General features: G+C 41.2%; 4 protein-coding genes across 6 annotated transcripts; 2 read left to right on the forward strand and 2 right to left on the reverse strand.

Annotated features, from left to right (window-relative positions):
* Positions 1-19515: 19515 nt before the first annotated feature.
* Positions 19516-37254, reverse strand: LOC137278285 (uncharacterized). 3 transcript variants are annotated; one of them, XM_067810528.1, is made up of 10 exons: positions 37193-37230; positions 36433-36590; positions 31738-31810; positions 30048-30716; positions 29263-29332; positions 28552-28659; positions 27309-27356; positions 26918-27052; positions 25765-25837; positions 19516-21393 (listed from the first exon to the last, which is right to left on the reverse strand). In XM_067810528.1, the coding sequence occupies exons 3-10, from the start codon at positions 31783-31785 to the stop codon at positions 21246-21248; spliced, it is 1299 nt and encodes a 432-aa protein (XP_067666629.1). In that variant the 5' UTR covers positions 31786-31810; positions 36433-36590; positions 37193-37230; the 3' UTR covers positions 19516-21245. The 3 variants fall into 3 exon arrangements, with proteins under 3 accessions (XP_067666629.1, XP_067666628.1, XP_067666630.1); XM_067810527.1 differs by lacking the exon at positions 36433-36590 and having other exon boundaries at positions 37193-37254; XM_067810529.1 differs by lacking the exon at positions 37193-37230 and having other exon boundaries at positions 36433-36689.
* An 8761-nt stretch (positions 37255-46015) lies between these two features.
* On the reverse strand, positions 46016-76540 carry LOC137278286 (cartilage oligomeric matrix protein-like). Its single transcript, XM_067810531.1, has 24 exons — positions 76198-76540; positions 74465-74632; positions 70415-70629; positions 66120-66447; positions 64821-64900; positions 64253-64319; positions 62584-62760; positions 61396-61619; positions 59626-59766; positions 58654-58728; positions 57191-57346; positions 56343-56447; positions 55761-55868; positions 55081-55246; positions 54848-54966; positions 54405-54457; positions 53716-53801; positions 53206-53301; positions 52222-52400; positions 50748-50796; positions 48953-49224; positions 48017-48114; positions 47036-47175; positions 46016-46450 (listed from the first exon to the last, which is right to left on the reverse strand). The coding sequence occupies exons 1-24, from the start codon at positions 76277-76279 to the stop codon at positions 46392-46394; spliced, it is 3243 nt and encodes a 1080-aa protein (XP_067666632.1). The 5' UTR covers positions 76280-76540; the 3' UTR covers positions 46016-46391.
* A 4416-nt stretch (positions 76541-80956) lies between these two features.
* Positions 80957-99923, forward strand: LOC137276969 (cyclin-O-like). Its single transcript, XM_067808622.1, has 5 exons — positions 80957-81180; positions 87504-87806; positions 89197-89382; positions 90511-90716; positions 96628-99923. Exons 1-5 carry the CDS (start codon positions 81073-81075, stop codon positions 96908-96910), a joined length of 1086 nt encoding a protein of 361 aa, XP_067664723.1. The 5' UTR covers positions 80957-81072; the 3' UTR covers positions 96911-99923.
* Positions 99924-111742: 11819 nt separating this feature from the next.
* On the forward strand, positions 111743-131393 carry LOC137278289 (retinal homeobox protein Rx1-like). Its single transcript, XM_067810536.1, has 3 exons — positions 111743-112312; positions 125550-125788; positions 129875-131393. Exons 1-3 carry the CDS (start codon positions 112153-112155, stop codon positions 130328-130330), a joined length of 855 nt encoding a protein of 284 aa, XP_067666637.1. The 5' UTR covers positions 111743-112152; the 3' UTR covers positions 130331-131393.
* Positions 131394-144179: the final 12786 nt, after the last annotated feature.

Raw genomic sequence — 144179 nt, forward strand, 5'->3', positions numbered from 1 at the left:
CTTTTGTTTGTAGATGTCGCCATTCGCCGACAAATCTGAATTGTTCTTGTGTCACCATACGCCGGTAACACTTGACTCTTCTTGTGTTACCATACGTCGACAGCATGGGTCGGGGTATTTGTGACCAACATTTTTGATAACGGTTACGTGCCCATGGTCATCAAAAGTTGACCTTTACAAGTACAGCCAGTGTTTTGACCAAAGCGCAGTTCAGCATGACAAACATGGTCACTGTGCCACAGTATTAAGTGAGATACTATTCAGTGAGATGCTGAAGCAAAGGAGAAGGCTGGAGAGGGTTTAGTGTCTGCTCGTCACTCTGAGGACCAGTGTTCAAACCCGTATATATGTAGTGTATGATACCAATTCATAGTACCCATCTCCATGTAAGTTTGACACTGATTTAAGAACACATAATGCTATATCCTCCCCAAGCCGCCGTGCTGTACCACAGATTTACGATCACCCCAACGCTAAGATAGTTTAGGGGGGCGGGGTTCAGATCACCATACATGCATTCACAAAGTAGAATCGAAAGAGAACCTCTTAACACAATCGAAATAACGCCATGCACGCGTAAAACATGCCCCAAGGTGAAGGTCACGCGATAATGCAGCGTCCAAGTGCCCTCTAGGGGAAGTACCAGATATAATAGGCGAGCAACGCCCGATCAAAAGACCAGGACAAGTTACTACAGGACAAAAGGTACAATGTATGGCTGGGGGCTGAAGGCTATAAGCCGATGGCACCTTTAAGTGGGAGTTTTCACACTCGACTTGATCGTAATGCAAGAGGCCGGCTTATCAAGCAAGACGATGACTATCATTCGGACTCCATCAATTAGCCAGGACCAGGTTCGGGCAGAATGTGGGTACGGACCCATGATTGAGATGTCACGTTATGATAAATGTGTCGGCGCCTTGTGAGAGATACAGTAGGCTTTTAGTTGTAGCATAAAGGCCTATGAGAGACGCTTCTTCTTGAGCTAATATTTCACCTTTCATATTTCAAAACCCGGGTAATGAATTTGGTCAATATGATGTATGTATTTTGTCCGATGGCTTGAATTCAGATCTGAATAATTATCAAATAAGTTTGCAATGTGGATGCGCTTCGGTAAACCAAAGAAACATTCCGCCGTATATCTGAACGGTAGATGTGAATAGCTAATGTAGATCTACTTTCAGGTTGGTGGAAAGCCACAGTCTCTGCTGTTCTGAAGGGTTACACACACTGATAACCCGTATCCCGAGAACATTCCAGGTTAGGATTGGCCTGCAACAGTCTAGGCGTGTCTCAGACCTGGGTTCGATACCCCACATGGGTGCAATGTGTGAAGTCTAATTCTTGTGTCACAACCATGATGTTGTGGACTTATAGCTAAAAGCGGCGTAAAACACAACTCACTCATTCATTCTTCCTGACTCGGTTGATGTAATTTATCGTGTTCCATTTACCAAGATCGACGCTGTTAATATCTATCTGAATCGATGGATTGTCCGGTCTTGAAGATTATTTCACAGATCGCCGTCGTATAGATGGAATGTTGAATACGGGATTAAACAACAAACAGAGCAACAAAAATTACGCCGTATATTACTGTTTATGGACACAACAACAAAATACATAAACAAAATAAACACATTCCTCACAAATAAATTATTTCTTACAATAAACGTGATTATCATACATCTGTTATAAGTCAAACAGATTTAATGTTTGATTACGCTCTATACTGAATAAATAAAAGCATGATAGTTTAGATACAAGGCTGCACGTGGGACATGAGAGCCCAAGAGGTCAGGGGAGCAGGTGTCCGGATCCGCTAAACATGGTTCGAATGCATGACGTTTGGGGTCTCATCCTTCTAATGCTGACCACCTGATATACAAAACTGACGGACGAAACAAACTATACCCTTGAAAAACCGGATCTGACCGAGAATCGCAAACGTTATGAAAACGTTACTACGCTGGTAAGAGTCGTCGGCACATAGTCAGCTCTCGATCCCGAACACAACTATGACACGATTCACCACCGAACAGCTGTTTCTTGTTTCTTTCTCTCTCAGTCACACGATTAAGTGAGTGAGTGAGTTTAGATTTACGCCACGCTCCGCAATATTCCAGCTACACGGCGGCGGTCTGTAAATAATCGAGTCAGGACCAGACAAACACGTGATCAACAGCATGAACATAGATCTGCGCAACTAGGAACCAGTTCAATTCAATTCAATTTATTACTCAAACACCACCAACGTCGGTACATGAGAATACAAATAGATATAAATATATAATTATACATGTCAATATGGCAGATGAAAGCGAAAAGGAACCAAAAGATAAAGTATCCTTTTAAACTGAAATAGTATATTAATGTACATAACAAGATTTTTAAGATTGCTCTTTTGTTTAAAGGAGAACAGTTTGCCGACTCTCCACAAGAATATTGATTCAGGTAAGAAGGCAAACAGGACCTTCACGGGTGTTATTACAGGGGATGAGTTGTATAGACAACAGACGAGGCTGATGTACAAGGCTTGTACATGTATGAGAGATTTATTTAGGTAACGTTTAAAGATTGAATTAGATATACCCAAATGATTGGAGCCACACATTTGTATATCAAATTTGCACGAAAGATTATAGCCAATATACCTGAAAATGGGGTTTACCATAATTAGACAGATTTCATTGGCGCTATTTAAATCTAAATGTTACATTTTGTTACGATATAATGTTTGTGCATAACGATATATTCCGCCTGTTTACGTCATAATGATAGTTAACAGTCAAAGTGTCACGATCATCGAAGTGCTTTGATGTGGAAATTCACGGAGCATAGCTTCGTTTGTACTAGGAGTGACAACACGTACATGTAATATTTGCGAGTTATATTGGTCACTGGGGACAGTGTTATTTCACGACCAGAGTGTCAGACAGTGCAGACCACGAGATCAAGTATAAGTGTTTAAATATTGATAAACAAATCAGTCACGACAGAAATCATAGAACTTTGATAGCGATTGTCATCACAATCACATATTACGAGTTCAGGTGCTGGATTAAGTGATATCGTGAATAATTGATAAAAATAATTGGCAAGTGTGGAAAACCGATCTGCGAGCAGCGATTACATCAGTGGTAGGAACATTAATGTGTCAACTACATCCGGGTAAGTCCTCGGAGACAGTTACGCCATCCATTCATCTCGCAGAATCTCGTCTAACACGCAATCTCGCGTGACTTGAACTAATATCCGAATCATTCTGGTTCCCGTGACATTTTTAACACAGATTTGTCACGTGTCGATATGCTCCGAGTACAACGGATGTTTCCAAGACGTACATCACCGCTAGTTGGCGTGTCGACAGGTCACGTGATTTCAACTGTCACAGCACGTGCACTCAGTAGAGGATCAGTTTCTCCTAAATGAAAATGACAGTCTTAGGGCTGTCACATCCGGTAATTTTATAAGTTGTAGTTGCAACTATGTAGCAACAGTGAGCCAGTATCTATAAATGGGACGGATATGAATAATTCATAAAGTGATATGTAGATAAGCGATAGCGCCAACAGCAAGCATTAGCTTATGACAGGTCTATCTGAGTTGTTAAAGCACTTGTTGTCCGTTCATTATTAGACGTAGCGAACCGTGGTTAATGAGACTTAGAACAGGCTTTGACGAGTGCCGCCGACGATTAAAAGCTGATTTGGGTGTGATGGCTGCACGGCTACTTAAATATTTTTGAAAAAAGATTCCAAACAATTTTAAAACACACCGTAATGTGATACGGTAATATATTTTATGAGAGCTGTGATTAAAACCACGATATGTACACGTTTTCAGTTTTTAGAAAATATCCACATATTATACGATATATCATGATATGCGTTGTTTGTTCGTAGAGTGATTTTTTTTATTTGCACGAGTTTCACTCATTATAATATTTTAAACTGTCCAAATTATTGTTTTGCTTCATAACTCAAAGCTGTCTCGGCGTTAGATAAACGTTCGGGTCTACGTTGCTAGTGACCTTTATCCACACCTACATAGTACTTAAGTAACGCGTGTGAGAAATGGTCTTCACCAAACTATGCTTGCAAGAAGCGAAAACTCGTGTTGTCAAGCTCGCAAACTTGGTTGATGCATGCCATTGTATCCCAATCGCCTACCTCCATGTTCATGATGTCAATCACAGATTTGTCTGGTCCTGTCTCGATTATTTACAGACTTCCGTCATGTAGCTAGGTTATTTTGGAATCTCCGTAATATGAAGACTGTACAGGTAAAAACAAACGTCGACGATGACGTCAACAGATGCGTATTTGACGAAACGTGAGGGGGGTTCCTAGGGCATATTCTGGTCCGAGTCACTATTTGATGCAGGAGTGGGCACCTACAATCTTGTCCTGAAATCTAAATGACCATTGAAACTCGTGTCGAATTGAAGTTCTTTCACTTCTTTGACACATTCACGGGCGTTCTTTCACTTCTTTGAGGTTTTCATTTCCTTTGAGATTTCCCCCTCTTTTGAGGAGTTAATATGCAGAGATTCAAGATAGCATGTAACCAAAGCCTGTCCACAGATCAGCTTGGCATATACTACCCATTAAAGGCTGCCCATCCGCTGTCAGCCAGAGAATGGCCTGTCCTGACATGAAGTACCATCCGGTTGCAGGAGGAAGAGAACTGTTATAGCTCGCTGGACTGCATTTCCTTTATTCTGGAACTCCTGCTGCCGGTGGCTTGGGGATGGCCGTCTTGGGACACCACCAGCGATACGTTTATAGGCGGGATGTTTAGTCGACAAATGGAACAGGCATGAAAAAGATGTAACAAATTTAATTGAATATGGGACAGAATGAAACATTCTGCTCCAACAATTGTGATTAATGACTTGAGGTCATCAGAGCATGGCGCTATCTCTACCACCAGGGGGTCCCATCTAACGAACTATTTCCTTTCTCTGGCAGATCCGCATCCATTTCCGAGTTACAAATTTCGAGAAACCCTTGCTCAATTACATCAAGTCGGCAGTGACGGCGTTTGGATTAGCAACATCGAGACATGGGCCGTATCATGGCTGGCTTCTGAAGTCGCCTGGAAAATCGTGTCAAACGACACATTAACCCATGTCAGCTGAAGTTATTCAATCTCGCTGCTACCAAAACAAAATACTACCCTCCCCATAAGATGCAAGTTTATAAGGCATTTATTACCCCGTCGTACATCGAGGCCTCAGACGAAGCATGAGGTTGATCGCGCCACACGCGCCTCGCGAGCGCTCCAAGACTAACAGAGCGATATGAAAGGTACCCTTCGCTCAGATGAGCCTCCAGTGATTAAACCCGCCCAGCCGTGAAAACTTCACATGCTGAATTTATTACTGGTGTAATGGGTCAAATGTACTTGATGTTTTATGCGAGGGTCCTCGATTACACCCGTCCTCTCTTCATCAACTTCTCCATTAGCTGTGATCCACATCGCTCCACCGCCAGCACGCGCACAGGCAGGGAATTGGCGCGAATACGCAGACGACATGTTTACATGGAGCACGTGCTGCGTACATACACGCTCCTAGTGTTAGCGGAACGACAAACAAAAGTTACAGCATTTGTTTTTCAGATGAAATGCATGGTCATCTGAATTGCGAGTTTTGATCAGTCATGGAGACCTTTTTCCAAAGGTCGGTCCCACACAACCGCAATTTAGCGAATCAAGTCTTTCGTGCCACGCGTTGATCTCACTTGTGTCAACAGTCGGCGAGTGTGCCTCTCTTCCCCGGCTTTTGGGAAAATTACAAAGATTCATTAAATCGATAATTCTGTTACTGTTTCACAAATTTGTCTCTGTGGTCCTTTATTTATTCTTTAGCAAACAAAACATCCTATCCATTGCAATTTCTTAATTCTCCATCGCCCACTCAGAGGTCGTGCATCTGCATACTGCAGCTTCGGTCGCCGTCCCTAGTGCCGACCCCGCGTTCATTGCAGTCGTCAAATGACATAATAAGCCCAGTTCAGACACAGGGACTTGATACCAAATGACCGAACATGGAAACCCTTTTATCTCGAAGCCTCAAAGAAGCGGCAAGCATTAGACACGTGCGGCGCGCTCGGACACTCTGCATTGCCTGCAAACTTTACGAGCTTGAACATGACGCTTACTCGGATCCAATATCATTTGAAAAAGAGAAAAATAAAACTTAATTTGCATTCAAGCATACGTCATGCATACGAAATAAAGCTGTTTCGAAACGTTACGCTAATTAAGTTCTGCCTATCTGAGGACCAGCGATTGCCGGATTTCATCACAAGCAAACAAAAGCTTTACATAAACATCACAGTTAAATTCGATCCTGCGAAATAATGTATTAAAGTTAAGTGATCCAATGCCGCGGTGGGTACATTTCGTTAGTGGAATAATCGTTCTGATGCGTCTGCCGGAAGCAAACAAACATACTATTTGGAAATTACACGCATTAGAGACGCGCACGTCGTGATATACATGGCTCGAAATGACGAAATTTCAGGAAAAAAGGATGACCATTTCTGTATTAATTCTAAAGCATGTACAAAACCTTCTCTGTCTCAAAGGGCGAAGCAGCAATTTGATTTTGCTTGGCGAGTGAAACTTCAGTTTAATTCAGATCAAAGGGGACTAGAAGAAAAGTGTAAGGGCTCTCGCTACTTTAGCACAATTACATTAGAAACATAGTTTTTGACCCATTGAGCTGGTATCGCATGCACTATTGCATGTCTGAGGTTGTCGGGGGTTTGTCTTATCATTGCCTTAAGGGATTAGTCAAAAATGAGTGAGTGAGGTGCGTGTATCTAGTAGTAGTAGTGGTGGTAGTGTTTGAACGGTATTTCAACTACATCACTTCGTTTTAGCTTGATTAGTATTGCTGAATAGGCCAAAGGGAGACTTGTCCAAGGCGTATATCCCTTTGGCGGAACTCTTGAGCACTGGAATACTGCACCGTCAAACCTTAGTGCGGACCCAGAATGATAATGCTGGTACGTCTAGCTGACACATCTCTTCGCCTCGAACTGTGATTATGATGACTATAGGTCATCCAGAAAAGGTTTATGTTTATTGTAATTTTGTCTTCATGTCAGTATGGTCGTTCGTTTCGTTCTGGGTCATAGTAACGTTGGAATAAATAACAGGATCTCAAAATCGTCCAAATTAACGGCTTTTGTTCTAATTAGGTCAGAATGTCGATTCCTGAAAGGACTGACAATGCATTTAGCGTTCGTGGCAGTTTCCTTGTTACCTTGATGAATATTTTTACAAGAGCAAGTAAGTCCCAACACGTAGTTCCATTGGCCAGGCAGGTCCAGTACAATACTGACGGCATAATTCCACTGAAAAAAGGCTGTAGCCCCACCCTTACCTTAGTTCACAAGTTATTCAACGTTGTACCCAATGCTCAAAATGTTCCACTGAATCAACTAGTATGACTAAACCTTTGAAATCAGTTATACGGAAATGACAAATCATCGTCAATTTTTACAGACTAATAATTAAAGAGAAGTAATTGTTAGGGCTAACTGGATGACATCAACTTCTCAATCGTCACCAGCGTAATAAATACTGAAATTAATGTCATGGAAAATTTAAAGCGATGTTTTAGTAGCTATTTCCAGTGAATAGTTGCTGGGAGTTAATATTTTCCGAAACCTATGCCCTAGGTGGTCAGTAAGGCAGAACGATGGCGCGTGTTCAAGACTCCGTAACTACGCGTTACCAGCATATAACGGTCGTGGCCGTCGTCCCTGATCGTTGACTGAAGTCGTACCGAGTTTAATGAGTATACCTCAGCTTTGTCCGTTGTACGCATCGTTGCAAGAACGCATCCCATGGGAGCTGTCGAGTCCTTGGGTGCTCACTATGACGATAATAGGTTAGAAAACACAGGTGAAATGAGACTCCAATATGGGTTGTTTTCATTACTGTTTATAGTTGAGCGAATAGGTATCTCATAGAAGGTTATGGAGAGCTTCAGCAAGACAGTCACAACGTCCTTTTCACTAATAACCGACCCAAATTCTTGGTTTGTATATATGCGAGGAACATACATTTGGTTTGAATTTTGTGAAAGTGTTGACATTTTCAGGGATATATTGCTTTGTTTGAACAAACAGGATTCGAATGTGAAGGTAATCGAAGGAGACAGCTTAAGGGTTACACGCTTGTAAGTCCATCCATCCATGATAGCAATGGCTTACTGAGATGTGGGTCTTGTCAGTACGTTAATGGTAGAGCTATGCTTTGGTGGCATTTGCCTGAGAAGACAATATCAAATAGGAGTCGTTATCTGTTTGTAGTGGGTCAGGTTTGACCATTGAAAAGGACAAGCGGTAAAAGCGGGATGATTTATAGTCGAAAGTCAATAGTAACTCATTATGTATTTTTGCTGTTAACAGAACCGTTTGTGTTGTGGGCGTTTCAACTTTGATGCTTGTGGTCGGCGCTCATGAAAAACTTTGCAGACACGACAATAATATGTTTGTAACTTAGTTTCATGACAATTAACTTCAGTGTGATGAAACAAAATGAGTATTGTTGGTTTCTGAAGCAAGACCGGCGGTATATCACCTGTAACGAAGAAATGGACTTCCCTGACTCGCTACTGGTACCTTGACATAGTCACAGACAATGAGCATGACGAGGACGCCAGAGGTTTCAGTTTAAACAATGGCAACAAATATCAACAAAGATTGCTTACATAAAAAACATCAATGTGAGCGATAATGTCTTTATACTGTTTTGTTGAAGGTGTATTAACCTTTTCAAGCCAATAGGGTCGTAGTAGTATAAACGAAGCATATATATTTGTATAAACCAACATGTTTAAATGGCGAACATTATTTAAGGGGCTTCCGCTTGATCAGGGTCCATCCACCATTAATGACACAAATGTTCGTCTCGTGTAAAGTTTTTCTGACCTCATCGATATTTTGAATTCTGTGAATTTCTTACACCACATTGAAAACAAACCTGCATACCCACAAACATGAGGCTTTTAATGTTTTGTAGATAGTTTTAAATTAACCTCTAATTTGTTATGGTATAGTTAATTTTATCTCTTTCTCTTTCTCTTTCTCTCTCTTTCTCTTTCTTTCTCTCTCTCTCTCTCTCTCTCTCTCTCCTTTCTCTTTCTCTCTGCCTGTGTGCGTGTGTGTTTGTGTCAGTCTGTTGACGACTGACATCACGTTTTCAATTGGGATACGTTGACATGTGTCAAGCCAGTATGAAGTAAGTGAGCGAGCCTGACCACCAGATCGAATTGGTCGCTTCTTAAGCAAGGCAGCAGGCAAAGGTTTCCTGCGATCAATTCCAAACCAGACGCTCCACTGGTTTCGTAATTATGTCAACAAAGAAGTAATGGTCAAGACAGATCAAAGTAGCATTTGCCGTTCTAATACAAGTTGTGTATTAGAACAATCACATTGTCTACCTCTTTTAAAACTGCTATTCATCTCCAGGGGTGAGTGAGCAATGCCATTTGAACATCACTTGTGTATGAGACCTGCACAAATTCACACTGGCAGAGTCTGAATTTGAAATAATCGTTTATATAACCCAAATCGGAGGATCGATATAAACAAGTTCAATTCATTTGGGTCTGAGCGTGTACTTCGTAGAGGCAATCCTTCCTCAATTTGATATAAAATATGTTGCAGATACACAATTGGATTTACACACAAACGTTCCTGAGAGTGATCCGTATGCATTTCGACCAAATCATCTCCCATGCAACTGATCATGCGTCACGCAGCTGCAAGTCGGAGGTGTGCCATGTTGAGATCATGTAATATCTATGTCAGGTCTATGTTAGCTTGTTGGTGTTGGGCTGTCCGCGTTAGACTGACATCGAACGATGGGGATCAGGTAGGCTCAAACCATAATTTGGTTTATCTGCTCGAGATGACTCCCTCCACTGAGAACCAGCCATACTTGTGAATAGAACTCAGAATACCAGCTACAGCTTCAAGTTTAGGATTTTGGATCGGGGATTTTAGATGGCAAGGGTATCTAACATTCAAGCGCATACTGTCTGGTTAGGGGGTACAGGTCTGTATTCAAGAATAGAAGTGCGCTTATTTGTGATGGAGATTACCTGTGAAGATCCTGGTTAGAACTGGCCTTCAGTGAGCTTGTCGTAAGAGGCGACTGACGGGATCGGGTGGTCAGGCTTGCTGACCTGGTTGACGGATGTCATCGTATCCCAGTTGCGTAGATCGTTGTCATTGATTGTCTGGTCCAAACTCAATCAAAGAATGCTGGAATATTGTTGACAGCGGCGTTATACAACTATCAGGGAATTCTACTGAAGAACACAGCCTCATTTCCCTGAATAGTACAATTGCTGGAAACAGGATTGCTGGATTCTATAAGTCGCTTTTAATATGGATAAAATATATGAAAAGGTTTGGAATATCCTTATCCATACGCAGAACGGTCACGTGCATATGCCTGTCTTCGGAGAATCTCATGAGTGAGACATGAGGGTAACATGGCATTCAAAATGGACATTTACAATGCTCACTCAGCGAAAATATATCAATAATTTATAATATTTAAATGACGGTATTTTCATTTCTCTTCCGATTTCATGTCAGAGAAACATGTCACGTCTAAAATACATTAATACTGCAGAAAGCAAACACCAAATAACGTCCGTATTTTGTTTTGACATCGATATGTCTTTTTATTGCAGTTTCTATGCAGGTAGCATTTCATACTGTTGATGCTGTCACAGTCTGTCTTCAATGTATTTCTTTACAACTATTCATACTTTGATCCGTTGTCATACGCACTCTGCAGCCCGCACGGAGCTCACAAACCTAGAGGGCCGACACTGGATATGTGACAATCACCATTAAATGACAAAAGTCCCCAGTTACCCCTTCGATCAGAGCAGGTTGTGCGGAATCTTCTGCCGGGCTCCAGAATGAGTCTACAGGCGCCTATAAAATGACTGCAATCTGGTTGCGGTGTTGTAGCTTCGTTTTAGGATAGGGGTTCCCAGATTGATGCGATAGATTTATGGGACTCTCAATGGCCAACCCTGCTCTTGTGGAAACCTACCAGATTCCCTATTGTCATATAGGCTGTGAGAAACAATGCCAATAGGGGCTGACATATGTTGTGCCTGAAACGCTCAACAAACGACTGTTACTTGCTAATCGTACATTACGCGCGTTAGAAGATACGGACGTTCAAGCTGATTGCGATTTGGATTTTGATACCACCTAAGCCGTTTTAATTGCCATTTTATCCCACACTGACTAATGCCTGTAACGTTTATTCAAAGTAAATGTGTCGTGACCAGAAAAGAGTGTTTTCTGTCATTAAATATCTCGTGCATTCTCATGCCATTGGAACGAATATGTGGCTGCTTTTGTTTCGTAATAAATATGGAATTTGGATGTAAGTGGTGCATGATGTTATCTTGTAGGTGTTAATACACCAGTTCTTTAGGATTGTTAATCACTGTGTGACACATTAATGATACCATGTTGTCATGTGTGGTTCCTGTACGATGGTTCCGATGCCATATCAGTGCTATTCAAATAAAATCCTTATCTCGTGCCTTATCTTATGTGAAATCGGATGTACTTTCCCATTTCCCTCACTTTGTTGATGAATCCGTTTTTAATTAAATTATTTTTATATAAGCTAACAATGCCTGTACGGTGACTACATATTTTGTGACGGTACAGTATTTGCAGAAATCATTGAAAACAAATATACTCTTACAATACATAGAATATTCATTGCCCTAAAATGTCCTGTCAGTCAAACCAAATATATTGTAAATATTGTGTAAGGAATAACTCGCCCGCACATTATCAGCCCATCTAGAAATAACAGATGGAGTGAGTGAGTTAGGGTTTACCAATTTTCAGCAAAATCAGGGTGTGGGACTCTAGAAATGGACTCCACACACTGTACCCATATGGGAATCGAACTCTGGTCTTCGGCGTGAAGAGCGAACGCTTTATCCACCAGGCTACTACACTCAGGACGAAAGTCCATGCAACGGAATCAGAGGCAACAAAGGTGATACATTTCCCAAAAATATAAACTACAAGAAAATTAGGGTAAACTTTCACAACACTGAGAAGACCACTACATGTACTTCCACCATGACCAATATTACAACTGGAACTAAGGAACTGTCTCCAGGAGCACCGGTGCCACTCTACTGTATCCCTGACGTGGTATTGCTACGAATTATGAATTCACTACAATACCATGTTATAAACCCTGGCGTCGACACTTTTATTGCCTCCACTAAGACAACACCTACTCCATCAATTTTGCCAAAACATTGGAACTGTCTCCAACAGAACTGTTCCTACTACTCTGTATATATGTCTATAGAACTCGTGGAGCTTGTTTTGAAGAAGGAGGTGACAACGAATTGTTTTTCTCCTGACATGGCATGTTACATTAGTTGTATAAATTCGGTTCAGATGTACCAGTGTGACCTTCTAGATCTATAACATACCCTTTTCGAGATACAGACAGACAGATGTTATGAATCATATGCTTGGTTCTGATCATGAAAGAGTCAAAAACAATACCTAATAAAAGATTTCGTGAAAACGGCAATACCCATGACTTAATAATGTAAAATGTAGATGTTTACAAAAGGTTCGAGTTCTGCCGAACATTTGAAAAAGTAGATCTGGCTGCCGTGTAATACAGAAATGGAAATTCCTTAAATTACAAGTGGTGCAAAGAACACGGGAACATTTCAAGCAGGACTACTGTTCTTTTCACTATACGTGTATCCGGAAGATAATACAAGCAGCATCAGCTACATCAGGAGCATCTACCACTGGAACCCACGCGTACTCTCCTCCTGAAGGACCAGAATACACCCACTAGCATCACAGGAACTTTGGACGTGCTCCAACTATGACCACTTCTACTTTACTACATTGTATATTTTCACTACTGCATCTGGAACACTGTATCCTCTTCCTATAGGACTTGTATAAACCCACTAATATGACCACAATGACCAACTTACCCAATTGTATCCTCACTAAATACCACAACTAGGACACTCCTCCTTTACGACCAGTATAAACTTGCTATCATCCCGTGAACATTTTCCTAACAAATCCAGTGACTCATTTTATATGTAGCGTCCCAGGAACATGGGACATGCAGCATTTGAACTGTGTCTAGAAGGAAGACTTCAACCCAACTATCTGACCACTGTCAATAAGTGTAACTTGTGAACTGTGTCAAGTGGGAAGACTTCAGTCCAACTATTTGGAAATTATCTATCCGTGTAACTTGTGAATTGTGTCAAGTGGGGAGACTTCTACCCAACTGTTTGACCACTATCACTCCATGTAACTCGTGAACTGTGTCCAGTAGGGAGACTTCTACCCAACTATTTGACCACTATCACTCCATGTAACTCGTGAACTGTGTCCAGTAGAGAGACGTCTACCCAACTGTTTGACAACATGCTGTATTACTACCTGCTACCAACATACGGCCTGTCTTCCGATGGCCTGCTATCTTCCCACTGTTACCCCAGGAACACACGAACTGTCTCAAGCAGAATCACGTCAAACTCACAATTACCACCGTCACCATAATTACTGTGACAGTTACCAACAACAATTGGTATTCGGTATTCTTTTCATGTTGTAGTTCATCAGATTAGTGTCGTTTTTTATTTACACATGTACTGTATAGTCAGAAATCCTGAAAAAAGCGTATAGTATATTTTACCATGAAGAGTGAGTGAATGAGTTTGATTTTTGCTTTTAGCAAGATTCTAGCACTTTCACGGGGGACACCAGATATGACCTTCACACATTGTACCCATGAGAGGACTCGAACACGGGTCTTCACCGTGACAAGCGAACACTTTAACCAACAGATTAACCCACCGCCCGTTTTCTCATGAAGAAATACTGCCAACGGTTCATCTTGGGATAGGTGTGGTAACATTCAGGATTAGAAAATTCCCTTTTTGTTGTATTTCATCAGTACATCACTTGTCAACTTTTCAGATATGACCTGCGATTGAATAGATCAGGCGTTGAGTCAGTGGTTGGTTTGTTGTTTAACACCGCACTCAGTACTATTCCAGCAGTGGCGGCAGTCTGTAAGTAATCGGGTCTGCACCACACAATCCAGTGATCACAAACATCAGCATCGTTCTACTCAATTGGGATACGATGACAACCAAGTCAGCAAGTCTGATCATGCAATCCCGTTAGTCGCCTCTTCCGAATCTCTTACAAGAAAGTTGCAGAAGATCAATTCTAACCCAGATCTAAACTGGTGACTTGGTTGATGGTGTGTCTCGTTCCCGGAAGGCGTAGAATGTTGTACATGATCAAAATGTGGTTGATCAAATGCAGTTATTTACAAGTTGGTGTCATATATTTGTTAGAATGTTGTTTGTTGTTAAACGCCACACTCGGCCATATTCGAGCTATATGAAGGTAAATGAAAGCACTTCATGCGTCCGTCGACTGACAAGCATGGGTTGCCTAAAACCAGTGTTAACATAGATCTTCATGACCATGAAGTTTGCCCACAGGCATTTGCATCTTAATACATCATACTAAAAATATTAACGCAAATGTGCAATGAGTGAGTAAGTTTACTAGCGTCAGTTAACCAAGAGACAAGAGCCTCCATACTCTTAAAACTTATGAAATGTAACAATGGCATTAAGGACTTCGCGTCGTCGCCATTCACTGGTCAAGGGGAGGTAACTCTAATTGTTACGACGCTTCTCCATTTCTCTATCTGTGTTGTGAGCACATTGCTGGTTCGTACCTTCAGTTGAACAGTCATTTTTTCACGATAACTGTATCACAATTTCCTTTTGCCGATCACCTTCATCACCAACATCTACACACTGTTTCACAAGAAAATTACGGTATCGAATTTCTAAACCAACCCTGTATAACACGCTGGGTGGGTAGGTATGTAGGTAGGTAGGTCGACCCATATTACCGTACCTCAAATCAAAGTGGATTAATTAGTTGATAAACATAGACAGTGTTCTGGGATGCGACTTAACGGGTCTGTTGTTAGAATATTGGTTAACGCCGTCGTTTTGTCGTACCCCGTCGCAGTTTTTGCATGGGTGCTTATTTTCGACTCTACAGACCTTCATAGTTTCTGCTGACCAATTTCTCCCTGGCTTCCCTTATGCCGGGGCGGTGGGGTAGCCTAGTGGCTAAAGCGTTCGCTCGTCACGCGGAAGACACGAGACCGATATCCCACATTTAAACATGTGTGAAGCCCATTTGTGGTGTCACTCACTCACTCCTTGGTGGACCAGTCTCTAAACTTTTTGTTTGTCTCGCCCAGACTCCGTCATGCACAGGAGGGTGTCACATATATCTAGAATATTGCAGACTGATATGCAGTAAATATAACGTAAAGGTATTAAAGCAAGACTGACTTGTTTAGCACGCCATTCCACGAGTTGTGAAAGCCCAAGACGTATACTATATTTTAGGACGCTTCAATCGTGTTCTCAATCCTGACAGATTTGTCTCCCTTAGATCAGGTTTCCAAGCACGGTCAAATGTTCGTGGTTACGGCTCTTTAATCAGAACTACAGAAAATGTAGAATGTCTTTGGTTTGAACAGTTTGGATTATACTGACAGGGACATTCTGGAAAATGTCTTCTGTCCATGGAACATCTCCAAACCACAATTTCTGCTGAAATTCCACCTCTATGACATCACCTGCATACCCTCTGCTCCATTACCTGGATACCCCTTCATCTATCACCTGAATACCCTCTGCTCAATCACTTGGATATCCCTTGAACCATCACCTGAATACCCTCTGCTCCATTACCTGGACTGGATACCCCTTGAACCATCCCCTGAATACCCTCTGCTCCATTAACTGGACTTGATACCACATGACCCATCACATGAATACCCTCTGCATCACCTGAAACCCCCACCTCCATCACCTGGATACAAGCAAATCAATCACCTGTATACCCCCACCCCTATCACCTGGATAACCCATCTCCTTCACCTGAATAACCCCACCTCTATCACCTGGATACCACCAACTTAGCATATGTTGCAAGGCAACTTCTTTATTTCTATGATGCGACGTTTTGGTATAGCTTCTTATACCGTTCTCAAGCAAGAGTACAAGTACTCCATAAAGTATTATACTGTTCTATTATCCATCAACTTCTAAAATGCCAATCAAACAGATCCACCGCTATCAACTAGATACCTCCATCACCTAGATAATCACCACTACCTTCATCATCTGGATACCCCAACCTCTATCACCTGGATAACGCTAACTTCATCACCTGGATATCGCTAACTTCATCACCTGGATAACGCTAACTTCATCACCTGGATACCCCTAATTTCAACCTGAATCAATTGGAAACCACCACCTCATCACCCGGACAACCCCACCTCCATCCTCATCACCTAGATACCCAAACCTCCATCCTCATCACCTGGATGTCCCCAACTGCATCATCTGGATAAACCCACCTCCATCCTCATCACCTGGATACCCAAACCTCCATCCTCATCACCTGGATGTCCCCAACTGCATCATCTGGATAAACCCACCTCCATCACCTGGATACCCCCACCTCCATCTTCATCACCTGGATACCCCCACCTCCATCCTCCTCACCTGGATACCCCCACTTCCATTAGCTTAATGTCTTTTTAAACAATATACATAAAACTTGAGAAATTGTTCACAGCTGGAGAGAGTGAGTGAATAAGTTTTACGCCCCTCTTAGCACTATTCCAGAAATATCACTACGGGGCACACCAGAAATAGACTTCACACATTGTACCCATGTGGGGAAGCAAACGTGAGTCTTCAGTGTGACGAAAAATGCTTTAACCACTAGGATACTCAACTGTCCCCTGTCCACAGTTTGAAGTTGGTTGGTCGTTTGTTCAACGCCACACTTGGCAATAATCCAGCTACATATATGATGCTGGTCTTGAGCTGAGTCTCGACAAGACAATAAAGTGACCAACACCATGAGCATCATTCTATGCAGCTGGGATATGGGGACGTGTTTCAACCAAGACACAGAGCCTGAACACCTGATCTTGTTAGTCAGCCCGCAGTTGGAAGTATTTCCAAATGATAATGTGTTAGATCAACTCAAGGCACCACTGTGTTCTACGCTTTCAGTGCCACATTTCAAGTTAAGCTCACATCACCCATACAAACAACACAACAATTTTTACATATTTTAATCATTGTTATATAATTATCAACACAGGACTGGAACTCCCGAAGACAATATAATTGAATACTGCACTGCAAAATGTAAAATGTAAAACTATCTAGATACACATAAAATGAAACACTAAAACTTTAGAAACAAAAAATGGCTAAAAAGGGCTCTGAACCCTGACAAGGGTAAAACAGCTCACATAAACTATTAATTTAAACAAGTACAAGAGAATCAATGATTAGTATCTATCACAACAATATTATTATTATGGGTAATAAGTGTATTATACAGATTTTTCACAACTTATGGCTTAGGGAGGGAGTGGGGGTGGGGTGTGTTTGGGTTGGGTTGACAATGATGACACTTACCCTGAACATAAATTTTAGGGGGTCAGTCATATTGCACATGCTTCTCCATGACGTTCATCATCACACCCCAGCCATAAATTATGAAGAGTCCCTAATGAATTTACCTATCTATCTATATCTATGTCTCCATAAATATTTAATGTTTATGTAATCTGTACATGCTGAACTTCATCATATATAGAAATATTTTGACATATTTCAATAAATCTACAAATTGATGACACAAGATGAGCTTCCCTCCAGTGCACTTTGACTTATCTTCAGGGTGAGTTACTGTTAAAGACAGTATGCTGGCTTTATAAGATGTGTCATTATTTTGTGAGTTTCTGTACATAATTACACCCACACCACTTTCCCACAAACCATTCACCTATCATTTCACAAACAAATCAAAACATCCATTCTATTACAGAGACTAACTACCCTTGACTAGGCCATCCTTGATATCTCCAGGGTATCTCCGATATATCTCCACTACACCCCGGACGCATCTACAGCATGACCCGATATTAGTTATTATCTCCATTTGCTGGCATCACATTCTCACATTAGCCAATCAGCTGACCTGCTGTTAAAACCAAGCTTGCCAGTGTCAACAACGATAGTGGTTGCAGCTAGCGGTTACAGTTGTGAAGGTTTGTTCGCAGTGGGACTCAGATTTGGGCGAAATCATACAGACAAATTCACTGGTCCAAAACCTTAATAATATATATTCAAGAACTCTTTCTACCCCTTTCAGAGTACCTCTGCATGGTTTGTGTTGCCAGGTGTAATTAGTTACATAATTTAACCAATGAAAGTGAGTTGTGAGTGAAGACACAAGATTGCATAAAAAGTTAAATGAAGTAAAAAATTTACCAGACTGAGCAGTAGATGCATCGAGGGTAAAGTGAAGATTTACTGGAACATATACCCTGGTGATATCGAGGTTGGGGCAGAGCAAAATGTTTAAAATGATGTTAATGTTTTCATCTTGTATCACTAATGACGCTCTGAACTACTCTAACGTTCAAACTGAATTGACTAAGTACTCTGCAGCAAGATCCCAGATCAGATTAACGTCTTATAATCAATGTCTTTGCAAGTATCTTTACAATGGGCTCCTGTTATTAATATTTTTAACATTTATAATTAGTTAGTGTCCGGGAAATGTCCACAAAACATATAAGTCAACTGAACTGTATGTATTGCCGAACTCATTTTGTATGGTTCAGATAGTTCCCTTCTCTCAGATTTCAAGTGAGGATTGCTTATATCAGACAATAAAAAGTGATTCCAAAACAAAGCCACACTAGTGATTGTGTTATGGGCAAGTAACAGCATAAGCATAAGGACTCAAAATGAAAGTGAATGAATTTGGTGCTTATTGCATTTTGCGCTGTGCATTTATCAACAGAAGTGAATTACTAAACTATTGATAGTTACACATACTAAACATCAACAGTTTTTTGTTTCTACCATTGATTAATTACAATCAAAGACTCAACAACAGCAGTCCATCCAAAGTTTGATGTATTGTTTCAGTGCTATGAAAAGGTCTACCAGATACTGCCTTTCAAGAAAGTAAGAATGTCACAGTCTATGGATGAAGATGCCAACACTTATACCCAATATGAAGTAAAGCTTATGGTGTTTGTTGACTGACAACTGATGTATAACAGGTATAAAACATACACAATACAGACGGTCTTCAGACAAAACGACATGTTCATAATCTGTTAGGTTTCAAGTAGAATTTCAAATGTTGATGTTCACTGAAGGCTTATGTAATAAAACATATCTGTGAAAAATAGACAACAAAGGCACATTCTACAAGGCTGATGTAAAACCCTCTTACAATGAATATTTGTTTGTGAATGACACCCCTGCAATGGCTGTTCTCATTTGTTACTGAATAACACCGCTGCAATGGCTGTTCTCATTTGCTACTGTACGTCCATCCCACAATGGCTGTTCTCATTTGTTACTGTATGTCCATCCCACAATGGCTGTTCTCATATATTACTGTATGTCCATCCTACAATGGCTGTTCTCCTTTGTTACTGAATAACACCGCTGCAATTGATGCTCTCATTTGTTACTGTATGTCTACCCCACAATGGCTGTTCTCATTTGTTAGTGTATGTCCATCCTACAATGGCTGTTCTCATTTGTTACTGTATGTCCATCCCACAATGGCTGTTCTCATATATTACTGTATGTCCATCCTACAATGGCTGTTCTCATTTGTTACTGAATAACACCGCTGCAATTGATGCTCTCATTTGTTACTGTATGTCTACCCCACAATGGCTGTTCTCATTTGTTAGTGTATGTCCATCCTACAATGGCTGTTCTCATTTGTTACTGTATGTCCATCCCACAATGGCTGTTCTCATATATTACTGTATGTCCATCCTACAATGGCTGTTCTCATTTGTTACTGAATAACACCGCTGCAATTGATGCTCTCATTTGTTACTGTATGTTTACCCCACAATGGCTGTTCTCATTTGTTAGTGTATGTCCATCCTACAATGGCTGTTTTCATTTGTTACTGTATGTCTACCCCACAATGGCTGTTCTCATTTGTTAGTGTATGTCCATCCTACAATGGCTGTTCTCATTTGTTAGTGTATGTCCATCCCACAACGGCTGTTCTCATTTGTTAGTGTATGTCCATCCTACAATGGCTGTTCTCATTTGTTAGTGTATGTCCATCCCACAACGGCTGTTCTCATTTGTTAGTGTATGTCCATCCCAAAATGGCTGTTCTCATTTGTTAGTGTATGTCCATCCCACAACGGCTGTTCTCATTTGTTAGTGTATGTCCATCCCACAATGGCTGTTCTCATTTGTTAGTGTATGTCCATCCCACAACGACTGTTCTCATTTGTTAGTGTATGTCCATCCTACAATGGCTGTTCTCATTTGTTAGTGTATGTCCATCCCACAACGGCTGTTCTCATTTGTTAGTGTATGTCCATCCTACAATGGCTGTTCTCATTTGTTAGTGTATGTCCATCCCACAACGGCTGTTCTCATTTGTTAGTGTATGTCCATCCTACAATGGCTGTTCTCATTTGTTACTGTACGTCCATCCCACAACGGCTGTTCTCATTTGTTAGTGTATGTCCATCCTACAATGGCTGTTCTCATTTGTTACTGAATAACACCGCTGCAATTGATGCTGTCATTTGTTACTGTATGTCCACCCCACAATGGCGGTTCTCATTTGATACTGTTTGTCCATCCCACAATGGCTGTTCTCATATATTACTGTATGTCCATCCCCCAATGGCCGTTCTCATTTGTTAGTGTATGTCCATCCCACAACGGCTGTTCTCATTTCTTACTGTATGTCCATCCTACAGTGGCTGTTCTCATTTCTTACTGTATGTCCATCCCACAATGGCTGTTCTCATATATTACTGTATGTCCATCCCACAATGGCTGTTCTCATTTGTTAGTGTATGTCCATCCCACAACGGCTGTTCTCATTTCTTACTGTATGTCCATCCTACAATGGCTGTTCTCATTTCTTACTGTATGTCCATCCCACAATGGCTGTTCTCATTTGTTACTGTAAGACCATCCTACAATATCTGTTGTCATTTGTTACTACAAGACCATCCTACATTGGCTGTTCATACAGGTTCTTGAACACAAGTTTCTTCAACAGTGTGTAGTCATCATCTGCCAAGATGGGGGCCATTTCAGGATATGTACACTCACTGAAGATTTCCCGGAGGTTCTTCAGGGATGAAAATGCATCTGCGCACCTGGAAAGTCAGCTGTATAGTTAAAACACAGATCAACACAGACTAAAAAAAAAATCAATGTTCACTTGATTCTTTCATATGGCCAAGTGCTTTTGATGCTCTTTTGCAGGGATATAATTACTCTTCCTTCATGTTGGATGACACTCATTTTGATGATCCCCCCAGAAGAGACGTTTCATCCCCCAGACAGACTCTACCCCTGGCCTTCCTTTCCCAAGACAGACTCTGGCCTTCCATCCGCCAGGCAGACTCTACCCCTGGCCTTCCATCCCCCAGGCAGACTCTACCCCTGGCATTCCATGCCCCCGGCAGACTCTACCCCTGGCCTTCCATCCCCCAGGCAGACTCTACCCCTGGCCTTCCATCTGCCAGGCAGACTCTACCCCTGACCTTCCATCCCCCAGGCAGACTCTACCCCTGGCCTTCCATCCCCTAGGCAGACTCTACCCCTGGCCTTCCATGCCCCAGGCAGACTCTACCCCTGGCCTTCCATCCCCTAGGCAGACTCTACCCCTGGCCTTCCATGCCCACGGCAGACTCTACCCCTGGCCTTCCATCCCCCAGGCAGACTCTACCCCTGGCCTTCCATCCCCCAGGCAGACTCTACCCCTGGCCTTCCATCCCCCAGGCAGACTCTACCCCTGGCCTTCCATCCCCTAGGCAGACTCTACCCCTGGCCTTCCATGCCCCCGGCAGACTCTACCCCTGGCCTTCCATCCCTCAGGCAGACTCTACCCCTGGCCTTCCATCCCCCAGCCAGACTCTACCCCTGGCCTTCCATCCCCCAGGCAGACTCTACCCCTGGCATTCCATCCCCCAGGCAGACTCTACCCCTGGCATTCCATGCCCCCGGCAGACTCTACCCCTGACCTTCCATCCCCCAGGCAGACTCTACCCCTGGCCTTCCATCTGCCAGGCAGACTCTACCCCTGGCCTTCCATCCCCCAGGCAGACTCTACCCCTGGCCTTCCATCCCCCAGGCAGACTCTACCATGGCCTTCCATCCCCCAGGCAGACTCTACCCCTGGCCTTCCATCCCCTAGGCAGACTCTACCCCTGGCATTCCATCCCTCAGGCAGACTCTACCCCTGTCCTTCCATCCCCCAGGCAGACTCTACCCCTGGCCTTCCATCCCTCAGGCAGACTCTACCCCTGGCCTTCCATCCCCCAGGCAGACTCTACCCCTGGCCTTCCATCCCCCAGGCAGACTCTACCCCTGGCATTCCATCCCCCAGGCAGACTCTACCCCTGGCATTCCATGCCCCCGGCAGACTCTACCCCTGACCTTCCATCCCCCAGGCAGACTCTACCCCTGGCCTTCCATCTACCAGGCAGACTCTACCCCTGGCCTTCCATCCCCCAGGCGGACTCTACCCCTGGCATTCCATGCCCCCGGCAGACTCTACCCCTGGCCTTCCATCCCTCAGGCAGACTCTACCCCTGGCCTTCCATCCCCCAGGCAGACTCTACCCCTGGCATTCCATCCCCCAGGCAGACTCTACCCCTGTCCTTCCATCCCCCAGGCAGACTCTACCCCTGTCCTTCAATGCCCCCGGCAGACTCTACCCCTGGCCTTCCATCCCCCAGGCAGACTCTACCCCTGGCATTCCATGGCCCCGGCAGACTCTACCCCTGGCCTTCCATCCGCCAGGCAGACTCTACCCCTGGCATTCCATGCCCCCGGCAGACTCTACCCCTGGCCTTCCATCCCCCAGGCAGACTCTACCCCTGGCCTTCCATCTGCCAGGCAGACTCTACCCCTGACCTTCCATCCCCCAGGCAGACTCTACCCCTGGCCTTCCATCCCCCAGGCAGACTCTACCCCTGGCCTTCCATCCCCCAGGCAGACTCTACCCCTGGCCTTCCATCCCCCAGGCAGACTCTACCCCTGGCCTTCCATCCCCTAGGCAGACTCTACCCCTGGCATTCCATGCCCCCGGCAGACTCTACCCCTGGCCTTCCATCCCTCAGGCAGACTCTACCCCTGGCCTTCCATCCCCCAGGCAGACTCTACCCCTGGCCTTCCATCTGCCAGGCAGACTCTACCCCTGACCTTCCATCCCCCAGGCAGACTCTACCCCTGGCCTTCCATCCCCCAGGCAGACTCTACCCCTGGCCTTCCATCCCCCAGGCAGACTCTACCCCTGGCCTTCCATCCCCCAGGCAGACTCTACCCCTGACCTTCCATCCCCCAGGCAGACTCTACCCCTGACCTTCCATCCCCCAGGCAGACTCTACCCCTGGCCTTCCATCCCCCAGGCAGACTCTACCCCTGGCCTTCCATCCCCTAGGCAGACTCTACCCCTGACCTTCCATCCCCCAGGCAGACTCTACCCCTGACCTTCCATCCCCCAGGCAGACTCTACCCCTGGCATTCCATCCCCCAGGCAGACTCTACCCCTGGCCTTCCATCCCCTAGGCAGACTCTACCCCTGGCATTCCATGCCCCCGGCAGACTCTACCCCTGGCCTTCCATCCCCCAGGCAGACTCTACCCCTGGCCTTCCATCCCCCAGGCAGACTCTACCCCTGGCCTTCCATCCCCCAGGCAGACTCTACCCCTGGCATTCCATCCCCTAGGCAGACTCTACCCCTGGCATTCCATCCCCTAGGCAGACTCTACCCTGGCATTCCATCCCCTAGGCAGACTCTACGCCTGGCATTGCATCCCCTAGGCAGACTCTACCCTGGCATTCCATCCCCTAGGCAGACTCTACCCCTGGCCTTCCATCCCCTAGGCAGACTCTACCCTGGCATTCCATCCCCCAGGCAGACTCTACCCCTGGCATTCCATCCCCCAGGCAGACTCTACCCCTGGCCTTCCATCCCCCAGGCAGACTCTACCCCTGGCCTTCCATCCCCCAGGCAGACTCTACCCCTGACCTTCCATCCCCCAGGCAGACTCTACCCCTGACCTTCCATCCCCCAGGCAGACTCTACCCCTGGCATTCCATCCCCTAGGCAGACTCTACCCTGGCATTCCATCCCCCAGGCAGACTCTACCCCTGGCCTTCCATCCCCTAGGCAGACTCTACCCCTGACCTTCCACCCCCCAGGCAGACTCTACCCTGGCATTCCATCCCCTAGGCAGACTCTACCCCTGGCCTTCCATCCCCTAGGCAGACTCTACCCCTGGCCTTCCATCCCCCAGGCAGACTCTACCCCTGACCTTCCACCCCCCAGGCAGACTCTACCCTGGCATTCCATCCCCTAGGCAGACTCTACCCCTGGCCTTCCATCCCCCAGACAGACTCTACCCCTGGCCTTCCATCCCCTAGGCAGACTCTACCCCTGGCCTTCCATCCCCCAGGCAGACTCTACCCCTGGCCTTCCACCCCTCAGGCAGACTCTACTCCTGGCCTTCCATCCCATAGGCAGACTCTACCCCTGGCCTTCCACCCCCCAGACAGACTCTACCCCTGGCATTCCATCCCCCAGGCAGACTCCACCCTTGGCCTTCCATCCCCCAGGCAGACTCTACCCCTGGCCTTCCACCCCCCAGACAGACTCTACTCCTGGCATTCCATCCCCCAGGCAGACTCCACCCTTGGCCTTCCATCCCCTAGGCAGACTCTACCCTGGCCTTCCACCCCCCAGACAGACTCTACCCCTGGCATTCCATCCCCTAGGCAGACTCCACCCTTGGCCTTCCATCCCCTAGGCAGACTCTACCCTGGCCTTCCATCCCCTAGGCAGACTCTACCCCTGGCATTCCATGCCCCAGACAGACTCTACCCCTGGCATTCCATGCCCCAGACAGACTCTACCCCTGGCCTTCCATCCCCCAGGCAGACTCTACCCTGGCATTCCACCCCCTAGGCAGACTCTACCCCTGGCCTTCCATCCCCTAGGCAGACTCTACCCCTGGCCTTCCATCCCCCAGACAGACTCTACCCCTGGCATTCCATCCCCTAGGCAGACTCCACCCTTGGCCTTCCATCCCCTAGGCAGACTCTACCCTGGCATTCCATCCCCTAGGCAGACTCTACCCCTGGCATTCCATCCCCTAGGCAGACTCCACCCTTGGCCTTCCATCCCCTAGGCAGACTCTACCCCTGGCCTTCCACCCCCCAGACAGACTCTACCCCTGGCCTTCCATCCCCTAGGCAGACTCTACCCTGGCCTTCCATCCCCTAGGCAGACTCTACCCTGGCATTCCATCCCCTAGGCAGACTCTACCCTGGCATTCCATCCCCTAGGCAGACTCCACCCTTGGCCTTCCATCCCCTAGGCAGACTCTACCCCTGGCCTTCCACCCCCCAGGCAGACTCTACCCTGGCCTTCCATCCCCCAGGAAGATACAAGACTAGAGTAGTGATGCCTCAACATGTCATATGTTCATTTCCTATGACTCTGGTGAAAATGTACTTACTCCTGACAAAACACTTTGTCCACAATGTCTTCTGTACATGCAGTGAAATGGTCAATTGAGTCTGGATCCAAGCCTGAAACACAGAACAGTGTGTGAGGTATTACAATTATATTACAGCAAGCATCAGTTGAGTGTATGATGACAAAAGAAGTGGGAGATCTTTTATGACACTGTGAATCCAGAAGGCAGCCATGGTGCTTACTCAACCAAATCTAACATCCCAAACTACCTTCGGCATCAGAAAAGGGGAGATTTTCAAAGGGAGGGTTTCAAAGGGGGTTCAAAAATGTTGTTCCAATTAATGTGAAGATACTGAATCACGTCAGTAAGCCCATCACAAATCGAACACTGATTTTAAGTTTTGGAGATACTTTTGGTGTTGGGAGGTATCTACCAGACAGATATACAAAATGACTTATTATCCTTTACATTTCACAATGAAGATAGTGATTGCCTTCATCAACACTTTGAGCAGTACTTCCGTTACATCATAGAATGTTTGTTTTGTATGTAAGGCCAGGTTCAGCACTTTCATCATATATATTCAAATGTGGACCACACAATCCAGTGACTGACACCACAAGCATCGATCAGCTGAGTAACAATATGACCTCATTCAGTAATTATGTCAGCATCGGTTGCTGAGGAAAGTCTGAAACCAGATCTTCACAGGGCAAAGCCACAACAGTTGGCTGCGGGTTTGATGCATATGCCAGTTGGATGCAGGACCCAAGTCTGTTCATCATGTCACTGACAGCACTGATGGAGATGACAACCTGTCACTCACAATCTATTCAAACAAGGATCAGAACCAATTTTGGATTCAAACACCTGAGCAGCACGTGAAAGGCATGTTACAACATTAAATTGAGACTCCTCTACCAAATGAACTTTATTTCAAGCACTCCCCATAGAGTTATGCCCCTTGGAGTGGTCTCAATAAATATCCTATAACGCAATTTGTGGTTGAGGCCAGTTCGGCAAACACTGACAACACCACATGCAACAGTTTTTGATGCTTGAAGCAACTGTTTGGAAGCTGTCAAACCTCAAAGTTTCAATTATTGATTTCAGGCAAGTCATAAGGGATAAGTCATTTATTGTATCAATTGAAAGCTTAAGTGAGTGCATGTCTCAGAAAGCTATTGCTCACCTCCACTACGTGCATCTTTCTCTGGGAAGAGTTCGGGATTCTCGAGTAGCTGTCTGATAGTCAGTTCGTTTGGTTCCCAGATCGCATGCCACTCCCTGTTTGCTTCGCCTATCTGGTAGGCATTCTCCAGTTTGTCTGTCGTCAAGGTAACAACATTTTGTTGAATGAACATACTAAATATGAAATAATGATACAACCAAAATGCAAGTCTGTTTTATATAGAGAGGTATATACATATTTAAAGGGATATATAATTCTTCTTAATACATTAATAGAACACTTTTACATATAATGAACTAAAAACATGAGGGGCATTTGGGGATTAGTTGGGTTAAATATACCAAGTAATTAACCTTAAAGTTATTGTTGAAGTGTTCCGAAGCACACATACCTTTGAAGTTTCGGAGGAAGAGTCTCCTTGACTCGCTTAATGCTGCTTCTGAAACCAAGCATCCATCATGACACATTAAGCTGAAGTGCATGGAGTTTTGTGAGAGGTTTATCTGGAACCAAATGAACTGCTCTTGCTTGAAAATACGGACACAAATAGTAACAATGTTGACACTGTATCTTATTTTTATCTCTATCGCCATAAGTTCTGTGGATGTGGGAATTCTCATTTTTTCAGTTTTGGAATCTTTAACGTCATGTCCTACAGACTTACTGCTATCAAACTTCGAGTAGGTCAAGATAAATCCACTGTTAGTATTAGGTGTGACTGTTGAGGGGGAAACAACTATAGGCAATAGTCTACTGCAACATACTATAGAATTGTCTCATTTGAAGTCATTTCCCCAATGAATGTATAGTTTGTATGAAACAAAATAGAGCTGAAGTAGTTTTAGTCTCTTTCACTAACTGATAAGAAACTAAAAGCCAGATAAAAATTGTTTAAAATGTAACAAGGGTGGATAACTCTAAATCAAAGCAAACGACTCTGGTACTCCTGTATTTGCACTGTACATTTATCAGCAGAAGTCATTTACTGAAACTATCAATAGTCACACATGTTATTGTTGCATCGATAGTTTTTTGTTTCTACCACACATTAATTGCTATCGAAGACTTGCCAATTGCAATCCATTGATAGTTTGATGCATTGTTTACATCCCCAGTTACTGACATGATTCAACATCTTCACATTAATTGAACCCCTCTTTGAAAATCTCCCCTTTTTTGATGTCGAAGGTAGTTTGGGATGTTAGATTTGGTTGAGCAAGCACAATGGCTGCCTGCTGGATTCACAGTGTCCTAAAAGATCTCTCAATTCTTTTCTGCTAATGAATACACAATGCCATTAGAAAAAAGTAACATGTCACCTGAAACCACATAATAGATTATTAAATGGTCTCTCATGTTATATTTGAGTTTACACTTTTTCAGTACTTATTTTGGACCACATAGAGGCCGTGGTGGCTGTGTGGTTTAGGCAGCTCACTTAGTATGCTGGCAGTTAGGTGTCTGAATAAGACCTGACTCAAATGCACTAGAATCTGTACTTTAATGAGGAAGTGTAATTGTTATACTTGAGCTAATATTGACATTTCTGCTGTTGGGAATGTTTCCTCCACTGTCATTCAATAAAGTCAGTATAACAAAGTCTCATTTTGTTTGTAATATTATCACTGACTGACCTGTGTCTCTTGTGTACATAGTGTGTTCAATATTTTGAGCATTGAAATCTGCCCCCTGCTCCTGTTGAGTCTTCAGACGACGTTGTCTCTTTACCATGGCTACTGGATCTAGAAAGTTTCAAAAATGTTACAGATTATAATATTCTATAAACAGCTCGTCAAATGTGATATTTTTTTTCACAATAATTTAGTCAGTATCAGGACTGTTGGCTCAGAGTAAGGAAAGGCTGAGGTGGTACCTTGTATAGAAGTCTGCCATGAGATCAAAAATGATGGGTGAAAATGTGAAAACGAAGTATGTACTCGCATGTGTACGTGTCCGCATGCACGCGTGCACGCACGCACGCACCATCTCATAACAGCTACCTCAGTCCCTGATGACTGCAACATGTACAGCCAGATATGGTGATGTGCCAGTGATTTGTGATGATGTGCAAATGATGTCATGATCATGATGTGACTACATGGTGATGTGACAATGACACAATCATGACATGATGACGATGTGGTGATGATGACTTGACAATGTTGTGACAATGTGACATTAATGTCACCATGGCTTGATGCAACAATGCTGCAACAATGGGACAATAATGTGACCATGACATGATGTGACAATGATGTGACTATGAAGTCACCATGATGTGATCATGATGTACATTCAAATCCTTCCCAGTGATTTTGAAAACCTACCTCACTTGTAATACCTACCAAAAAACTGGTACCTTGGGCTGGGCTTTGTCCTGGTGATGCTGCTCACCAGTCGGTCCACCGTATCACTCTACAAGTAAGAAGCCACTGCATATTGTAGTCAGTCACCAGTCTCATTTAAAGTGAGTGAGTGAGTTTAGTTTTACGCAATATTCCAACTATATGGCGGTGGTCTGTAAATAATCCAGTCTGGACCAGACAATCCAGTTACCAACAACAAGAGCATCAATCTGCTCTTTTGGGAACCGATGACATGTGTCAACCAAGTCAGCGAGCCTGACCACCCGATCCCGTTAGTCGTCTGTTATAGCAAGCATGGGTTGCTGAAGGCCTATTCTACCCCGAACCTTCAAGGGTCCAGTCTCATTTAAAAATCACATCAGTAACTTCAATAAATGCATAAAGATCTGACAAACCCTCCACCATATCTTGAAACAGAGCAAACAGGTTGGAATCGTGTGAGTGTTTATGTTGTTTTTAGCAAATATTCAAGTCAAGATAAGAGGACACAACAGAAGTAGACTCAACATGCTGTTACCATGTGGTGAGTTGAGCTTTGCGCTGCATAGAACAATATTCCAATAACATCATGGCAAGGGGACACCAGAAATGGGCGCCACACATTGTGCCCATGTTGGGAATTGAACCCCTGCCTTCTGAATGATTAGCAAATGCTTTAACCACAATGAGTAGGGTCTAGCATCAATACATGGATCTTAATTAGCTAAGACCAACACATCAACTAAAAATATTGACAAGAGATACCTATTCTATGAATAACGCACCTTTTGCAAGCGGTAAACATAGGATGCCGTTACGATCTCGAATTGCTGTGTGGCATGGATGACGGCACACTTCTCCACAACATTCTCCCCTTCTTCCTTCCAAAAGTTAACCTGATAGTCTGGCACGGTACTGTACGAGTGTGAGAACAGACACATACACTCCTGGTCCTGAGTACAGATAAAGTCCTTGTCTTCAACCTGCTTGTTTTCCTTCACATCCGTTACCACGACTTTGATATGATCAACAAACATTGGAATGAAAGCCTCGAACACTGTACTGGCAATGGAGGTATCCTCTACCACTTCCAATGGTACAAACTGAAGATGGCGAAATCGGTTCATAATTCTCCCCACCTCTTCAGCATTTGTGACTTTCATATAAACATATCTTGTTTTCTTGTTGACGTCATCAAGACTTGCTGTGCGGTAGGAAAATGTTATTATGTTTATATCAGAATTCGTCATTAGGCTGGGTTTTGTTGTGATGTATCTTATTTGTGAGAATAGAATGGATTCTTCTCCAGTCCTTATGGAACCCTGCACATTATCAATGCTGACGGGTACATTTTTCTGTTCAATTTCACCATTGTCTTTGCGGAAAAGGATACTGGCTGTAAACTGACTGTCTATCATCTGGTATGCTCCGACTCCACTCATGAAGTTAGTCAACTGTTATCACAAAACGAACGAAACTATTATTAACAAAACTCCATGATAGCTTATATCACATGTACAACAAATATGAAAACAGTTTTTCCCCAAGTTAAATGAATAAGTATCGTTTTGTGCCACTTTCAGCAATATTCCTTCAAATGTCATGGCTGGGATCACCAGAAATGGGCATCACACTTTGTACCCATAATCAAACCCAAGTCTTCTGTGTGGAGAGCTAACTCTGTATAGACCATTTGGATTCAAATGAGGACAGTGAATGATAAAATGCCTTGAAATAGGAATAAGTGAACAAAATAAGACAGAGGGACCTGAGCCCTTATTCTCGAAACATTCGTAGCCCTAAGACTGATTAACTTTGGTCGTAGCCAATGTGTTAAGAATGGGCTTAAGAACTTCGTATGCCTATGAACGTTTTGAGAATAGCTAGCCTGAGACCTTGGGACCCAACAAGATCTGAAATCTGATACTTTATGATCAATTGCAGAAAACGTTGGTAAGAAAGTATGATGCAACATTCTTCTGTTTTCACTCTTCATACCAAGGGGTGACAAACGGCTGGTGGAACAGCGTCAGCACATACTTCAGCATCCATGACCAAATGAGACAAACTCAATAGTGACTTGTGCCCCTATGCATGATCAAGAGCATGAGCACTGATCCATGCAACTGGGATACAATGCCATGTGTCAAGCAACTGTGTAAGTCTTGCCACCCATCAGCCGCCTCTTACAACAAGCATGGATTACTGATCAATTCTAACCTCGATCTTCACTCGTATTTCCTACCACAGTGCTACCTACGACATAAATACTTAAGTACATAAGCTCATATCAGGGTCGGTTATGTACAGGGTAATGTCCGAATAACTCCATTTCTTACAAATAATGGATCTGAACATTCATAATACCGGGAATATTGTCTTTAATTACAAACTGGTACACATTCCTACAAAGTAATGGAGTGAGCAGACAATGGAATGGTGTCACTAATGTAATCTACTCAAAGTTAAGCTCACCTCCATGGAGTCCCAGGCCTGAGGTTTGTATGTCCAAGGGTATGCCATAGTTGTCAATTTCTGGCACTCTCAGCTGAAATGAATGATATAGTGCAATTAAAATGAAAAAGTATTGGTGTCATGGAAATCAGTATCTTTAATTCTTCCATGCATGTAAACAAGTGGCCAGGTGATCTTATGATCCTGTAGCTGTCAATTCTAAATACGAACACGAATTACTGAAGACTATCAAGAAATCAAGTTCCTTAGCTTACCAGCTGTGTTCCAAATCACACAAACACATGTCTTGCTAGTGGTAAAGAAAGCTTTAGGTGATGCAGGTCTCAGATACTAAACAGTGGCGAGAAAATATTTTCTGCATGGGAATACTACGTGTGAACACCTAGTTGCAGGTACTGCAATGTGCAGCAAACGTAGACAAAGTGCTGTCACAATCTGTCCCATTCAAGCCAGCTGTGAATGGGTACCTCGATAGGATGACACACCTACAAAAACACTTGGTGCGCCTAGAGGCATTAAGAGTTGTATACTCCCCAGGGAGCTGTGACTGATAATATGATGGACCATTAATATTGACATCCAATGGACAAGGGAAATATGTGTCAGCGCCTTGAGCAAGCACTAGTTGCCCCAATATGTGCACTATATAAATATCCTATAAAAATAATTACAATGCTGAAAAGCCTAGAAACCAGATAAGTATGGAAGGGTGGTGGACCCCACAATCACTAGTTTATGGGTAGCTCATGGGACATAACTCTGATGACATGGATAATCCTGATCTCTTCTGAATCTTGATCTCAGACACGGCATTACCAGCTCCACCTATCCTATCATTAACCTGAATTCCTCTTGCTTACTGGCTTGAAATCAAGTACCAATGAAAATTATCTATAACAAATATGAGTGTCACTAGATTCAGGATTACAATGCCCTTCAGGACAGGCCCCATATGTTGCACCAGATCTGTTAATCAAAGATTAACCTTTGCCTGAAAAATATTGTTTCGTTCATATCATGAAAGATACGGAAGCCATGATGTTCTGTTTGTATCCATGGTGACAAGTGTAAAGTGAGATAAGTAACTGTAACTAATGCAACTAGACATGGTGGTGGTCTCAAACAGAATGATTTTAAATTCAAATACTCACAGATTTCAAAATTAGAATGCAGAATAGTTACATTCTAATACTGGAGCTTGATCAAAGGACACCCCAACCTGGTCACTGTTCACTAGTCGATGAATCTGCATCTTGGGCTACACATTCAACAGTTCTTTGACCAATCACTAGCGACCAGGCTGTGGTGTATTTCAACAAAGTTTGAGTATTAGAATGAAGCAAGTATTACATTTATGCTCACCTCGATCAAGAATAATTTGAAAAGGTTAACCAGGTGATATTAGTGCTGTGACATGTGAGTTTGCCTTATGGTAGCTATGGTTGTAAATGTGTACAGGGTCATAATCACTATAGAATACTTCCTTACATACTGAATAATCGATGATGTTTTGGAGGCAACACAGTCCTCACTGTCTGTCCATATTTTGAAAGAGGATCTCACAAATAGTTGTTTCTTGTTTGCTATCTAATGCCACACTCAGAAATATTCCACATATGCGATGTCTGTAATTATTCGAGTCTGGACCAGACAATCCAGTGATCAACAGCAGGAGTATTGATTCCCGTAATTGAGATATGACAGGAGTGGATACATCCTCGATATCTCCATGGTGTACATTCTGAAAAGTCTCCACTACACCCTTGATGCATCTACGGCATGGCCCAAAAAATTTATTACCTCCCTTTACTGGCTCTGCATTCTCACAGTAGCCAATCAGCTAAGATGCCGTTACGACTGAAATTGCCAGTGTCAACAAAGATAGAGGTTGCAACCGCAAAAGCTTGTTCGTAGTGTGACTTGGGGAAATCATACAGACACATTGACAGGTCTGAAACTTTAACAAATTATATGCAAGAACTCCTTCTGCCTCTTTCTGAGAACCTGTGCATGGTTCACGTTGCCAAGTTTGAATCGGTAAGACAACTTAAAAAGCAAAAGTGAGTTGTAATTGGTTCAAACAATTTCCCTGTGTATACACCTGATTGGAGAAAAAGTCAGCCAAGGAAGGTAATAAATTTATCAGGAGTGGATACAGCTTTTTGAAAGAAGTGTGTGTGTGATTGTGTGTGTGTGTGAGTGTGTGTGTGATTGTGTGTGTGTGAGTGTGTGTGTGTGTGTGTGTGTGTGTGTGTGTGAGAGAGAGAGAGAGAGAGAGAGAGAGATAATGTTACAAATGTAGTTTTATGGTGGATACAACACAAACATAGTTTAATTGGGGCAAATTTTAGTTTCTGTTAAACATCACAACCTTCACCTGCCATGAAATTTATGTACTTATTCATCAGTGATCACACTGTAGGGATGTCACAAAACATTAATTTCATGAATCCTTAGTTATCACAATACCAATGTCATGATTCGATACATGTCACAGTACTTATCTTCACGGCAATACTGTGTAAAATAGGTTACATTAATATTTCATATTTTATACCGTCCATGAAAAAATCAACACTGAATTAATTTCCAATTTTTGTGCATGATACATAATCAATAATACCTCTCAGGACATCAGAAAAATATGCTACAGTTGCAAAATGTAAATGATACATAAAGATATTCAAACTGATACTTTCAAAGCGAAATATCAATAGTTTTGAATGCAGAAGTATTAGTGTCTGTAGTGGCATCCCTACAGCACTGACAATAATGGTTGAAGATTAACTAAAATAATCGAAGGTTGGTCACACTGACCAAACAACCAAGCAATTGATCACATTTTCTCATAACTGAACACAAACAATTTTGGAGCTTATGATTTAGTCTTTGAAAAACACTTGATGACAGAACATATCTTCGATGTTGTCAGGGTCTGAAAATGTGTCTATTTCTTAGAAAACTCACTCCAAAAAATGAAAAGTCATGGCTGAATATTTCTTAAGGACTCCATGAATTTTGTGTTCATGATATATTAGTCATCACAATAAAGTAACAAGCTGCATCATGTTAAACGTATCTGCAATAACAATCTGAATAAGAATATCTGAAAAATGATGCAAGCCAATTTTGGCTGATGACTGCTTGTTGGTGATGTAATTGCTTGCTGGTGCTGAAATTGCTTGTTGGTGATGAAGCAATCATCAATTGTGAGATTTCAACCAACAATAACTGACACCTAAATTATACAAAGGCTGTTGGAAAAAGAATGGAAAGAATTTAACCACACCCTCAGTCACATGTTATCTCCTAACCAATAAAAATGTGCATGTGGTTGTGCCTACTGTAATGAAACAAATTACAAGTTACAATGCAATGAACTTTCATAGATTAATATACACACAAACTGAGTGCGTAAGAGCATCAAAACGGACACCAGACAGTCTGTACCTATACAGTCTTGTAACTAAATTTCTTTGTTTTTGTATTTGTTTTTGTGCATACATTCCTTTTATCCTTGACCTGTCCACCAGGTTCTGATGACCTGTAACCATTCACTTCATGGAGAGAAATGGATTGCATCGTCACATATGGACAAAAGATGTTTCTATTAATTAATTCAACAATACCCATTTTGCCAGTGTTAAAATATATATAAACTGTTTAGATTATGTATCTACAGTTATTTACTAAACTATGTGTGTAAGTATTACTGTATCAGTTTTGCAATTATCACTTGAGTTCCAAAAAGTACTGATGGAAATCAACTGATAATACATTGATTGATACCGTTATTCTGCACAGTGGATTTATCAGATGTTAATGCTTATGTATGCATGTTTACACTCAGATCCTGACAGATAGTGCCTGCTTGTTTAATGGGCATTCTAGAAGTTGGTGAGTCAAAAATAACACATAAAGCTTTATGGATTACAACTTCTTGTTTATTATGTTGAGCGACGTTTTGATGTAGATTCTTACATCATTTTGGCTTAAAACTTTGTCCCAGTTTACTGCACACTGCTGTACCGACAACTAGGTGTTGGCGCCTATTCATGTGGCCGCAATCTGGTCATATACCAACGGATTTGTGGGTTCGTTTAAGTACAAAGAGTTGTGTACTGAACACTATATTATTGCCTTTCTCGACTAAATGGACATGCTTTTGGTTTCAGAGGCTTTTTTTGGTAATTACATATAAAAACAATTATAGACTGACACTAACTTGTTTTCTTTCAATATTGACATTTTAAGTGTGGACACTGGGATATAAACTGAACTTCCAAATGTTTTATCCCGATAAAATGGTTTGATATATTTGGTAGATAACTGGTAAACAATATTGATATCAATATTCTACAAAGATGACTAGATATCACATTTATTACAAAGAAGAAACTGTATTTCGTCTTTGTCAATCAATGCAGCTATGGCTATACTTTTTCACGTAGCGCAGTAGAGTTAGCGAACCAGTCGAGAATTGTGGGATACTATCCGGATACTCACCAGATAACAATCAATATAACTAGCGCAATCAGTCCCGGGAACTATTGCTCAAGATCAGTGGCTTTGTAAAACCACTCCAACGAGGTTCATATACAGCATATAGTGAAGTGTCAAATGCAGTTCATATTTTACATCTTAGCACATTCACAACATAACTGCGCGTGGCAGCTGTTTCGTCGACGAGCTTACCAATCTGCGGTTCCGAATCTGTCGTGTGTTGGCAGCGATGCTTTGTTTCGGTCCAATATAGTCTTCATCAACACGGCTCATTTATTTTACGGATATCAAATCGGCTCTCAGACATATTGCTCATAAGATCAGATTCCAATCAGTATCAAAACGAATATCTGAAACGTGAACAAAGATCGGAATTGGTACCGAACCCTATATATCGGTGGGTCCCCAACCCTAACCCCGCGGATCGCACAGGGTTGTTCGTAGAAGTGCGCTGACGTTTATTTGCACTAAACTGAGGCGAGTGGCGATATAGCGAGACTGCGGGCGCTTAACTACTGTGATACGTTCCACGACGGGCAGTCATCAGTGACTGGTGCGGCACCTTGAAAACTGCATTCTAAACACAGCTTAAACACAGCTTTCTGAATCCATTGTCACTGCCTATTTCAAATAGTATTTGAAATGTCGTTCGGAACGCTGGCACCATTTATTCAGTAATAACTCCAAGCACACACACCTCGCCAACAACCAAATGTATATACTGACAGTTCTTGTACTCAAAATAGGTCAAGATATGTGTCTCAAGTAATATTGAAACACACTCCTGTTTTGAGAAATTTTACACTCACTGGCCGTGACTGGGTGCATATGAAGCGTCATATACATGTAGGTGTTAAGTTTCAGAGAAAGTAAGTAATAAATTAGTTCATTGTTGACATACTTCAACAAAAAATATTAGAAGTGTTAATTTACTAGTAATAAGAGACAATACCTTGTTGTACTTCCACTTCTGATGACGACCACTTGATTATTCTAAAACGAAACAAAAAGTAAAACTCCCATTCCGCGTGATAACCGTCCTCGTTATAACGCAATGTTCGTATTGTTTCGCGTCCGGACTAAAAACGGATTGACTGTAATCTTACACAGGTAGGCATGCACTATAATTAAGGACCTTAATCATCATTAAAATTATATTTTCAGTGTATAATCCTTCAGAGAAAGGTGGAGTCGCAGCGCGTTATGGTGATCTGCTTGCAAAAGTACTGAATAAACATTAAGCTGGGCCCCGTCCCGCATATCGCAACGTGATGCGAGCAAAGGGAGTCGGTAAGCTGGTTCCGTGCTCCCTTTGCGTGTGCCACTTTGCGGCATATTGAGATATGCGAGACGGGGCCGGGTTTTGTGTCCTGAGAGCACGGGAAAATAACACTTGATATATCGCGATCCGTTTGCGCATTTGCCACAAAGACCCAGTCAACTCAAATTGTGAAAATCCATACCCTTTCCCAGGGGCGTTGATAAGATAAGAATTCGGAAATAAGATTTTCGCGAATCGGCGCTACATCACTTGCATATCATAATCATAGCACCACGTAGGGATTACACTTCTATCTTCCGACCATGCCATGGGTTTCCCTAGTGGAAACAAAATACACAATACTTTTGAAATAATGTAAATAACACAAAACAATACTTGGCACCTAACAAACTTCCAACATATGATAATCTATGAAAATCTCGCCAATAAAGTTAATGTGACAGACTTTATTAGGGTAAAGATAAGGGGCTAGATGGACACACCAAATGTGTTCGTCTGAACACATTCGATTCAATATTAAAAGAGATTTGGCACAAGTTATCAGGGAAAGACACATTCATGAAAGAGTAAAATGATGAGGCCCAGTCTGCAATGGACATATCTGAGTGAGTGCATGAAAGTGGCTCTCCCGGTAAAGCGCCATTAGCTAATTCACATTACCATAAATAATGGATATATAAAATATTGAAATATTCATTATGCAAAATCTAGAAATCCAGTTGAATTGTTCGTACAAAATGTTCCAGATGACACAAACTGGCTGTCTCGCGTTCGTATTCAAACAATCATTTACGAATTATTTTTGATCATGCAATTTTAACTATATTTAATTTAAGGGAAGGTCAGAGGAATTACCTGTTTATCCTTTCATGTTTGGCTTACATTCATGCTAAAAAATCATAAGTGCATCGAAGCAGTTTTGAAGAACGACCAGTTTTGTTACACAAATATACTTGTAAGCCTAACAACTCTATACATTCCACAGCTGTTATAGGCAAAGATGGCTCTGTGACTAAAATTAATAAAATTTCCCAAATTAGTATTTTTGTCGTAATGACATTTTGATTCAAAGTTGCAACGTCACAATACATTTTCTGGAATTATTTGGTCCAAAACCACCTTGCTGATCCTCTATACCAGACATACAAACCAAAACAGTTGACATGAAGACAAAGAAGAAATACAAATGAGATTTTCTTAAGAGCAATAGATGAAATTGCTCTTTTCCATAGAATGACCCATTGCCATGTATTATTTTATCTGGGAACAGAGTCTGTACATAATAATCAAGAAAATACAATCGACAATAAAAGTTCAGAATGCAAGAAAACTTCAACAAGAATAAAGTAGCCGCCCGTCATGTGTTAAAGCCTTTATGCAAAGCAAAACACAGCTTTGCAGATTCTCATACCTTTCGGGATCGACTTAAGTAACAATCATCAAAAATGCAAATTCAACTTAGAAAAATGAAAAATATCGCAAACGAAAAAAACCCCCAAACCCTGCGAAATAGAAACGATTCACTGATTTCACCCTAGCTGGGTTGCAAAGTGGTTTCAACATTTATAGTGCGCTGCGCATATAGTGCATGCGCAATGATCAGCTTCGCGCGACATGAACCGGGATGGCTCTCTGGTTTATTCACAAGGAGGCGACTCGTATAAACACAGCAGGTGATGCGTGCAAGCATTATCGCTTTGGTCGAAGTTCGTGAACAAGAGATGTTTCTTGTCGTTACAATCATCTTGGGTCTGCAGTAAAAAAATACACTCCATATATTTTCTTATTTTTCTTTGCAGCTTGCATTTTGGGGGTGGCAGATTTGCAAACCAAGCTTTCAAGAAAGTGTGGCATTGGAAATACCAATGCCATTGTTGAAAATGCTCGGCTTGAAAACTGAAATGTTTTAATTCGTGTCTGTGCAAACAGAAGAGTCAAGATGTTGATGGTGATAAGCAGTCCCTCTCACAGATAAAACTTAGTGTCTGTTGTATTGACACTTATGTGTCTGCCTGCCTGTTGCTAATGGCAATATGCAATACAGAACTTTAATCATTGACCAAATGCGATTTAAACTGTCATATTATGTTATTACACAGACAGGCAGGTGTGAGACTTGTACACATGGCATGTTATTATGTCTACGGTTTGCAAACAAACTGCATCCATTTTCCCCAGATGACTGGATCGGACGGAAACCGGTGCAAACTCAGATTGTCAATTTCAAGTTCTGCTTTGTAGTTGGACGAACGGCAGTTTCCAGCCACGCAGTAGTTCACCGTTTCAGAATTTGAAGATTGGATCCAACGCAAATGCAGGGAGCATAAGTATTTACAAAACCCAACATCTCTATAAGCATTTTTTATGGATAACAATGTCCTCTATTGTATATGATCCGACGTTTCGATGTGCATTCTTATACCGTTATCATTCTTGCTTGACATCAGTATATGAATCCATATCGAAACGTCACATCACATGCAGTAAAAGAAGTTGTTGTGCCTTAAAAATTCTTACTTTCTAATTACTAACCATACTTCTAAAGTGCCAGTCAAACAGATCAACTCTCTATACACACTATAAGCTCACTGATATCGGAATATGAACCAGCCAATTGAAAGACATCGTTACACTTGTGTATGTACTTGGTATAAATGTAAATGAAACATAGTGGAAGAAAGTAGGCGACGTAGAATTAAGAACTTAGTGCATGCGTAGACTAGACAGATTATATTACTGTACAATGTACGTACCTATAAGGGAGGCTGAGCTGCGCTGAGCTCTCCGGACCCCCGGGATGACCGGCTGATGACCCGTGAGGGTAAGCGGCGAGGGATATCCCGGGAGGTCCGAACGAAGTTGGGCAGTTGGGCTCTGGCCATGGAATAAACACGAAGCTACATCCCCTGTGTTATCCTCTATATAGAACAATATGATATTTGTTATTTCAAAATCAGTAATGTACATTATATGTCATAAATAAGTGATGGGTGCGTTTAAATTGTTTGTTTGATTGGTTGCATGTGACGTTTAAGTCTGAGTGCTATCAGTAACTGTCACTTAACACCTCCCCACGTCGCGAATCTTACGTATGCTTATGTACATGTGCATGTGCATAGGTCGTTGACGTAACACAACGTTAACGCGGCGTAATGTCTGTGAGTAAGAAACCTGACTGACATGATCAACCGAGATGAGAAGACGAGACGAGTCAGGTTACGTCCCATAGTGCATACAGTCCCAATCTGCCTACATCCCAATCTGCCAACAAAAATATTGTAGGCACTTTGGGAAATATTTTCTTTTGCCCTGTGAAGTAATGGAACAACCAAATCATCAATGGATGACGGGTGTGTTGATTGTACTGTAATAATATTGTAAGTAAGATGCTTGTATTGTAATATTCAAAACAAGATTAGATTAATCCTAATCGTTGAGTAGGCATCTATTAAGTTTGTTGTTACAAGGCACCTTTTACATCATTGTGTTAAAGGTGAGATTATGTCTAAAAATATAGTAGGGAAAACATTGTTGAGAACATCCCATCTTCTGAATTTATTTACCTCTTCATAAATAAGGATGTTACCCAACTGCATCCATCACACAATGGCAGATGTTCACCGTGTTGAATTTGTAACTTTACAAGCAGGAGGACAGCAGGTTTTGTTTGCTGGGTACCGCTATCGCCTCAACGTCAGACAACAGCCCAAAACACATTGGGAGAGTGTGCATTCCGCATGCAAGGGCCGCTGTTCTACAACTGGGAACTTTATCAAAACATCAACGCCACACAACCATCCCCTTGTGGAATCTTAGGACGAGGCTGGACTCCCTAACAGACTACGTCAGTGCGCACAGGAGGACGTCACGTCCATCAGCAGCTGTATGAGGAGGGACTGGCCGAGGTTGCTGACCCAGGATCTGTCCGGTCGTACTCGAGTGTCAAGTCGTCTCTCTACCGACACAGAAGCAAAGTCCTGCGAAATCTACCCATGTCATTGGCTGAAGTTCCACTTGAAGGACCATGGACACACACTAAAGATGGAGAGGAATTCCTGTGCATATATGGTGGTGATGACGACAAGATACTGGCTGAAGTTCCACTTGAAGGACCATGGACACACACTAACGATGGAGAGGAATTCCTGTGCATATATGGTGGTGATGACGACAAGATACTGGCTGAAGTTTCACTTGAAGGACCATGGACACACACTAAAGATGGAGAGGAATTCCTGTGCATATATGGTGGTGATGACGACAAAATACTGGCTGAAGTTCCACTTGAAGGACCATGGACACACACTGAAGATGGAGAGGAATTCCTGTGCATATATGGTGGTGATGACGACAAGATACTGGCCTTTGCTTCAGGGGAAATGCTAGGCATGCTTCACAACGCTGACACGTGGTATGTGGATGGAACCTTCTATGTTGCACCGGCCTTATGGGACCAGTTGTATATTATTCACTGTATGCTTATTGGAGATATGTATCCATGTGTATATACACTACTGCCTAATCGTACTAGGGATACTTATGACAGGCTTTTCACATTGTTGAATACTGTAGCTATGGACAGAGTAGGAGAACGTGCTCCAAGTGAAATCCAGACAGACTTTGAGGCATCAGCCATTAGGGCCGTAGAAGAAGTGTATAGGGGTCGTGCAGTACATGGATGCTTCTTTCATTATAAGCAGGAGAAAAGTAGCTGAGAAGGGACTGGCGAAAGACTACAAGGACAACCCACACGTTCAAACTCATGTCAGGAGAGCAGCCGCCCTTCCATTACTTTCTCCAGACATGGTGCAGGACACTTGGATCGCTGCCTTGGAAGAAGACCCAGAGTCAGACAAGGTCAGAAACTTCAATGACCATGTCACGAGTACATGGGTTGACTACGAAGCGCGCTTTCCCGTACGGATCTGGACGCAGTATGTTAACATAGGACCGAGGATAAACAACCACTTGGAAGGATGGCACCTGAAACTGAAGAACCTCTTCACCAAAGCCTTAAACGCATTCAAAAAGGGTGGTCAAAGGCGAATAATTATGAAAATGAAATAGCTGGAACTAAAAACAAAATTCACCAAGATGGGTGCTCCTTCCAGTAACGCCATGTTTAGATGTGTGAGTTTCAGGACTCGACCGACAAATCACGGAACGGAGCCGAGAAATCTCCGAAGATGGCCGAGCGTGTTTCAAGTATTACCGACATTGCTTCCGACAGGGGCGTTGTGTTTGTTATTACCACTAAATTGCCGATATGGCTGCAATTGTTTCCCGAGTGTGCTGTGCTTGTTTACATTTGAGATGCAATTCCTTCAAATTTGCTGTAATTCCTTCAATTACAAAGGGGGGCCTGAACCAGCACCATTTAAAGGAGGCTCAGGTCCGTTGGACTCCGTCCACGTCGTCCAATCAGACGTCCCTTACTCACTGATAGACACAAGGCTCAACGATTGGCGTGGTGCAATCAACGGCAAAACCACAGTCTGAGGATATGGCGCAGGTCCGATGATAGCCGTTTTCTTTTTCGTCTTACTGATGGCCGTTGGCGAGTTTGGAGAAGGAGTAATGAGGCTTATCAACAGCGGATGATCCATGCAGCTGAATCCTTTGGCGGTGATGGTGTGGGGATGTATCTCCAGTGAGTGTAAACTGAACCTTATCGCCATTCAAAGGACATTCAATGGTCAGAGATACCAACAGGAAGTACTGGAAGCTGTTGTTGTCCCGCATTTTGATAACCACCCCCTGGCCAGTCGGCCATTATTTATGGACGATAACGCTAGGCCCCATCGTTCCAGAGCTGTTATCGCATACTTGCAGAACAGCGCAGTTGACAGATTACCTTGGCCTGCGAGAAGCCCTGATCTCAACCCATTTGAGCATTTATGGGACCATCTGGGGCGTCAAGTTCAAGTAAGGGATCCACCTGTTCAAAATCTACAGGAATTAGCCCAGGCTCTTCATAAGGAATGGCAGGGTATTTCAAGGATGTGCATTCCGCGTTTGATTTCCAGCATGAGGAGAAGGGTTGCAGTAGTTATCCGTTTGGGGAATTCCAGCATGAGGAGAAGGGTTGCAGCAGTTATCCGTTTGGGGAATTCCAGCATGAGGAGAAGGGTTGCAGCAGTTATCCGTTTGGGGAATTCCAGCATGAGGAGAAGGGTTGCAGCAGTTATCCGTTTGGGGAATTCCAGCATGAGGAGAAGGGTTGCAGCAGTTATCCGTACTAGGGGAGGATACCCCAAATACTGATGTCACCATTAGTGTTGGCTTAGGATTGAACAGTGACCGTTTTATTGTCTATGTGACCATAGTTTTGGACATGATTATTGATAACGTTTTTAGTTCCCCCCACATGACCGTCAGTAAACTACAGCCGAAAATACCAGCAGTGTTGGTAGGTGATGGATTGACACTTTAGATGGTTCAGTTAACGAAATTATAACCATGTGTTTGGTTTCCATATCATGAATGACCAGTGTATTATGTTAAACACTATCTTGTAGCATGAAAATGGGTGGCGCTTAATTAATGCTGATGTGTATACATTTACCACATCAGACCTTGATTTATAATGTCGAGTATTTATTTACTCCAGACAGAACTAATGCCAAATGGGAACCTTTGTCGTGTAATCTGAGTGATGTTACCACCAATTATACCTGTTAAAAATCATTACTTGACCATAAGGTGAATGATGACAAATGACATGTGTAAGTTTATACCACCAAACACTATACTGTCTGCATTAAAACACTTATGGGCCTACACTGTTTTGAGGATATCACTTCATTCTTAATTACATAAGAAATACATATAGGCATTTGCTGTGTACTTAGGTACATTTGTAAATAGGGAAAATCAGTTTTTAACCTCAGAACAGTTTCATATTTTTCTAGCAATGGCAAAGTGCCTGTTCTTAGATTATGGATTCAAATAATCAAATGGTATATCACCTATGTGTTTTTATTATCATAGGTGATAAACCAGGGGTGTAGGAACCATTATGAAACAAGCCCTGGATTACACATAATTTTTGCTATGAAAGCTGGGCCAACCCTCAATACTTTCTAAATATGAAGCTTTGCAATCTATCGGACATCCGAGACAAATAGCTTACTACGTGCTTGTACACATCCTATTTTTACGTGACATGATAAACAAATCGAGGTAAAAACTCCGAATTAGGATCCTACTGTATCAGTCACAATACCACCCAGGCATTAGAAAAAGCCTTATCTGCTGGGACACTTATTAGAATCAGACAAGCAATACCAGGGATATTTCAAATAATGCCATATGTGATGGGCATCCATCCTTCCTAATGTCCCACTGTCGAAGGCTGAAGAAATTCTGCAAAGGTGGACAGTAGCCCAGTCACCGTATCCATCTCGGTCAAGGGAACGGGTGCTGATCAGCTTGCATCTTGGTTCCGTAATTAGGACGTTGGCTAGAAACATTAATCGCTCCGCATTGTTTCCATTTCAAACTATTAGTTTTCCGTTACAGAGGGATTGTTTCGGTTTTAGAAGATGTCGTTGCAGTTTTTGGCGATTTTTGTTCTGTTTTGTTGTATTATGAGTTCAGGTTTGATGATTTGTTCACTGTTTGTATGGTAGGCCTGCACCCCACAGCCCAACTGCAACCATCGTCTGCTTCACCCGTCCTGGTTTTGTTTTCGAGACGACCCCCTTATACCTGTTTCTTTTTATAGTGACAGTGAGACTCCAGGGTCGTTACATCCTTCATAATTTCAGCATGAAAGTTATTATTTTTTACTTCAGCTATCGTTTATAGTGAAGCTAAGTCTAATTTCAAAAAGGACACTTACAAATGCCCTCTGTAACACAATATCATCGCCCACTAATTTGCATTAAGCCATAGTCTGTTCCAAATAAGTCACTTTGAACTTCGAAATTGCTTTTTTCTGCACTAATCTCTCGCCAACAAAGTCCCTTTTCACGTTTCATATCTCCCCACCACTGGAACTGTAGTTAGGCCGAACTACGTTAAACAGGTATTTCACACTTTCACATACCAACTACATGTACATAAACTGTTGAGATGAACGTGAAACATCAGTTGTTTCCTATGTCCGAGAGAACTTAAGTCACATGATCATAATGGTTCCGGGTACTAAGACCGATACCCGGCCTCAACTCATTACCCACATGTCACGGGTATCCGGGTTACCTGTCCCAGCCCTGATATGCATAACACTTTCAGTAATTTACAAGGCGGAGATAAGGTATAACATATTTCTTTCGTATTTTCAACAAATGAATCAGTACATCAATCATTCCACTCAAATGCCATTAATGTAATTAAACGGTTCATCCTCAGTTCATCCTCAGAAATGATTACCATATTAATGTCACGTGTTACAATTTTTTTGTATGTGCATGCGTCCCGAAAAAGATGGCCACCAAAGTTGGGGTTCGGGACAAACTGAGGTCGACTTTAAAGAAAGACTAAAACAGATTTGAGATCGATCTCTTTACTGTACCTATGTTTTATGTACAAAAACAAAAAAATAAAAATTTACACGGATATGAATCATAAAAATATAACCTGTTGTGAATGTTGATAAAAAAATCACAATAACTGCTTCTTCCTTATGAAATTACATTGCAGTATATAAGGAAAATGTATGTACATTTATCTTCTCCATCTCTCAAAATGGTCGACTGCAGTTTCATCATTTTCGAGTTAGCATTGGAAGGGACATTATTTCAATAGATAGGAACATTTGGGAAAGCAAACATTTCTCCTTTGTGGTTGAGTATTTGTAAACCTTTGAAGTGACAGTTTGTCTACAGTTAATATATATATATTCACACGTGACAAGATCACGTGACTATTGGTAGTATTCATACTCTTCATCCTCGTCCTCCAGAAGCCCAGGAGGGATAAATTCTGAAGAAAAATGCAAAAACATGAAATCTAAATGGTCATGATGTGGAAACAATTACTAACATGGAACAAACAGAAAAAATCACTCACAGTGATAAATATTTGTATCTGTTAGAGCTTTTTTGGGGAAATGAATTTATTCATTTTAATAATGGCGTAAGACAATAGAACATGTGTTCAAGCTGTAATATGAAAGTCTTCGATGAATATTTGGTATTCCTGATACAGGACTCCAACTCTAAGAAAACATTAATAGGGAAATAGAAATATCTTACTAGAACTTAAGATCGCCTTTTGAAACTTTGTGATAAATGAATGTAAAACACGTCCACAAACACCTTCGTTATGGTTGCAGTTAAATTTGGCAATTGCAATGGCAACGAGGAAACACACTTTTAATGTATGCTCGTAATTTATCTTTCAGGGTCACGATCAACAAAACGTTCGTAACGCTACGACCTGTCGTAAGTCTATACTTTATCACAGGCTTACGCATGACGTAGTGGTAACGAACGCTTCGTGGATAGGGTCCCTGGAGTAATTTATTAATTGTTTGTGTGTGACAAAGTGAACAGGTGAACCCCCCACCGTTACATCTGTAGACGAGGTCAGACCAGATGACCATTTCCTGTGAGAAGCAGAATACACCGAGACGTCCACCCTTCAACGTTGTGTCGTACACGTTGCCGGAGTCGGCCACCAGCTCTGTCTCCTTGAACAGCAGCACCCTGCAACACCACATAGGAGATAGTTTATGCTCATGTTTATAGTTTTATGTTATGATGATGCTAACCGTATTCAACCAAGGATCAGCTCAATAAACTATCAGGAACAGTTTAATACACTACCTTATCTGACCTGTGGAACAGGTCAGTGAACTACCTAATCGGATTTGTGAATCAGCTCAATACACGACCTGATCAGACATGTGGATCAGTTCAAAACACTACCTAATCAGACTTGTGGATCAGTTGAATACCCTACCTGATGAGGCCTATGTGAGATATATGGATCAGCTTAATACACTACCTGAAGAGGCCTATGTGAGGTCTGTGGATCAGCTTAATACACTACCTGATGAGGCCTATGTGAGGTCTGTGGATCAGTTTAATACACTACCTGATGAGGCCTATGTGAGGTCTGTGGATCAGCTTAATACACTACCTGATGAGGCCTATGTGAGGTCTGTGGATCAGTTTAATACACTACCTGATGAGGCCTATGTGAGGTCTGTGGATCAGCTTAATACACTACCTGATGAGGCCTATGTGAGGTCTGTGGATCAGTTTAATACACTACCTGATGAGGCCTATGTGAGGTCTGTGGATCAGCTTAATACACTACCTGATGAGGCCTATGTGAGGCCTGTGGATCAGCTTAATACACTACCTGATGAGGCCTATGTGAGGTCTGTGGATCAGTTTAATACACTACCTGATGAGGCCTATGTGAGGTTTGTGGATCAGTTTAATACACTACCTGATGAGGCCTATGTGAGGTTTGTGGATCAGTTTAATACACTACCTGATGAGGCCTATGTGAGATCTGTGGATCAGCTTAATACACTACCTGATGAGGCCTATGTGAGGCCTGTGGATCAGTTCCCATCGGTAGGCTGTCTTGTCCTTCCAGCCGACGTTCCTCTCATCCTTCCATAACAACTTCACCTGGGGTACAATGTTTGTATGTTCAAGGTTCACATGATGCACATAGAAATAATACCCCCTGCATTTTAGAATATTTGATAAATACTCAGGTCAAATGTGGAACAAAAGGAATATTGAATGTGGTCTTTGGAATTGTGTCAGACAGAGAAAACAACCAACGACCTCGGGACCAATCGTGTTTGTTCAAAAGTTTCTTCAAATGTTCTGCATCATTTTCGCAGGGAAATAGTAAGGTGACGAAACAGTATGGTGACGAAATGGCCGTGAAAACATTCATTTGTCAAAGAAAGATGTTTATGATTCTTCTTAGAGGCAATGTCATCCACAACTTGTGTTTACGGCATTTCAATTGATAACATGTTTGATCCATTTTCTGACTGACTTGGAATTACTTGATCGAGAAACCGACTGAATGTTACTTCACGCCATAACCAGTATCATCTCAGCCATCCCATAGTCCCTCTACATACTAGATTCTAGACAAGGCTCCTACTGGATCGCTACATACGGAGCTATCACAATGTTTTGATCCGACATTGTGCCTATCCGGTTTGTTGGCAATACAGATTAACGGGGATGAATTCTGGATTTGGAGGATTCACGCTGAGGGACTTAGTGGAACTGTTAGTTTAGTTTCACGCCGCTATTCCAGCAATATTCCAGCAATGTCATAGCAGGGAACACCAGAAATGGGCTTCACTCATTTTTACCCAAGTGGGAAATCGAACTCGGGTCTTCAGCGTGACGAGTGAACGCCTTAACTACTATGCTATTCCACCGCCATGAACAGTTCGGATTAGTAAGGTTATACTGACTGAAATTTGTTTATCCTTCTAACCTGGCCTTTAGTATCGCCTGTGTGCCACAGTGAGTTCCTCAAAAACTCTCCTGGGCCGGACAAGGACTTAACCAGCTTGAGCTGGATGCCGGGCTCTGCCTTGGCCCTGAAGGGGGTTGGGTGCCAGTACGTCTGGGTGTTCTTCTTCCACATGACCACATAGAAGCTGGAACTGTCCTGGTAGCTGAAGATGAAGCCGGCGTAGTCGTCGTCCACCTCGGTATTCACGAAGAAAGTGCCGCTGAAGTCCACGCCGCTGAAGGCGTTGAAACCTGTTTGAAACACGTTTTGTTTGCATACAAGTATAGTGATGGTTGTGGCTCAGTTGTTGGAATTGTTTAGATGGGATTTAGTTAAAAACATTATCCGTTTTTGTCTTTACTTATATATTGATCTGGAAATATTTACACTCTAATTTTTACATCTTGAACACGAAAATAGCAAAATCACATTCATTTGTTATGATGATGAACATCTTATAACACAACATGAATTACTTGGTTAGCATTTATGACATCCCGGGAATACTACCATTACATCTAGGTTTTTTGTGGAGACATCTTCTGTAAAATTTGTAAACACGAAAAAACCTACTCAACTTCGCTAAAACGAGATTAAGCTATAAAATTAATCTTTACTGTGAAAAGACTAGTATGAAACACAAACGGATATAAGCTTCACCAACAAACAACAATTGTCTATGACTTCATTTTCAAATTGTATATATATATGTAATGCCAATTATGCAGTAACAAATAGTATGTGTTTATGATTTAGGTGTCGCCTAGACAACATTCATTGCAGTTTTCTATATACATCAACCCAATGGCGACCGGCGTCTTTGACAGAAGAAAATGTTGATATATTCAAAGTATGTAATAAGAGGAATTATGACTTAAACCGTAGCACATAGTATAAGTTCAGTACAAGTGATATATAATTTGGTATACGCATGCTATAATGACAATATTGACAGTTTGGGGTGTACAGTAGTAAATATTTTATGGAATCCACATTATGACACAACGCGAATTCCCAACCAACGCGATTCAACTTTATCATCAGGCACTTTATCTTCTTCATCAATCTGTAGAGAAAGTTCAAACGCTAGGAAGTAAGTTTGCGCTGTGTCCATACTTTGTAGACTTCCTAATATAAACACGCAAGTTGACTCAAGCATACTGAAACAGGTTATCTCAAATTCAAGAGACTATTACTATGTTATTTGCATCTTGTTACCAGCATGACGCTATACATCCTCGATATCTCCAGGATATACGTTCCGAAAAGTCTCCACTATACCCTAGATGCATCTACGGCTCAGCCCGATAAATTTGTTACCTCCCTTGGCTGGCTTTTTATCCAATCGGGTGTCTACCTTGGGAAGCTGAGCGAACCAATCACATTTCACTTTCGCTTATTAAATTATCTAACCGATTAAACTTGGCAAACAAACCATGCAGAGTTTCTCTGAAAGAGGTAGATGGATTTCTTGCATATGATTTTAAAAAGGTTTGGGACCTATAAATTTGTCTGTATGATTTCCCCAAATTGTGAGTCACACGGCGAGCAAACCTTCGCAGTTGCAACTGCTACATTTCTTGACACTGGCAAGTTCGGTTATAACGGCGGCCTTGCTGATTGGCTCCTGTGAGAAAGCGGAACCAGCAAAGGGAGGTAATAAAATTATCGGGCCGACCCGTAGATGCATCCACGGTATAGTGGAGACTTATCGGAACGCATACCCTGGATATATCGAGGATGGACGATATATGAGAGAATGGTGTGCACTCACTGACGGCCACGCCTGGATCACTGTTCATCGTCTGAACAATTTCAGCCCCCTGAAAAGAGAACCATCCTTAGTAAGGTATGACTGGTGATCAATGTTAATATGTATCATCTTATAATATAAACCTAACGTGTGCTTCTCACTATGTATTGGGACATCTCTTGTTTTCCCAGAATAACCGCATTTGAGGTTTTTGTTTTGGAGGGACAGGTTTTACTTTTCGCTAGAAAGACCTCTTCCCAGGTATTACTTTTCGTTACTAAGACCGCTTCCCAGAGATTTTACTTTTCCTAACGTTATATGAACATCAACATTCAAACGATAGATGATTGTTGGAAATCAGTTGAAAAATATCGTTCAAGATTAAACTCACTATGCTAATGTTTTCCCACGGGGAACTGGAACCGCAAATGTCTGATCTATCGGCAGACACTCTACCGCACGGCCACCGGACCGACGAAGGTTGTGGTGTTAAATTATCGACTTCCAGTTACTGTCATTAAATTGATTTTAAGCGCGCTTCAGTTATTGTTCTGTAGCTTCATTAAATGATCATCTGCATTGTAATTGCCCATCACTGACGGTATATACGTTGGAGAAAACACTTCTCCTCGGTTTTGGTAGACAATGTAAAACCATCGGGGTCGGGAAATCCTCCCCACCCACCCCTTCGGTTTTACATTCTGTACCAAAACCTCGGAGGCGTGTTTTCTTCTATACTAACAGCCCGGACTGCATGAGTTGAATATTCCCCAAGGAGTTGAGTTGGTTGAAAGAATGCTAGAATAAAGAAATATGTTGATCAAGTGAACACCCAAGCGCCTAAATCATCATCCTTGATACCATCCCTGGAGTTAGATTCCAGTATCGTGTGTAAGTGAGGTATATCCCCCTTCAAAGAGGCAAACAATATTCGTAAACTAGAGGAACGTGTTTTTCGAGTATACACAGATTGTACCAACTTTTGTTCCCCTTCTGACAGTGAAAAGCTGTTAAATGCCATTTCTTAATATACACTAGATACTAATCTTGACAAGCTCTGGATGCAGCGCGTGAAACAGTTTCCAAATGTTGTTAGCTAGTCGGGCTGGATATGCCTGAAAGTTACTAGCCCACAAAATAATTCACTAGTTTGAAATTAGAATGTAGAAACTAAGCCAAAGGTAACAAAACTAGAGGAGACTATGTTTTGTCGGCATCACACAGATTTATCATTAACGGTCACATGCAACCAAGAATCAAACGTAATTAAAACATAGTTATCACTTATTCGTGATATATAAAATTCATTGCTGGTTAAGAAAAATCAAATAGACAGAATTGTAAGCATATAATCGCAAATCAAAAGTGCAATATTTTGTGCTTGGGTGGTACTCCCTCGAAACAAAGCAGCCGCGATACCGAACCCAGTCAGAACCGATGTGTGTACCCTCAAGTGTAACGAAGCCTTTTCATTGGGTGGTTCATTTGCCCATACCTGGTTAAGGATGATCCAGTTAGGATCGATCTGGGAGTCTCCCTCGGGATCAAGGATGACTGTCTGGTAAGCTCTAAAGTCGGTGGCGTAAATGTCGCCATTGTCTGGACACACGTCTAATGGATCAGGTTGACCGTCACCGTCGTTGTCATCCTCGCAGACGTCTCCTTTGCCATTTTCTGATTAGAATATATTTATGACAAGGATATACAAATACTTATGATTATGATTAATATGAAAATAATGTTACAGTCGGCTGCCAGGTTCTTCTAGAATTGACTGCTTTGAGTAACCTTGTAGATAAAGAGTTCACTCGCTACACTAAAGACCTGGGTTCGATTCCCACACGGGTACACTGTGTGACGCCTAGTTCTGGTGTCCCTTTGCCGTGATATTGGTGGAATATTGCTAAATGCTAACTAAACTCATTCACTCATTCCTGGAATTCATGAAAATATGCTACTGTATTCGACAGACAAAGATAGTTGCGTACCAACAATGAAAGTGACAGCAAAAGCAAAGTGAGAAAATCTGACATCGCAAAGTCATTAACGCCGTAATGAAAAACAAACATACGCAAGAAGACATAATAAAGTAAATGAAATGGGAAATCATAATATATGTGAAATGTGAATGAAGAGTACGTCGGTGGAAATCATGACATATGTGAAATCTGAATCAAGGACATGTTGACATCATACGAGGAGCATATGCAATGCTGTCACCACAGCAAAGAGAGGTTAGGTAAAGATATACTATCTTGGTATGGCACCAGGTAAAAGGGAACATGTCATGAATATCAATATACAAGATTAAATTATGCCACAGAATACGTTTCTATGTCCCCTTTTACTAAAATGATCTGTTATTTGCTTTTACGGTTTGGGGAATGGCTGTGTCTGAAGCAATCTGTTCAAGACAATCTGACGTCTTGGAGCAGTCAACGAGTAGTTTAACATTTCTTCAGTGTGAAAAGTTCCTTACTGTCTGTATCCAACTGGTCCGGATTGGGCACTAATGGGCAATTGTCCACAGAGTCAGGGATTCTGTCGTTGTCATCGTCACCGTCACAGGCATCACCTACAACAGCGAACAAAATTGAAAACGCGTGATAGGCCACAACGATCACTTTTCATGTCAATAAGGCCAATAAGTGTTTCAAGTTCTACCTCCCGACCATAGTGTTTGAAATAGGGCGGTGAGATAAACTAGTGGTAAAAGCATTCGCTCGTCATGGCGAAGGCCCAGTTCTGTTCTCCACAAAGGTATAATGTGTGAATGCTTTCCTTGTTCAAGTACCATGTAATTGTTTTAATATTAAAGCGTTAAACTCTCATTTACTTTGTTAAAATCTCTGATACGGTCATCCAGAAATACGTTTTTACTCAATGTCTGCAACCGATTCTTGTTTCAGTTTGATACGTGAAACAACAAAGGGTATGCATGTGATAACGGAAGGCTGACCTTCACTGCTGACCAACTCCGTCCACTTACCTTGACCATCCTTATCAGTGTCCACCTGGTCTGCATTGGGCTCAACCGGGCAATTGTCCTTGTTGTTTTGTATGCCGTCACGGTCACTGTGCAACAACACCACATACGATGAAACTGAGTATCAGCATGTTCAGTTGTGTGAGTGAGGTAGTCGTGGTTTATGCTTCACTGGAAGGTATCCTCGTCATATGACATTACTTGGAAGGAAAGCAAGTAGTGCCGTAGGTCTTAGATATCAGGGCAGTTGGGTAGCTAACTGGTTAAAGCGTTCGATCGTCATGATGAGCCGGGTTTGGGGTTCGATTCCACACATGGGTATAATGCGTTAAGCCAATTTCTGGTATCCTTGGCCTTGAAAATATTGTAATATTGCTAAAAGCGGCGTAAAACCGTATTCTCTCACTCTCACACTAGGACCGAGTGAGCGAGTGAGTGAATTTAGTTTTAAGCCGTTCTAGTACTAATATTCCAGCAACACCACGGCGGGAATCAACAGAAATGGACTTCACACGTTGTACCCATGTGGGGAATCAAACCTGGTCTTCGGCGTGACGAGCTAACGGTTTAACCACTAGGTTACCCCATCGTCCCACACTTGAACACACAGTACTAGACACACACTAAGTGCATAGCCCAGGGGTACGCCACGACAACCAAAACGGCAGTAAAAAGTAGACAAATATACTTACTCATCGTCGTTGGTATCGCACACGTCTCCCACGAGGTCGTTGTCACTGTCGAACTGTCAGAGAGAACAGACAATAGAAAACAGGTTCACAATTGCTTAGTACGTGTTTGAAACAATCGGAATTACACCGATATTCTTAAGCAACAGGCAATATGCGGAACTGGTGCAGGCAGCCATACACATACGTCGGCACGTTGTTATTGAGGTGCATTAATCTCTAACGAAATGTTAAACCGCACCCAGTGTCATCATTTCACTCGGGAAGTTGACCTGGTTATTCATAACGCTAGGGATGAAGTCAAACCGTCTGTTGTCCAGGAATAAGACGCAGTGCAACTCCTACAAGTAATAATTAGACAGCAGTTGCAAATCGGAATTTTAGTCCTGATATTACGATGACTGTTCGTAACTTCCGAAGTTTAGTTATACTCTGAGGCCACGTACCTGGTTCTTATTTTTAATATTCGGACAGTTGTCACATGCGTCACCGACACCATCGCTGTCGGCATCGGCCTGATCAACGTTTTTAACACGTACACAGTTGTCGTCTTCGTTAAGAATGCCTGTCAAAATAATTGATAAAGTTATCCAGGTAAATAGAAACACATCATAATCAATCAATCATTGACTATTTATTAATTCTTTATTTTTTTAAATTTCACTTGTCCACGTCTCACCATCGTTGTCGATGTCCGGATCACAGTTGTCTCCCAAGCCGTCAGTGTCTGTGTCCGTCTGGTCAGGGTTAGGGACCGTGGGGCAGTTGTCGCAAGCGTCCCCTCTCTTGTCAGGGTCTCGTTCTGAATCACTCTGGTCCGGGTTGGCCACGAGGGGGCAGTTGTCCTGAAGTGTGAAAACATGATGTCAGCTTCTACCTCGCACACGTGTTGCTGGCAGAATGTTGTTTTATGCCCTAGTAGAGTGAGTGAGTGACTTGGACCATATTCCATTAATGTTATGGTAGGGGGAAATGGGGATTATACATTGTACTCATTTGGTGGGGGGGAATCGAACCCGGGCCTTCGGCATGGCGAGGGAAAGCTTTAACCAAAAGGCTACTTCACTATCACAGTGGACATGATCAAATATAAGGAAGACATTTCGACTGTTCTGTGAATTTTGCGTCGTGACTAAAATTTTACATCAGAGTGATGAAAATATTTACCTAACTAAGTAAAAGAATATTGTTTTAGGCCACAGTGAGTGAGTTACAATTCAAGATGACATCGGCAGTATTTCAGTTATGTCGTGACTATACGTCACAGTGAAGACAATCGATAAATATCGAGTAAATCAATTTGTCTTTCAACCCAGGAAAGAATATGCGTGTTTTTATGAATTCTCGAGGGTCACTGACCGGATTGTTGATGATACCGTCGTTGTCCATGTCCTCATCACAGGAGTTGCCAATGCCATCACCATCGGCGTCCTCTTGGCCGCTGTTTGGGACGTCGATACAGTTGTCCTGGTGTTAGTGAGTGAATATTAGTTTCATGCCATGAGTATTGATGGCTGATGGATTGACGGATGGATGGGTGAATGTATGGATGATGAAACGATCGTTGACGATCGATGACGATGACGATGGTGTTGATGATGATGACGACGACGATGTACAATATGTCAAAATCAACACCGCATTGCTACACTATTTTCAGGTCGTTGCATTCATGTTTTATACATACTCATGGAAACGAATAAGCGAACAGACGAAAGTGAACATGTTCCTATACTCTTTTCCGGAATCTTGTCATTAAAGAAACACCTGTGCTTCCATGTTTTCAATTAATCGTTTCCATGAGTATGTGTTCTCAGCTCCCTGGGAAGTATTCTCAAATAAAAACGTGAATAAAATGTTGCAACACTATCAGTCACTGTCACTGCTTTTGAAAGCCACCAGTTCCAGTCGACTATAGCAGTTAAAAGCCCCTGTATTTACCTTCCTACACCGTCGGTGACTGCAAGGCAGATCCTGATCCGGAATGCCATCCAAGTCGGTGTCGCGGAAACACATCTTGCCGTCCCCGGCGTAGCCGACCTTACACTGAATGTAGAACCATATTGTCATAACTTGTAATAACTATGCTGCATGTTAGACTTTCACATGTGGAAGTGTTAAGAGGGTAATCACAAACATTCTCAATCATAATTTAATGGCTGGTCGGAAGTGAACACTTGAAATGTTGAGTTATCAAATATATAACCTGATGAAAACTTTACTCGGCATTATAAGATGAATTTTATTTAGAGAATAACTAAGTGAACAAAGATAAACAAAATAAAAATGTCCCAATCCCCAGCCACCAAAACAGTTACCTCGTCATTCCTCGTGTATGCATCATCATGTACCGGTATCAAATTCATCACGGTCAAAGATTCAGTTCCACACTTGCACCAGTCTCATATACTACCTGTCAGTCCGCTACACTCGAGGTTTAGCCTCCGTTAATCACATGCTACATAAATCGTATGTTCAGTAAGTGTAAATAAGGGGAGATTTGCAGCAGCGACAGGAACGTATTACCAAGAAAATTGGATCATTCCGGTTAGAAATGGCTTATAGCAACCCAAATGTTTGGTCAAAGGCGACTGGGGGGATTGGGTGGTCAGGCTGCCGACTCTTCTAATGCATGCCATCATATCGATCACATATGAATAATTATAGCGATGCTCATAATGTCAGTCAGTGGAATGTATGGTCCAGACTAGATAACGGATCGGCGGATAGCTGAGATATTGCTGATTGAAACAAACAAACAAACAAACAAACAAACAAACAAACCTTACCTGGCAGAAGTAGCCCTCCTGTCCGGGTCGACGGACGCACTTGGCATTTTCGTGGCACCTTGTACTCCCGTCAGGACACAGGAGCCCGCTTTGCCGGCATCCCACAGACTGGTTCCCTACAAATCCTGGTAGACAGTCACCGCACTGCCTGGAACCCTGGAAGTGAAAATACTGGTGGCAACTCTTCAACACATATATGCTCTTTAATCTCTGTAGACAATCATCTTGCAACATACAGTTGTTAGCGCTAGCCTTTTGTTTTGGTTTGAACAAGAATATATTAGACATTTGTATAGCGCCGATCTCAGTTCGCCAGTTCAACTACTCAAGGGCGCTTTGTTTTCTCCCCGACAACCCCTCACAACGGCGCATCGTATTTCGGTTTCAACTCCCTGAGGATCATACAATTTTTGCAACCTACTAGGCGCAACACACATCATACGCCAGTCATTCTTCAAGAGCGATTGCTGTACAAACAACATTATTACCATATCAACATTGATTGATTCCGATATATCTGCCAACTTTTTTCACTTGCATATATAAAACGAATATAAAAGAAGTAGCAGAAGCAATGAACACCAGTGTTGACATATCTGTGCTGTCATCTGGCTGGGTAAACGGGTGTACGTTTACCAGGTTCGACAGCTGACTGACATTGGTAATGATACAATGTGTAGCTCGTTCCAATCTGCTCCAATGTTCAAGGTTTCGCGTTCAAGGTTTCAATAACTGGCATGTGTCCAAGGGTTTTGTATGGGTAATCATTTTACGTGCGCTTCACATGAGATAACTTTCTTAACAAGTAACGTGTATCAAAAGTACAGAGGAACGACTGATCTGACAAATAAAAGAGAAACTACAAATTTTCTGATTGTCTTTTTTTCTGTCGGAAATAACATTTACCTTAAGCAAACCTATTGACATAAGAAAAGTCCTGCATAATACTTTGAAATTCCCAACACTTTCACAAGAGTTAACAGTGGAGGTGTATGCACTGAGCTCAGGTCACAAAATGGGCGCGGCGAATGCTTGGATGGGTGACCATGTTTGGCTGCAGGTTCACCCAGCAGAATATGCGTACCAGGTGAAATAAGTCGTGGGACTAAAGGCCTTTTTGCGCCTAACAGGCTTGTTAGATGTATTTAACGCTGAATGACGTTGATATTGACTTTAATGATGCATTAAGATATTTCCTAATTATCGGTTATGGTGAATTTCAATAAGAACAGCTACTTTCAGAAAACAATATACACACAGTATCCCAATTAATGATTAGGAGGATTTTTAAAAACCAAAGACAAAATATCATACTGAACATCAACTGTGATAGGACATGAAGAAGGGTCATGATCTCCGGATATAGACGCCGGTCAAAACAACACAAAACAATAAAAGAACCGATAATATTCTCACGTAATGCGCTAGACTGTACAACAATAGAAGTTCTGTTTTCAACTCACCGGCGTGTTGATGCAGAAGGAGTTGGGGACGCACCCGCCGTTATTGTCCTCGCACTCGTTGATGTCCGTACACACCTGGACAGGTGAGAAGATAAAGGAAACTGCACATTTCGTATCTACAACTGAGTTTGATAAAGGCAAGGAACTTGTTAATATTAAATGTTTATACGTTACATACACCATGAAAACTGGCAGTCGAAAGTCCCGATGATCACGTACATGTACGTGTAATTCTGGGTTCGAGTCCCGCCGAGTGTATGTAAGACCGCAACGACTGGGGTTCGGGAGAACCACTTGGCTACATTCTCTCTGGAGATATTGGGTCTAAGGCAGTTTCAGTTTGATGCTTGTTTTCATTGAACAATATGAATTTCCTCAACAAAGACTGAGCAGTATATTCCTCATTTCTTAAGACATTCACTTGGCTGGAATATAATGATTTTCGATCTAAACTGCAGGGCAAAAGAATATGATAACTGGTTTCCTGGTGGCTACACTTACGAAAAAAACATAAAGAAATTGTTATTGGATTGTGATCAGTTAGATTCGGGTATCATTGTATGCTCTGCACTTTTAAGGGACCTATCAGTCTTTTTACGTAATGATAACCTTTTTAAAGTTAAGGTCATCTGAAACTGTGATATAGTTTTGCCCGATAGTTTTACAAACAATGTACTTTTAGGAAGACAGAATCCAACGGTGCAAAAAACGTGACAAGCAAATACTGTATGATATACAAACACGTGGGATGAAAATCGGGTATGTTTACCAACTGGTGATAGTATTACTGTTGCCATGCCAACATTTATTTCTTCCTTCTCGGGCGTATGTGAGTGAGGGTTGTTTTACACCGCCTTCAGTGATATTCAAGCAATATCCGTCCTCTTCAAATTATTGATTTTATGTCATTTCATATTTGATGATCTGAGCATATATTTGCCTTCTGATAACACAGATGTCTTGGAAACACACCTGCTTCTGACGCTGTGCGGCCTCGATCCCAACCCCTTGAATCGCTGGACTGGTGAAACCCGGGGGACAGGCTGAACACGTGAAACCGGGGGACAGGTTCTCGCACATGGCCAAGTCATCACATGGGCGACTGTAGCGGCACTGCAGACAAAACATAACTGCAGACAAAACATAATGCACAAATGTGAAACATACGGATACAAGTGTTTCTCTGTTCTCGCCAACTGCTGTGTCTCTCGTCCAAAACGCGGAGGGGCGGATACAGCTCTTTGAGAAAGCGGGGTTGGACACTAATGAGAAAAGAGAATCATTTTCACATTTTCAAGTTTCAATGGTCATATAAATTTTCAGGAAAAGCCTATGATGCATACAGCCAACTACGCTTATGACGAACCACAGCTAGTGTTCCCTTTTGTGTTCGTTGTAATAGTAGTTAACTGTAGTGCCTAAGGCTATCCATCGACCGAACATTTCACAAACGGCTGGAGCGTTGGCTTTGTGTTCCAAGCGCAGGGCTCTGGCCAGTGTTACAGTATTCCGTTCGTTTTTGTTTTCCGAAAAGCACTGTTTCGGGATACTGCGTGTTTAGAAAAGCCGTCACACACTAAGATAACATCTTCCATTTTCTGCATTACTTAATAACTCGATCTTTCTGTTAAAATTATTGAATTTATGGGTTGGTTAAAAGATGAGGTAAATTATAACAGGCGCATATTATTGCTCTTCACAATAGACATACATCGGTGAAAATATGGTGTTTTCTCCTGGCAGACATAAGACTAAACTCACTCACTCACTCACTCTGGCAGAAATCGATACATGTCTAGTAAGGACAATTTGGCTTTGAAACTACACGGACTTAACATCACCAGACACACGCATAAAACTATGATATATTTTTGTTTTTAAATCTTACATCGATAGGATTCATGTTTGACCTTTTTACACAATATAAACATGCTCTAAATGAACTACCAAAGAAAAAAACAAACAAAAACACAATAAAACTCCAATAACCAAAAAACAAAACCCAAAATAAAAAAACAAAACAAACCAAACACATAAAAAACAACAACAAACAAACACACAAAACCAACCAACCAACCAACCAAACAAACAAAAAACAAAGCAGAAAAAAAATCAACAAAAAACATAAGAAACCAACAAAAAACCCACATAAGAAACAAAAACAAACAAACAAAACAAAGCCAAAACAACAACAACAAAACCAAACAACCCCCCCCCCCAAAAAAAAAACAAAAACAAAAACAAAAAACAAAAACAAAAGCAAAAAAAACCACCCCAAACAACAACAACAACAACAACAACAACAGCAGCAACAACAACAACAAAACCAACACAAACTTAGCATACACCTGTGTATGTTAGAAAATGCCTGTCTTTAATAGTCAGAACCGTATTATTTCCAAACAATAAATAGCTCAACTCATAACTGGTATGTACCAAATCATGCGCGCATCTTGACATTGACATGGTGAAGAGCCCGGTTAGAACTGGTCTCCAACAACCCATGCTTGTCGTAAAATGCGACTAACGGGATTGGGTGGTCAGACTCAATGACGTGTTTGTCACATGTATAGTATCCCAGTTGCGTAGATCGATGTTCATGCCGTTGATCACTGGAAAGTCTGATCCAGACTCGAACACTTATAGGCCGCTGGCATATAGCTTGCATGCTGCTGAGTGCGGCGTTAAATAACAAACCAAACCGACGTTGACACTGAACTTGATGGCAGAGAAATGACTGACCTCGTCGATGTCCTCACAAACGGTGCCGTTGCCGGAGTACCCTGTGGGACAGGGACCGCATTGGTAGCCCCTGGCTGTGTCTTCACAGGCTACACCCGGGAAACATGGTCCGGCGGCACACGTGACCTTGATGGGTTGGCAGCCTCTCCGTGTCCCATCACCTGTTAGCCCCGGGGGACAGGATCCGCAGCGGAAGCCTCGCTCTCCGTCCACACACCGGACTCCTGCAGGGATATGAGTCATGCGACTGAGGTGAAAATGTTATTGATAATTCTTACAAGTGCTCGTCATGTAAACTGCTACCTTGGTTACCATGACGACCAGTCTTTCAGAGTCTCACGTGTATCCAAACGACAATGATTCGACATGACCGAAAGAGAAAAATAAAACTACACCTTTCAGGTGATATAATCATAGTTTTTATTTCAAATTCAAATTAATATTTCGCGATAATATGTCTGTAGTGGCGTTTTGTCAGGCTGACAGCACTCAAACAATGCTTCTAAAATGATTGGATGAAACATAATTCATTTATAACTTAAATAAAATAAAGTCTCACAATACAGCAACTGTGGATCTTCGTATCGTGACCAATCTAACTTTGAAAAAATCGGCACATGGTTTCAACATTTTCAGCATGGTGGCGTTGTATGGGTTCAGATTCCCTTCTGACCCTCTCTTCATTGAAACACACGGTTACACAGCCACAGGTTACGTTTTACAAACTGTTTGCACGAATCAGTGATGGTTAAGAAGACAAAATCAAAGTTTGCAACAGTACTTTCAAATTCAACAATTATCAAAAGAACTGTACACTTCCATTTCGCCTATTAAAACCCCATATATGATCGCAGTGGAAAGATATTTCGCATTTAAACTGATGCACCTTACTGAGGATATGGTTTCTCCATGTTGGAGTACCTTTCCGTTTGATGAAGTTCAAGAGGTGCTACAACGATCTACGGAAGCTTTTCAGGACCTTTCATTCATTTATTTCTTTCTTGGAATTTCAAGACAATAAGCTGAAATTTCAAGGAAACGATCTTAATTTTTCAAGACCATTTTCTTAAAATTCAATTTAATATGTATTCAACTTCAACTTCAAAATGCGTTTGGCTATCAAATCTTTTCAATTACTCCCCTATTGATTAATTTCGTAATTTAATTTCAGGTAATATATCTGTTTACCCGGATAACATGGACTGTCTGCACACGAGGTGTGGCGCGTGCATGTTATTCCATCTCCATGGTAACCACGCGGACAGGCACCACACCGGAAGCCAGTCTCCGTATCAACGCATCTCACTCCCTCGAAACACGGATTGGACGAGCACCGTCTTACGTTCAAGGGCGAGGGCTGATCATCTAGGAGGAATGAGAGAGACATTATAGGGCTTACTTTAGCTCACTTGGAACATGTCACCAAAGACAGTTGCATACATGTGACTGTTAGCACTTACGTTCATGTCATCAAAGACAGCTACATATGTACATGTCACTGTTAGCACTTACGTTCATGTCATCAAAGACAGCTACATATGTACATGTCACTGTTAGCACGTACGTTCATGTCATCAAAGGCAGCCACATAATGTCACTGTTAGCACTTACGTTCATGTCATCAAAGACAGCTACATACAAGTGACTGTTAGCACTTACGTTCATGTCATCAAAGACAGCTACATATGTACATGTCACTGTTAGCACCTACGTTCATGTCATCAAAGACAGCTACACACATGTCACTGTTAGCACGTACGTTCATGTCATCAAAGACAGCTACATACATGTCACTGTTAGCACTTACGTTCATGTCATCAAAGATAGCTACATACATGTCACTGTTAGCACTTACGTTCATGTCATCAAAGACAGCTACATATGTACATGTCACTGTTAGCACGTACGTTCATGTCATCAAAGGCAGCCACATAATGTCACTGTTAGCACTTACGTTCATGTCATCAAAGACAGCTACATACAAGTGACTGTTAGCACTTACGTTCATGTCATCAAAGACAGCTACATATGTACATGTCACTGTTAGCACTTACGTTCATGTCATCAAAGACAGCTACACACATGTCACTGTTAGCACTTACGTTCATGTCATCAAAGACAGCTACATACATGTCACTGTTAGCACTTACGTTCATGTCATCAAAGATAGCTACATACATGTCACTGTTAGCACTTACGTTCATGTCATCAAAGGCAGCCACATAATGTCACTGTTAGCACTTACGTTCATGTCATCAAAGACAGCTACATACAAGTGACTGTTAGCACTTACGTTCATGTCATCACAGACAGCTACATATGTACATGTCACTGTTAGCACTTACGTTCAAATGTCTGATGCCAGATAACTAATGTTTATCTTATGAAAGAGTGAGAAAGTATATTTTTGTCTTTTGTCTCTGCTTAAAAATCCACAAATGTTTTCTTTGAAAGGAGCGGAACAAGATATGTTTCGGCTGAAGTGTTTTTTCCTCACAATTTCACAATTCATTCACAAGTTCAGCGTTAAACAACAAACCGGGTTGGGTAGACTAGTGCTTAAGCGTTCGTCGACACGACGAAGAACCAGGTTCGTTTTCCCATATGGGCACAATGTGTGAAGTCCATGTCTGGTGTCCCTCGCTGTGATATAGCTGGAATATTGCTAAAGGGGGCGGAAAACAATACGCACTCACTCACTGAACAACAAACAAAGCAACCAACCACCAAAGAATCTTACTAGTAGTCACAAACCAGTGCTGAACTTCAGAATGCAATGTCAACAAAAGAATAACGATGAAGGCATTTGTTCATGAAGACTAGACATTATGTATTAGGTAGATTTATGTCAACTCACTCGCTCCTGGTCCTCTGCACATGGCACAGCTTGAAAGCACTTCTCTCAGAGCACGTGTCTCCCGTTCCTGAAAAAGATGAATAATATAATGTAATTATATGTACCAAACACTCGCGGTCTGATTTAGATTGTGTTTCTCATCTCCCGACGGTGTAAAGAACCGTAATGCTAAAAAATATTTTTAGTATCCGTCCTGTATCTGCCTTTGAATATATATCATCCAGCCACTAGGGCTGAAACGGGTACTCGAGAACGAGGCGGGAGGGAGGATTAGTCGAGTAGTAAAATACTACTCGCGTACTCCTCGAAGAAGAATTATCTCCCCTCTCACTGCACGTGTAATCGCGTCGGCACCAATAGGGCAGAGCAATGATATGAATTGTATTTAACCTGATGTTATTTATTCAAACCAGGAAAGCATGCAATTACTAATCAGTTTGAGAATTAATCACAACACAGTAGATATTTTTTGATATCGTATGAATGGGTCCCTTGTCTATTTCTTATTCAATGGGCTTCAAATATACGCACGTGTATACTGCGCATACACATCCTGTAGTAGGCTCACCTGGTTCTGCATTTGTCGCTGAAGTTCCTGCACCGTCCGCGTTAACTCCAACATCGCCTGTATCATCTGTACAGAAGGGTCTGCAACAACATACAAACAACACCCTCAGGTATTAGACCCAAGGCATAGTTCCAGTAGTCCCTGCTTCGACTTGAGTGAGTGAGTTTGGTTTTACGCCGTTTTTTTCGCAATATTGCATTAATATCACGTCGGGGGACACCAGAAATGGGCTTCACACATTGTGCCCATGTGGGGAATCGAACCCGACTCTTCGTCGTGACGAGCAAACGCTTTAACCATTAGGCTACCGACCCTGATTCAACTTGACTAAATGTATCACTATGATTGATAATATCTATGTTTTTTTGTGTAAAATATTTTATCGTGAAGTCACCATCAGGAAGACCAACGTCTGTCTAATTAAAAAAGCATAGTTTGTACAACCAAGAAACAATTTACCACTGGTAGGAATTGAACCCTTCAGTGCACCATCCTTAACATTACAGGCTGACTTAAGTATAGTTTGAAACAACTGAGTTTTCTTGAAATTCGTTTGAGCTGATTTCCTTGCATTGTTACTGACCGCGACGGTAAACTTTACATGTGGTCACCTAGAAGAATTCTCAAAACGGATTGAGTGTTGGCATTTACATAAGCGCTTATGCGTTTTAAATTAATTCTTTGTCTTGCGGGTCACTTTTAATGTGTTCAGGAGCTTGCGAAAAAGCATATTTGTGGTATAGGCGACTTAGACGTTTCAGTATTCAAGTATGAAAGCGTGACTATCTTCGCCTTATAACGTTTTCATGTATTTTACTCCTGTTTACAGGGGCGGTGGGTAGCTCGTCATGTCAAAGGCCTGGGTTTGATTCCTCAAATGGGCACAATGTTTGAAGCCACTTTCTGGTGTTCCCTGTGGTGATATTGCTCCATCAAACTCACTCCTCATTACATATCACCGTGACCTGTGAAGATCAGACTTTAGAATTGATCTTCAGCACCCAGGCTTGTCGACTAACGGGATTGGGTTGTCAGGCTGACACATGTCATCGCATCCCATTGGCCTAGAGTGATACTCATACGGTTGAGCACTAGATTGTCTGGTCCAGATTTGATTATCTATAATCATGATGTAGTCATAAGATTACAATTGGCATCGGCAGAGATGTCTTATGAATGTGGAGAGGGATTTGTCGCTTCTATGTACAGACCGCTGTCACATAGCTGGAGTATTGCGTTCAGCGTTAAACGAGACACCAAACCAAACATATCACAGCATCCCGCTACGCAACACTTCACCTGCTCCAGGGCCTGTTGGGTTAATCCTATTGGTTATATCGTCAACATTGATGTCCCCTCCTCTACGAGGGGGAGCGGTCCTCGATCGGTCAGGCTGTCGACCTCTGGACGGGTCTGGCTGCTGTCTTGATCTGTCAGGTGAGGGTGTCGACCGCTCTTCGGGAACATTCCTCTCGGGGCTGAACCTTTCCTCAGCCCAAGCTGGAACCTCCAGTTTTGGTGCCTCTGTCGTCGTGGGGATGTTGTATGCATTCCTGCCACAGCCTTGCGACAGTAGCATGTTGTCCAACGATGTCTGAGAGTAGAAGTTGAAGTTGGGCGTACGTCTCTGAAATCGGAAGTAAGTGCGATAGAATTTAATATCGCATTGGCATAGTGTTTTATTATGCTTGATACTGGTCCATATTATAGACTTAAAGACTGGATCGATAGTGGGGCCATCGTTTTATTCATTGACAAAGCGCAAGCACGACAATAACTCGAATCTCACTCGAGAAATTCCTTATTCGTCACCAGCGAAGTGTCGATATTAAACCATACTACAGGGGTGAAATGAAGTGTGCACCCCACCGCACCACACCCTTTTCTCAGTAGTGTGCACCCCCCAACCCCCTCCCCTCCCTCCCCCAGAAAGCTGCATGGTGAATCCACAGCTGTACTCGCATGCTCTGAGTAGTGTGCATGAGGAGAAACTGCATTGCATTTTCTGCTGGAGGCAACATTTCTCGCCCTTAGCTCTTTCCCAAAGTCACTCGGCAATGTTGACACATGTGTCACGTATCTGGATACTGAGGACTCTCAGTAAGTTTTCTCAGTAAGACGTTCCATGTGGTGACATTTCAGTCTGTCAAAGACTTGACCGTTGCTGTGTCAATTTCAGATAAATACCTGCAATTGTATAATGCACTCTTCTGATTTCATATTCATGGCGGCATGAAATGTCTTTGTTTGAAGTGACCACGGCGGGAAATAGGCGTAGAATTACATACCAGTTGTCGCCATTGTACATGTGGAAAGCATAAACCCACTTAATGAACACAATCCAGTTCCTTGGAAGTCCCACGGTTATGGCTTTGGTGGAAAACATATATGTAGAGACTGTCTGTTCCTAATGTTAAGGGTTGTTGTCATGAAAACATATATGTAGAGACTGCCTGCTCCAAATGTTAAGGCTTGTTGTCATGAAAACATATATGTAGAGACTGCCTGCTCCAAATGTTAAGGCTTGTTGTCATGAAAACATATATGTAGAGACTGCCTGCTCCAAATGTTAAGGCTTGTTGTCATGAAAACATATATGTAGAGACTGCCTGCTCCAAATGTTAAGGCTTGTTGCCACGAAAACATATATGTAGAGACTGCCTGCTCCAAATGTTAAGGCTTGTTGCCATCTACGACTAGGAACACACCCGGCCATGTGTGTAAATGTTGAAGCCAAGTAACAATGAAAAATGAGTGGAGCTTAAATTGCCGAGTAAAGAAAGCATTCTATGTTTTTTAGATCTGACAGTTACAACATTGTGGATTCAGTTGAAGGCCAACAGTTAGAACAATGTGCATTCACCTCAAGACCAATAGTTACAACACCGTGCATTCAGTTGAAGGTCAACAGCCACAGCATTGTGGATTCAGTTGAGGGTCAACAGTTCCAGCACTGTGTATTCAGTTAAGGACCACCAGCTACTACGTTGTGGATTCAGTTGAAGACCAACAGCTACAACACTGTGTATTCACTTGAGGACCAAGACCTACAACATTGTGGATTAACTTGAGGACAAACAGCTACAACACTGTGGATTCACACGAGGACCAAGAGTTACACCACTGTAGAGTCACTTAAGGACAAACACCTACAACATTGTGGAGTCACTTGAGAACCAACAGCTACAACATTGTGGATTCACTTGAGGTCCTGCAACTACAACATTGTGGATTCACTTGAGGACCAAGAGTTACACCACTGTAGAGTCACTTGAGGACCAACAGCTACAACATTGTGGATTCAGTTGAAGACCAACAGTTACACCACTGTGGATTCACTTGAGCACCTACATTTACAACAATGTGGATTCACTTGAGGCCCAACAGTTACAACACTGCGGATTCAGTTGAAGGCAAGCAGTTACCACACTCCGGATTCAGCTGAAGACCAACAGTTACAGCACTGCGGATTCAGTTGAAGACCAACAGCTACAACATTGTGGATTCACTTGAGGACCAACAGTTACACCACTCTACAGTCACTTGAGGACCAACAGCTACAACACTGCGGATTCAGTGGAGGACCAACAACTACAACATTGTGGATTCACATGAGGACCAAGAGTTACACCACTGTGGAGTCACTTGAGGACCAACAACTACAACATTGTGGATTCACTTGAGGACCAACACCTACAACATTGAGGATTCACTTAAGGACCAACAGCTACAACATTGTGGATTAACTTGAGGACCAAGAGTTACACCACTGTGGATTCAATTGAGCACCTACACCTACAACAATGTGGATTCACTTGAGGACAAACAGTTACAACACTCCGGAATCAGTTGAAGACCAACAGTTACAGCACTGTGGATTCAGTTGAAGACCAACAGCTACAACATTGTGGATTCACTTGAGGACCAAGAGTTACACCACTGTGGATTCCCTTGAGCACCTACAGCTACAACAATGTGGATTCACTTCAGGACCAACAGTTACAGCACTGCGGATTCAGTTGAAGGCGAGCAGTTACAATACTCCGGATTCAGTTGAAGACCAACAGTTACAGCACTGCGGATTCAGTTGAAGGTCAGCAGTTACAATACTCCGGATTCAGTTAAAGACCAACAGTTACAGCACTCCGGATTCAGTTGAAGACCAACACTTACAATACTGCGGAATCAGTTGAAGACCAACAACTACAACATTGTGGATTCACATGAGGACCAAGAGTTACACCACTGTAGAGTCACTTGAGGACCAACAACTACAACATTGTGGAGTCACTTCAGGACCAACAACTACAACATTGAGGATTCACCTAAGGATCAACAGCTACAACATTGTGGATTAACTTGAGGACCAAGAGTTACACCACTGTGGATTCCCTTGAGCACCTACAGCTACAACAATGTGGATTCACTTCAGGACCAACAGTTACAGCACTCCGGATTCAGTTGCAGGCCAGCAGTTACAATACTCCGGATTCAGTTGAAGACCAACAGTTACAGCACTGCGGATTCAGTTGAAGACCAGCAGTTACAATACTCCGGATTCAGTTGAAGACCAACAACTTCAACACTGTGGACTGTTAAGGACCGCCTATTACAACACTTGGGTGGGCACCAGATACGACATTGTGGATTCCCTTGAGGACCAACATTTACAGCACTTAGGTTTCCAAAGATGACTAGAGATGAGTGAGTGAGTGAGTGAGTGAGAGAAAGATCGAAGTGATTGCTCAAATGTGAAACTGTACCACGTTACTAAACGAGCAAGGGTATTGTGCTGTCAAACCGTGAAACGTAATCGGAGTAGACCGGGATTCGAACCCACAGCCATAGGTCCCTGACGTGTCAAAAGACCCAGCACTGGAGGACTGACTGCAGCGCCACCTGTGACTCAAAGGACAACGGCCTGTGGACAACTAGTTAGAACAATGAACAGGGATTATCAGCGTGGCTTCCAGCGAGGACTTTCGACACCTGCAACTATTAGTTACGAAACTGGGGGTTCCAACATGGCCTTAATCATAAAACATCGATTTTTTACATTTATAACAGGTTTCACTTGAGTAGTAGGAATTACAAAATACTCACGTTTCTTCAAAGGTATAAACTATACTGAACAGCAGTTTTGAAAAAATGAAATCTCATAAAAGTAAGCGTTCATGTTTATGTCTTCTACTTAAAACTCGGCAAAAGTTTCGTTTCTTTTGCTGTTCAGTATGCAACACTGTTCTGATCAGACTACAAGTTGCAACATTACGTATTCCCGAGTATAACAACAACAACAACAACAACAACAACAACAACAACAACAACAACAACAAACCAAATCAATAAGGTTTTCCATTTGTAGCCTGAGTTACAACAGCACGAACTGCAACATTTGCAACAAATGAAATAATGATGGTTTTACTTAAGTAATACAGATTACATGATATGGGAATCACCTTTGCAACACAAGTTCTATAAATAAGGCTTTATCTCACTAGCGAGACAATGTGAGACATATGGCCTACAAAGTTAAAATTAACATGTCATCTGGGTGAATACACATGAAACATTTCTACATTGGGTTAACTTACCACATTAAGATTTCCCCTGAGTAAACTCCGGATGGGGATCTCGGTAGTATCCAGGCCGATGTTTTGACAGTCCACAAACAGTCGAATACCATTGCTTGGTTTATCCATCTCAGTGAAATGGAGGATGAAGCGCTTCCGGTCATTTTGATGAAGGGCACGGGTCGGGAAGGTTAACTGGTATTCCCGCCTGTCACGTGTGCGCAGACGTACAACCACTGAAGAAGAGAACGGAGACACATCATACCATTTTTGTCTGTCTTTATAATTACAAATTCATGACCAAATACTTACGTCATGATTGTGTAATGAAACGGCTTGCAGAGGGACAGTAAATTATTTGACTGAGGGAAGAATTTATTTAAGAGATCGCATAAAAGCACAGATGATCCCTTATTTCATTCTAGGTTTCTCCACAAGCTATATGATACAAGGCTTCTGAAGAAACCTTGGGAAAAGTGAAGGAACTTTTGTCCTTTCATGTGATCCCATATTATTAAAATTCAGATAAATTGGAAAATGGAGCACTGTAATTCAGTATTTGTGACGAAAACATATACTGGCTCCCACTGACAGTGTGCGAAATATCCACCTGGCCGCCAGCACGTGGCTAGTAAATATCTAGTCGGGTCACTGAATGTCCACAGTCACAGGCCCGACTGGCTAGTGAGTTTCACTTTCTCTGACTTGTTGAGCTATAATATACTCTCTAATCATGCATGATTATAGTCTTGTCAAAAGTTAATCATATTCACAGTATAATGATGAAATCCGTTTCCTCTCGACAATATCTTATTATCATCTATTTTTGTACTATTTTGCTCAGGTGCTACATTCACTTTCAGGAATACCTATAAAAACACCCTTTCACCAACTATAACATTTCTGATGGGCATATGTACCTAAACAAATATCTTTTTACCTACTATAATATTTCTGAAAGACATGTGTACCTTGGGTGCATTAATATGAAAGGTTATCACGTTGATAAAAATAAACGAATTACATTTTGGGTGCATTAATATGAAAGGTTATCACGTTGATAAAAATAAACGAATTAAATTTTGTGTTTCTCACTTATTGTCTGAAATTGTACGCCACTCCAACATAAACATATACAGCTGTATAGTGTGGGTCTAAAATCACCTCTGACAATTAGCAACTGTTGGAATACTAACACACAAATGCGTGGGAGCTCCGCGAGGACATCCTCTTTTAAATGGCATAAACGTTTTCCAACTGTGAAAAGCTGAACTTTAAATGCATGCAGGAAGCTGAAATATTCTTTACACACCCTCATTCATTTAACAAAGGGCGACAACTGATAACAAACCCCAACACGAGATGCTTCTTTGTTTCTTCAAGATACATCATGGCTGTTTGAAATGAGTGAGTGAGATTAGTTTTACGCCTCAATATTCCAGGTATATGGCTGTGAAAGTTACGGAAAACACCACACCAAACAACAACTATTCAAAACGACGTACAAGGATAAACAGTATCCGTCTGTCAATCATTTGACTTTTTAATTGTCTATGTGGCTAAACATACCATGATGATTTATTCGTTGCCGATTTTCTGTTGGCTGTTGTATTCCGGTTTTCACACAAATCATGATAAATGTTTCTTGAGGCTTTTAACTCTTTCAAATGAAAAAGCCAATGGATACATTTCCGATTCCTTTTTGTCCCAGTTTTGTAACAGACTTGAACAAATGTTTAACATGTAAATGCATCTTCATTGACTGGTATTCTAGAAATTGAGAAGACGAAGAATGAGAGCAAGTCTCTTAATGGATATACAATTTCTATATTCTGTTTCGACATACTAGTATATTCTAATGTTGCTTAACAACGACTTCAAAAGCTACAAAACGTTTCCCCCATTCTTGTACATGCATTTCGTAAACACGTTAGATTATGGTCACATTCTGGATGGATTTGATCATGGTTGGATAAGTGTCCACATACATCTGTGTCCCTTGATGTCTTGGATAATTGCAGGATTAGTGGACACATACATACGTTCCCATACATTATGGATCCGATACATCCGGTAGTATTTTACTTCCTTTAACACTGGAATGTCTCTGGATAAATGACCGTACAGATGTATTTCTTGAAGGCTTGGATCATTCTTGGATCATTCTTGGATGATTGGTGACGCAAATACGTTTCGCGTAGTCTTGGTTCAAGTATAAGACAAAATGTTATGGATGTCAACTTCCTGTTTATTATGTACACAGTGTTTCAGAGCTTCTTCTTGTCCCTGCGTCGGGTGGTTCATTATTGCATAAGTATTCGTTCCTTCAAACTTAATTCTAGACTTGTTGAGGATCCATTTAGTTCTGAAGGCTTTGCAGAGCTACAACACCTACATTCTGTACTAACATTAACTTAGAAAGGCATACACCTTCTTCCCTATAAACCATTGGCGTGCACGGTGGATCTTACATAAGGTTGAAATAACTTTAAAATTGCTTGTGCAGTCCGGTACAGTGGCACATGTAAGATCACTTGCTCTGATACTGATAATTTTCCACAATATCGGTCGCTTTTCATGTTAATTTTTGTAAAAAATACGAAACATAATTACATTGGAAAGTCAACTGGACACCGGCACAGCGTCAGGTCTGCCAGACAGAACAAAACCAACAAAGCCAAACAAAGCAAAAAGAAAACAACAACAATGACAACCTCACCAACACCCCCACCCCTCCCCACCCCAAATATAAAAAAACCCCAAACAAAAAAACCAAAAAAACCAAGCAACAACAAAAGACCCAAAACAAATCCCCCCACCCCCCCCGAAAAACAGAAACAAAAACAAACCCCAAAACAAAACAAAAAAACCCAGCATAACAAAAAACAAGAAGAACAAAAAAAACCCTAAAATAAACAAACCCCAAAACATAAAAAAACCCATTGGACTGCGACGTTGGGCAATGGGTTATTTCAGCCCCATGTTACAATAAAGTCAATGCATGTGGCAAAACACATTTGAACCTATCCCAGTCTTCATTCTGAACATCTTGTCTGCCCTCATAGTCAACGGGATTCTACTGCTGAGTTGCTTAAACCAGGACTACAGATGTTCGCCACACCCTGTCGCGACCACCTAACGCAGCACGTGCGGTCACATCCAACGTTACGAGACGAGGGTCAGCAGGGTTTATTGTTCTTTAATCTAAGACCTGGCACCTCGAGGTGTGCATGCACTCATACGAAATAACATAAACAGTCTCTGCACAGTCCGAACCGGCTTGTGGAGAACGTGTTTGCCAGTCTGCTGCGTAATTTATGCTGAATGCCATCCTACACACATAAACAACGGAAGTGAATTCAAATAACATGCGCCGTTATAGGTGACACATGCTGGAGCGTCTATAACTTGAGTTTGGTATGATAAAAGGCGTGGCGCTGTACAGCCTCGACTGAAAATAAGCTACGGAGAAATAGTCACATCATCAACTAAACACACTCTTATCATTGCCTAATCAGGAGCGGTGGGATAGCCTAATGGTTAAAGCGTTCGCTCGTCACGCAGAAGGCTCGGGTTCGATTAACCACATGGTTACAATGTGTGAAGCGCCGATCTCTCGTGTCCTCCGCCATGGTGTTATTGGAATATTGCAAAAATGAACGAAAATATACCGTGTTCCCTACAGCTGAGTGGCCTACGATGTTATTGGTAATTTTAGGATGAGTTACAATAATTACGTTTTTCTTTTGTTCCCTCGTATTTTTGTTCATCGCCCTAGTCAATCACGCTATAGCTATATGGTAGCGATAGCGATTCATCGATTGACAACATTACTGATCAAGGCACGACTATTACAGATTATAACACCCAGGCTTAGGCCTAATATACCTGTAAGCCAAGGATTACCATCAGTACATATTCTGAAAATCGAACCCAAAGCAGTTCCTAACAAGACGAACGGACCTAAGCTGTGTTTCCACAGACGCCTTAGTACCCATGCACTCAATAACGTTATTGAATCGGGAACGTTAACATGCAAGTATATGGGCTCTCTGCAACACGTTTACTCACCTTGTGGCTGCGTAAAACCAACCGAAACCTCAAACAGTGTTTGGAGCTGAGGACTCTGGATTCTGGCTAGAACGAGGCTACGTCTTGTGTCACGTGGGGCACTGAACTGTCCAGCGAAAAAGATTTCGTTGCTCGTTGCGAACACCTCTTCAAGTCGTGCGTCAGGAACTAGAAAAAAGAATATATATGGGTTGACAACTGGATACTGAAGATACAGTTTCAAATATCTAATCCGCCAATTGTAGTTTACATTTGTAATTTAATGATAGCCCGTGTCGACAATCGTGTTGCGTTTTGACCAACTTCAAAAGGCAATTTGTCTTATAGTAAGCTTCTGTTTAAATAGCTAGATGATATTGAGTATTAACATTTGTAAAGGACAAACGTCCCTCACTTGCCTCACAAACATGTGACCAATGATCTGTCAGTTCATCCTTCAAAATGAGACCAAAAGTGAAAATCTTGACAACAAATTCGATGTCAAACGAAAATTCCCCACCTCGCCGCACCCCACCCCAACCTAAACCGTCTGTCTGTCAGATCCTGAAACATATACAACTAAGAAAGTCCATGTAAGTCTAGAATATGTGGCAAGGTAAGATTTCTGCAAATGAAGAAAGTCTCTGCTCTCCTTCTCATTATATTTTAAAGGAGATTTTTTATAAACAGTGTATTTTATGGACACATATTCATTTCAGAGACTAGATGTGTTTATCAGTATGTGACAGGAGCCACGAAAGGTAGATGTCCTGCCGTAGTGAGGGGAAAGCCGAGGTCTTGCTGAGTGGTTGGACGCTATCGACCACCTGCAAGTCGCTGTGTAGCTGATCCATGGTCTGGTATCAATTTTATGCCTTGCTGATCATACTTTGGGTAACACAAACGACGCTTTCAACGTTCAAACATGCCTCTGCATCTGCCTGATTCTTTCGTGCTTAGCGGCCCAAGCGCATTCAATTGTCGCAATCCTCAGAAGCAAATATACAGTGTATGTCACGATACGTTCAAACGCATGGTTTCGAGCGCCTTGTGCACATCGTGTCTATGCATTTCTCTATCATGAAACTGGTCCTGTGTGAGTGTTACCCAATCATCGGATATTTCAATCTTTATATTGTGAGATGATTTCTTTAAAACAATTATACTTGGATCCTAAGCAAACATTGCGTGGCATGTCACTTTATCGCAGATATGCAAGTAAAACTAGATTGTGGCCATTTAACCGGTTGAACTATTACTCAACACGCAATAACATTTGGTGTAAAGATCGCAGGCAACAATAACTGGCACACGATAAGAGTGGTCCTTGGTAAATTCGGAGCCGCTATAGGATATGTTTGCCACCCAGGCAGAAAAAAGAGCCATTATAGGATACGTTCGCCACCCTAACCTAACCCCAAACCAGCCCAACCCAACCCAACCCAACCCAAACCAAAGCCTAGCCCTAGCCTTTTGATTATCAGAGAAAAGGGTTGTTGGTGGAAAAATGTAAACATGGTGATAAAATAGCTACATAATTTAGTGGCGAATACATTCTATAATCGCACCGTAAATTCGCGATGCTCCAAAATGGCTTACTCAGGACATTTAAGTTTTGGTGATTGTTGGCAGTTTCAGCTGCATATGGGAAACTCAGCCACACATGTATGCCCAGCTCTAACCTACTGGTAGCATGAATTAACATGCAGATGGTCATGTCATGAAATGGCACAGTGACACAATGAAATCCTCACCTGGTCTGACCCTGGCGCTTCTACGCTGACCGTGGACGACCTGAACCACCATAGCCAGCATCATTGACGTGAACAACTGCATGGTGGACTATCCCCACAGCGTCACCGTTACCATTCAGATAGTCACCCTCACTCAACACCTCGTAGTATCCACAGACACAGGATAGTTGTTCTAAGGGGTAACGGCTAGAGCTTGTGGGGTGAGGGATCACTAAAGGGGGGCTAACTACACAGGTCCTAGGGGAAGGGACGGGGAGCTCCTCTCTCCTCGGCTACCTCCAACATTATAAATCTAACCCACATTTTGTCCTGGACTAGAATTTCAACAGCCATGCCAATTATTCACAGTTTTCCCGCGATTCGTACACCTGAGAACAATTGGTTGCAAAGTCCGGGGGTGTCCGCGTTCAGACAGCGATTGTTTCCCCCTGCGATAAAGGAGGGGCGGTAACCTGTTTCTGTCACTTTTAATGCCTTCAATATGGGAGTATTCCATGTGCCGTAGGAGACATGCTCTAAAACATGATTTCAAGAATGAAGTCTGAATGGCATCCGCGAAGCATGTGTCGTTATGTCGCGTATTGCAAAGTTGGAACAATATACTTAGTTTCAATTTATATGCAGTGAAATGTGCAACTGTGTGGGAAAATTTTCACAGGCCATTGTCATGCTGACCGAAGCGATTGATGTTTCTCGTATGAATTAAAGTTCCTTGCGTGCTTGTCTTTTTATTTTTTATAAAAAAGTTTTAAAGAATGAACCCTCGAGAGGAAATATGTTTTTAATTAGTTTGACTTCGCATGGCTCCAAACAAATTTAAATTTTCAGCGTATTTATCGGAAAAGGATTTCCTGTGAAATAGGCGATGTCAGAGCCAAATGTTTGGATTGTTTTTAAATAGAGAAGGATAAACATTAATAAATGGGCGAGATGGAGTGTGAGATGAAATACACGTGAGTTAGTGAGTGAGGAACTTTACACCACCTTGAGCAATATTCCAGAAATATCACGGCGGGGGAACACTGTACCTATTTCAGGAATCGAACACGGATCTTCAGCGTGACAAACGAACGCTTTAACCACTAGGCCACAATACCGCCCCTAAACGCTGTTTAACGCGGTTGTCCAGCTTACTTCACTTACCTATCCAAGTGGCGCAAGTGACAGTCCGTACTAATATCTGCTTTAAAGTGCCAGGCCAAGCAGATCTCTACCACTGATTAACATTGATCTCCTATTTAGCTCGATGACAGAGGAACCCAAAACAATGGTCACGTCCGGACCAATAATTATTGTCGTTTAATCCAGATGCGATCAAGGGGCGCAACTCTGCCTGGAGAATGGCTCACCACAGACGCGGAAGTCACGAGTGCTTTCATCAGCTAATGGAATACAGACGTCCAGGAGTGTCGTACTCCGGCAGAACACGTGGGAGTCCAAACTTGTCAGAAATCACGAATATGGCATGTGTACTCCGTTCGGCCGCTTGGATTTATATTGGACAATCTCAGCTCAATGCAGGGGCGAAGGGGTAGCCTAGTGGATAAAGCGTTCGCTCGTCAAACTATAAATACGGGTTCGATTCCTCACATGTATACAATGTTGGAAGCCCATTTCTGGTGTCTCCCGCCGTGATATTGCTGGAATATTGCTATAAGCGGCGTAAAACTATACCCACTCATTGTGATATCCCGGCAGTAATTCACTCACTCTGATTTGTGTATTCAGATCCTTGTACATACTCGTGCAGGATTCCATTAATGTTTAATAATACTAGTACCTTATACTTATATAACTTCCAACGTTAAAGGTCACGTGCAACCAAAACTTCAAACATAATTAAAACAAAGTTATTACTTGTTCATGACATATAAAATGCATTGGTGATTGTAAAAACACAAATAAACAAACTTATAAGCGTATAATCGCAAACCAAAAGTGCAATATTTTGTACTTGGGTCTTCCTCCCTCGAAACGAAGCAGCCGCAATACCGAACCTAGTCAGAGCCCGTGGGTGTGCACCCATGTGTAACGACACCTTGTCATTGGCCACTGGTTCATTTGCCGATACGCTTAGCCGGCTCTTTGTTTATGGCTTATAAGCCCGATAGGTGTTAACTTCAATTTGGAGGTGGTCAGTGATTGAGGTTGTGCATGCGTATTGTCATTAGCAGACAGGCAAGCAGACATATAGGTGTGAATATACCAGAAATTGAGTTTTCTCTGTGACAGAGTCTGCTAATCACAATCAACATGTTTTGTAACGAGTAGGTTGTTTACTTGCTTGTGTACACAACCAAGATTAGACTACTGCTCATGACCTCTTACTCCGGGCAGCCATACTGTTTTAAACCCTCGCAAACCTGTTCACCGTGCATGCGTTATGAACGCGGCGCAGCAAGGTTGCTGCGACCAGTTTCCCCCCAGCACTTGGGGGAAACTTAGTGAATCGTTTGAACTGCGATTCGCAGGCTTTTTTATCGCATTTTTTTCAAATTCATAGGTTGTATTGGCATTTTTGATGATTTGTTTCGGTAAGTGCATACCGAAAGTTCTCAGAATCTGCAAAGTTGTGTTTTACGTTGCGTTTGACCTTCAAAGATTACAGCAGGGCTCAAGGTAGATTCCTCTTGCTGGCCTACCAGAGAAAACCTACCCACAGTGAAGAAAAACGTCCAAAGGTCTGTACTGATTGTGAAAATAGCAACATAAACACAATACCTCGCCACTGAAACAGTAAAAAACGGCCACGAAAGACAAAGAAACTTGATCTTTAGTGTGCATGCGCAATACGATCTGCACTTCTTTCAAATACCATGAATCGACAGGCATAGAAAAGTATTGAGTAAGTCGAAATAATTACTGTCAATCATTTCATACGAATGGAAGGTAAACTAAACGAGTGCACACAAGTATTATGGTGATTCATGCTACAACACCACAGAAATACTTAACATGGGCACTGTAACTTTTGTCCAAGCTTGAAAATATCAATGTGCGGTCAAGACTTCCTCATCCATGTGCACATGCGCAAAAGCCAAAGTTGCGGGCTCTGCGACTTTTTATCCAGTTTTAATGATTTACATGTAGCAGCCACAAAATATACCAGTCCCGTGCTGAGATTCGAACGACGGACCTTCCGATTCAAAGTCGGGCGCCGTGTCCACATGACCAAAGAGGTTAACCCCGTCAGCAGACTGACAAGGTAAGGATGTCATCTGTGGGACTGAGTGACTCTACGCCCTGCTACATACTTCCTAGTCAACAGAAGGCACGTCCCAGGCTGCATAGTTGGGTACTGAGGTTTATTTGGGTCAAACTTGATTTGGACGTGCTCAGCCCCACGTTGGGCGCCAATGTAGCGGCCACAAAATTTCCAAGTTCTGTGCTGGGATTCGAACGACAGACCTTCTGATCCGAAGTTGGACGCCTTGTTCACATGACCAAAGAGGTCAACCCCGTCAGCAGTATGACAAGGTAAGGATGTCATCTGTGGGATGACTCCACTTCCTGCCACATACAGTTACCGTTTTCACTGTTTCGGTAGCGACGTGTGTGTTTTTGTTGCTGTTTCCACGACTAATGTGTACTATTTCTGCATGGTGGGAACGTTTTCTTGAGTAGGCCTGTACATGTATTGATAGGGAACAACTTCTGCCACGGCATATGTTGGAGTCATTGTGACTGGTTGTTGGTTGGTTGTACAGCGCTGCACCAAGCAGTATCCCAGGTGTATGGCGGCTGTCTGTAAATAAAGACTGGTGTGCGAAATAGTACCTGGCCCGTTAGACCGTCGCTAGGAAAATTCCAGTCGGGTCAATAAATCTCCACAGTCACTGGACCGACTGGCAAATGAATTTGCATGATGGTGCTTTACCTTTTTGTACTTCTTTTAGTCGTGTCAAATTGGCAGATAACCTAAAAATGATTTGCTCACTTTATAAACTACGCTTATAACAAACTTGTTATAAAAAGAAACTACTTCGCAAACTGAGTTTGAACCAAACAATCCATTGAATGACATCATTGATGTCATTAATGGTAGCTGTAGTAGTACAAAAATGAAAAAAAACCCAACCGATCTTTAATTACAAAAGCACAAGCAAAATTTCGTTTTTAATACATTAAGGACCATATATAATTTCTCTTGGTACATTCAAGCGTCTGTTCTGTTAAATGATTGACACCATCTGAACTTCATCTAAAGAGTAAAAATTTAAACTATTTCCGAGTTTAAACTTCATATGATTTGTCACGCAATCGGCTTGTGTCACTCGTAGAAGCTCGTGATCTTTCTGATGTGGGGCTCACGAGAACCACGTGCATGGTACGTGTCACTTCAGTAGCTATTCAAACACGAAAGAGAAATAAACAGGCAAGTTAAGACGCAGTTTGATATAATTCCTCTCAAATCGTGAATTTGGAAGGAAATATACTGTTTAGTATTCTTCTTGAAGTGAAGTTAGATATTATTGAATCACAATTTATTACAGCCGCACCAGATCTAGTTCAAACATCAAAATGCCGTGACGCTTGCTCGTGCATGGAAGAGTGTATTAGTTACAGGGGTGTTGAGGTTATCAAGGACTTTTGAACGTATGTTTTACGTTTTTCACAAAGAATGTACTAGAATTTTTTCATTTAATTCCATTGTGTACAAAGTGTCATTACACATACTGTTAGGTATATGTGCTTGTTGGACGATTTAAACGGTTCACGCGACTCAGTCGAAAAATGGTTTGTCCCACGAAATGTAAACACTGGCGAGAACCATGCAGACAGAAAGGCAAGACTATGTGGATCTGAAACAGGTAACGCCAGGTAAAGGTGATTGGGAAATCGGTGTAGCGATTGAGAGTGCGAAGAAAATCTGTGATGTCGGTGGACTGTACGATGTGTCATCTCGACACTGTCTGCTCTTACGACCCTGATGACTTGCTGGACGAGGGGGTGGTGGACTGTGGCTACCCGGCGGTGAGACAGGTAGGCAACCCACAAGCTCACAAGACTGACGGTCCACTGAACTGCCTTGTTAGAGTGGATCGCTTCAGTCTGTTGATATGGACGATGCGGGCATAATGTACATACACCAAACCATGTTTATAACGAACTCGCTTGTAACGAACTGATGGATATAACGAACTGATGGATGTAACGAACTGACGGATGCAACGAAATATTGTTTTAATCCCGACCACCTGAATAATTAGTCGAAATATGTATAACGAATTATGTAAATATATTGACTCTCTCGCGTTAGTTATAACCGTAATTGACCGTACCAAGTGGTAATTTAAGATATTAGCCATCAGTACGCCTACAGTCTATAACATGTAAAATCAAGGTGATCTGTAACTTTGAAAAGCATGATTTGGCATTGTATATTTTGTGGATATGGTAAAAAAAACAAAACAAAACATAAAAGACAAGTAAGTAAGATTAATTGTACAGTATTCCATTTATACTGCTAATAAAGGTGATCATCCTATTCATTAATGTTAATTCAGCCATACATGGATCCACAGGCTATAGTGATGCTGAAAAAAAACATGACTTATTAACCGTAAATTTGAAGTGTGAAAGAGCCAGGTGGCCCTTAACGTTATAACGGAACGTAACGTCACGCAACGTCATAACCGAGATAATGTTCAAAGCGGAATACAGATGGAATGTTGCTTAATTGAGGTGATGAATAAGCACACAGACAAGCCCCATGATTTTCAGAGTGAAACTGACATTAACACACACAAACGGCGGACCCTGACGTATCTACAGTACGCAACTCCGCCAGGCCAAACTGATACCATTGACTTAACGTAGAAACCGCCCAAAGCGGCGTTAAATTGACCGTACTGTTGGTTACGTATGCAGAAGCGTCCGTAAAATGAAGCCAATATTCACGTTCAACATGTAATGTATCTATGAACAGTACAAATAATTACCAGTGGGACTGCTTTATTGTTTATGTAAACAATGTGCCCATAACTAAAAGATTCTCACTGGAACACAAATGGTGTGTTGTGCCGTTGCTATATATGCCCGCGCTCTTGGGAACATATACACTGCACTGGTCCGTTTAGAAACTGACCACAGAATATCCACTTCAGGAGTATAGATAAAGCCAGTCAGACGACCAGAAGTCGTGCCTTCAAATCCGCTATGGTTCGGTTGAGTTGCCTAATGGTTAAACCGTTCGCTCGTCACGCCGAAGACCCGGGTTTGCGATTCTCCACAAGGGTACAGTGTATTAAGCCTTTTCTGGTGGTCACTGCTGTGATATTGCTATAAGATCGCTGACTTACTTACTCAAAGCATACATAAATGGTGTATCTATATTACTGTATCCCAGTCTAACTCGCACTTCCCAGAAGATTGTCAGTGTATTCATGGAGCGCTGTGCGTTAATTTCTAACGTACGACAGAAGGACATAGTAGTACTGTTTCATTTATGCAGCAGGGTCCGCTTGCACAAATCGATCTTAGCGCAACGACTACCTTCAGCCTATGTTGGAGAATGGGAGCTACAATCATTGTAACACTAAGATCGCTTTGTGCAAGTGGGCCTAGAACTACAAATGTCTAAGTCAGGGCTGATAAGTGAAGATTAAACGTACCTTGACATAATAAAATATAATTTCTCGCCAAGTATTATCACTAGTTTTAGGCTTAAGATATGACCATTTCTTCCTTAAAGGTAATGGGAACGCGTATTGATAATTGTTCAATAGCGCCTCGCATGCCCGGTTTTTCTTTAGCTAAATTCGTGCAAACCGTGCGGTTCCTCTTCAGAACAGTGAGTTTACGCACAATCGAGACGTGCAGACTTCATGGCTCAATAGAGGTGGCGTTGGGGAATGGTTGTGAATATTTTAAAACGCCGCCGTCTGCAATATTACTGCTGCGTATCATCGGCTCTCAGAAACAATCGATGTCAGTGATTGTAAGCACAGAATATAACAACATCAAACCGATACAGAACTATTTTTAACCTAATTTGATAAAAGGAACTGCGTGATAACAGGACTTAACGCCGCCTTAGAACATTCGACGTGCAATTACACGTGCTTGCAAGTGTGTCTTCCCTTAATGCCGTGCACCAGGCAGGGAAGCAACAAGTACCGTCTTGTTTTCGTCTGATGGTCAAACTACCCATGAAAGTCCCGGGATAGAATAGGCCTTCAGCAACCCATGCTTGCCATAAAAGGTCGGGTGGTCAGACTTGCCACATGTCATCAGTTCCCAATTGCGCAGATCGATGATCATATTGTTTAGCACAGGATTGTCTGGTTCAGACTCGATTATTTACAGACCACCGCCATATAGCTGGAATATTGCCAAGTGCGGCGTAAACACGCTCACTCACTGATGGTCAAACCAGTGACCCCCGCTGTCCGGCATACTCTTTATCCACTGGACCATGTTGGTTGTCATAGTAAAGAGAACATATCAATATTGATTTTCACATGCATGATTGATTGCATATAACTTTACGCCGCTTACGCCTTACAGAAGGTTGACAGCAATGCTATTCCAAGCAGAATAAACTAACATTAACTGCAGCATAAACAATCCATGGAAATAAATAAATAAATAAATAAATAAATAAATATGGGAATCTAAGTTGTGCTCTGGTTGCAGACATAACGAGCGTACATGTTATATATACTCGTAGAAGGATACACATGGAAGTACGAGTGTTTATTTATTCTTTTCCAGGTTTTTCACAAGGTAAGATTTGCACTGTGGGTGAAATTCTGGAAGTAAATAAAGGAACACTTGTACTTTCATGTGTCCCCTTATTTGTTTCTATGAGCATATATTATATTTTACTTGTGAGCGAACATAAGCAAGCATTACACCACTGCAACAGAAAATGTCGGTTGTGGAAAGGAGATCAGCATTACATCGTTTATAAAAAGTCCAAAGCGGAGAATGGCGACCACAGAGAAATGTGTGTCCAGGTGCATTTTCAAGGCTGCAGGTTGCATATGTTGTTTTTTAATTTGTGTTGAATCTTGACAGAGGCGTGAATCGTGACTTTCCTGCTGTGTCTCATATTAGGCGTCATCCTGTTGTGTGTAATACGATAATTTGGGCATAACGACTGCCATAGCCCTTGTTTCTTCGATATATCTATATTATACGTACTTGTTGATGAATTAATCCCGCATAACATAATCAAAAGCATTGAAGGCAAAAAGGAAGACTGTTATACAAAATGAACATATACTGAAAGTTAAGCATCCGAAAACTTTGCTTATTTTGAACGAGGGATTTCTGACAGATAAAATCAACCAGCATCCAGAAAATGATGAAACGAACTTTATTCAATATCATTTGTGAAAACAACGTGAACACTGAAGACATTTACGTCGAGAACTGCGGAAAAGTGTAGAAATCAACTGAAGCGACACGTTCAAAACATCGACAAAAAGCACACAAAATGCCGCGTTTGACAGCCATGCAGAGACAGCAAGCTATAGGAATGGCTCAAAGAGGAGCACGTTACACCGCCATTCCTGCAATGCCATTGCCTTCTAGCGCACTACAAAGTCAAGGCACGTTTCAGAGGGACATGTACGTCAGACAGACCCCACAGCGTCCGACCCCTAATGACCAAAAACCCATCGAAGACCGTCGAATCCGCATTATTCATCTCCGAAACCGCATCGCCACAGCACTATCTACAACTGCGACACTGGAACACCGTACGAGAAGGTAGATGGTGGAGGAGGGAAGAGGGAACGGCATTCATGAATATCAGCAATTTGGCTGTAAAAGCGTGATGGTATGGGGAGGCATTTGTGGTGACACCGGTTATGAATCCTATTGAACGTCTTAGACACCATCTTTGAAGACATATGAGACAACGACTTGTGGCACCAGTCATCCTTCAAGACTTGGAACGGAACAACGTCATCAAGAATGGCAAAGGATCACCCCTGACGTCATTCGACGTTTGACAACGCCCACGCGCCATCGTACCCAAGCATGTATTGACATGCAAGGATGGCATACTCGGTGTTACCTCTACCCGAAGAAATCTTAGTGTCGTGAGTCAGATAATATTGTTACAATATACGAAATCAATGACGCCGGGATCATGTACTACATTAATGACCCTCCTACCTACCCAAAACAAAATGACTGATTTCCATTAAAATCATTGCCACCCTCTAGCTATAAATTATGAACGGTCCCTTACATTATGTTGTGATGAAATTCACTTCGCTTGTAGAAAAGTGTTGTCTCTTGCGAAATATACAATCCCTTGTATATTGTATGTCTTTATAAGTTTACGTTTTTGTTAATGGTTATTGTGAAGACATTGGGTGCTTCCCTTTGGACATCAGGATAATACATTACGAACAGAATAAACAATGTTGTTGATATCTCAATTCAGGTCAACCCAGCTTTTCACTTCTACTGTAACACTAATTGTTGACAGCACATAAGCAATTGTTCCCTCAAGATAAACTTTAGTCGTATGTGTATGATACCCAACTTTTGAAATAAAGTGGACATTTCCAATTTCAAGTTTTATCTGTAGTTTTAGATACCCACCATCTTTCTCAAATCTTTTTCAAATCTTATACATTTCAGATACGTATAATAGGTGCAGCATTGTTTATACAATAATAGAAGACGACAAAGTCCACCCGACAATGCCATAGTATAGGTAATACAGCTTTATCCAGATGTGCTGTAAGAAGTAATATGTGCATGGCTCTACATCCGTCTTGGTGTTAAACAAGATAACAAGATGGCTATTAGATTGTATAATCTTCACTCAGACAGTTATATTTTTTTCAAAACGCTCGAGCGTTTGAGCTTGTTGAAACTTTAAGTTCGATAAGCTTATATTGATACGATATGCAACATAATTTTGATGCACAGGGTAAATACGTATTGTTATTTTTGACATAGCGTAAACATATATATTTAGTGTTTTTCCAGCAAATGCGTAGCTTATCTGGAGCTCTGTTGATATCTGTTAAAAATGGCCATCGCTTCACAAAAATGGGCCTGACATATTGTATTCGTATGAGGAATCAAACCCAGGTCATCGGAGTGATGAGAGAAGGCTTTAACCATCCCGTTACACCACCAGACGACTGAAGCACCGAAAATACCCGAGAGAGGGAAATTGCAAGTTAACTAAGCGCCGTATAATCATTGCTGACCTCAAGTCTACTAATAATTGTTTTGAATGAAATACTTGTCAATGACTTTTCAAGAGAATAGGCTAAAGCTCCGACACACCATGTCTATTCAAATAGGGATTAGATGTCGGCTAGTCTCTGGATCGAGGGGTCATACATTTTGGATAAATACATCAGTTCTAATTAGCTCTAAGACGAGGTTTCCAGTTTGCAATTTCATGTTACTTACGTAGGCGTGTTTTTAAGTATACAGGCAGCTATATTGTATGTAGCACGCGCTAGTGCATTGTGCACGTGCAACTCCTGCTTTATGTTTAGGGGTGGTGATAAAGTGTGAGTGACTTTAGTTTTACGCCGAACTCAGCAATATTCGGTGATAAAGAGAAATGATGGTGCGTTCAAAAGATGCCTGCCTTTGAAGGGTTTGTTAACACTTATACCGTGGAATCTGTCTTGTATAGACTCATTTGTCCGGATTCTAAAGCATTCCGGATTTTGCCCGTTGCCGTAGCCATTGCAATGATAAGTTACCTCCCTTTGTTAAGGGCAATCACCCATTGGAATAGCTCTTTTTTGCTTTTTATATGCATTTAGTATATTATTTATACTTCCCGTGGGAAACATCTCTTGACATGGTTTGCTTCTACCCCTGTAAATTTCCAGGTAATACAATGTTTTAACTCATGTCTTCCAAACTGAGAACATGACGGAGGATATCGGATTTACTATTGTTTTCAAAATGGCTAATGTCCTTCAACATTTACAAAACTTACACATGAGCCAACCTTCATCTTCGACGTCCTCATGCGAGACATCTATGTTCTTGACAGATGACAGCAGCTCACTTATTCCTATCCAAATTGAAAGTTCAGGTTCCCCTACCATGTTTTGCCATTCACAATGCAAATTCAGTTGATATGCTCCTATGGCCTACACTTTTTTAATAAAGGAACTGAATACTTTCTTGGAGAGTATACATTAAGTGTAATTAAGTGTCCCCTTGGAATTTCTGGTCGTCAACAAATGCTTTGAGAATTGATTGGGCAGGATGGAAGACCTGGTTGTTATCATTGATAGACAAACACTCAGATACCAATCTGATTTCACTTGATTTCATTTGTTTTCACTTGCTTTCACTCCCAGGTTGAAGTTCACAGCCATGCCCACACCCTTACGCCGATGGAAGGGGAGACAACTCTCCTCCAGGGGAATGACTCAGGTCTTGGGGATACAACTCAGCTCAAGTGTTTCGACTGCCCAGATTGTCTGATCGAACGGAAGTTCAAGAAGTTGCCTCTGTCCAGTCCAATGACACATGGACCTCTGTGGCCGCTAGGTGATGTCAACCACGCGGGATTCGAACCCTACAAAGACGAGATTTACTTACATAGGCTGGCTCTGGAGAAACGTGTCCATCCTTTGAAAAGCCTTGGGCGACAGAAAGAGGTGATTACTTTTGATAAGGTCCGGGGGAAATAGGTCTTCAGCAACCCATGCTTCTCGCCAAAGGCGACTATGCTTGTCGTAAGAGGCGACTAACGGGATCGGGTGGTCAGGTTCGCTGATTTTGTTCACACGTCATCGGTTCCCAGTTGCGCAGATCGATGCTCATGCTGTTGATCAGTCTCGGTTATTTACAGACCGCCGTCATATAGCTGGAATATTGTTGAGTGCGGCGTAAAACTGAACTCACTTGCTCACTTTTGTTAAGATTTGAAACATTCAGCACGGGTTTTGTACATTGACTGTGTATCAAGACCATGTACATCGATCAGGCGCCATGGACATGCTGTGAACCTGTACCCTGTCACTCCACCACGCCTACATCCCATGACAATCTGACAAGGGTCAAATTTGGTCTTCAGTAGCCCATGCTTGTCGTAACAGGCGACTAGCGGGATTGGATGGTCAGACTCTGACTTCGTTGATAAAGGTCATCATCCTATCCCATTTGGCTAGATGAATGTTCATGCTGTTGACCACCGGAATGGCAGGTCCAGGTTTGATTATTTACTGATCGCCGCCGTATAGCTGGAATATTGCTTTGCGCGGTGTTTATGAAAGAGTTGTAAGAAATCATTATTTGAAGGATCTGAAGGAAAGGTGTTCACAACAGTTTTGAAAACTGAAACTGTGATTACAGAGATCGTTTGTTTACTTTACACGGACACGATGACCTTCACCCCAACACACACTATGTCATCTTCATATCCTTACTGCAATATGGAGACATTGACATAAATGTTATTGACATGTCGGCATCATATCTTCTAAAACATGTGCAATTGTACAAACAGGTCCACTCCGATCACGTGCTCTGTGTGCACGACATGTTGTAGGATATCTAGTATGCCAATATTGAAATAAGGAAATCACGTTTCAGCCATCTTTCAGTCAAGTCACCCTTTCATACTACGGCAAAGAGAATGAAATAAGGAAACAAAAACAAGGAAACAAAAACAAACAAACAAGCAGCAACCACCCACCCACCCCCCCCCCCCCCCAAAAAAAAAAAATAAATAAAAAATACAAATAAAAAAAAATAAAAACAACAAAAAATAAAACCCAAACAAACAAACAAACAAACATAAGGACATACCGCTACATATTGCACGACAATATTTTAGTTTGTTTAATATAAATTAGTAGGGAGGGCAGTCCTAATCTATGGAGAGCTAAGAGATTCATTTTCATCCCAATATTGAAAACGCAATTTAAATTTCACTGAAATTTCTTCAGACACAAATTATCAAAACCTATTGAATTGTAATACACAATGATACAGAGGCAGTTTCCACTGAGTGTGACAGATGCAGTCTGTGTCCATCTCTCACAGATAACGCCAGGGATGCGAGCTGTCATGGTGAGCTGGGTGACCAAAGTTCACCGCGAACATTGCCTCAACCCAGACAGCCTCTTCGTTACTGTCAACATCATCGACCGCACCATGGCAGCTATGTACGTGGACATTCCCTGTCTCCCGCTCCTAGGAATCACGGCATTACTGATCGCCGCTAAAATAGTAAGTTCAGAGTTACCTCCCATGGGTCATTGTCGTACGGGACCCGTGAAGGTCCCGGGGTAGAATAGGCCTTCAGCAACCCATGCTTGCCATAAAAGGCGACTGTGCTTGTCGTAAGAGGCGACTAACGGGATCGGGTGGTCGGGCTTGCTGACTTGGTTGACACATGTCATCTGTTCCCAGTTGCGCAGATCGATGCTCATGTTGTTGGTCACTGGATTGTCTGGTCCAGACTCGATTATTCACAGACCACCGCCATATAGCGGGAATATTGCTGAGTGCGGCGTAAAACTAAACTCACTCACTCACTCATTGTCGTACGGGGGAATTAAATCATTCTTTTATTACAGAAGTTATACCCTTTGAACCGTGACTTGAAGCAGACGTACTTAAGTTTACTATAGTATTTGATACGTCGTGAATTATGGTAGGGTTGTTTATCAATACGGGGCAATGGCTTAGCCTAGTGGTCAAAGAGTCCACTCGTCACGACGATGACCTGGGTTCGATTTCTCTCATGGGTACAGTGCATGAAGCCCAATTCTATCTCCCCCGCCATGATATTGCTGGAATATGTCAGGTCCATTTTTAGTGTCCCCCGCCTGGATGTACCAAGGGTATTGATAAAAGCGGCCTAAAACTAAAGTCACTCTCATTTACCAATGCGGCGTTACCAGTGATTACTCAGAGGTGACGTTTCAAGTCACCTACTACTGTGAATCTTTCATGATTTTTTTGTGTCGATTGATGACCTTCACCCTCAATGCGCGCTGTCTGGCGCGATTGTAATTTTAGAGTTCGTTCGTATGTTGAAGGTGTTGTTTCGACTCCCCATGCTCTGGCATCCTTTGCTTATATTGTTAGAATAGTGTTGAAAGTGATGTAAAACAATGTCTTTATTGTACCATTTGCTAGTGACTGATATTTTTTGAAGACAATACAAAAGGAGATTACTAACGATTATAGCATGTATTTATAGCGCACATATCCTGGCAACTGGTACATGCTCAAAGAGCTGGTATTTTTACCCTCGATCATTTGGTGTCACTCTCGGCAGCACGGCTTATTATCAGTCTTAACTCCCTGGGGATAATACAATGATTTTCGGAAGCTCACATCTGGTTTCAGGAGGAGGTTATTCCTCCGGAGATTAACGACTTGCTCGATTGCTGCAACTCCAAGTACAACAGAGAGCAAGTGAAGAAGCTTGAAACGCTGGTCCTCCTGGCTTTGAGGTTCGACCTGCTGGTGCCAACCTCCCGCTTCTTCTTGGAATATTTCTCTGCATGTTGCCTCAGCGGCTGCGTGGATCTCCAGCATGGAGAGTCGCTCAGGTGAGTTGGTGAACGGGATCTTACGTGGGCCTCGGTGAGATACAGATATTAACTAGGTTAATGGGGATTGGGAAGGGTGGGGGTGTTACTCGGGTAAGTTGGTGGATATGGGATATGGATGTAAGTTGCTGATGGTGGTGTGATGTCAGAAAGCAATAGATGACATGGTCAGGTGTGGGGAGTGAGGGGGTGGGGATCGTGGTGCGTGCGTGCGTGCATTCGTGCATGCGTACTGTCAGGAAAGCTTCAAGCTGCAGTAATTAATTTCAATGCACCATGGAACCTTCACCCGCTAGTGATTTGTAAAGATTCCTTTTAGAGCCAGTACATGATCAACTGGTCAGGTTTGCTGACTTGGTTGGTTGTATATCATCGTTTACAGCAATCGGTGCTCAATACGTCAATCACTCGATTACTGACATCACGAATTAATATACATGTAGCTGAAATTTTGCTGAGTACAGATTAAAAGGCAATCGAGCGGGGACTTTTTTCAGTCAGCTTTAACGTTTGCTGACTTTTTTCATGGCACAGACCTAGTATGTTAGTATATTTTCTAAATTCTTTCGTGATACCTGAAAGATACAGTTGAAAATGCTTGAAACGTCCAACGAAATTTCAAACAGCAGGGGTACCCTTACACCAAGAAGGTAGGTACAGGTGTTTTGAAAACTGAGAGTCCTTTACCCCGTGTGTAGTGATTAAGTGTCTTGTGATGATCTACAAGAGGAATACTGACATTGAACTGTCGATGACAGCATACAAATATCAAAATATTGTTTGCATTCCTATGTATTCAGTATTTGTCGAGCAATACAAACTTAACCGACTCAAGGGTGCCTTGTGGACCTCTCGACGATCTTCTTGTCCTCAAGAAGTCAGTATTTGTTAGTGGAATTCTAAAGTTCGTTTCTCAGTAACAGTCCAGCCTCTATGTCCTAAGTGGTTGAATTGAAAACAGGAAATCTCTTTTATAGGGAAGTTTTTGTGCATATTAAATTCAGACATGAATGAGGGGAAGAGGCCGAGATGATAAAGAGGCGGGCCGAGTTCGTTATGGTACGAGCTAGTTCATTGGCTTCGGGCCATCGTACTTATGCCACTTATGTAAGTGAACAAAATATTGTAAATTATCGTGTAATTTTTAAAGTATTAGTAACTGGAGATGCCCCATCTAAACAAGAGTTGTCTGGAAAATCGCCTCAAGGTAACCCGGTAGGGGGCACTGCTAAACACAGGCACAGCGCCCCCTGGTGTGTCCAATGATTAGCGTGTCCGTACTTACAATGGTAGGCAGTCGGGAGGAAAATAACGTACATATTTCGCTCTAGAACAATTTGAAAAAAATAAATCCAAAGTTTTCTAAGACGGATGACACGCATTGACAGATCTGAATCCCGTTTGCTAATTGACTACCTCTCTGCTGGGCCGTGATTACGGCGCACACAATTTCTCAAGTGCTTCTTTCTGCCTGTTCAGATGTTATTCAGCTTGGTTATTGCTTGTATTTGTACATTTGAAGAGAAGAAGACTTGGTCTAACACATCGTGTTTGTGGCAGCGTCTCGGTCCCTCCCCCCTCTACTTGGCGGCTCCGGACGAGTGTTGGGCCATTATTCGCCAGTTATTGCTGTCTTTGTGTCGCCAGCGTGGATTGAGGCAACTCTTGTATGCTTATTAAGAGGCTAGAAAGTCTAATGGTGTGGAAGGCTTGGTTCGACGGGGGTGAATTGATTTAAGTTTGGTTGTTCGCATTATGGAGTCGCTCTGGTGTGACACTTGAATCACAGACCTTGCAGCATACAAACAGAGTGAGCACCTTCTTCACTTCAAGTGCTTTAATTTAGTAACTGTCTCTTGAAGCATGTGCTTCGTTAGTTTAGAGAAAAAAGTACAAATTTAGTTTTGAAACCACACTTGAAATGTTTAAATAAACGTTCGTCTACTTAAAAAAGTGCACTCTTGCCCCCTCGTTAAAGAGTGTCACTTTCTCAATTATTAACATTTTGACGCTTTGAATGAAATTGACATTATTTATGTAATGCCGAAAGGAGAGGCTGAAAAACAGTCATGAGATGATGTTTAATGCTGAAGATTCAGTAATAACCGTAAAGAATAACGTCAGTAGAATATGAGGACAAACTTTATATGATAATGTCCCCCTTTCATCTCTCTTTCCGGCTTTATCCATAAAGGGATCAGTTGATGTCAGTTGAAGACTTGATGTTAGTTAAGATATAAGACTTGGTATATTAAACTCTTAAATCTTAATCCCAAAGTAAAGTGTATGGGTGTGCATGTGAATTTAGTGTATGCCTGAACGAAATATATTATTCTGTTTTTAGATGTTCAGTACGGATGACATGTTTACATCTCTAATTTCCAACTTCTTTGGAATGCTGTTTTATGACTTGTTTTTAGGTCCCAAAATTTTACAAAAGTAGATTAAGACTCAAATCTGAAAAATATATTTTTCAATCCAGATGGATCTCTGAACATACCTCACCTTTGCAATAACATAACCATACAAATATAACAAAGTTGGAAATAGTGAACACTTAATTTCATCGTCTTAAAACACTTTTTACTTCCCTTCCTCGTAACTAATAACACTTGGTTGATAACGGTGTCAGTACCTACACCTAAACGTCACACACGTTGCAATATAGAAGTTGACTATCCATACAACGTGGTTTTCCTTCACCTATACAACTTGCCTCTCAAAGAAGATAACTGAAAGCGATCGTATCCTAATTGCTGAGATAGATGCTAAAGATATGAATCACTGGGTGGCTTGTATTTTGACCCTCATATGGTCTTCAGTACGGATTCAAACAAACAAACAAACAAACAGTCAAATTTCCAAAACAGTGTCAAACTTAGTTCTCGCGTATACTCCAATAACATTTCGCACGTCTCTGTACAAGAACCTGTGGACTTGATGTATAAAGTCACCAAACACAAAAGCCCAAACCCATCGCTATTACGACTTGTATTGTCATTGAATGGTTATTTTCTGACTGTCTATTTTGTGTGTAAGTATACTGGACAAAATGGTTAGGGATATATATAAATTTTGAATTTTTGAATAATGGTCTATTTATTCACTGACAATCGATGAAATATCAAACATAAAAATACCAACATCCCTAAATTCTATTGTCTAGTACACGTATCACTACACTTACCACGATATTCAGTTTTTTTACACGTATTAAACTTGATACGTTTCATAATTGTTATGTACATACATGTATTGCAGCTCCTACGCACAAACAGTTTGTCTGAGCGTATCAAAGTTCAGTTAACCTTGTAGCCTGCAATTGTAAAGGTGAAATATAATACTTTAAAACATGTATAGCGAGTTCATCTAAGGTTAGGCCTACAAATTGCGTTGATGATTGACATTGACCGATATTATCCCCTGGATTAACAATGTGTATTCTCATACACTGAGTATCCTCTCGACTGTCCTCTCTTACATCCATCCATTTGTATCAAGAGATGTTGGCCCACCCATACCTTACCCATATTCACCTATCCAAATTGCCCGTCTATTTCCCTCTGTTGTCATACTCATAGATAATCACTCAGTTAGGTTGGTGTACTGGCCCGCAAGTGATTGTGCTTAACATAAAAGACTATACAGGCTTTTGTTATATGATGACACGTCATCCAGGTGCTCAATTTGATCATCTGACCCTCTTTCCTGTGGATGGGTGGCTAGGGGTGGCTAGGGGTGGAGGTGCTATTCCCCTCACAAATCCGCACGGAGTAGGGTGTAAAGTATCTCAAACAAATAGACGTTTCTTTGGCAAGTCTAAGTTTGTGATCCTGTGAATCATCCTTGGCATTAGGGGTGTATGTCGGGATCTAGGTTTCAGACCCTGTGGCTTTGGCTGATTGATGACGTCGCATCCCAATTTCGAAGACAGATATCACTCGATTCTTTTGTCCCCAGGCTCGATTATTTACAGGCTGCTGTCATCTAACTTGAAGAACCAACAACCAAATGATTTCTGGAAAGGAAGAGATTAATTGGCTTCCCTTTTATGTGTTAAAAAGATTTCAAGAATACTAAGATCAAACATTTTCATTTTGAAGTCGAAGATTCCTTGAAAGATTTTGGGAACGCACGTATTGCTAATATTGCCCGTGGATTATCTGCCCTTTCGTCTGTTCTGCCAGCAGCACGTACGTACGTGATGAGTACTGACACTGTCAGCGAGACAATTCACTTAAGCTTCCAAATCATAGTTGAACCCAGCAATGTTCCACATTCCAATCAACTTGTCTCTTCCTAGTTTCTTTTATGTGGCACAAGTACGAGTATAACAATCCTTGAGGCATTACCTACTTCATTCGTGATGACCCGTGTCCATTTAGCGTTGACACCCCAACTCAAGCAACAGAAGGGTCTTGGCTCTGTTCCAGCGGTGTCATCAGTATGGGTTCCATGTTTGTCATTTCCTCCGCTCACACAGTGTCAGCATGTTAAGGTTCCTGGTTTGTCGTTGTGTTATCTTTTCCAACAGTATCACAACAATAGCAACGATCCTTGCTTGTCGTTGTGTTATCTTTTCCGACATTATCACTACAGTAGCAACGATCCTCGCTTGTCGTTGTGTTATCTTTTCCAACAGTATCACAACAATAGCAACGACCCTCGCTTGTCGTTGTGTTATCTTTTCCAACAGTATCACAACAATAGCAACGATCCTCGCTTGTCGTTGTGTTATCTTTTCCAACAGTATCACAACAATAGCAACGATCCTCGCTTGTCGTTGTGTTATCTTTTCCAACAGTATCACTACAATAGCAACGATCCTCGCTTGTCGTTGTGTTATCTTTTCAAACAGTATCACTACAATAGCAACGATCCTTGCTTGTCGTTGTGTTATCTTTTCCAACAGTATCACTACAATAGCAACGATCCTTGCTTTTCGTTGTGTTATCTTTGTTCCAACAGTATCACTACAGTAGCAACGATCCTTGCTTGTCGTTGTGTTATCTTTGTTCCAACAGTATCACTACAATAGCAACGATCCTTGCTTGTCGTTGTGTTGCCTCGGTTCCCTCATAGCACGTTTCCTGAAACAACATATCAAGGAGCACATGCTACCCATTGTGGAATGGAACCCAGGACTTCGGCGTTACGAGCGAACGCTTGACCATGTGGGCTACCTTACCGTCCTCACATAGCCTTTAGGCTCAGTGTTTGTCTCTTGTTTCGTTTGTGGTGGCAGGGTCCGATGTTGTTATCATCAGATCGTTGGGTCACTGATATGCGTTATGTCCTCGAATTTGGTTATCCTGCGCTTCACTCCAACACTGTCAGCAGGTCTTTGGGAGAAATCGATATTTTCGTTTGGCGTCCAGATACAAGGACCATGATTAGGCTGTGATCATTCTTCTGACCAAAAAGGTTTTGTAATACCCGTTTGTTATGTGTAGGACATCTGCCATGATTATTGTTGTCTGGTAATTATTAGCCTTGGCACTGTTCCCATTTGGCACCAACCTAATTATTTCGGTCAGGACTGGGGGGAAGTCGTCTTGGAATTAGTTCCAGCCATGCGGCTACCGTCTCATTTATAGAGTGGAAAGATCGTTTGCCCTGAGAGCGGTGGGTAGTTCAAGTCCTTTCCCACATCATACCAAAGTGTTGTACTTATTGTTGCCCTGGCTGGTGTCCATGTTGAGGGTATACAACAAGCAACCTTGTGGGGTAGCCTTGTAGTTAAAGCGTTCGCTCTCACGCCAAAGACCACATGGGTACAATATATTAGGTCCATTTCTGGTGTCTCCCGCCGCGATATTGCTGGAATATTGCCAAAAGTGGCGTAAACCTAACCTCACTCTCTCACTCCCCACTATAAACATAAAACTAATGACTGTGAATCTCTATGCAGGCAATGCCGCGCCATGTCCCGATGTATCCTAGAGATGTCACTACAAGACTACCAGCTCTGCCAATATAGCCCCTCGCTGCTTGCACTATGTGCTTGGAAAACAGCTGTCGGTGTTCTAGGGGTCTGCGATGACAACTACTACCCCCCGGGGATCTACTGCACCAGAGGACGCTTTGATCGGTGCCTTCAGGAAGTCCGCGCGTTTACAGAAACCTTCCAGTACAGCTTCCCCGACATTGCCTCCATCAGTGAAAACTTCCGGAATCTCAATGGCCTGGACTAATGTCGTCTTACTATTACACGTACTCGAGTCTGGACTGACCATACTGAGGCTGTTACAATGAACATGTCGGGTTAGACTAGATGACCGACAAATCAGTGGGATGAAGTTTTACGCATTGCTATGAAAAATGTTTAAATGAGATTATGACTGTGCTATGTATTCGCGTTATCAAGACGGTTTTCATTTGTTCTCAATTTTTGTCTTCGACCAATGTATTTATTATATCTTGTCAAATGTGTGACAGATGCTGAATTGCAGGAATGTGATTATATACAGTTAGACATGTTGATATTATTGACTTCGTAAAAGTGCTAGCAATTCTGTGATTCATACTGTTGACAGTATTAATTAGTATTGTTCTGAGAGTACAACCGGTTGGGATATATTTGTGTTAAATGGTGTTACAAAGTTGTATCCATTGCCGCAAATGTATAAACTATGTATGGAGTAGGAGTTGAACTTAAGTGCTTCTGTGAGGTGCACCAGCACAAACTGAATTATCTCCCAAACTGGTATTTGAAACCAAAACGTCCATCAGCAGTTTCGTCAAATCGCAGCTGTTTCCGTTGTATTGTAAGCCTGAGATACAGAGAAGAAAGAGTTATATCACTTTCTCTGTTACGACATTGCATGAGCCTACGACACATTGTTTATCCGTTGTAGGTCTGTTACAACTATTTCTTCACAGCAACTCTTTGAACTCATTTCGACTGTTTAAACCACCTCAAACAGATGTTTCTTTTCAGTTTCATTTGCACTGAACAGGAATTTTTCTTATGGATGGATAACTTCAGTATTGCGACGATTCGTTGAAGAACCTAACACCGTTATGAAGCAAATGGTGTTAAAATGTTAGGATCTAAACCGAAACTTCACATCTATTGCAATAAGGAAGTTGTCTATCCATAAAAACGTGTTCCTCTTCATAATACCAGCTACTAAATGCCACTTAAAGAGGGTCAAATGTATTACGTACCCATTTTATTCAAAACACAACATATCTGTATTAACTGAGATAGAATGGATCTTTGCAGTCGTGTTGCATAAGTATCCCCACTGTCGGAAAACACGACCCAGTGTATCAGCGGCACTGCCGATTTGTTTCTTCTCTACTGCCACCCTTATTCCATCATTTTGTTTCTGTTTTCACATTGTCACTGTGTATACTCTGCGTCACAAATGTATTTCATTTTACCTTCACTCTCTATATAACTACATTTCACCCATGCTATTTTCTGTTGTGCTCTTCGTTGACTCACTGAAACCTTGCTTTTTGCGAATGCGTTTTTTAAATAAATGTATTGTATTCATGCTCTTTACTATTGTACTCACCCGAGAAATTCCTGGTTCGTAATGGCCTTCAGTAGCCCATGCTTGTCGTAAGAGGCGACTAACGGAATCGGGTGGTCAAGCTCGCTGACTTGGTTGACACATGTCATCGGTTCCCAATTGCGCAGATCGATGCTCATGTTATTGATCTTTGGACTGTCTGGTTCCGACTTGATTGTTTAAAGACCGTCACTATATAGCTGGAATATTGCTGAGTCCGGCGTAAAACTAAACTCGCTCATTATTGTTCTCTATATGTCATTATTGCCACCGTTGTTCCACCACATTGTATTCACCATATTGCACTTGTTTTCATTGTATTGTACAAACTCACCAGTAAGGTCGCACTTTTTCTTGCATATGTGCCTCTGACAAAATTGTCCAAAGACTATACAGTGTGCATGTGATTATTCTAACGTTGCGGTACATAATTCGTTCGGTCTGAGTGCTGTGAATACTAATTCCATATCTGGCGATCCCGTCTTCATATTGCTGGAATACTGTCAAAAGCGGCGTAAAATCGTACTCACTCAGTGAGTCGCTAATCTTAATGTTATATGATCTTTACACTGACAAGCACCCATTTGTCTCCTTGGAGTACAGCATTTTGTTCAGCGACAGTTTGCTGCGTAAGTTGTTTAAGAGACTTAAAGCAAAATTTATTACTTTAAGTTATTTTTGGTTTAAGTATGTATTCCTTTTCGGCTTTATCCAAATAAAAGCCTACTGGCAAGAAAAAATAGTAAATTGTATTAAATGAGTTAAAACCATCAGTGATCATATTTTAAAGATGAAATTTGCATTCTGTCATACTTTGGGTTCGGGGCATACTGTTCATATTCCCTAACTGCTGTGTGCATATATTTTGGATGATATAATTATTGTTATTTAGAATGGGGGATATCTGCGGGATACCTTCAAAGTATACAGTGATATTAACCGGCATTACGTTTAGAGTGGACATGTATACGTCTTTTACGTTGTTCTTTACAACAATTAATGTCAGTACATTGTTTATTGTCGGTATCATTGTTGGTATAATATGAGAACTACATTCCGTTTTTTCAAAAGTCCAATAATATACCACCAGATATATTTGGGATATTCCACTTTGCGAGCACTAGCCAATGTCAGTGCATATGACAAAAAGTGATACACATCCATACAAATGAAAGATTTCGAAAGGAATGGAATACCTTGTCACATTTCCCCTTAATTTATTTTTATCGTTTCTTTCTTCTCTGGCTTCAGTATATGCATTTTTTCAATCCTGTAAATCCAATATCCCCCACTTTTTAATGGTTTATTTCTCGAAGGTGTTTTGTCTTTTCATTATGTAATATCTCAAACACAACACTGGGCGTATAGGTCTTTGAATGCATTTCCGTCATACATAATGTGCTGTTCTTTAAAAATCTATAACCTTATTACCTCTCCGTATATCGATGGTTTCTAATGAACATTGACTGGTTGTTGAGACACTTTGTATGGTTCTGTCAATGCATCGTTACCGAGTCTGGACTCTCCTGTTTTAGAGGTAAGATAGTTTTTTGGCAAAAGTTACGATATAATTTACATAGATAACTTAGACAATGAAATGAGTTTAACATTTTCAGTGTGATATCTATTGTGACTTTACATATGACTCATGTAATGTGAGAATGAAGTAAAATATCCCAAAGTATGTTTCTCGTCTTCTACTATCTCATTCTTTGTGACGCTGATTCTGAAAAATGTTCCTCGTTTCAAGTCCAGTTAGTAATATTTAAACTATTTGACGGCAGTCTGATAATATTATTCCAGTTTCGCAGATCGGTGCGGATGATGTCGATCGCTGGATTGTCTGGCCAAGATTAGATTATTTACAGACCGCTGACATAGAGCTGGCATATTCCTGAATTTTCATCAACCAACCAATCTACCTGGAATATTGCCAGAAGCGGCCTAAAACAATACTTAATGCCTCAGTCATCGTGCTGGGTGATGTATATTATTGTGGTATCCTGGACAGTATGTGGAACGTCTTGTTTGCAAGAATAAAAACATTAATACCAATCAAAGAACGTAAAGAACACTCAATTTAAGCACACGGTGTCCGTTGATTATATGTGAGTTGAATATGACATAGATGTGTACAAGAATGAAGGTCATATTAAATTTTTCTTTGTGCATAACTTAAATTGTGAAATGGTCCTATTTTCACAGACAGTGCATTTTTAAATATTTGCGGTCATCCTCATTTACTGTAATAAAACCATATGAATCATATTGTACAACAAAGTTCAAAGCGCACTTTAGCGTTCCTTCGGAGCGTAACGTGGGGTGTAGAGTGGTCATGGTCATGAGTCCGTGTAGTTTTGGCAAACACTCCCTGCTGTATTAGATCATTACTAAAGCTAATGAAATCATTTGTCAGATGTCAATACCTGTGACTGCCCATTCTAGTTGACCAGATGGTTATCAACACCTTCACAACCGCCATTTGTCATACACCTCAATCATGCCGTTTGTACTGCGTACAATCATTGACCATTCAACTCCGCGCCAAATGTGTTTGTGCGGATCTGTAATTATTTCCGCAGTAAATGACAAAGCGGGCTGTGATTGGCTGGTGTTGACAGGTCAGCGCCTCCTGTTGCGCACCGCGGACTTGATCAAAGAGCTAATTAATGTTATTGAGGTCATCGTTATGACCAAAGGAGAAATCTGTTGGCCTTTGACGTTCGTGATTAGTTTTACACAAACTGATCATCTGTATGTTAAGTCATTGTGGAAGTTGTGTAGAGAGGAGGACTAAAACGCATGCAAAATGATTAAGGAAGTAGCAATCCCACAAGCACGGTACCAGTATTTTCGCTGAGCAAAGGTAGTGTTGCTATAGAGGCATTTATTTGTTGGGTTATGCTTCAATAAAGATACCAAATACCTTACAGTCTCTACATGCAAACATAAATTATGCCTCTTTATATAATTAAGCATAATTCAAGCAATAATTGAATAATTCTTAAGGTGTTTTGTTTTGCTTTTAACCGGAATATCCTGTAGTCTATGATTTGTCTGTCAGTATTGTTCCGGTCGCTATTTAGTTGTACGTAAACATATAAATACTTAGAAAAAAAACTGATAGTCGATATTTCGAGCAGAGTAAATGACGCAATTACAATGATGAGTTAAAACTCGTTAATATTTCAATTACCATTTACGTGGAACTGATAACCAGAAAAAAACACCATAATCCTTTATGATTTCATAGGGGTTTTATTTGAAAATATCTTTAATTACATTTCATTCCAGTTGTCAATGATATTCTTTTTTATTAATGAAACATCATTGAAATGAATTATGGCTGATATTTTTAAAAGGTGCAAGATATGTCTTTAACTCAAAGTGTGCTCTGAAACCAAACTCGTCCATGTTATTCACATTTGAAAATGTGTTCGGATATTTAAATCGCCATAAATTACACCTCATTTTCTCAAAAATGTTGAGCATGGCTATGTACATTATGAGTTACTTGGCGGTCCTCTTAATAAAAATTTAAAGAGGTAACCGTTTTTTAAAGAATAATACAGCGTCTTCTGCTCGCCTTTTATTTACCAGCTGTCTGTGTCCGAGGCACAATTGTGAGCGTCAGCTCTCAAAAGGTAACACGAAACCGTTCGCATGGTCAAATTAAATCCAAATTATCGGCTAATATAGCCTCACAAAAGCTCCACCATATGAAATTAATGTTTCTCAGTTAGGATTTTAATATACAATAGTGTTCAGGGGGTGTTTGGGAAAAGCACAAATGTGCTCACAGCCCGTGTCAAGTTAAGCTATTTTATAATTTCAAACTGTCAAGAACTCATCTCTTCTATTGTGGGTGATCGGTAGTGGCTTTCTACCGCAGTATAGTTTAATGGAGACCCAACCCGCTCGCTGCCAAATACAGTATCCATCAAGATTTGAGAGGGAAAAGATTAAATTGTCAATTAATCGGAAACAAATTACCTGGGAGGGACTCCGTGTGGTGTATAAGACGGGAACGAGGTTAGCCTAATTTGACTTAACTACGTTTGAATCTAGCGTTGACAGGACAAAATGTCTCTTTCTTCTTCGTTAGCAACACAAGTGATTTCAGCTCAGGCGAGGCAGGGATTATCCGGGTACTTAGAGACTGTGACCATCTGACCCGTTCCCGAGATCCCGCGAGATCTAATTAGGGGCGATAAAGTAACTGGCGGCCGAATTACAACGTTATGGGCGCGTAATGCAGACTGGCACGCTTTGCTAGAATCAGTCTTAACCGCGTGATAGATGTCGGAGTGTGGTTCGCTGGGGAAGTATACAAAAAAGGCGATGAAAATTTTATCAACGAAACTTTGTTAAAACGCTATAAAAGTTGTCGAACTATTTTGACACTTAATGGTCTGAGTGACGATTTATTTTGTTTCTGTTTGATGGTAGATTGTATTATTAACCTTTCATGTTATAATAGACTGTTTCCATGTTTTAATAGACTGTTTTCATGTTTTAATAGACTGTTTTCATGTTTTTTTCTGAACGAGAAACAGAACGTTGTCAGTACTTTCGTACTTTTAACTGTTTTGTATACTTATATTTCCAAATCTATCACCTTCAACTATAGAAATGATTCTAATAAATATGTATGTTTCTTTTTACATCAAGTAGAATCTTGATTTCAACTTCCATATTTGATAGCTATGACATTTAGAAAACTACTTGTTATACGAGAATGGCATTTAAAGGCATTCTTAACTTAGTGGTACATTGTCTAGTGCAGAGCAAAAATGATTATTGTGTACTTGGATGTTCGGTGTTACGACTGGTTATTTTTAAATAAAAAGATATTTGTGATGATACTTAACTTTATAATCAACTCACAAACATCGGTCGTGCACAAACCTGAAATAAGAGACGAACCACGTTTTACTCGTATGTGAAGGGCCAGGACGTTTTTAAAATCATTACATATTTTAATACTGATCACACACTTGGTTGCCTCGCGGCTCTCAAGTTCAGTGTGGAGGCCCTTGTGACAGCATCATAGAAACGCTTGGTTTCCAGTTAAACATTATAGTAACGATACAGTCTTGTGCATATAACTTCAGTCTGAAGCGAACATTAATCTTTTTCAGACAAACATTTTATGTTTTCATGTGCGGATTTGGTGAACACAGTTATTCTGTTCCGTCGTCCCCACAATAAACGATTAAGTGATTTCTGGTGTTACTATTAGAAATATATATGTAAACATACTGAAGATGATGATCATGATGTTTATTTTTATTTGTTTTTATATATATATATATATATCCTGTGACTTTTTGATCAGGGTTGTGTATTGGTGTAGTAGCAAATAAATTGTATTCAACGAAAGAAAACATCTCTTGTGAATGAAAGCATTTGTAGATTTTAATTTAAACCATAAAGATAATCACAAAAATCGCATATGTACTTTACCCAATATACCGGTTCTCTGCAATAAGTATCGTTTGAAAAGCGTTTTGTGATACACCGATACACTGGTAATACCGTGCAATGCCAGTAATATGCAACTTGGCGCAGTAACCTACAAAATACATAAAACAACGAATGTTCTTTGCACATAAAAAAGGACAGGATATGCTGCCTAAAAACCTGTTGATAGCGCTTGAAGGAGACATTCTGAATTACGCAATTAAACGTCAACTCACAGTAAGCCTGTATGTTATTACTGCAAAATTAAATTCCCGAACAAGAAGTTAATATATTCATCACATTAACAAAATACCCTAACCCGTGAGAGTTTCCCCGTTTAAATCCACAACAAACAAATAAGATCATGTTCAGGGAACAGCCTCGAGCAAATGTCTCTCTCTCTGACATGTGAATAACTTGTACTTTACGTTTAAAGAGGGACTGATTCTATCATTTTAATACTCCCCGATGTTGCAGCGTCTTGGCGACCATCACTTGTGATGGACGTTCTGTCAATAGGGGTGTGACAGGGTGGCCTGTTTGGTTTTCCACTTCAAGAAGTACTTTGAAAATGGTCGTCTCATTGCGTTACGTGCATTGTCATTTTATCTATCATACAGACACTAGGGATGAGGATGTGGCATCGATGTCAGCTTAACGTAAGTGTCCTCCCAAAATAACTGACATAATTGAAACGGATATATCTGCTATAGCCACCGCGAAGTACGTGGTAGGATACTGTTGAATAGAAAATACATTTAGCAAGAGGAATACATGATACAAGATGTTATGCAATAACCAGGAGTATATTCTTATCTATTTAGTTAGTCAGCTATACTTAGGGACAAAAGAAAGTACCCAAGTTTGTCTTTATGTATTTGACACTGATTCAACTGTTATGTGTAACCACTACCAGTTCCTGCTAAGTTTGTGAAAAGAAGTTTGTGATTGGGTGTCAAAAATATTATTCATTAAATGATGTCAAGCGTAAAGCAAATAAATGTATAACCACATTATATTTTCCATGTAGGCAATGTTGTGTGTGTGTGTAGATATCCATCAGCAGTTGTGTATTATTAACCATTAAAGGTTTTAAGGCAAATGGTATCTACACACGATATAATGACGGGTGTAAAATATCGGTATCGTTAACGTTCCTGGAATTCATAAAAGGAAGAATGCAATCACTGGTAGTTTACTGAAGTTCTGGTAGTTTTTGGACATACAGTGAACTATTAAGAGTATAACATGTAACGGCAAAGTCGACTCATTCTTTATACATTTTTACATAACATACAAATTGTTTCGTTATTATCAATCCCCATTTTGTTACGTTACACTTTCTAATGCTAAGGGGTCAAGGGGTAGAATAGGTCTTCAGCTGCCCATGCTTGCCATGAAAGGCGACTATGCTTGTCGTATGAGGCGACTAACGGGATCGGGTGGTCGGGCTCGCTGACTTGATTGACACATGTCATCGGTTCCCAATTGCATAGATCGATGCTCATGCTGTTGGTCACTGGATTGTCTGGTCCAGACTGGATTATTTACAGGCTACCGCCATATAGCTGGAATATTGCTGAGTGCGGCGTAAAACTAAACTCACTCACTCACTCACTCTAATGCTCCTTAGTTGAGGTGTTATATATGCTTGGTTTAGTGTCATCGTGATTCATTTACGTAATCACACTCCCAGATTTATGTTGTTTAAAGAATCGAATTAAATGAAAACATTAATACTTTTTGTACCGAAATAGTATAGCTTACTTCTCGATTGTGTACAGACCGCCATAGATATGAAATAAAGCTGACTGCAGCTTACAACCCATGTGTCCATGTTAAGAAAAATAAAAAGTTTACGCTTTTATTCTAGCTATGTGGCAGCAGTCAGTAAATTATCGAATCTGGACCAGACAGCTCAGTGATCATCAACACGAGCATCGCTCTGCGCCATTTGGTACAATAACATGTGTCAACCAGGTCTGGGAGCCCGACCACCCGATCCCGTTAGTCGCCTCTGACGACAAACTTGGGTTACTGAAGACCAACTACAGCCCGGATTTTCACGGGTCTATTCGACTTTAAGCTGACAAAACCAAGGGAAAACGTTAAACAGGTGTGCAATCAAACTCACGCACTTATACATCCACTTACCCAACAGATATCCACCCTACCCGCACGCCCACCCCGATCTCTCAACTGCAAAACACCTACCCACATCCAAACTCATTAACCCATTAACGCTAACCCAGCCTCTTCCACATACACACACACACACACACACAAGACATGAGTGCTCTGTGAAAACAATCCAATGATTGGCGATGTCTCAACTCACGAGATTTGCGTGAGAACACTCCTGATACTAATTTGTCAATTTGTCGTGCTTAAACTTAATTACGGAAATTTGTTCTGCGTAAGGAAACAGACTTAGAGCTCCATCTTTGATCTATGTCACTGCGCATGCGACGTATTTGCTTAATTACACCCAGGGACCAACCCTCCCAATCATTAATCTATGATTGGACGAAAGAAAACGGAAAGCTCCTTCCTTCAAGCAATCGGATTAAGAAATCTGCGGCTAAATCGTCCCTTGCGACATCGCAGATCTCTCTGAAAAGTAAAACTTTATTTGTTACAAAATATCGCGTGTTGTCTGATACCGGGGATGTGGAGTTACCTTCTCTGGCTAGATAAATCCGATGCTAATTACGGAACTCGCTCATCAGTTGGGATTCGTCAGTTTATTTCAACTTAACGTCTGTTATGAATGCGAGAACAGGTGGCCTTGACGCAGAAATTTGCCGTTTAGAGTTGCTTCCCTTAGGCATGCCGGATCGTGATTTCGATGCCAGGTTCGCCCCGATTATGCTCCTCGCATTCAGGACAGCGGTAATATTTGCATTACTGCGAATTCGTTCTTCTGTCCAACGTTTAGCTTGCATTAGGCTGTCCGATATATTTTTTGTGTTTCTTCTACCTTTGCCCTGAATAATTATTCCGACGTGTATTAATTATAAACGTTCTCCGATCTCAGTTTGCAACACCTCCTCCCCCCAATTCCCCCTGGAAATGTATGCGTTGTTGTAATTTAAAAACACTTTGCTTGCTATAAATAAACAGGGCCAGGCCATCTTTCTGTTTTTTTATTAAAAATGTTTCCGAAGCAAATCGTCTCGATCTTGCATAATAAATTTAGTACAAAAACTATTATCTAATGATCGAAATTTCAAATTCTCATGAAATTAGTGAAAAGCCTCTATAGTTACTCGCCCGCCCGCTTCCCAGCTGGTAGAGGTAGGTGATGAGATACACTCAGTGTACATGGGTGGCTTACGTCAGCAGCTGAAATGCTGACAAAAGCGACATTTATCCCACTTCACTTATTATTTAACATTAAACCAACCTGCTAAAGATTCAATGAGCACATTAAGGTGAACAATCTTAAAAATTACTATCGGCAGGATTATAATTGTTCGCTTGTTTCGACACTCGGACAGTTTACGTCATATACAGATATCGTATAAGCTTTATCCCGCAGACTAAATATATACCACTGGAAAATGAAGGAGATATTCCATTTTACAAACATACAAAAGGTAATATATATCCATACAGATGAAACATTTCCAAAGAAATGGAATGAATTGTAACATTTTCCGTATTTTCTCTTCATCATCTGTTTCCTCTTTGGCTTCATCATTTGCATTTTATCGGATATCGTAGATCGGATATCGTAAATCGGATATCCCCACTTTTGGTACATGTGTATTTATTTGACCAGTATACCAAACATCTAGTTATCAAACAAAAACAGTTTGGATTCAACGAGAATAATAACAAACTATTAAAACTATACAACGGTAATTGTAATTCATGCAACAGACAATATGGTAGTAAACAATCAAATGTTACTACAGACAGCTTACTGATATTAGAATTGCATACCAATCACCCAGACAACATACTGACTATTCCATCAGCAAATAATAATACAGAGAGTATGTTAAATAGTGCATACATCCTAATCACCCAGATAACATACTGACTATTCCATCAGCAAATAATAATGCAGAGAGTATGTTATATAGTCAGCATACATCCTAATCACCCAGACAACATACTGACTATTCCATCAGCAAATAATAATACAGAGAGCATGCTCATTATCAGCATACATCCTAATCACCCAGACAACATACTGACTATTCCATCAGCAAATAATAATGCAGAGAGTATGCTCATTATCAGCATACATTCTAATCACTCAGATAACATACTGACTATTCCATCAGCAAATAACAATGCAGAGAATATGCTCATTATCAGCATACATCCTAATCACCCAGATAACATACTGACTATTCCATCAGCAAATAATAATACAGAGAGTATGCTCATTATCAGCATACATCCTAATCACCCAGATAACATACTGACTATTCCATCAGCAAATAATAATGCAGAGAGTATGTTATATAGTCAGCATACATTCTAATCACCCAGATAACATACTGACTATTCCATCAGCAAATAATAATGCAGAGAGTATGCTCATTATCAGCATACATCCTAATCACCCAGATAACATACTGACTATTCCATCAGCAAATAATAATGCAGAGAGTATGTTAAATAGTGCATACATCCTAATCACCCAGACAACATACTAAACATACCGTCGAGAAAATCAATATCTGAGACAACAAAGTGCAAAATTAACACAACTTCTATTGACTCCCCACAGACTCCCAATGTTATCAACATGTCGGACGTTTGATCCCAGTCTACTGTCGGCTGAAATTCAAACTTTAAATCATCACGCTGGAGAAGCGTTTTCTACAAAATGATGACAAAACAGAAGAATCTCCAGAAAGCCTCTCGGACCGCTTTAAGTACACGTATCCACAAGGCCTCAAGTGAAATATCATATATGTCAGCACTGCTACAATAATCATTCGATTGAAGAATTTGGTATAATAATATTAAGGACAAGTTAGATAATACCAGATATTTGACCAATGAGTAAATTGACAAAGAAATCTACCAAAACCGGTTGTAAGTTGTATCTGATAATTCAACTTTTGCCTTCAAGGCGTGCCCATGTTTGCTGGATTCCAAAACTACTTGAAAGCCCATGCTAAAAGAAATAATGGTATGGTAAACGAAGGTGCAGCCACCTTCCTCTCTGATCATAATCCCTGTTCGATCGATCCAAGCATAAATGTATTTATGATTCTAGCTGTACATGGTGTGAAATGTCCAAGAATATATGAAGCCCACAAAAAGAATCTAACACATGCATAGAGGTAAGTAAAAGTTTGAAAGTTTTGCTATTTATTCTGCTCTGTTGTACGCTATGACAATTTGGAGATATCGATAAATCGAAACAATGATATAATTATTATTATCGATGTATAACAAAGTCGATGAATCTGATCAGACAGACAGTAATAACGTGCACCTCTCACTCTCAGTACTCAGGACAGGACAACCTTGAGGGTAACGCCACGAGCATATATTTAGGATGCGATTTTCCTCACAATTCAATTATATATATTTATGTCTTAGTGAGACCAACGGAAACTATAATTCTAAGGTATTTTTTCAAATACATGTACCCGATTTTCAACAGAAATGTCTTGAGCTATATTCTCGTATATCTGTTAACTTAAACTGTTCTCGCGTTGGGTAATCACTGGATGCGTAAATGTACATTGTTTCATTTTTAAAATAAAATTTAAATTACGTATTTGACTAAATCAAAATCGCATGATTTACAGATCTTTTTTATACGTTTTCGCTGAACATCAATACATTTACTTTTTATCAGCACTGCATTTCCAAGTTTTTCATGTGGCTGAAAATTAATTTCTTATTCACGTCTTTTTCGATCATTATATCTTTATACTAAATTACGCCACAGATTTCATTTTACCAACTTTGGCTGGAATGAGTGATGGAAAATAAACATAATCATATTTAACAACAGTACTTGTTCTAGCCATTTTGATATAGATTTAAACAAACCATGTATGCTTCTTTTGTAGCACAACGGTTTGATTTGATTACAATTTATCTCATATACCAACGTTTCTATACGTCAAGCGAAGGAAAGGTGCATGAGATTCTTATAAGAATTATCATAAAGTAAATAAATTAATCATTAAGGTAATTAACTTCGTTTTAAAACTCCATTCAAGAGTGTCATGTCAGAGATGACCAGTATTTATTGTACACGATGTCCTCCAGAATGAGAGGGAGAATAGGAAACTCATCCACAAATAGTTACAGCAGGAATTGCATACTATTTCTACTCCAGTAATTGTTTGATAGATAGACCTGTTATATATTTTCTTGGAAAACATCTTAGGAATGTCCATGGCATAAGATTAGGTTTTTCAGTGGATGGAACAGAGACCGCGTTTCTGGCGAAGAAAGGGTGCTTGTGAAAGAACGCTGGGAGGGCCTTTTTATCGTTTTGACAGCGAATTAGTGAATAGTGTGAATAGAGATCCTCCTGAGTGGAAATTACACAGATGTTTGATTGAGTCCTCTACGCGAACATTGTCAGGATGATATTATTCATTAGACCAGGCAAAAAGGCCGCAACATTTGACGTGATTTGATAAAGTAGCCTTCAACTTCGATCTATTACCTCTTGGATTATGCATGGAGTGTGTGCGAAGCCGTACCACAACCCCTCGGTTTAACTAACATTGCAATTGATGTGTTTAGTACATATGTTTCATTCATTCATTCATTCATTCATTCATTCATTCTGGGTGGCGTGGTAGCCTTATGGTTAAAGCGTTCGCTCCCGTTCGATTCCCCACATGGGTACAATGTGTGAAGAACATTTCCGGTGTCCCCATTAGTGATATTGCTGAAATATTGCTAAAGGCGGTGTAAAATCACACTCACTTACTCATTAATTAGTTATGACACCACTACACTAGAATACCATTTTTTCTATTTTATGGAAATTTAATGGTAGTTAATCCTGTCAAAGGACACATGATTTCCACTTGTGACTGACATCATTCGTCATTGACTGTCAGTAAGATAAACCTTTGTCATGAGCAAGGTTCAAGTACAACAGCATAACCAGCATTGATATCTGTCTTGGATGTCATCAGAGGATATATGACTTTTGAAACTGCATTTAAAATCATATTTAAATGCAACAGCAATAATGATAAAACAGCAAATAATGTCAGTATAATGCATATTATAATGCATATAATGCATTGGGTAAATATGTTAAAACGATCATGTCTAAATCGTTTGTCCGGAGATTCAAATAATCGGAAACGTATGATCGTCTTGCATCACCATTCATGCTGAATGTTTAAATTATCAAAGAATGTGACTTATCACGGACAGAAGCAGAACAATAACAGAGCATTGCACCTGGCAGGATCCGGATAGTCAGACGGTTGGGAATCATTTCAAGTACCGTCGGGATTGAGGCTGACGTCAAAGAACATGCTACAATTATCTGACGCCATTTTGCTGGCGTTTGAAAGAGTACTGTTTCGCCCGTCCAATTTATTCACATTTTTGTGTCCTCAACTTTAAAAAGTCCACGCGTGTTCGTGCAATAATGGGCAGGGTGATCTTAATCTAATTTTAGCCGCGACAAGTTGGTTTCCGGGTGACGTTGGTTGTCACGTTAACGCCGTCCTCCACGTCACAGCTCGCGCGCCGCACGCAGACTGCAGCGCCCTCTAGTATCCTGCCATTGTACCTCTGTCACGGTCGTAGTGATGATGTTGTCGGCTATGTAGCTGCAGGCTGACGTGTTTGTGGTAGATTACTCATTCGTGTTTGCATGTTGAGAGGCAAGACACTCAGGCTGAACCATGATTGGTTCCTCCACCGCTTATTTATCCGCAATTAATTTCCTGGGCACCGCCCATCTTGTTACCAACGACGCGTATTGTCAGCGAGTGTTCATGCTTCTCTGCGGGGTAGGGAAGCCCCCGGGTAAAACCACTGTCATCGCTCCTGACGAGCTCTAAGGATTAGCTTAAACTCATTTGAAATATTAACAATGAAGGGTAAGGTTACTTTATGAAGCCAACGAAGGAACTGTATCAGTCTCGGTCAGTACATTAGGCCCTGACAGTGCTGGAGATTGCGACTCACTGCCGTTCAGATCGCAGGTGGAGGGGCACAATTCCTACCTGTGCCGAGCTCGTGGAGGACTAATTTAGCTATATCATTTAGACAACCGACGTGGTTCACTGTGTGGAGGTCACCTGCTAACTCGATATGAAACAGTTCTTAACTTTCACAGTCATTTTATGAATTGTTCGAAGACGTGCTTACCTTAATAACAACGTCCAGCTTCCTCCTGAAAGAAGACGTAGCATTAGGTAAAACGCTTGTTGAGGATATATGATTTCAAGTCTTTGCTGGAATTGAGATTCGAACCCGGACTATCAATGAGTGCCACGACGAGAAGCTTCCATAGCATCGATGCGTTGCTGGGGTTGCGGGGTAGCGAGGGTGGGCACCCCTTTCCAAGCCACACCCAAGACATGCTGAGGGGGCTCACCGATGCAGGTTTGGTTACAGAGAGGATTTCCGAAGAGAAGAAATCAGGTATAGAATTTATAGCAATAAGAATCACGTTAATATCCAACATATAATATGATTTTAAATCATCAACATTAAACATAATTTTGTGCATATTACTCCACAATTTCACCACTTAGTTAGAAACCACTTAGGAAAACTTTATCACTTTTGAACATGGACCTCATAGGGGTATCAAAAATTTGATAAATGCTACGACATGACAATTTAACGATTAATGATAGTACATGAGATTTATTCATCGAATCAAGCAGAACAAAAGGTAGTTTATCAATTTTGATTTTTTTCTGTTTGATTGCCAATCATTAAATAAACGAATGTGTGTTCATGTAATTATAAATGTTGATACTAATTACGTGGTAATTGTTCAGCAATATGCTATTTTTTCTTTTGAATTTATGCAGCTTAATTGTTGTTATTTATTGAATTCATTAAATTTGGTCATACGTGTTGCACAATTTTTTAAAATGCAATTATGTTTACAAATATGAAAACGTGACGCATAATTTCATCTTAATTATCAAACACGTGAATGGTTTTGAGTCATGTTTAATTTATTTACTAAGGTATATTCATAACGATAATTGAATCAGTTTAGAACGCGATACCGTCTTAAGTAAGCCGATCTCAGTATAGAACGTCACGAATGGGTATCTCTTGACAACCTCACACTACATACAAATTGACGGAACATTCATAACTCCCCGAGATAATAATCTAAATGATCACTTTATCTATCACTATATATGTGTGTATTGTGCCGTTGATCCTCTCTAATCCCCTCTAATCCCAAATTGTCTGATTCTGAATTTTCTTGATGATATTATTGTGTCAGCAAGGACAATCGTCGCCTCACCCTAATTTGTCCCACTATATATACACTTAGGTGTAGTTCTCTGTGCATGATAAAACACATCATGCATTATTATAGTGTCCATTTCATACGCTGTCCAATTATCAACAATTGTGGATTATACAACAATGTGTAATTTAAAACTATGCATAATTATTCAAATTTTATATATGTTTGAATTTATTTAGCATAATTATACTGACATGTACCTACTTGTCATAACACAATACAGAAATATTATCAACTTGAATACTAGTTTAATTTACACGTTATGACTTATTAGATTCGATGCATATCAACAAAAGGATTATGATCTCAGTAGTGCATATCACGGATAAATTATCCTTGAGGCATATGGTACAAACCAAAGACATACTCTGTCGTGAGTGAACGTGGTGTCAATGTAGCAAAATATGCTATTAACACATTTAAACAACACATTTAAACAACACATTTAAACAACACATTTAAACAACACATTTATAGTAGACATTATTTACAAGAAGATCCCTTCAAACTTCTTGTTTCGCAGATTTATTGATCGGTAATCACGTGATCCCATCTCCGATCGGAAAGATATTGATTATTTTTTATTTGTGTAATTGATCCTGTCACTCAAGACATACACAACGTTCGCACCAAACGGGCGCTATCACTTTACAGCGTCTCTCCTGACGAGACGACAGGGTACAGTTCGTAGTAGCTGTTAAACGACATGTTTCATAAGCCTGTTTATGAAGTCTCAAGGTAATTTCACGGTGATGAATCCCTAATTTACAAAATCACGTTTTCCTCTGAGACAGTGGTTTTGGCGGAACTTATCAACTTTCTCCACTAGTGTAGACAGTATATATACGAGTTGTAACACAATGAGTAATCATTTCCGCTTGCAATAAAACCAAGCGACGTGACAACCGGGCTACGACAACACCACTGTCGACCTCTCGTTTGCGTTATATTAGAGGATGCACAATCGGTTTTCGATATTTTCCAGTTACAGTTTCTCTAACGTCAGAAAGCATACCAAGGTATTTATGTAGGTCTATGGCGAGCTATCAACTGACGAGTGTAAAACAATTCAGTAAGTAATGATATACATTGACGGTTTTTTTAAACCGTTTCATTTTTTTCTAGATATACAAACGTGAAGTATTATTACACAAACCATATCTCCATGATAAAACTACACATCTTTAAATTATACTCCTATATATGTAAATATAGTAGATTTCGTACACTTTGGATTAAACAGATTAAAGAAGTCTGCTTTCAATTTTCTTTGAATGGCATTTTGAAGCTGGTATAATGAGGGACGTTTTTTATGGATAGACTACTTCAGTTCTTTATTGTATTGGATGCACATTTTTTACATTATGTTTTAGTATGTATGTGTGAATAATACCGTTTTCAAAAATCAACTATCATCGAATCGATACAATCACGTAACAGTTAATAAAGAATTGTCACAGATATGAAAACACAACTATATATTACAATGTACACTGCTGATAACATTTAGCTATATCGATTATGCATTTTGTTCTTTTCCATCTACCGGTTTTCTTGACATAAAATAGTGTTTTTTTACTCCCTCTTCAAGTTTCATTACGTGTGACGGTTGTCAAAGTGAAGACTGACGTCACTGTTATTGATGATCTACATTGATTAAAAATTGTTAAAAAAATCATGTAATATACAGGCGTGTATTGCGTATTCAGGTTTGACATTCAAAACCATATTTAATTGTATATAGACTTCCTACGTATATAGTTTAGCATATTTGGATTTATTACAACATACAGCAAACAAGAATACACCACGAAATTGTTTATTAATCAGTGCATTAAATACGAAACACTGAATATATTGTTTAAAATAAACATGGTATGCGGCAATGCTGACTACGTCTAAAGCGATTAATGTTTCTATTAGATTCACATTTGTTTCAACCACATTTAATATATAAGACTGAAATATTCTCTCAATTTTTCTAAGCTGTCGAGGTTCTTGCTTTGTAGGAGTAACAGAAGAAAGTGTCTTTTTGAAAATTAGTCGCGTATATAATTTTTGAACGTTTTGAACCAGAACGTTTTATGAATATACGCAGCGAACCTCTTTAGAAATGATTGTATTTTTCATATCACTGTATGAAACTGATTGCATTTTACCCGATCATGTTCATGAAATTCGACAAAAATGTTCACACATCAAGTAGACTTTGTTTGGTTATAAAGTGATTGAAACTTTCCTCGCACGGATTAAGTTAATTGGTAGGACAGTGGATTAGTACTTGCATACTCTTATATCTTCTATACATACTCTTCTGTTTCATTCTAAATTAGAACATACATACTATTATTGATTTTTTGTCTGTTCTGTCCAATGTGTTTTCACAAATGAATGGTTCATCTTTTGTGCTTTCGATTTTTTGTCACAAGTACACTGCGATAAAATGTTGTAAAAAATTACGCAATATTTGATGGTACTTGGTCAACATAAAAGTTCCAGTTGTCATGTGAAGTATATAGACTAGGCATAAATCTATGATTTCCTCTATTGTTATACGGGCTGTAGTCGGTTACATTAGGGCCAGAACCCTGTTTATGTATGAATACTACTATATCCCACCATCACCCTCAGCATCCCACCCCACCATTCATTGGGGCCAGTGGTAGCTTTGTAGTTAAGCGTTTGCTTGTCACGTGGAAAACAGGCTTTCGTTTCCCAACATGGGTACAGTGTTTGATGTCTCCGGTGTGATATTGCTGGAATATTGCTGAAAGCGACGTAAAACAATACACACTCACATCAATGAGTTGACTCGCATTATCCCTACATTGTGTTGCTTCTATACTATCTTCACATGTAACCACACACTATCACCATCCCTACCCCCAATATCACAATAACTGTCATTACATTATGTATCATCACTATCACCATCACCACCAACGATCTGCAACACTACCACCACTACCATCACCAACACTACCACCACTGGCATCATCATTACTACCACCACCGCTATCACCAACACTGCCACCATCACATCACTACAGCCACCGCCATAACCATCACCATCACTACCACCACCACCACTACCAACACCATCACCACCAACGATCAGCAACACTCGAGACTGCCATCATCGACACTACCACCACAGCCATCATCAACACTACCACCATCACCATCACTACCACAACCACATCACCACCACCATCACTATCACCATCACCATCACCACCACCACCATTAACATCACTACCACCACAGCCATCATCGACACTACCACCACAGCCATCATCGACACTACCACCACAGCCATCATCGACACTACCACCATCACCATCACTACCACAACCACATCACCACCACCATCACCATCACTACCACCATCATCACCATCACTACCACCACAGCCATCATCGACATTACCACCACAGCCATCATCGACACTACCACCACAGCCATCATCGACACTACCACCACAGCCATCATCAACACTACCACCATCACCATCACTACCACAACCACTTCACCACCACCATCACCATCACCATCACCATCACCATCACCATCACCATCACTACCACCACCATCACCATCTCTACCACCACCCCCATAATCACCACCACCATCACTACCACCAGAACCATCATCAATACTTAAAGTGATTCAAATCTCACAAATTGGTCAGTGCACCTGTCACAAAGAGGAATCCCAGACGACGAATCTGAGGTTTGCTCCGTTCCCTCTTCCCAGCAAGCATCTCATAACACACACTCCTTTAGGTGCTTTGACTAATGACTGTGCATGTATTTCCAGCGCTGTAAGCGAGCTTTGCATGGAACTGAGTGCTGCACAAGCAACCTATTTCAAATACTACCACTACCACTGCTACTTAAATTACTAACGCTGCTACTGCTGCTACTAACAGACTACTGCTCAACAACTTATATATACTACTAAATAAACGACTACGTACTACTGCTGCTGCTGCTGCTACTACTACTACTGCTGCTGCTGCTGCTGCTACTACTACTACTGCCACTGCTACTGCTACTACAACAACATCAACAACTACTACTGCTGGTGCTGCTGCTGCTACTACTACTACTACTGCTACTACTACTGCTGCTGCTACTACTACTACTGCTGCTACTGCTGCTGCTGCTGATCCTCCTCCTGCTATTGCTACTACTACTACTACTACTGACACTACTACTACTACTGACACTACTACTACTATTACTACTGACACTACTACTACTACTACTACTACTACTGACACTACTACTACTACTACTGACACTACTACTATTACTACTGACACTACTACTACTACTACTGACACTACTACTACTACTGACACTACTACTATTACTACTGACACTACTACTACTACTCGTACATCTGCCAGTACTACAATTATTCCTGTTACTATTCCTATGACAAAATATTACATATTTTGCGTGCACACTGCACACTTTTAACCATATTCACTCCAAAAACGATTCCAACGCTGTAACTCTTACAAGACACATCAGCCGTTCCATCTCCATAGAAACTAGGTCAACCGAACGCACCTTGTTCACAGAAAGTGGTAATTTTCACTGCCCTATATATTCTTAGACATGCAAAAAATCCCCCAAACGCCTGAAAACACGTTGTACATCTTTATCACCAGCCAACATCCATCAATTTCCATAGCTCACGCTAGACCAATCCCTATGTCAGGGCCTAACACCGCCATTACTACAACGCCATGCTTTGTGCTCCGTACCAATTGTTACCACCTTTTGGTAAACGCAACGCGATCACAAAACACGCTTTATTTCATTCTATTCACCAATTCTTCCAATTCCTCCGATAACTCTCATTTTAGACCAGGGAGTATGTAATCTGTTGTTGCCTCGAGGTAGTGACCGGCGCTGCTGAAGCGCTCGTTCTCGCACCACAGTTGATATAGCCTCAGGTTTCCTATAAGTGCCTAATCAGCTGGAAAATAGCATCGTATTTCTGTGTGAGCTTTAGATACTAACACCGCTATCTGTTATTAACCTATCAATTTGATACGGTATAAATAGATAAATAGTAATTCAGGTCGGTCGGGCATTAGACAGTATTACAATTATTGTAATGAATAAACAAATTCATCGTTGTCAGGATAGGCTGTGTGGTACAGTTTTATAAGTCATATTGTGATGTTTGTTGTTTTTTGTTTTCTTTAGACCAGATTAAATAAAACATTTAAGGAATTTAAGAAAAAAACCATAATTTTGTGTGTGGGGTGTGGTCTAAATTCATAACAATATGTTTGCGTACGAGAATGCATTTCACATCACAACATCACTAAAAATAAACCCGTCAGATTACATTTGGCTAGATAGTCCATTCAACCACGCAGGATTCACGTTTAAATCTACGTATGAGCTTCGAACAGTTTAGCTGTGTAACTTCTGAAACAGGAAATGGCCTTTGCCCCTGGGTTTGTAGCAGATGTTGAATTTTCAGGATGACAGTTTGGTTAAAAGTGAAGGTTGAAAGGCTAAGCCCATTAGCTCACGGCTCCTTAAAATGTGGGAGGGTTGACGGTCAGTTTCTGTGTCAGCTGGACTTGGGGCTGAAGTGGTACTTGGCCATTAGATTGCGAGTCCGTGTGAACGAAACAAGTGGTGGTTCTCGATGTTATTTTAGATCAATACCATTTTCATGAACAGACTGCAATTGTAATTTGATTTCACCATATGCTGTAACTATTGTTTGTGATTGTCAGTCATATTAAGCTAAAAGACAGGAGATCGTTCGATCGAATGTATTGCTTTTAAATAGCTGGATAATATGGAAATAGCGTTATTTAATGCTTTTTTGACAAATACATTTAACTTTTCTTGTGTATAAATGATTCAGGCTAAGTCAAAGTTACTGTGTTGTCATAGACATGGTGGGGGTGAAGAAACCATCTTTGTTTTCAAACAAGTTCTTACTTTATGGATTAAAATAGTATGACAAAATGACGCCAGTCGTTGATTTATTTTCAAATCATACATTTCAGAATAGTAATCCATAGTAATATCTTATAAATAGTTTTCTTTTGAATCATTCATCGGGTACACTTCAGAAACATCTAATTTTTAAAAAAAAATAATGATATTTATCTTAACTAACAGTTTTGTTATCATTGCGTATACAAGCACATCAAAAGCTCATTCAGGCATATTAATTATATGAATTAGTTATATCGTCAATAACGCTACAGAAAATCCAAAATCACTTTTTCATTATGTAAACAGAAAAAAACCAAACAATTCATCAGTTTCATTTATTTAACAGATGTTACAGTTTATCCAAGGGTCTCTTCAGGACTGTGTTTCCTTAACATGTGGGGGCGAGCAATTCAGCAGTGCGAGAGAAATACCTTCTCACTAATTATAAGGGTACCTGGTCTATTTAATTCAAATGATTTGATTTTGTCATACGCTGTTGACTAGCAAGATGTTATGAATGGATGAATCAGTTTTTAGATTTTCAATTTGATTTTCTATTCATTTGCACGAAGTTCCTAATTGTCAAGAGGGACAAAACCCAGGAACTGGGGACCGTGTGGGGTCGTGCACAGATGCAGAAAACCGCGCCTTTGTTACGCCGGCCCAGTTAAAACACCCATCGGCCGGGAGGACACAAATAAAAATGTAAAATAGACAGATTATCATGAACATGTCCGCGTGATAAATTTTAAAAATTTAGCGTTAAATGGCCGTTTTTAAATTGCCTTTTGTGCCTTTCCAATGGTGTAATTTCACTTGAATGTTTGTATGTATCGTGTTGATTGTTGTGACAGATTGGCCGAATAAATAACAGCTATTAAACAATTCATACTTCAAGAAATCATTGCACGATGTCCACAAAAATATAAACAAAACGCTTTCCATTGGAATTTAAGAATATCTGGCCAAAACACGACTGTTGTAACATTGGAACATTTTTGTAGCATTGGAACATTTTGTAGCATTGGAACATTTTTGTAGCATATGTTCATAAATCACTGTGAAAAATTGATGATACCAGGTGTTCGCGATAAGATGAGCGCATCCTGCTCCGCCGGTGACACTTATCACAAACACTTTCAGAGGCAAGTCAACCATTCACCTTTGGAACACGAGAGCATAAAGCTGATATTGTAAAAAATGTTTCCAAATTTCTTTCTTGTATCCAAACTTTGAAAGTCATTTATGACGTCATGATTGGTTTACACGAAACGATTACATTAACATTACATTTTCTTCCAAGTGTTTGTTCAGTGTCCAAGCTGGCTGGTTTATTTAATATCAGTCAACATAAGATGGTATCACCATTCTTGGGGCTTTTCTTAATTAACCTTTGCAATACAATTACAAGAATTAAGAACCCAACGGTTTAATTAGATTATACATCCAATAACTCGGAAATATCGCTCAATGCCATGCGAAATTTGAAGTCTAAATTATGTCTTCAGACAAGAAAATATGTTACATGGTGAGTTGCGATTTCTTCTAACAAAATTACAGGTTATTGTCTGTGTCCTTTTATGCGAGATATCATATTATTAGCATTGGGCTTCGCTTCTTACAATGAGATAATAACGCTCATTAAACGAAGGCAGAGGGCCAGGGTTTCAATGGGTACTTACACCGGACAATGGCGTTATTTGCTCGCTTGCTCACTCTGCTACTGCTTCGCGCAGATAAAGACGTAACAAATGACCGGCCCCCCTCCCCTCCTCCGACCCTTTGTCCTAATCGGGCTATAACATTAGAACAATGGATCAGCCCCAATGCCCGAGGGTGGCCGTTGTGCTGATTCGGATCAGTCGGCTAGACGTGATAGTCAACACTATGGGATGACAAGTCTGTTTGTCCATCGGCTCTATGCCCTCCCCCGATAGCATTGTTTGGGTCTTGGGGAAAGTGTCCTTAAAAAGACACACAAGAGTATTGTCGGTAAATTGTATGGTTAGTTGAAGCAACGGCACATGCACAGGCGAGATATCATTAAAATGTTTTCATTTCTTAATGTCCTCTGCTAAGATTTATCGATTTTTGTGTGCTATCCAATATTTCATAACAACGGTCCATTAATGGCTGCAATAACCAGGACACTCATTCTACCTTCTTCAGTCAGGAACCGGTTCTTACATTGTAACGGTAGAACTTAAAATGCGCTGAAATTAGACGGTACTGATACAGATGTCTCTAAAGAATATTAGCAATGAAGTTAGTTTGTTGATGAGGAAATGAGAAGTTCCTAGTACACCCACTCACCGAAATACAATAAACATTGGGCTTTGTCGCCTCAACGCAAAACCTGTCCTTGTCTTTTTGGCGGGGACTGTTCCAAAGGGCACAAAAGGGCAGAGGTGATCTAGTTATCTGGAACATGAGTGAGTGAGTGAGTTGTTGGTTATTATGTGGAAAGTAAGTGAGAGAGTGGGTTGTTTCGTTTGGTGGTTGTCTTGACGGTTTTTGAGTAAGTGAGCGAGTTGTTTGGTACGGTGGTTGTTATCTGAGTGAGTGACCCGGTGGTTGAGAGAGCTGATTGATGGGCGAGTAAGTGAGTGAGTGAGTGAGTGGGTGTTTGGTTCAGTGGTTGTTATCTGAAACGTTGCTGAGTGAGTGTGTGTGTTGATTGATGGGTGTGTAAGTAAGTGAGCGGGTTGTTTCGTACGGTGGTTGTTATCTGGAAAGCGAGTGACCCGGTGGTTGAGAGGGTTGATTGATGGGCGAGTAAGTGAGTCAGTGAGTGGGTTATTTGGTTCGGTGGTTGTTATCTGGAACGATTTTGAGTGAGTGTGTGTGTTGGTTGATGGGTGTGCGTGAGGGGGTTGTTTGGTTTGGTGGTTGTTATCTGGAAAGTGTATGAGTTTGTTGATAGGCGAGTAAGTGGGTGAGTTGGTGTTTTTTTTTTTGTTTAGGTGGATATGTTTGTGAGTGAGGTTACTCAAGTTTCACCCCCTATTATATTATAAATTCCTATTATTCAAGAAGACCAAAGATGATAATGGGAAACTATGAAGGACATTTTTCTCTCCACTGGGAATAATTTGTATACACTAACATAATGAATAATGAATTATTCATATTTCTTGAACAAACTTGCATGCGCACGTAAAAGCGCATCCTGCACCAAGCTGAGCACGAGTCTTCTACAGGACACGTGACCACACTAGCCATTGAGCTACATATAAAGAGTGAGCATGTACACGAGATGTCACGTCACACATGCTGACAATGTGATTCACATTCTAGTCAGGTCATGACACTGCTTAAATACAGAGCATTTGAGCAATTTTATTTATTGTTATCATTACATGTATGTGGTATTTATATAGCGCACACATCCAAGCAAGTCGTACATGCTCAAGGCGCTGGTTTTTTCCCTCGATCATTGGATGTCTATCTTAACGGCAACATCGTATTATCAATCTCAACTCCCTTGGGAACATACAACTCTTGCAACCACATGGCCAATGATGTCAGTATGGGTTTCATAAAAAAACTGCAACAAAAACGCGAAAACTGGGTAAGAAACAACATGACATGTTTGCATGTGAATTCGCATGCGAGATGGCGAATTAAGAGTAGATATTTATAATTCAGGACGCGATCGGAAGAAAAACAGGGTGGAATGGTTGGGAAAGTATACTTTTAAAAAAAATCTTGATGTGGTTTAAGGTTGCTAAAGGAATTGTGTAAGGCATTGCAATTATTTTTTCTAATATTGGTTAACGGTGTTCGAATGTTTAAATCTGTGAAGACCGGACATAGATCAGGGTGGGTGGTGAGGCGGGGTAAGACTGGACTAAGTGGGAGGAGGGGACAACAAAAGTGTGTACCAGGGGTAGAGGTAAGTGGACTGAGCACACAGGGCGTGGCTCACCCCACACCAATCAATGATGTGTAATGCTATAATCACAGGGGCTGTATATTCACAATAACAATAACCCATCTGACTTAGAGGGGTCGGGTTTCCCCGTGTCGAGATAAAGACTTACCCCAGCATGGAATCTTACCGACCACGGGAGCTCGCTCATAGCAGATGGTTCCCCGATCAAACTGACGACACCGCCAATATTAAAAAATGAAAATTGTTCCGAGGGTCTTGTCAGTTGGACAAACCCCCTTAATTACCCCAATTTCAACTAGACTGTCACCTCTGTATTTCGCATTTGAGCAAATAATATGTTTTCTGGTTGTGACGGGAGAGTGCCGGAGGCTAAAGGGACCGCGACGCTCTGACGGTATCTTGACAGTCTGTATTATGCCTCGCTTAGATACTCCATCGACTAATTTGTAAACCCTTCGACTCGTTACAACAATTAGAGGGACCTCCGCTCCGATGTCCATGGTGTTAAAACCGATGCAATTTATAATAATTTTGATATGTAGAAATATTGAAGCGAGGCATTTGGGCTTGAAAAGATGGGTGGAAACCTCGACAGATTCAAAACGTAGTCGTCAGTTCGGTTTTGTCAGCATCTTAATTAAATTAGATGAAAATAAATAATAGAGCAAACGCGAATTTCATGCATAGGTAACTCTGAAAAGCTGTTATCATGTTGGGGGAGCTAAAAAATACAATGGCTGATTCAGCGCCTGGGGGATCCCAGCGGGATGTGAGCTTGTAGAGCGGGGGGCGGGGCGAGCATTGGTAGGGGCTCATGTTACGGTGAACAGGTACCGCCACATTAGGACCTGTCTATAATCAAATAGATGCTACTCACTCTCCCTATTCGCATATTTTCCATCTTATACTGATGATAACTTAAGACAGCCTCACACAAAAATTGCCTGTCCATGGACGTAAAGACACAGAAAGCCCGTGCCTGTTCATAGGCATATAGGTACTAACATTTTTTATGTGAAGAACACCATCAAAGGTGATAACAAATGCTGCAGACCAGAGCGAATTCTTCCAATGCTTTATTATCGCTGATCATCCCTCGGGTGTACTATTAGCGGTAACGATCCACCAGCAGGGGCGTAGCTACTATTATACACAAAGAACGGGTTTTACACGTAGTTGTTTATAAAAAAGGCTGGCAAGCCCTCAATACTATCTAAATATAAGCCAGCAATGTCCAGGCGCTAACCATTTTTCCTGTGCGTTTTTAGCGGTGACCACCCTTGCCATGTGTTTTTAGCGGTGACCATCCTTCACGTGTGTTTTTAGCGGTGACCATCCTTCCCATGTGTTCTAGCGGTGACCACCCTTGTCATGCGTTCTAGCGGTGTCCAAACTTCAGGTTATTTTTAACGGTAGCCACCCTCCTGTTATGTAGTTTTGGGAAACAGCCTTTTAGAGATATTATCAACGGTAACCATAAATAATGCTAACCATTCCTCAACAGATGTTCCCATCTTTTAGAGGTGTCTTCTTTTTGTTGGTGGTCACCATTTTTGATTGCAACGTAGATCGATGATCATGATGTCGGCCACTGGAATGTCTGGTCCAAAATCGGTTATTTATAGTCCGCCGTCATATAGCTGGGAAATGTCTTAGTGCAGTTATGAATGAGACACACTTACGGATTTCAAGGACAAGTCTTTGTTTCATTGCCAACGTCAGGGAGTCTCACAGCAAGTACTGTCTTGTAGGTATGACTCGACCTAGAAATAAACCAACGAGTTTCCTTCTGTAGGAGATTTTTCAGACCAGTTACTAGATCATGACGAGTACAAGCAGCCTTCAGGATAGCACTGTCAATGTGAGTGAGTGGGTGAGTTTGGTTTCACGCCGCTTTTAGCGATTTCCCAGCAATACCACGGCGGGGGGACACCAGAAATGGACGTCACACATTGTACCAATGTAGGGAATCGAACCTGGCTCTTCGGCGTGACGTGGCGAGGGCTTTAACCACAAGGGTCACCGCATCGCACTATCAATGTCCCATATAGTGTTCCCTCTCCTGACATCAGCTGCAGTCAATTCTGGAAATTCAGACAGTTGGGCGATTAGTTTTGCCAGGTGGCTATAGAGGCAAAGGGATACTTCTCGACTTGTTCATCCGGTCTGTTTCACCGGATTGTCTGGATTAACGGGACTTCGTTGCATCCGTAGATAATATTTATTACGTAACAAATATAACATTTATTTATTTATTTATTTATTTATTTATTTATTTATTTATTTATTTATGGATTGATTGATTGATTGATTGATTGATTGATTGATTTATTTATTTATTTATTTATTTATTTATTTATTTATTTATTTATTTATTTATTTATTTATTTATTTATTTATTTATTTATTTATTTATTTATTTATCGTTCCATAAATCCTCGTAGCTCATACGCATGAGCTATTCTGAAAGCTTTCACTTCATGTTAACTATGTTGTTTTTCACAGTTGGAGATGACATGTCGAGGTCCCGGCTCAGTCAGAGTCACAGCGAGGGGGAGTCAGATGGCCAGTGCGGGGATGATGATGACGATTCTCCTAAAAAGAAACACCGTCGTAACCGGACTACTTTCACAACATACCAGCTGCACGAGCTGGAGCGCGCGTTCGAGAAGTCCCACTATCCGGACGTGTACAGCAGGGAAGAGCTTGCCATCAAGATTAATCTCCCAGAGGTCAGAGTTCAGGTGAGTTCCGCACAAAACGTACAAGATTAAAAAAATATAAAGAACGAAAGGAATATATATTTTATACAAGTGCCACTTGTATTTTTTGTACCCGAGATGACATGCCATATCTTTTATTGAGATTCTTACGTGTTGTAATCTCGTTTCACCTAAGGAATGAGGTTAAAACCTTAACCAGTCGACGTACATCATCCGCCCCTAAAATAATATAATATACACCTCTGTCCAAAAGACTCCACACTCCGTGTATCCTGAGACACGATGTGGTCAGTCAACGGGTATACGCAGGTATTCCTGATTACACTTTCAAACCAACTTGCCAGTTAGACGCGAAAAAAGTGACATTTCCAAATAAATCTATCGTTTTATCGGCTGCAACGAAAACTCCCACTTTAACCAAATCTTATATTAGAAAATATGCAATTTGTCAACATTCTCACTCTCTTTCTTTCTTTCTTTCTCTCTCTCTCTGATCGCAAAATGACTCTTGTTATACAAATGAAGGGTAAACATCAAAATATAAGTCTGTGATATAATGTGTTGTAGAGTGCTATTTACATTTACAACAAACACAGCTAATCAGCGATAATATTAAAAAATGTATCTTTCTTAATCCTGCTCAAAAAGGGATGTGTGTTGTCCTTTACCCTAATTGTGCCCGAAAGTGTATCATATTTGAGAACTTCTTCCAAATATCATACGGGGTAACGTATTACTGATTGAATCTCCTTCGCTTACCTCCCTTCTCTTATCGCAGTCTCCATTAAGCCGAAAACGCTCTTTAATCAAGCAGAAAGGAGGGCCGGACTACTCCGATACCTCTTGATTTAGTCAACTTTTGTAATAATCAAGTCATTATCAACTCATTACTCAATTTTCTCATCTGTCCAGAATTGTATTACTGTTATTCTTTGTCGGTGAAATTTGTAACGCCATTAGTTGTCGTAATTGTTGCTTTAAGTGTCGTCTCAAGCACGAGCTATACGAGTCAAATGGCTTAGAAATGAGCGTATCTGATTGGCTAATAAGCACATCTCACAATCAAATTAGCACCCTCTCGCGCTAAGAAGCCAACTGTCAACGACATCTTTAATGAGGAAGTGAAGCGAGCTAAAACCTCATCTCCATCACTTTTGTTGTGTGTCAGTGCTGAAAACAAAGTAATTGGAGAAACGCACCGAGTTTAATATCCCCCTGAAGCACTGACCCGACCCTGGTTTGGGCAACCCGTAGTCCGCACACAATTGAACCTTATCAAAGTGATCGTTGAGGAAAATGACCGATCTCCGTAGGGAACGTTCATTGTAGTCTGGCCATCGACGTGAAGACATTGTCCAAGTGGACAGACTGTCGTGGTTTGACCACTAAAACCGAGACAGCGTAGACATATCGTTCAAAGTTCACAACCTTGTCTGTTACCAGTCCATTGCTTGGTCGTGATTTCACGAAACATAGTCCGAAAATAGATGAGCAATCCTAATGTTATCGTACTGGTCATCACTTAACCAAATTGTCTCCAGATCTTTTTAACGGACATGAACTGACAGAGCGGCTGTCCACCTTCAGTCTGTGCTTAGCCATCCATCACAGGGATACTCGCACTTGTCATCATTACACTGGTTATCAAACGAAACCAATTTAGAAAAAAACCCCACATATTAAGTTTGCTGTACCTTCCCTAATCAGCTGGTCGTAGAAAGTAAACTGTCATGAAACTGTCGTGGTGAGTTGGTAATATTGCATCACAACACCTCCTTGCCTTCATTTAATTCCTTTTAATCCTCTGAAATGTGTCGATGTTATCTATTGTAATAACTGTTCAAATGACATTGATAATCAATTTTGTTGCACACAGACAGACAGATAAGTGCTTTATTATAAAGTATAAAGGCCAAAAGGCCCACAATACAAATAAAGTAGTTGAAATAATTAATTTTGATGCACCAGTATCAGAAAAAATATAGAATATGAAATTATACCTAACATAACAAAGAACAAATATCACTTCCACCAATATGTCATGTTTGATGAATGTTCTTGTATTCGGGAAACTCAGAAATAACATGGCCATGACTCATGATGATGAAATGCCGTATGATGCACGTACTACAGCCACCATTGTTTAAATAATTTGCATACAGACTGAAATAGTATTGTCCAGTACAAATATGGTTCCTTTTTAACCAAATTACAAACATATGTATTTGAATACTTCTCTGTTTGTATGAAAAGTGTAGAAACGGGGAATGTAAACATGTATTTATGTTGAATGGGCAACGATAACAAATCCATAGTGTTTAGCAAACGTAATGGAGTTAAATAGGTTATGACAGATTTCTGTGCTGCCATTCTTTACGAAATCAAATTTCGTCTCCCTTTGGCACGCTAACGAGGAACTGATAGGCTACAAATTTCCCCCTATTTAATTTGCCCCCTCAGGATAAGGCCAGTTGGGATTCTTTCTTCTTGCGCTTTCATGTCGTGCGACAACTCAACTGAGTAATGCGTCTTGAAGCAAATTAATACGCCAAATTGAATGGGCTGTTATTGAATTAATTAAAGCGCTCTTTAAGACTTTGTTATTAGCTGGGCATGGCGTCTCGGACCGAAAGTTAAATGTCACATTAAAGCCAATTTGAAAGCTAGGTTAATCTGGACACTGTTGAAGAGATTGGAGGACCATTTATAAAACGTCGTACATTGCTTCTTAACACGGGATTACACAGTTTACACATGTGTGTAATGGGCGAATTATCCAATGAAAATGCGAGCTAATCAGTTGTAGTTTGTAAGAAAGGTCAGCAGACACAAGGCACGCACTACTTGTCATGTCAACGCCTTACACTAAACGTTGATGAGTGAATTTGATTCAACGCCACTCTGAACAGCATTTTACAACATCACGATATTCAGGTTTAATGTGCGAGGACAACAGTGAGTGATATTAGTTTTACGCCGCTTTTAGCAATATTCCAGCAATATCATGGCCGGGGAGACAGAATTGGGCTTCACGCATTGTACCCATGTGAGAAATCGAATCCGGGTCTTCGGCCTGACGAGTGAATGCACAACCGCCCACCGCCTTGCGGGAAAGCCCAGTGGCAGGCAGGACGAGAATGGTGGCAGAAATAATGATTTTAATCAGGACGAATAGTGGATTCGAACCTATGATAATACGATCATGTCACGTCAAAGGAAGGCAACTCTGCATAGCGAATGCGGAGAATATATAATAGACTAAGTCTCGATATGAGAGTTTCAGTACGGATGCTCTGTTCTTTTCAACCGTAGTTCCCCATCCGAAGTCCTTCCTCACTTGCAAACTATAACGATTCGAATGAATTAATGGGCATACAACGCTCGCTCGTCACGACAAAAATCCAGATTCGATTTCCCATGTGGATGCAATGTGTAAAATCCATATCTGATGTCCTCTGTACTGATGTTCTGGAATGTTGCTCAAAAACGGGGTAAAACCATGTTCACTCGAAAGAACTGGTGTTGTTTCAAGTTTTTAAAAAACAGTATTTATGTAATATACCGGCTTGTGCTCAAACAAAGATGTACACAAATTGTGGCTACAAATGAATCTAACCAGGATGCCTCAGTTCCCAGGGCAGCACATCAACTAAGGCATTCTTACTTACACCACAGAAATCAAGGACATTTTACGTACACGTATTTCGTAAGAGCTCTCTTATTTCCATTCGTGCTTGGACCCGTGAAGATCCATGTTGGACTTGATCTTCAGCAAACCCATGATTGTTGTAAAAGGCGACTTGGATGGTCATGGTCGCTGACTTGACTGACACATTTCATTGTATACCAGTTGCATAGATCGAAGTTCATGCTGTTGATCACTGGATTGTCTTGTCTTCTCCTTATTTACAAACCGTCGCCACATAGTTGGGATATTACTAAGTGAGGTTTCAACCGACAAACCAACCAACCAACCAACCAACCAACCAACCAACCAACCAACCAGTCAGCTAGCCAACCAACCAACCAACCAACCAACCAACCAGCCATTAGCACTGTCATTATGGTTTCGGTAACCAAACTCATATTGTTTGCTTTTCTTTTCAGGTCTGGTTCCAAAACAGGAGGGCAAAATGGCGCCGACAGGAGAAACTGGAGGGCGGGAAGCTGACGGAAACATATTCCGGTCCGCCAGTTACCAAACGCACTACCAACGTGTTGACCTCCACCTTGCCACTTGACCCCTGGCTAACCCCACCGATTGCAAGCGCATGCGCTCTCGGTAATGGCGCTCCTCAGCCAATAACAACTTCTACGCAAGGCCTGACGTCATTAAGTCCAGTGTTTTCGCAGACACCGACGTCATATCCCACGTTCTTCTCTCCAGCATTCCAGTCCAACGCCATCACATCCAAACTACATACATTCTCGGGGGTATTTAACCCCCTGACCTCCAAGCTGGGTGACTCCGATCCACGGAACTCAAGCATCGTGGCACTTAGGATGAAAGCGAGGGAACATCTAGAGACAATTGAGAAGAAATATACTGGAGGAATGGTCTGAAGCGACCCGTGTTTTCCGGTTTTAGTGTTTTTCCTCTGGACTGTATATACACCTTTATCCCTTTTTATGGACACTATATACTCATGTCCCTTTTGATGGACTTTGATATACGCCCTGGGTACTACTGCTCAATTGAGATCACAGGTCATCGTGTCGACGGACATTATATACTGAACAGCAAAAGAAACGCAAGTCTCGAAAAATTGAAATCTCATGAAAGTAAGAGTTCATATTTATGTCTTGTGGCTAAAATTTGAAAAATTGGAAAAAATGGGAAAACCACACAGCTACGTTTCTTTGCTGTTCAGTATAGACATGGCGTCCTGATCATGGGCACACACCACCATGAACATTGACATTGTATCGATGTCGTCGTTGACACGGTGTCCACATTTTTCATAGTGTCCCTGTTCATGAACATTTTACTTAGTGTTCGTGTTCAAGGACATTGTACACATCGTCCATATATCGACTTATACACACCACGTCTCTGTTGATTGTTATGTAAGTCCCATGTGTGGATACTTCACACTGTTTCCTTGCTTATAGTCATTACATGAAGCATATTAAGTATATATGTTTACAGATCTAAGATGCAGGGTGTTCCCTAACAATGATACCATAAACATAAAATTAGTTCATGGACATTAGATTACATGTCTATGTTAGATAATGTGTCCATGTCGACAGATGTTTGGCCATGGTTTTTTGCCGTCTTAGCTATATCCTAGCAATATCACGGCGGGGGACACCAGAAACGGACTTCACACTTTGTACCCATGTTGGGAATCGAACCCGGGCTTTTGAGGTGGCGAGACCTTGAGGCTATCCCACCGCCCCGACTCTAAGATAATACTCTAAGCTTGTATGATGGTGTCAAGTTGTGACGTGCCTGCTGCATGGTGTACATATATAATCTTAATTCTCTTGGCACATGTGGTGTGGACAAACAGTTTTTACAGTTCCTTATCAAGTTCCCAAACTTTGCTTGAATGTTTCCTAGATTTATGCATTGTGGTGTAGTGCTGAATGATGTATGCAATAAATATAAAACAAAAAGCTACAGCTGTGTCGGGTCTGGGTTAAAATGCCAATACAAATGTTTCATCCGGCGTAGAATACGCCTCCACCAACCCATGATTGCCGTAAAAGGCAACTCTGCTTGTCGTAAGAGGGGACTAACGGGGTCGGGTGGTCAGGCTCGTTGACTTGGTTGACACATGTCATCGGTTTCCAATTGCGCAGATCGATGCTCAAGTTGTTGATAACTGGATTGTCTGGTCCAGACTCGATTATTTACAGACCGCCGACATATAGCTGGAATATTGCTCAAATGTTTCATGACGTACATTCTGCCCATGTGAACATTCATGCCATGTTTAGTGATTAATTGAGAAGGGTCAACGCCGATCTGGACATGGTGGGAGGAGATCCCGAAGTAATGCAATTACAAGACGTTGGTCAGTGCCTCCTGATTAATTGAAGGAGGTTATTTATCATTCGTAATATTTTATTACAGCTGCATTTATGAAACCTTGACGTCTACTGGATGCCTATTGACAAATGTGAATCCAATATCCCTACTGTCTTTTCACGTGGAACGCAGGAGAAGAGATGGTGTCTCTTTCCGCGTGCATCATGCAACACCAGGCAACCAAACGACAACAACAAACAAACAAACAGAACGGAGAGAAGAGAGAGAACAGAAACAAAAACAACCCCCCCACACACACACACACCTAAAAAAACAAAACAGGTCAAACAAAAAAATCCAAAAACAAAACAAACGCGCTTTTTTCAAGCTGTTCCCCTTTAGATAACAACAAATTTACAAACACTTCTTTGAGTTGTGAGTAGAAGTTGGTGTGATTATTTTAACGAGGACAGTTCTGTGAATATTGGACTTCTTTATTATTGATATGAGCGAAGTTCTATATCCAAAAAATCCTCATTGTTTAAACAAACAAAGAACAAACGAACGAACGAGCAACAAACAAACAAGATGAGGAGTTACAAGGGTGGACATAACTGGGAAGAGAAATGCTCACTTTTGAATTAAAGGCAAATCGTAAGTATTGTTTTATGGTACTTCAAGCAATATTCCAGCAATATCACGACAGAGAACGCCAGAAATGTCATTCTGGGGAACTGAACCCAAGTCAACGACATGCTAATGGATGGCTTTAACCCCGAGGCTATCCTGCTGCAAATGTGTCAAACGGAGATAAGTAGCTAACGGGGCCAGAGTGGTCGTAAATGAATGGATACTAATACACTTGATACTCGAGGTATGAACCTCCTTCCAGTGAGTGAGTGAGTGAGTGAGTGTGCTTTGATCGTCAATTCAGGTATGTGAAACATCAGTTCAATGATTTGTTTACTTGTTGTTTAAGGCTACACTCAGCAGTGTTCCACCTGTAAGGTGGAAGTTTGTACATAATCAAGTTTCGGTCAGACATTTCGGTAATAAACACCATGAGCGTACACAATTGGAATATGATGAGATGTGTCAACCAAATCAGCTAACTTGACCACACAATCCCGTTACTCGCCTTTTACAACAGGTATGGGTTGCTGAAGATTAGTTTAAGCCGCATATTTGTTAGTTCAGTGTTTATAAAAGTCTGAAATATTCGCGTCAACAACGTCATCTCGTGGATCCTAATGGAACACTCCCTTATCACCGTATACCGAAAACATCGCACTTATACTCCCGACACGATGCATTCGTGATTCATGCGAGGACATAAATAAACTTGTTTGCGTAACAGAAAGTACAAATTAGTGAATTAGCTCTAGTGAATTTGTAATACTATGTATTTTATTCTGAGAAGTTGCTCAGAGTGCCATATCTTATCTGGAGCAGAAATTCAAACCCGTTCAATGTTTATTCGCCAAACTTGGCACATAGACAGGTCCAGTGGTAAACTAGTACCTTTTGGTAGTTTTGAAGTTTTGAATAAATTTATTTTGTTTTGCGTTTCCATGCCAACGACTTGGACTTCGACTGAAATTGGTGTTGGTGATGTTTTCTGTAGGGGAACATTAAGATCGTTCAATGTGTCTTCAGCACTTTTGTACTGATTTTGAACTGGTGCCTTTTGGTAGTTTTAGATTAATGAATAAAATAATGTTCGCATGTTCATGGCAACAAGTTTCACTTTGATTGATATTGGTAGTAGCGCTTCTTTATTGACGGCTTTGACTTAAATTGTTACAAACACTACCAATATTTCGTGTACCAAGGAGTGAGTTTGGTGTAACAGTCGATCATTACTTTGAACACTGCCAGTATTTTGACATGATGTTGTCGTGTCAAGTTAATGATGGAGGGAAGTCCATTGTCTTCAGCTTGGATTATCCAGTTTATTACAATATTATCCATATTCTAGTGCCTATAACCACCAAAGATTTACTTCGCTATCACAGCTTCGTACTATGTACGGTTTGAATGGCACGGTTCTAAATTTAGCAGCCCGGTTGAGCAACTCTCTTATCCTGACGGGTAAAATAAAATAGACTTTAAATGAAAACTTTATGGAAATATTTAATGGCACAATGTTTTCATTAGGGGCATATATCATAGTCAGGTTTGGGCAACACAATCCAGTGACTGACAAACATATGTTCTGAATACTACTTTTGACGTGGATATTGGTTAGTGCAATGTTAGAAACGTCTGAAATATTCGTGTCAACACTGCCATCTGCCGGTTCCTGTGGAAACAGTCACTTAACACATTCCAAAATATGCCTTGACTAAAGAGCGGATCAGGCGTTGAAAACATCCCTATTCATAGTTTGCGATTCCTCAAGCTGTAAGGGAGTGCAATGAAGTGCTCGATCCAGGTGCCTTTGCACTGCAGAAAGGAATGGACAAAAAGGAATATATCTCGGTTCAGCGTCTGTGAACTTCGTTACATAATTTATTTTTGTGACCGCTAGAAACTAGTGTTTTAAGTATGCTAGTTAGTCCCCAAACAGACACGTTTCTGTTTAAGAATATATCTTTCACACATATATCCTATATACGTTTCCTCATCACGCCTGTATCATATATATAGTCAGGTTTGGGCAACACAAACCGGTGAGTAACGCACAACCGATGGACCAATGGAAGCTGACGCCAACTATGAACAAAAGAAAAGATTAACTGAATTGGGCAAGAGAGTCTTAAATCTTTTTCATTTGACAAAAGGTATGGTGTTGTCATATGCATGACCAAGATACTGACAATATTGCGTTCGGCTGGATTCCGGAAACCGATCTTTACATCTGCTATTTAAGTGTTTGAAGTGAAATCTTGTACATCCGCACGGCAGCATTCCTACTTAAATCGTCCGTATTAACGAATGTCTCGATGAACGAGTCTCCACTGGTCATGTAAAGTTATTTGTAAAACAACCTTACACCGGTTTACACAGTGTCCGTAGGAAATATACGGAAGTATGCGATGCACACTTGTGTATTTAAACGCTCAGCGAAGAATTTTCATGGTTTCCGAAAATAGGTACATGTCATAAACGTAAATAACATTCCGTGAAATCCCAAGTAAACCCAAGGTGCTTGTCCAATTATACGGATGTTCAGTGGTAACTTTCAGTAGGAATAGTGACTGGGTACCCTTCTCTAGTTTGATAATGCTTGCATTCAAGTTAAACTGGCGGATCAGCTTAAGCAGGTGGAAAACCCTGGCCAAAGTTTGTTATTGGGACAAACGAAGATTTGTATCGGATCTTGGTACGAGTAAAGGACGTAACTATGTTCAGGAATCATTTTCTTATCGGAATAAAAGTTTGCTCATGCGTGGAAGAGGTGAGGTAGAGCAGATATGGCATCGAACGCAAACTGTACCCAGGGGGTGCATCCGATTTGACCGTATTTAGGTCTGTACGGTTTTACCTGTGATCAGAGCAACAGAAGGATATGCAGGTTACAGGATGGGGCAACAAGGGGCAGGTTCTATTTCAGCATTATAGGAACGATGTGTGATGATCTACTGATGTCTCCGTGGTCATTCTGCTTAACATTGCTTAAAAGTTCTTAAAACAGTACTCTCCCTTTCATCAATCACAGTATGCAATTACATCAGTGACCCGGTATGCGTTTATCTTTGTAGGTAACGCCCCCATGAATAATTAAGAATAGTGCTTGTTACTGCTGGGGTAATTGTTTTACACGGGAATGTGTAATGTGTACGTGACTCGGAGTAAATGGTATGGTCGCGGGGTTCATTAATGAGGCACTGCCATTCAATAGAGTTTGTTAAAGTTTAAAACGGTCCGAAAGTCCTTATCCAGGGAACCCCACATCTCGTCTCCACAGAATACAGCAGTCTGGGCAGCCTCCATTTCATACGTTACTGTCTTAAAGTGTATGAAACGGTCGTAAAATATATAGCATTCCTTGAGACCTAACTTGTTCTGAGGGTTCAGACAGCGAGAGAGCCGCTGTACACTCCCTGATTGGGTATCGATCTGTGTTGATACGTAGTGTTCAGTCTACAATGATGCAGTTGTGACACAACGGTCGTAGTTGTCGTTTCAGATTTGGGATTTGTTGCTGTCTGAAATGACGCATTTTGCTGAGACGTGAAGAGCTGATGTTGAGGGTTACATTGATTGATTGAAGGAACTCTGAGGAGGGGTATTTTATGACTGATTCACGCATCTGTCGCCAATGCTTTGGTTGCACTATGTACATGGCGGTCCTGTTTTGATGGACGGGGGATAAAGTGCGCACGTGCGTGCGTGCGTGCGTGCGTGCGTGCGTGCGTTTGGATTAATGAGCAAACGTTACAGGCCGTAATTGCCGTGGATTCCGTGCCGGATTTTTTAAATGTTAGAATATACCACAGCAGTCTCGGTACCAATAAGAAACCTATAAGAGCGTAGTAAACTAGAGGCAACGCAACACAACGTGACATCACGTAATTAGGCCGGAACAAAACTTGTAGTCCGCAGCGAGTCCGTAGTGGAACGGGAGGCAAGACATTTTATCTTACCTTCACTTAAAACAGGCTACTTTAATTTCATTAGTCAACGACGCGTTAACAAGTTTCCGTGTCATCCCTCCCAGAAAGGATGAGAACTGGAAAAAGAGTAGAATACGTTGCCACGGTAACCGCCAAATACTCCACTGAGAAACTGTATCGCTAACAATTGTATGACGTCATAATATGACGTATGCAGTGCCCGGAGCTCGAAACACGTTCGATGACCTGTTTTTCTTAGTTCAGTGTGTTTACGAAATAAAGTTCGGTCTACACACATGTGTGTTGTAATAAAGTATAGTTTTGCCCTAAACTATTTTAATTAAAGCACGAGGATCCGTCTCGTCCCAAACATGCTCTATCGGGGAGAGATCCGGTGAATTTGCAGACCAAGGCAGTAAGTCAACGTTGTGGTGTTGCAAGAAATCCATAGTAACCCTTGCCGTAAGTGGGCGGGCATTGTCCTCTTGGAATATTAAAACCAGGGCATGACGTTACAGAAAAGGAATTGCAACAGGTCGAAGAATCTGATCCCTGTAGCTCACACCAGTTACGTTGCCCTGAACAATCAGGAAGGGAGTTCTTTGGCTTGATTCCGGCATCCACCCCAAATCATCACGAAACTACCACCACCACCAAAACGATTCCTCTCCAGGACACAGACTTGTGCATAACGTTCTCCCACGCGTCTATAGGCACGTTGGTGTCCATCACAATGGGAATTGTTAAACCTGGACTGTAAAACATCATTTCTCCACCGAAACAAGGGTCTGCGGACATGATTTCTGCACCACATTTGGCGAGCTTGTCGATGACGTATAGCTTTGGCATGCTATACGTTTGAATAGCCGTGTATTTTTTTTAACGATCGCAAGAGCATGGATTGAGTTTTCCACAGTGACGTCGACAGTATTGTGTGGCACTCATTTGCTCTGTTTCTCTTTCACGGAATGCACGCCCAACAACGTATTGCACATCTCACGGACTAAACCACTGACGTCACGGAAAGTGGCACGTGCATACATGTTGGATGCATTTTACTAATCTCTGAGTTTAAATCCTTATGTGTCTACACAAGTTTCATAAATTTAAATTTTAAATTCTTGTGTACATAGTTTCTTTATCAGTCTATTATACAAACACAAAATCGCCTTCATTTTAGGGGTTTATTCTGCTCTTTTCTCTCAGGATACCGTTGCTCGGGGGGTCTTATTTTTATATGTGCATAAACGTGCTCGAAAGCTGCCGGCGTCCACGTCTCGTTCAAAGTCTTGACAGAGCGCAAAACAAGTCAAAACTATGGTCAAAACGTGAGAAACGTGAGGGAACCCATCAGAAGGCGACAGCCAGAGAGGAAACGTAGTGGCCTCCTTGGTGGACTGCGGGCCGAGCCGCATTCGTAACTACTCGCCTCTTTCCGTGACCTGCAAGAAGGCTTACCGGAATGACACGAGTAGTTACGAATGGCCGAGCCGTTGTACGCCTACGAGCGTCCGGGAATCAGCAGCCCGTTTTCCCAAACGGACCATCACAGATACCGTAACAGACCGTGAGAAAACTTAGCCGGTCCGAACAATACTTAGTTGGAGAAAAAAACGCAATGGCCAAAATCGCACGGAGCACTACGTTTTGGGGACACGGGGCTGCAATGACCGCCGGGGACAGTGTAACCATTGCTTACTGGACATCGGACATCGTTTTTGCGAAACTTGCGTTCCTTTTCCTGTTCCGTATAAGTTCTTTTCATTTCAACCATTCCAGGAAATACAGACTTCAGGGAAATATATAATAATTATTCTTTTCCGTTTGTGTTTCCAGAGAGTTATTTTCCAGAATGTTCAGGTTTCAGCTTTTAACACCAGTTTGTATGACTCGGTGCCACATGACTTCCAGGCAGGACTTGACTTCCAGGCAAACAAAGGTATGGGGAACTGTAATGGTTTACTCCACACGTAAATTTGTATAACAGTGTGAACACAACAAGTTTATCTCGTAATTTACTCTGTTTAGATTTTGATACATGGCTTATGAAGGGTGGGCCTGACTATCTCGCCAGATAATACGCCTGCACACTTTTTGTGAGACACGTCGCGCTCTGTACAAGCTATCCCAGTCACAGACGTGCATGTCCTTTGCAGAGAAACACGTTTCTCTATACACAGACGTGCATGTCCTTTACAGATAAACACGTAGTCCTATACACAGACGTGCATGTCCTTTACAAAGATTCAACTTGCCCTATAAATAGACGTGCGTGTCCTTTACACAGAGATAAGTTGCCCTATACAGATGCGAGCTGTGTCTTTTAACAGAGATGAGTTGCCCAATACACAGATGTGCGTGTATTTTAACAGAGAAAAGTTGCCCTATACAGACGTAAGTGTCTTTTAACAGAGATGAGTTGCCCAATACACAGATGTGCGTGTATTTTAACAGAGAAAGGTTACCCTATACAGACGTAAGTGTCTTTTAACAGAGATGAGTTGCCCAATACACAGATGTGCGTGTATTTTAACAGAGAAAAGTTGCCCTATACAGACGTAAGTGTCTTTTAACAGAGATGAGTTGCCCAATACACAGATGTGCGTGTATTTTAACAGAGAAAAGTTGCCCTATACAGACGTAAGTGTCTTTTAACAGAGATGAGTTGCCCAATACACAGATGTGCGTGTATTTTAACAGAGAAAAGTTGCCCTATACAGACGTAAGTGTCTTTTAACAGAGATGAGTTGCCCGATACATAGACGTCCATGTCTATTATACCTGTATGTTTTAACGTATACGCAGATGTCAGCTTCCCCCAGAAATGATTGTTACTATGGCACCAGGAATCCAAGAAATTACCACCAACCATTACTTGACAAACAATGGCATCAGTGATAATGTAATTTCTCACCAATAATGTCTTTATTTTCACTTCTCCCCGAATCATTGGGCGTCTTAGTCAATCCATTGTCACAATTAGCGCTCGCTCCCGCACGTGCTCTCTGACATTGATTACCGCACGACTAACAATACAAAATTAGCGAGCATGTAATGACTGTCGAGTTTTTAATAACAAGAGGGTAAAGAGACTATTATGACCATGAATGTTGAAATGTAACGAGTTCAACCGAAAAGACTCAATTAAAAATCTAACTACGCTCTTCTTAAAGGGGGCATTTCAAGTGGGGATTCTCTCGGCAGTTTGGGGATGATCCCATTTCGAGTTCATTTTGAATGCGGTTCATTGATAAGCAGTTACATCGATTTCCATTGTGTTTGCAGATACTGCCAGGGTGGGCTAGGGGGTATTTGTGTGAATGGCCTGATATGATTTGGTCAGGGAAAATTACCTTGGTATTTATAAAGAAACTATCAGTGTGTGAAAATGGGTAACAGTAATGGACGCGTTAATACATGCTTACGACTGGCATGACTTGTGGCTTTTTCTTCACATCTTGTACCTGATCTTGTAAGTCATCTTCTCAAAATGGTTTATGGTACTACAATAAGCTGCAAAAAGTTGTGTATCTTAGTTGTGGCAGGGTCCAATAATCACGAGGTGTTCGTGATTTGCCATGACTTTAATCACAGGCAAACTGTAGCGTAAATGGTGTTGCGCAGTGTAGAGAATATGACCAGTCTTCATATATGTGAGTGAAGCGAACAAAGCTTGGCAACGCACTTCACTCGCTTCCGTTAAAACAAATTTATGTCAAAATAAAATATCGCTACCATCAAAGGTACGCTCCCATTTCCTCACTAGGTTGTACTCTCAGATTTCCAACCCCACGTAATAATTACTCACGTGAAATATGTTTTATTCAACATTTTGAGCGCCACTCGTGGTATTCAGGTCGTTCTCTGCCTCTATTACCCCTGCCAGCTTCCAGTTCAACGGAGTGAAGGAACAAGAATAAGCAGAAATTAAAAAGAAATACTATATTGCGTAAATTTATCATGAACATGTTGGAGTTTATTTGTCTTAACTGTCGTCGTTATTGTTAGATTTTTTTGTAACATTTATTCTACAATAAAAACACTTCTGGCATAGGGGGCGTATGAAGCAAGGGAGATACCTCTTTATGTATTCCATACGGAATAATAAGTTAAACCTGTTCCTTCACTGCGTTCAACCGGAAGCTGGCAGGGGTAATGGAGGCGAAGAACGATCTGATATACCACGAGTTGCACTTAAAATGTTGAATAAAACATATTTCACGTGAGTAATTATTACGTGGGGTTGGAAATCTGAGAGTACAACCTAGTGAGGAAATGGGAGTGTACCTTTGATGGTTGCGATATTTTACTTTGACATAAAAAGTATTTTTTAACCGAAGCGAGAAAGGGCGTTGCCAACCTTTGCTCGCTTCGTTCACATATTACAAGGCCGACCATATTCTCTACGCTGCGCAACCCCATTTACGCTAAAGTTTGCCTGTGCTTTAATGTACTCAGCATCATACACATGGTGGTGAGTAAGATCGAGGCTGGGAATGTCAACAGCACACATTCTTTTAGGTCTCACACTAAACGGATATGCCGAATACACTTTAAAGAAAGGATACGTTAAACCAACAGCACACATTCTTTTAGGTCTCACGCTAAACGGATATGCCGAATACACTTTAATGAAAGGATACGTTAAACCAACAGCACACATTCTTTTAGGTCTCACGCTAAACGGATATGCTGAATACACTTTAATGAAAGGATACATTAAACCAACAGCACACATTCTTTTAGGTCTCACGCTAAACGGATATGCCGAATACACTTTAATGAAAGGAGACGTTAAACCAGACTCACTGAGACAAATTAAATATTTCAGTTTGCTGTTCTACCACCTCCGGGTCACGTGGCTATTTTCGTTTCTGTGTCTACCGTTTTATTAAAATCCAAATGTAAAAAAAATAAAATTTATAACAGAAATCGGTAGAAAAAATATCAACACTGAGTGAGTTAGCGAATGAGGGAGGTATTGTTACGAGATCTTAATTATAAGTGAGTTTGGCTTATTATAACAGTCTTTGCATCCATTTAAGCATATGAGTGAGTGAGTGAGTTTAGTTTTATGCTGCACTCAACAATATTCCAACTATATGGCGGCGGTCTGTAAATAATCGAGTCTGGACCAGACAATCCAGTGATCAACTGCATGGGAACCGATGACATGTGTCAACCAAGTCAGCGAGCCTGACCACCCGATCCCGTTAGTCGTCTCTTACGACAAGCATACTAATAGTTGCCCTTTATGGCAAGCATGGGTTGCTGAAGGGCTATTCTACCCAGGACTTTCACGGGTCTTAATCATATGAGATAAATCGATCTATGACATCAATAAACACAGAGAAGAATATATTTTGAATGAGTTTTTGAGACTATATATCACAGCACAGTAGCTCCATATCACCCGATGCTTGACTCGTCATTACAAAATCATATTGTTTGTCCAGTTGGTGTAGGCTTACACATCCAATATCAAACGTGTTGCCATGGTGAACATTGGTGTGGAAACGTGAGTTGACACCTCAAAATACAATTCACAAGTTAAGAGGTGTTAACGGCTGTGGTACACAATAGCGAAAGATCACAGTGTAGCTGTTGGACAGATACAAATAGGATTTTGTTCTATTAGTGTTTGTCTGGTACCTGTAGTTGGCACCGAATCTGGCTCCATGTAGTGCACGCGCACTAACGTTAGGATTCTGGCCCTGGTCATGATGTTCAAAACCATCCCCGATATCTCCAGGGTATACGCTCTGATAAATCTCCACTATACCCAGGCCTAGGATGCATCTATGACTCGATAATTTTATTACCTCCCTTTACTGGCTCCGCATTCTCACAGTAGCCAATCAGTTAAGTCGCCGTTACAACCGAATTTGCCAGTGTCAACAAAGATATCGGTCGGGGGTTTGTTCACAATGCGATTTAAATTTGGGGGACATCATACAGACAAACTGATAGGCCCGAAACTTTAAAAATATATAAGCCAGTCTGAAGAACTCCTTTGAATTCTACCTCTATCCAGGGAACCTGTATAGAGAGGGAGAAGAAACTCCTCCAAAAGCCGCTGAACGTATGTCTCGGGTCGTTATTTAACCAGTGTCGCCAATATGGTGGCAGCGTAGCATTTAAGATTGAGCCCGGTTTATTTTCAACAGCTGATTAAGTTTGCTGAGTGTTGTAACAACTGAAATCCAACATGTAGAAGATAGGTTAACTATTTGTCACTTCAGTTTAAGTCAAATAATTGGCATTAGTGTCCGTATTAGGACAGCAGATTTGTAGTAAAGTTTCAAGTCGGTATATGTTATAGCTCACTGGCTTCTATTCTCGATTCACCGCGAAGATAGACTAAATTGTGCCGATAAAAACTTCTTTCACATATTCGTTTGATTTTTAGAAGGAAAACATACCTTTGACTGAAAGATATTTGCAAGTAATAGTGAGAGTTTTTTTCACTTAAAAATTGTTAGGGTGTAATTGATCATGAGGTGTGTGAAGAATATGACATTTCGACGATCTTTTCTGATCCGCCATTGAAATGCTATACGCCGTTGTTTGAGTGTTACTAGTTATTTCTTCAAAAACACCTTTCACATACACCTTTAATTCATATGAAGGGAATATACTATCAGGTTAAATGTGTTTGCAAGTAATAGTGATAGTTTCATAATCTAAAAATGAATGTTAGGGTGTATTTGAGGTGTGTGAAAAAAATGACATTTAGACGATCTGCTCTGATCCGTCATTGAAATACTACACGCCGTTGTTTGAGTGTTACTAGTTATTTCTTCAAACACTTCTTTCACATACATCTTTAATTCATGTGAGGGGAATATACTATCAGGTAAAATGTGTTTGCAAGTAATAGTGATAGTTTCATAATCTAAAACAAAATGTCAGGGTGTATTTGAGGTGAGTGAAAAATATGACATATCGCCGATCTGAGCTGATTCGCCATTGATGTTTGGGGGTTATAGTTCCATAACTTCTTTCTTTCTTGTTGATCTTATTATTTGAAAAAAAAACTGGAAAGGTGTTTCAGCACGCTTTGTGACAGTTTTACTCTTTATTTTTGAGGGTAGTGGGGCAGTGTCAGTTAACGTTTTGTTAATGTCCATTCCATTCCCCACATGCAATAAGATACCTGAATTAATTATTAATGTGAACAAGAATGTCTCAAAGTAGATTTTTTAAAAGGACAGCTGATGTCAACAAGCGTTCTCGTTATACTTTTGCGTTTTTGGAGGGAAGGCCGCGGTGTATCATTTCTTCTTTCATTCATTCACATATGTAATTCTTTCTTTTATTCTGTTTTCTTCATTTCTTTCATTCATTCACATAATTCTTGCTCTTAATTCTTACTATAATTCATTTATTCATTAATTGTAAAATTCCGGCTGATTAGTCATGGTGGGTTAGTCAAGCAGTAGTTACCTGTTTACCTTTCAGTAAAATGGAACAGAATACAACAATAAAAACTTAGGAAGTCTAAAGTTTTAATAACCTTTGCTCTTTTATTATTTACATATCAAATTATCAAATGTAAAATATGGTGATTTGATGATTTACATCACAGTCTTTATAAGTAATGTAAGTACCAACTTTAAATGTTAATTACATATCCTGTTAAGAAATGTAAGTACCAACTTTATTATTTAACAAAAGTATAGCACTATTTACTATTTACATATATGTCAGTCAGTAACGGAGTATTGTACCCAATAATTACAGCACTATTCACTTTATATGCACTTATGTACATATCACTCACAATCACCTTCACAGTTCAATAGTTTTAGCCAAGTTTCAAGAGATGTCCTACAGCATCCAGGAATTCAATGGATGTCTTCTGGCCACTCGTCAG

This window comes from Haliotis asinina, chromosome 3 (assembly GCF_037392515.1).
Source record: "Haliotis asinina isolate JCU_RB_2024 chromosome 3, JCU_Hal_asi_v2, whole genome shotgun sequence".
Classification (NCBI taxonomy): domain Eukaryota; kingdom Metazoa; phylum Mollusca; class Gastropoda; order Lepetellida; family Haliotidae; genus Haliotis; species Haliotis asinina.

What these genes read in the sequence shown, in the direction of transcription:
- LOC137278286 (XM_067810531.1), bottom strand. Translation starts at nt 76,279, where the DNA reads ATGCAGTTGTTCACGTCAATGATGCTGGCTATGGTGGTTCAGGTCGTC. An exon ending in AGACAGTCCATGTTATCCGG is followed by an intron (nt 61,620 to 62,583) that starts GTAAACAGATAT and finishes ATATCCCTGCAG; the next exon opens with GAGTCCGGTGTGTGGACGGA. An exon ending in ACTGGATCATCCTTAACCAG is followed by an intron (nt 50,797 to 52,221) that starts GTATGGGCAAAT and finishes TTCTCTTTTCAG; the next exon opens with GGGGCTGAAATTGTTCAGAC.
- LOC137276969 (XM_067808622.1), top strand. Translation starts at nt 81,073, where the DNA reads ATGTCGGTGGACTGTACGATGTGTCATCTCGACACTGTCTGCTCTTAC. An exon ending in GCCTTGGGCGACAGAAAGAG is followed by an intron (nt 87,807 to 89,196) that starts GTGATTACTTTT and finishes CATCTCTCACAG; the next exon opens with ATAACGCCAGGGATGCGAGC. An exon ending in TACTGATCGCCGCTAAAATA is followed by an intron (nt 89,383 to 90,510) that starts GTAAGTTCAGAG and finishes ATCTGGTTTCAG; the next exon opens with GAGGAGGTTATTCCTCCGGA.
- LOC137278285 (XM_067810527.1), bottom strand. Translation starts at nt 31,785, where the DNA reads ATGGCATACCCTTGGACATACAAACCTCAGGCCTGGGACTCCATGGAG. An exon ending in CCCAAGGTACCAGTTTTTTG is followed by an intron (nt 28,660 to 29,262) that starts GTAGGTATTACA and finishes GAAACTTTCTAG; the next exon opens with ATCCAGTAGCCATGGTAAAG. An exon ending in TATGTACACAAGAGACACAG is followed by an intron (nt 27,357 to 28,551) that starts GTCAGTCAGTGA and finishes GCTTGGTTTCAG; the next exon opens with AAGCAGCATTAAGCGAGTCA.
- LOC137278289 (XM_067810536.1), top strand. Translation starts at nt 112,153, where the DNA reads ATGAGTGCCACGACGAGAAGCTTCCATAGCATCGATGCGTTGCTGGGG. An exon ending in TTCCGAAGAGAAGAAATCAG is followed by an intron (nt 112,313 to 125,549) that starts GTATAGAATTTA and finishes TGTTTTTCACAG; the next exon opens with TTGGAGATGACATGTCGAGG. An exon ending in TCCCAGAGGTCAGAGTTCAG is followed by an intron (nt 125,789 to 129,874) that starts GTGAGTTCCGCA and finishes TTTTCTTTTCAG; the next exon opens with GTCTGGTTCCAAAACAGGAG.